Consider the following 101,719-nt stretch of genomic DNA (forward strand, 5'->3'; position numbering starts at 1 on the left):
TGTCCTGCTCTTGATGATTTTACTACATACATGCAAGCATCTGATTACCTCATTATGTGAAAGAATGAGCATTTATATTGAAATACAGAATCTTTTGTATTTTATTCCCTTATATTTTATAGTGATTTTGATATTAGGTTTGTAAACAATCAATATTCCCTGTAAAATTTTATTTCAGGATAGTATAGCGGTGTTTAAAATATTGGTTATATACCATACGACCCAGCAATCCCACTACTGGGCATATACCCTGAGAAAACCATAATTCAAAAAGAGTCATGTACCACAATGTTCACTGCAGCTCTATTTACAATCGCCAGGACATGGAAGCAACCTAAGTGTTCATCGACGGGATGAATGGTTAAAGAAGATGTGGCACATATATACAATGGAATACTACTCAGCCATAAAAAGAAACGAAATTGAGTTATTTGTAGTGATGTGGATGGACCTAGAGTCTGTCATACAGAGTGAAGTAAGTCAGAAAGAGAAAAACAAATACCGTATGTTAACACATATATATGGAATCTAAAAAAAAAAAAAAAAGGGTCATGAAGAACCTAGGGGCAGGATGGGAATAAAGATGCAGACCTACTAGAGAATGGACTTGAGGACACGGGGAGGGGGAAGGGTAAGCTGGGACGAAGTGAGAGAGTGGCATGGACATATATACACTACCAAATGTAAAATAGCTAGCTAGTGGGAAGCAGCCGCATAGCACAGCTTGGTGCTTTGTGACCACCTAGAGGGGTGGGATAGGGAGGGTTGGAGGGAGGGAGATGCAAGAGGGAAGAGATATGGGGATATATATATATGTATAGCTGATTCATTTTGTGAATAAAACAGAAATTAACACACCATTGTAAAGCAAATATACTCCAATAAAGATGTTAAAAAAAATAATATGTGTTTTCACCAAAATCTTAATATAGTTTGTCTACGGGGAATAAACAATAAAAATGTTCCTGGTTTGTAATCATAAAAAAAACCCCAAAAAACTGAGAATGAAGCCATTTATTTCCAATACATTAAAAGCTATTTGTGTATCCTTTTTTAGTCTTTTTGTAGCTTGTGTCTGTTTCTAATAACCTGTGCCTGTTAGGCTATTTTATTTAAAATTATACTATCTTTTGGAATTCCATTAAAATGAGTACATTTCTCGCTATTGGAAAAAAAAATATTGGTTATAAAAGGACTGTTGTGGAGTATAGTGTTGAGGCCACTGTCTAGTGTGGATACCTGAGCTTGAGAGAGTGTGGTGTTGTATTTGAGCACAGTTTCTTGGCCAAGTTTTGTTATTAGGATTATAGTACCTTCATAAAATGAGTTTTTAGATTTTTTATGTGAAATAGTCTCTATAGCATGGGAATTTTCTGTTCTTTAAAAGTTTGGAAAAAAATTATTTACAAAATTGTCCACCCCCCCCCCCCCCGCCAATATTCTTTTTGGTGTTATTCCTTGAGTAGTTTTTTCTTTCTTATTGGATAGTTCAGATTTTCTTCTAAAAAAAGAAATTTATAAAAATCAATGTATATTTTCAAGAAAATTAACTGTTTATCTTGAGATTTTCAAATTAATATCATTGTGCACACTATATTCTCTTATAATTCTTGTTCTCTAGATCTGTTGTGATATCCTTGTTCTATTTTCTTTATTCAGTTTTTTCCTTTTTCTTGCTTGAGGAGGTTTGGCTGTGGTGCCAGTCATTTGCCTGTTTGTCCTCAGATCCATCCCGGGCCTGTCCCCTGCTTGCTGCATTTCCCAGGCTCCCTTGCTGACAAGCTCCTGTCAGGTTTGGTTCATGGCACAGGCAGGATGTTGGAGGGTGGAAGGAAAGAAGCCTGGGGACTTCTTTCTCTGTACTTCCTGCAGTCTAGCTGTTTGCAGTCTCAGATCCTGCCACGGCCCCAGCCACAGCCAGGCAAGATCACTGTGCTCAGTTCCCACTGGGAGGCCCCATTCCTGGGCTCTGGGCAACACACCCACCACCTCCTTTAGGGCCTCACTTTCCCTTGCATCCTCTTTCAGATACCACATAATGAAATTCCCTCCACTGAATTATCTGGTGTGGATTCAGTCTTCCTGGCTGGACCATGACTGACTGATGTATCAGTATTTTTCAGAAAAGTAGCTTTTCTTCTTTTATTTTTTTTTAAGTTTTCTTTTTTTAATTTGGCTGCGTTGGGTCTTCGTTGCTGCGTGTGGGCTTTCCCTAGTTGCAGCGAGCGGGGGCTACTCTTCGTTGCTGCATGTGGGCTTCTCATGCGGTGGCTTCTCTTGTTGCAGAGCACGGGCTCTACGTGCGTGGGCTTCAGTAGTTGTGGCGCATGGGCTTAGTTGCTCCAACAGCATGTGGGATCTTCCCGGACTAGGACTTGAACCCACATCCCCTGCATTGGCAGGCGGATTCTTAACCACTGTGCCACCTGCGAAGTCCCTAGAAAAGCAGCTATTCAATTCATGTATCAATTCTACTATTTTCTAAATTATTCATCTCTTTTACTTGGTGAAATAATATAGTTTAGCCAGTGCTATGCTGGTAATCCAACTCTCCTGAAAAAAAAAAATCCCTGATTTGTCATATAGGTTTCCTCTTCTATCTGAAAGCAGAGTGTTCCTGTGAAGCTTAAGCCGAAATGGCGCACAGCAAAGAAGAAATTACCTTTTTCTGGAAATGAATCTATAGAATCAGTTCTCATAGGGCGATGGAGGGGAAGAAAAGGATTAGAAAGAAGACTCCAGACGATTGTAAGAAGGATCACATCTTGAGTCTGAAATTTTTAAATTACACCTGAAATTTTTAAATTACACCTCTCCAAAATGTAATGCTCATTCATTACATTTGTTAAATTAATTTAAAATAATCATTTCATTGGAAAATTTATTAGGTTTTTCTTACTTCAAAATAATTCCTAAATGCTATGGGCTAAATTATACCCCCCTCCCACCCCCATAACCCCCAGTGTAACTGTATTTGGAGATAGAGCTTTTAAGAGGGAATTAAGGTTAAGTGATGTCATAAGGGTGAGGCTCTAATCTGAAAGGACTGGTGTCAAAAGAAGAGGAACAGAGACCAGAGCTTTCTCTGCCTGAGCAGAGAGAAGAGGTCATGTGAGCACACAGCAAGATGGTGGCCACCTACAAGCCAAGAGAAGAGGCCTCAGGATGAAACCCACCTAGCCAGCACCTTGATATTGGACTTCCCAGCCTCCAGAACTGTGAGAAGTAAATCTCTGTTGTTTAAGACCCCAGTCTGTGGCATTTTGTTATAGGAGCCGAGCTGAAGAATACACCAAATAGGCCCAACTGAAAGCCAAAAAACCAGAGCCCACAAGAGTCAGTTTGTTTGGGGTGATGAAAAGTTTTGGAAATAAATAGTGGTGCTGGTCATGCAACATTGTGAATGTAATTAATGCCACTGAGTTGTACACTTAAAAATGGGGAAAATGGCAAATTGTTAGATATATTTTACCATAATCTTTAAAAACTAATAAAGTAATATACCAAAACCCATTAAATTGTACATTTTAAATGGGTGAATTGTATGGTATGTGAATTATATCTCAATAAAGCTATTTTAAAAAAAAATCAGAGCCCAAACTGTGACTAGTAATCAAATAATTTCAACAAGAAAATTGCTGAAAATCCTTTAACAAATGTGACAGTGAGGAATCACATGCAGGTACACTTTCATATTTGCTACGGGCCACCAAAAGAAATGTCCTTTGGGCATACTCCCCTGGGGGTCAGGGGTTGGAAAGCATCACCCTGGTGAAGGCCGTGTTCCAGTGAGAACCGCCCAAGAGGAGGGTGGCCAGTCTCTGCCTGAACGCCAGCTGCAGGTGGTACTGATGAGAATGCCTAGCTCCCCACCCTGGCTGTTACCACCTTTAAAAACAGCTGCCCCCAAACTTTTAAATATGTGAAGAGTCTCAACCTCACACATAAGAGAAATGCAGACTAAAAGTACAAATAATGATTTTTCATTTATCAGACTGGCAAAGGTCAAAAAGCCACTAAGGAGAGTGGTGGTGAGGTAAGAGAATCAGACTGATCATCATCGTTGCCGTCATAAAGTGGCACAATCTCTATGGCGGGCACTTTGACAGTATTTATAAAATTGAAAAATGCTCACATCCTCTGCCTTAGCAGTTTTAATTTTAGAAATGTATTCTACAGACATATTGTTCATGGATACAAAAGTTGTACATACTATTTGTAATTTCAAAGGATTAGAAAATTTTAATTACCACATAACAGAAGCCTGGGTATATAAATTATGGTTCAACTGAACAATGGTACATCGTACAACTGGGATAAAGAAACAAGCTGCTCCTCTGTACCTTCTGAATTGTGTACCATGTAACCTTTATCAGCTGTTCAAGGCAAAAATGTTTTAAAATTTGGCAATTTAGTAGATAAAAATGGCATAACCTTATTTTAATTGCTATTTCCTTCATTGCTACTGGGGTTGACTTTTTTCATGATTATCTGTCACTATACATTTTCACGTCTGTAAAAATTTCACAAAACCTGTTTACATCCGTTGGCTCTTCAGATTCCATGATATTGTGAATGCAGACAGGGGTAAAACGCTGCCATTTTACACTTGGGGGAAATGGGGCTCCCAGATCTAAGAGTAGCTACCAAATATTTATTGTGCCATGCATCCTACCGGTTACTATTATTATTTTTATTATTTATTTGGTTGTGCTGGGTCTTAGTTGCGGCAGACGGGCTCCTTAGTTGTGACATGCGAACTCTTAGTTGCAGCATGCATGTGGGATCTAGTTCCCTGACCAGGGATTGAACCCGGGCCCCCTGCATTGGGAGCACGGAGTCTTAACCACTGTGCCACCAGGGAAGTCCCCTTACCAGTTATTTTTAAATATGTTACTTCTAACTTTCCCAACAGTCCTGCCAGGTAGTTATTACCAGTCTCATTCTACAAATAAAGAAACTGGGACTGAGAGGCTGGTTAACTTACCCACGGCCACTCAGCTGGTAACAGGGCTCTGTGGTCACTTGTATCCTGAATCAACATCCTTGCTATACAGCAGCTTCCTAGGGCCTGGGCGGAAAGATGCTGGAGTCAGCAGGCAGCATGGAGGTCCACCCAGTCCCATACGTGCAGAGAGGCATCACTTGCTGCGGACAACAAAGTCCTTGGTTTGCAGGGGTGCCAGGTGTGGGTGGTGACCAGTGGAGCAGTGTCTATCCCATTGCCGTCTAGGAAGATGTGACCTTTGTGAGTGAAGACAGGTTCTACTTGGCGCCCCGTTCCACCCCAAGACGTGACGTCATAGACCTGGACCGTCCCATCAAAACCTGAGGAAGAACAAGAAAAGAGAGCACTGACGCTGAATCTCTGAATGCTCTACGGAACCAAAACAGGCTAGAGGATGAGGAATCAAATAGCCACAAGATACTTAAAGGCCAACTGAGGGAATTCCTCGGCGGTCCAGTGGTTTGGACTCTGCGCTTTCACTGCTGAGGGCGTGGGTTCTATCCCTGGTTGGGGAACTAAGATCCCACAAGCTGTGCGGTACAGCCAAATAAATAAATAAATAAAATTAAAGGCCAACGGAAGGGCATGTAACATCTGCCGTCAATGTCGGCGGCTGATGACTCCTCGGAGCATATAACAATAAGCATCTGTTGTCCATCTATCACGTGCCAGGCCCGAGGCTAATCTTGCATTCTCTCTTTTAACCCTCACAACTGTATGAAGTAGGTACTATCATTTTCCCAAGAAACGGAGGCTTTAGAGACTTTTCAAACCTCTTCCATTTGCCCCCAATTCTAATCCCTCCACATGTGAGTCCCTCTCAGCAGATGGCCTTGTCTCCTACTTGATGGGGGAAAGAGAAGCCTTTAGAGAGAACTACCCAAGCCTGGTTCTGCTCTTCTGCTCTTTCTGGATCCTGCCATAACCAATGACCCTCTCTTGCTCTCTCAACTGTTCTTTCAACCTCTCCCCCCATCAGAGGATCCTTCCATCGGCTTTCAGATACCTCATTACACACCCTCATTCAACTAGATACTGCTGGGCCAGACCCAGGAGCCTGCTGACCTAGCTAGCTTGCTGTAATTCTAAAAGCGAGAAGACTGAGCGGCACCGCTGAGACCCTATCACCTCTCCCTGGTGCAGCCCGTGGCTGTCCTAGTGTCTTACCATCCGCAGCCTCTCCACCAACCTCAGAACTGAATTCCTGCTGGGACAGGAAAGGCCTGCTACCAACGTGGGGAAGTCTGGTAGCCAGGATGTGGAAGGGCCGCCACTGAAGAACCTGGAGAGCTAATTTGGAGCTTTTCTGTGAGCAACTTTAACTTCTGGGGCCAGATTTACTAAGGGACTATGGGCTCCTTCCTGAGCACTCAAGAGTCCCCGGAAGAGAGAGATCAAGTGACAGACACAAAATCCTCTCAGCAGTACCTGAAATGGCCAAGCAGTTGTCCAGGCCTGGAGCCCAAGTCACTCGCAGCAGCTCTGGGTCAGGGCTAGGCGTGGACACTGGGCACTGGACCAAGCTCACCGGCTGGCAGAGATCCCGGGGGTCAAGAAGACAGAGCTGCCCGTCCGAGCCAAGGCTGGCAATGCTGGGCCCAGGGCCCCGGCCCCCAGCTTCTGCACACCACCTCCCTCCAGCGGACCCAGAGCCGGGCCTGAGGTTCTCTGACGGGGTCCACTTCTGGCGGGTGTCGACAAGCCCCAGGCGGCCTGAGGTGCAGCAGAAAGCAAAGGTGTCTGCGTCCAGGACCTGCAGGCTACTCAGCAACTCGCCGTCACTGACACCTGGATGGCGGGGCGAGAGGAGAAAAGTGGCTGCAGTCAGATGGGTCCAGCGGTTTGGCAGCGTTGGCTGGTCCAAGCCCCCTCCTCTGGGCAGCTCCCCACCGGCCCCCAGCCGAGCGAACCATTTCCTGCCGCCTTCTCATCTCACACGGTCCGCCTGGCTGATTGTGTGCTGGTCCCGGACTGCCTTCCCCAGCCCCGGAACAGGAGCCCCCGAGGCCTGGCCTTGCCTCTCACTCATCTCGTTTCCCCAGCAGCTGGCACACAGGGTTGGATTCGGCTTCCAGCGTGGCTGGGTGGGGCTTGAGGAGCTGGCAAGGGGCTGCGGTACCTGAGCTGTACGTGGTCTTCTGTGATTCCAGATCCACCACCTTCAGACTGCTGAGCCTGGCCCCGTGGAGGACTCTGGGCGCCGCCGACGAGAAGATGGCCACCCTGGGCCAGAGACGCCCCTCCTTCTCGCGCACATCAATGGTGCTGACAGCCTTGATGACATCTGGGGGAAGATGGAAGCGGCTAAAGTCCAGAATGTTAATGCAGGTTTGAAACATTCCATGGTGAAGGCCTGCCAGAAGGTCAGGGGAGACGGGCTCACAGCTGGCGAGAGAGGATGTGGAGACATAATCACTGTGCGTTGTGTTTACTTTTTGGAAACTGTCAGAACCACTGTAGTTTCTCTATAATTTGTCTTATGAACTGTTTCGCACATGGGAGATAATGAATCACAGCAGCCATCTCAAAACCTCCCAAGCAATTCTGGCTTTTTATAGTTTTGTAGAGAACAAATAAAGGAAGAGAAAAGGAAAGAACACGCCGATGATGTTGTTTACACCTTAACTGAAAATAACAGGAACGGAGTTCATGAAGTAATATTATTTCTTCAAAAACATGTCCCATGACCTCAAGCAATTGGCCGAATCCTAACAGGTCAAGGTTATAACACAGATGTCTTTGTCTTCAAACATAAACAGGGCAAGAAAGCCCACATCTTTTTTACACTGAACGTTAAAAAGACATACTTGCCCTCAGGTTAAATCAAATTTTAACTTTGTTCACCTCAGTCTGCTTCGACAGCAGACAGGTTCCCGTCTCTGCATTCTCCATTTATAACATAGTTCAGAACAAGTAGTTTGCTGTACAAACTACTTAAAGGGAGATGCATATTTTCCATTTTATATTTTCTTGCTCCAAGAGGGAGCTCACTGTTTGGTTTCACATTCTCTGAAGAAAATGGAGATCTATGTATTTTTAAATTCTAGAGGATAGGTAAGAGGATGAGGAAGGGACGGATGAGAGAAGGAACACTAACACGGCTTATCAAGCGAGCACGTGGCAGTCAGTTCCCTGGAGACAGTTCACATACAAGGAGTCACAGAAGGTGCGGCCAGGCTGGGCTAGGATGCAGAGGCCCCTTGAGTCCTGCTCCCCAAGCCACAGACTCTCAGTGCACTTCGTCTAGACTTGTTGAACATAACTGCTCTACCCTAGGAGCCGCAGAGGTCGGAGCAGACAAAACAGCTGAGCCTCAGGACCATGTGTCTCCGGCGAGTGCCAGTGAGGCTGCGATTCAAACCAGCCCAGCACAGCTTGCCTCACTCCCCCGGGCCCCACTTAAGCGGCTCCCTCTCCCCCTTCCACAGACTCTGAGGAACCCGGAACAGATTCCCCAGGACCTGCTGCTCTGAGCCAGGGGTGGTTCTCAGATATGATTTGTCCCCTGATGGCGGGGAAGGAGGAGGTCAAGGGAAAGCCTTCAAAGACCTATTTCAAAGATGCAGTGGAAGACAAAGGCTTCAGAGCTCCTGACTGGAGGGTTGTGCTCCGTAGTTACAACAGGAAAGAAATGCAGGTTCCTCCTCATCCCCTCTCTTGTCAGTGTCAAAATGCCCCCTTTAGGAAATCCACACCAACTAGCCAAATGAAAAGAAAAACTACTACAAAATCAAAGCAAAAGGTGCAGTGAGGCACCTCCAAGAACTGGGCAATAAAAGAAAGAAGGCTGTCTGAAGATTAAACCAACAGAACGGGTCAGAGCTGCAGTAGGCACACTCCTTAAGGAGTCAGAATGGCTCCAGACCTGCAGTACTGAGCTAACATATTACCACGTCAAAAGGAGAAGTGGTGGCCATGAGAGGGGGCTGTTCAGCCACAAAGGCAAAGAAAATGCTGGGGCCCGTCCACGGCAGAGAGAGCCACTCCAGACTGAAGTTAACTTCCAAGTAGAGGCTTCGGGAGACATTCAGCTGAGGCTGTTAGGTATGTCTCCATCTAAAGACATTCTCAGTGGACCCCTCAGCCCCAGAGCTGAGAGGGGAGGCCACAGGCCCTCCCTCCAGGGGCCTGGACAGCACCTAGGCCTGGGGAGCCAAGCCTTCACAAGTTCTATACTCTCTGCCTAAGATAGCTTATGAAAACACCATTTGGAAGCCTCGGAGCTGATTCCTCTTGTTATGGTTATGTTTATCATGCAGGCTTTGATTAGGTTAGGTCTTCTATAGGAAAAGAATAAGGATTGGAATATTCCACTTTTAGGGATACTTATTTTTTCATTATAAACTAATAAATCTGCGTTCTGGTTTATACAGCAGTCCTGTGAGTCTGGTGAGCGTGTCTGCCCCTAATAACAGATTAGATTTGTTCTGAGTGTGCTGACAGAATCAGGTTTCTGAGATACCAAAGCTGTAGGTCAAACCTGGACCTTGGAAAATTCACCAAGATAATGCTACATTTTTAGGCATCTAGGAAAACAGCTGGCCAGCCTTCCCCAGATTCTGGAATATTCTGCACTAATATCCAGGGGAAGGTAACTATCTGATTTCCTACTCTCATATGGGTGTCAGAGCAAGTCTCCTTGGGCCTAGCTCTCCTGGGCCTGGGGCTACAGGTTCTACATGGCACCTGGTACCCCAGGCACTGTCAGGGCAAAAGAGCTCCAAGGCGCCCCCTCATCTTTAAACCATTGCTGCCCCACGCAGCCTATTTTTAGAGAAAGATAAAAAACAACTATAGGGGCTTCCCTGGTGGCGCAGCGGTTGAGAATCTGCCTGCCAATGCAGGGGACACGGGTTCGAGCCCTGGTCTGGGAGGATCCCACATGCTGCGGAGCAACTAGGCCCGTGAGCCACAACTACTGAGCCTGCGCATCTGGAGCCTGTGCTCCACAACAAGAGAGGCCACGACAGTGAGAGGCCCACGCACCACGATGAGGAGTGGCCCCCGCTTGCTGCAACTAGAGAAAGCCCTCGCGCAGAAGCGAAGACCCAACACAGCCATAAATAAATAAATAAAATTAAAAAAAAAACAAACTGTAAGTTACTGACATAAGGATCGACATAGAGATCACTGGAACCGAATGGAGAGTCCAGAAATAAATCCTTATATTCACAATCAACCGATTTTCACCAAAGGCACCAACGCAGGTCAGTGGAGAAAGGCCAGGCTTTTTGACAAATGGACAACCAGACATTCACATGAAAAAGATGAACTTAGACCCTTCCCTCATACCTACCATACACAAAAGTTAACTCTAAAGAGATCACAGACTTAAATGTTGGAGCTAAAACAATAAAACTTTTGGAAAAAAAAAACACTGGGGAAAATCTATGGATTAAGTAAAGATTTCTTAGATATGACACTGTTTTATTATTAAAACGGACCTCATCAAAATTTAAAACTTTTATGCTTCAAAGGACACTATTAAGAAAATGAAAAGACAGGGAGAAAATACTAGCAAAACATATATCTGATAAATAACATGTATCTAGAATGTACAAAGAACTCTCACAAGTCAATAAAGACAAAACAGCCAATCAAAAAGTGGGCAAAATATTTGATAAAATATAAGCACCAAGAAAGCATGGAACATCTATGTGAGTGCTTGCTGTTATATCCCCAGAACCTTGCCCAATGCTTGGCACACTGGAAGCACACAATGAATAACGACTGAATGATGAAATGCTAGCTACTGCTACAAATAACAGTAATAATAATAATAATAATAATAATAATTATTATTATTATTATTATTATTATTATGTGCCCTTTCATAAGTAGATCTTACTTCCAGGAACCAGATCTAAGCAAAATGGTGGCACAGACTATGTTGCCAGTAAGTAAATACCCTACGACCTTTTTTTCAGAGCCCTTTACATACTATACTGAGATCAATTATTATTATCTAACTATAGTTACCACCAGGCATAGTTATAAGCAGACTCTGAAGTCAGACTAGATTTAAGTCTTGGTTCTGCAACCATCTTTGTGACTTTGAACAAGTTAGCCTCTCTGGGAAAGAGTTTGTTCTCAGACTCATGAGAATTTAATGAGATCACACATGGAAAGTGATTAGTACAGTGACTGGAATATAATATACACTCATTAATATTACTGTTACATCTTATAGATTGTTAATTAATCCAAACAAGTATCTATTAAAATGTACAGTGAAACTGGAATATCAAAGGGCCTGTGACAGCATGTTATCTCAGCCTGCTGGCGGAAAAAAAATAACAACAAAACACCCTTAGGAAGATTCAAATAGGCATTTTACCAAAGATACATGAATGGCTAATAAGCATATAAAAAGATGCTCAACATTATTAGTCATTAAGGAATTGCAAATGAAAGCCACATGATATACAATTTCACATCCATTAGGACAGCTTTAATAAAAAAAGACAGATAGGGCTTCCCTGGTGGCGCAGTGGTTGAGAATCTGCCTGCCAATGCAGGGGACACAGGTTCGAGCCCTGGTCTGGGAAGATCCCACATGCCACGGAGCAACTAGGCCCGTGAGCCACAACTACTGAGCCTGCGCGTCTGGAGCCTGTGCTCCACAACAAGAGAGACCACGATGGCGAGAGGCCCGCGCACCGCAATGAAGAGTGGCCCCCGCTTGCCACAACTAGAGAAAGCCCTCACACAGAAACGAAGATCCAACACAGCCAAAAAATAAAATTAAATAAATTAATTAAAAGTAACATTAGAAAAAAAAAAGTTACTGTTGACCCACATCCTTGCCAGTAAAAAAAAAAAAAAAAAAAGACAGATAATAAAATGTTGGTGAGGACATGGAGAAACAGGAACCCTCATACACTGCTGGTGGGAATGTAAATGATGAAGCCATTTTGGAAAAGAGTTTGGGAGTTTCTTAAAAAATCAAACATAAATTTACCACATGATCCAGCAATTTTATTCCTAATGTCTATCCAAGACATACGAAGACATATGTCCACACAGAGACTTGTACATGAATGTTCTTAGCAGCATTATTCCTAATAACCAAAAATCAGATCCATCAACTGGTGAACAGATAGACAAATGTGATACATCCATAAATGGAATACTGTTCAGCCATAAAAAGGAACAAACTGCTGATACACGTTATGACATTGTATGACATGGTGGAAACAAAAGTACTATGCTCAGTGAACGAAGCCAGATACAAGAGACCACATATTGTATGATTCCATTGATATGAAATATCCAGAAAAGGCAAATCTATCATAGAGACAGAAAGCAGATTAGTGGTCGCCTGGGGCAGGGTGTGGGCATGGGGGTTAATAGTAATTGGCATGATGGATCTTACTGGGGTCATGAAAATATCCAAAACTGATTATAGTGGTGGTTGCACAACTTGTTAATTTACTAAAAAAAAAAAAATCACTGAACTGTATACTTAAAATGGGTGACTTTCAATAAAATTATGAAAAAATAAACAATCATAACTACAAATAAGGATATACACACACCTGGAAGCTACAGCATCAGACAAGTGACAAGGAAGAAACAACAAAGGAAAGTCCACAGGGTCAGCGACCTCAAAAACCAAATGAGGACCAGAAGCGCCTTCCTGCAGCAATGAAGCTTGGGGAGAAGCCAATAGCTGCTACTGGTTTCTGGGAAGCATCCAAGTGAGGCAGAGGACCACACAAGCCAAGGGGCAGTTCCAAGAGTGGCTGTCTTTGCCTTTGAGGCCCGCTTCCACGCTGGTCAGCAATGGTCTAACCCAAGGAGGGATGGCAGGGGCTGGATCAGGGCTGCAGGCTCCGGTGCCTGCCTGACAGGGGAACCGCAAACCTCCTGCTGGAGGGGATACTATGAGGGAACTCCCCGACTCCCAGAGGAACAGGACTAACGCTTCCTGAGCCTTTCCCAACTTTCCTGTTCCCGTTGGGCAGCAGAGTGACGTCTCTGAGTGGGAGACTGGTCAGCCCAGCCTCATGCTCACTCACTGTTTTCCCTCCCTGAGAGCAGCATGGCTGCAATGAGAGGTGACCTCCCTGCTGCCCTCGCTCTGCCCCTGCCCGGGGTGGGAGAGGCCCGAAGTTCACCAGGTGCTCTGCCTCTGGCTGGGCTGGTAAACTCAATTCCTGAAGCAAGCTATAGGAAGCTCCACTTGGGGCTTGTGTGCACTGCTGTGGCTGCTAATTCACCTTTGCTGCATTGAAGCAGATATTGCATTTTAAAAAGAATTTTTTGGCCACGCCGTGTGGCATGTGGGATCTTAGCTCCCCGACCAGGGACTGAACCCGTGCCCCCTGCGGTGGAAGCGCAGAGTCTTAACCACTGGACTGCCAGGGAAGTCCCAGTAGATACTGCATTTTAATTCCCACTGGCTCTGAGTCTGTTTCTTAACTGGCTCAGATTAGGGATTGGGGGTGTGAGAGTAACAGGCTTTCCTACAAACCCAACCCCGCCAAGTCAAAGTCACTTACCGCTGTCCTCCGTAATCTGCCACATCTGCAGGTAACAACCGGGAAGGCCACTGGTCACCAGCAACCTATTCAGGATGGATAGGAAATCTCAGCCCAGACAGCGGGGAGCTCACCCACATAGCCCTCAGCCTCTCCCTCTCCAGCCCACTCAGCTTGGGATTCCTACACTCCCCGTATCAGGAGAGCTTACGCAGGGAGGGGTCCTCAAGATCAGTCACCCTCACTTAACAGAGGAGCAGGCTTGTTCGCCTTTAGGGACAGGTCCACAGCTCACAGAGAGTCGTGGGACTGAGCCCTGGCTTCCACGTGGCATGACGTGTGCTAGAGGACCCAGCAGGCAGCCTGAATACAGAACCCTCACCCAGAGGCTCCGGCCTCTGCCAACTGAGCTATTAGCCCCAACTACCCACCACCAGCTCTCTGAGAAACTAAGAGCATCCCTTCTACTTTATATCTATTCCCTAGAGCAACGCCAGCAATCTGTGGGTTACCATAATCAAGAGGTCCGTGAGGGACCGTAAAGCCACCGAGCACTGGTTTCTTTGTATTCCAGATCTGTGTGTGCACGTGCCCTCCCATGTGCCCCTGTGCTGAGGCGGGACGGGGAGGGGTGGTGATAAAGATACAGGATACCCCTAAAGTTCCAGCCACTCCATCCTGAATGGAAGGTCTGGGTCACAGAGCTGACCATACCTGGTGTCTGGCACATACTTCAGATCAAAGACAGACCTGTCTGAAAATCCTCCATGGCGTACCTTGAAATCTCTTTCAGGGAGTAAGCCCTAAAATAAAAAGAGGTGGCCAATCAGATAGGGGACCACTCTCCAAAGGAACGTTTCAGACAAGTTCTAGGTAAGGAGCCATTTCCCAGCCTAGCAGGAAGCCACGGAAGCCGCTCAGGTGGCAATGATGCTTCTCTGGGCAGGGCCTCAGGGTGCTGTTATTTGCAAATGTTGGTCTCAGCTGCCTACACAGATAGCTTCCTTTCTTTCCTACACATCCAGAACCTTTCTTCTAAACTTTCACCACAGCACAAGTGTTATATTCCAAGCCTTCTTAGAGGAGTCACAGAGGCTTAACAGAGAAAGGTGGAATGTATCAGCCAACTAACACAGCCCCATTCCTCCCCACACCTCGCACTGGAAGTTAGGTGGGTTCTTCCAGCAATAAAAATACAACTGCCAGGACTTCCCTGGTGGCTCAGTGGTTAAGAATCCACCTGCTAGTGGTTAAGAATCTGCCTGCCAATGTAGGGGACACGGGTTCGAGCCCTGGTCCGGGAAGATCCCACATGCCACGTAGCAACTAAGCCCGTGCACCACAACAACTGAGCCTGTGCTCTAGAGCCCGCGAGCCACAACTACTGAGCCTGCGTGCCACAACTACTGAAGCCTGCGTGCCACAACTATGAAGCCCGTGTGCCTAGAGCCCGTGCTCTGCAACAAGAGAAGCCACCGCAACAAGAAGCCCACGCACCACAACGAAGACCCAAAGCAACCAAAAGTAAATAAAATTTAAAAAACAGATAAAGAAAAAAAGAAAATGCATGGTATTAAAAAAAAAAAAAGGAATCCACCTGCTAATGCAAGGGACACGGGTTCGATCCCTGGTCCAGGAAGATCCCACATGCCGCAGAGCAACTGAGCCTGTGCACCACGGCTACTGAGCCTCTGCTCTAGAGCCCGCGAGCCACAACTACTGAAGCCCACGCACCTAGAGCCCATGCTCCGCAAGAAGAGAAGCTACCGCAATGAGAAGCCCGCGCACCGCAACGAAGAGTAGCCCCCGCTCACCGCAACCAGAGAAAGCCAGCGCAGCACTGAAGACCCAACGCAGCCAAATAAATAAATTAAATAAACTAATTAATTAAAAAAAATACAACTGCCAATTATCCAGTGCTCACTGTGTCAGCCACCCTGTTTAGTGCTTTACTCTATCATGTTGAATTCTTACAACCACTCTGTGACCTGGGCACTATAATTATCCCTGTTCTAAAACGACAAAGCCAAGGCATAGGGAGCTTAAGCAACTTTTCTAAGGTCACAGGGGTTATGTTATACATCTGAACCCAAGTCTGTCTAACCGAAGTCCATGCTTTTAGCCACTAGACTCTACTATCTCCACGTGAGGAACCAGAGGCAGGGGAGGAGGAGGTGGCCACAAGAGAACAGAGGGAAAGCCAGGGGTGAGGTGGGAGGTAAATCAGGTCTCTCATCAAGGCTCAATTTTGTTGAGCTCCTGACTTAGCTTCAGGGGTAGGGATGAGGAAGATCAAGAACATTAGGAAGGCAATTTACCCAAGGGCAATAAAGGCCGGACTGATCTAGCCAATGAGGCTGAAGTGATTTTATAGTAACATTAGGCAGCTATCAACTCTTCGTGACACATTCTTTTCTCTTGGCTTCTGGATCACTGGCCTTTTCTGAGACTCCTCCTTCTTCAAAGACTATTCTTTCTCAGTACTCCTTGTGGGTTCATCATCTTCCTCTACCCATTTCTTAAATGTTCTCCCTGAGGCTCTGTCTTTAGCCATCTTCTGCTCTTATTCTTTATATACTACACATTCATCCTAGGTGATCTTAACCATTCTAAGGTTTCAACCACCCTTCATACTCTAATTGCTCCCTAAATTTTTTTTTTTTCCGGCTGTGTGGCACGGCTTATGGTATCTTGGTTCCCCGACCAGGGATCGAACCCAGGCCCCCTGCAGTGGAAGCGTGGCGTCTTAACCACTGGACCACCAGGGAATTCCCCCTAAATCTATTCTTCATAAAGTATAATTGACTTCTTGCTCTAGGAGCCCTCTGTAAATCCCAGGACTTTCTGTACAACTTACCTCTGTGCACATTTGCCTCCCTTTATTAGACTATAAGGGCAGGCCCAGTGCTTACAGTTTCTCTCTTTCTAGTATCCAGGACAATATTTAGTAGACAATAGGAACTCCATAAAGATTTAATAAATGAGTAGAAGTAGACACATATACTCAGCATAAATATTTCAAGTTACCTGGTTTTCTTTTACAGAAAGTCTGAGAGGTAATATCAGATGAAGAATCTCATTTTTTTTCAGGCTTTCATAGCCAGCAACCAAGATTCCTGGAAAAAGAAGCAGAATAAGCTGTGACAAAGTGCTAGAAAGATTCTGGACCACGGATGGGTCCAGACACTCTGCCAAATCTTCCAAAGCAAAGATAAACTCTTCTGCCATTGGTATTCAGCCTTGTACTGAGGGATGGAAGAGATCTAGATTTTCATAAGAGATATATAATGCTGATGGGGCATGAAATTGCTACAAGTGACCAAGAGGCCCTCAAGCTCCCAGAAGAGTGGTTGGGTCCCTCTGGGCTGAGCTCCTGAGTTCCAGCTTGAGGAGTGGTTCTTTAGGGCCAGGCAGGGCATATCACCTTTGTCACCAATCCATTCAAGGACTCGAGTGGCTCCCGAGAGGTCGAATGCATGGAAATCCTGGTACCTGCATGATAGGGACACAACGTCACACGATGCATGGCACTTTACAGCTGTTAAAGAACCTGAGATGTTAGCATGGTTCGGCAGTTGGGGGCCCAGGCTCTGGAATCAGGCAGAACTGGGATCAAGTCTTGTTACACATTTCATCCCCTGTGTGACTGGGAGCAGGCCAGTCACAATTTCCCTGAGCCTCGTCCTCATCTGTAAAATGGAACTCCTAGAGTACTCAGACTCCCCAAGGTTGATGTGAGGAATCGAGATAATCTTTGTTTAAGGTTTAACTCAGAGCCTGGCGCAAAATAAACAGTCACTTATGTTATTATTATCCTCCACAAGCACTGCCCCTACTAGTACTTCACACAATTTGTGCACACAGGAAGGTGCCATTTCCCAGCTGCGGGAGCCGAGGCCCAGGCGGAGTCCTCCGTACAGGTCCCGCCCCACATGCCGCGAGTTCCCTGCGTGCTCCACGCCACGCCCGTCCGCCCCCAAGCCAGCTCCAGGCCCGGATCCACGTCCCAAGCCCACACGATTTACAAGCGCAAGGATTCCACCAGCCAGTCCTCCGCGGGCTCCATGGCAACTGTCGCTTCCGGTACCCCACTTCCGCCTCTGAACCTTCCTGGGCAAGCGCGGCCCTCTCGCGAGGAGTGGGGCGCGGCCTGGTCTGACCCGGGGGTGGGGCCTTAGAGGTGCCCTAGCGCCGCCGTGGACATGCAGTACCCTTAGCTAGCTAGGTCCGGGATTCTCCGGATAAACTCTCCTGGAAACAAGACGCAAATTCAGGGATTCCCAGGATGTCAGTTCCGGGCGGGGCCTGAGGGACCAAATACACGCTCGTTTTATGACCTGGTATTTGCAGATCTGGAAAAGGCCAGATAAAATACAGGACGCCCGGTTAAATTCCAATTTTAGGTAAACAACGAATAATTATTTTCGTTTAAGTATGTCCATGCAATATTTAGGATATCTTATACGAAAATATTATTCATTGTTTATCTGAAATTCGAATATAACTGGGTGTCCTGTACTTTTATTTGCTAACTGGCAATCCCACAAGGCTAGAGAAAAGAGTAAGGGGCCCTCGGGTCTGGATCCCAGCTCAGCTCTCTCCTTGGTATGTGCTGGGCACTCCCCTCAAAGCTTGGCGTGAGGATGAAATCAGGTAAGCAAAGCCCTACTGTGTAGTGTATGTAGGTGGGAGCTTTTACAGGTGGGAAACAGGAGAGACTTGCCTCTGCCGGTAGGTGGCAGAGGCGAGAGTAGAAAAGCGCCTGGCAGAGGACCTGGCATACAGCACGTGTTGAGTACCTGCTTCCTGAATGAGTAGGAGTCCAGAGTCAGTGCCAGACTGGTGCCACGGAGTGTCCTGGGCTCTTTGGGGCCAGCCCCATCTCACTGAACACTGGGTCTTTCAGTCTCCTTTCCCTCCCCTCCCCTCCAACATGGGTAGAAAGAGAGGACCAGACAGTCTATGTAAAGAGCAGGGTTTTATTCACAACTTCAACAGGGAAGCAAGAAATACAGCAGGGACATCATCTGCATCTGCATTGGCGGTATTCCTGGCAACCCAACCAGAAATCACAGTAACGGAGTAACAGAGATGTGAGCCCATGATTTACATCCAGATGGGGCTGCCTGGGTCCCATTCAGCACCTTCCCTGGGTGGGCACAATCTAAGCCATGTCATCTTGTCTTCCTGATGAATGGCATCACTTCTGCAGCATTTGCACCAGCACCCTCCTGTACTGAAGAGGAACACACAGAGGAATTCACCTGGTCAGGGGGACAGATGATAGGGGCATCCTGCCATTCCTAAGTGCTAGGCATCCACAGAGGTAGGCAGGGGCAGGCCCCCCAGTGCCTTTCTCCCTGAAGGGCCTGGGAGGGGTCAGGGTAGTGGTTTTCTCAGAATAACAGCCTCAACCTCACAGAGTGGTCATGACAGTCAAAGGAGATCATAGAAGTAAAGTCCAAGTACCATGCCTGGCCCTGGGCCGGACAGTGTTTTTACTCCCCCACCTCCAGCTCTGCCCAAGACCTCACTTCTGAAGTCCCACCCCCCAGGGCTAAGTACTGCTTCCTCTGAGATTCTCTAGTTGGTCTTCATGTTTCAGGCCTTTGAGACCAGCCAGTGGCCCCGGAGGGGACATTGTCTGCCTTCAGACTCAGCCAGCCCGAGCACCTGGCCCTTACATCTGAGGTCTCCAGAGGCTGATGGTTCTTTTTTTTTTTTTTTGGCCACACTGCGCGGCATGTGGGATCTTAGTTCCCCACGGGGCTGGGGATGAACCTTCTGTAGGGTATGCCCCTCCCTTCTTTCAAAATGTACATACTATATGCTAGGCACGGTGGGGGACACAAAGTTAAGTTAGCCACTGGTGCTGCCAGGAAGCTCACAGACTGGCAACAGCTCCTGTTTATTAAGCGCTTTCTATGCATTAGGCATCATGCTCAGCATGTGACACAAATGGTCTCATTTATGAGGAGAGGGGCACTATTGTTCCCATTTTATGGATGAGGAAGATGAGGCTTGGAGAGGTTAAATGACATTTCTAAGGTCACACAGCTACTAAGTAGCTAGCTTATGAGCCCAGCATGCTGTCACCAGAGCTCACATTCTACCACATCACACTGCCTTCTTCACATAGCAACGAAGTACCGGGGAAGGTGGTGTGGGATGGGGACAGCGCCAGGAACAGAGAATGGAGGAGCTGCCCCTCTGCCAGGCTGGAGGTGAAAGCTGGCTTGGCTCCACCTCTGGGGCCTTGAACCCCATAGGTCAGTGGTTTACAACCAAGGGTGATTTTGGCTCCCTCCCCTGTCCCCTCCCCAGAGGACCTCTGGCAATGTCTGGAGGCATTTTTGGTTGTCCTAACAGTATCTATCCATACTCTAGTGGATAGAGACGAGGGACGCAGCTAAGCTTCCTACAATGCACAGGACAGCTCCCACAACAGAAAACTGTCCAGCCCAGAATATCAAGTGCTGGCGTTGAGAAATCCTGCCACTGGTCACTGAGGCAGACGAGAGACTGGGAAGAGCACTGGTCAAGGTGAACAAGGTCTAGACTCTGTCTTGGCTGCTGACTAACTCTTTTCATCCCTTCTCTGAGCCTCAGGGTCCCAACAGGCACATACAGGGCACAGCAAAGGTGGACAGCTGGGGTGGGGCAAGTCTGTGTAGACTGAGGTGGAGGTAGCGGAAGGTCCTGCTGGAAGAAGCTGGTTAATCCCAGGCTGTGACTTTAGACTGGGCAATGGGTGAGGGGAACGTCTTCCCCTACTTTTTGTTCCATGGGGTTTGCTGGGAAGGTCAGCTTTCTTTCTTCAGAATCCTCTCCGTTTGAGCTCTAGATCACAGGGAGAGCCTAGAATCTCTGGCTTTCTTGGGTGGGCCTATCACACCCTGGCTGAGCACTCACACCGTAAGCCCAATGCTGGATCCAGGGGCAGCCCTGGCTGAGCCTCTCCCGGGCCTGAGGTGGGGGCCTGGCTCACCTGGGTGTGAGGTGCTGGGCCGCTGAGGCTCATGCCCAGAGCTTTCTTTTGCAGGAGGATCCTGAGCAGATCATGACTCAGCTGCAGTCTCTGGTCCCTCAGGGAGATGAGGGGAGCTGTCCCCAATAGGGATGGGCTGGGGGGCTCCAGACTCTTCTTGCCCATGAAGTGACCTAGAAAGGAGATGCCGAGGCATAAGGAAGTCAGGGAGCAAGGATCCTATCCCAGTGGGAAAGCTCCCCATCTCTCCCACTTTTCAGTTCTCATGGCAGGAGGGTACACAACCTTCCTCCTCCTCGTCACCAGGAGCCACAAAGACCACGGGTGGTGGCAAAGCCTGTACCTCAGCTTTTCCTGAGCAGGTAGATAGGATGGAGGGGGTGGTACAGCTGGAAGGAGGGTGGGATGCCCCAGGGCCAGGAAGAAACTCTGCCAGTTGTGCTATCTGCTTAGAAGAGGGACGGGAAACGGCAGAGAAGGAAGTGGAGAACAAGAGGTGTCTGGAAGGTGGAGGTGCAGAGAGAAGACACACCAGAGGTTAGAAGATTCAGTAGAGTCTTGTCTAAGAGAAGGGGCACGGGCTGGCAGGTAGATTTAGGATCCAGTCCCAGCTCTGCTTTAAACTGGCTGGGTGAGTGATTTAACCAAGTCATTGGGTCTGGGTCTCAAGTTCCCCATCTGTTAGGTGAGTTCCAGGGTCCCCTCTAGCCTGGACACTAGTGTCCATGGCTGAGGAGAGGGCAGAGAAGGAAAATGGGGTCAGAGCAGGGTGGGGGGCTCTTGCCCGTACCGCGAAGACTTACCGGTGGCCCAGAGATTGCCCCGCGGGTGCACTCGTATCTTGCTGGCCCGGCTGCGGGGCTCCGGGAGATCCCAGCTAAACGGGGCGGCGCCGGCAGCGAGCAGATCGAAGAGCAGAAGGCCTCCGAGCAGCCGAGCGCCCCGCGCCCGCAGGGTCATGGCTGGGTGCCGGCCGCGACTCTGTTCAGGTGCACTTAGCCGCGGCTCAGGTCCCTGACGCGCGCCTTCCCTCCTTTTAAACCCGCGCCCCTGGGGGTGGAGCCTGCCCCGAAGAGGCCGCCCCCGGCGCGCTCGCTGCCGCCCGTGCTCCGCCCTCCCTCGACCCTCTTGTCCGCGCCAGCCCTTGGGCGGGGGTCTCGGTCAGGGGCCCCCTCCACAGCCCGCACGGCCGCACTCCTAACCCCACGTGGGCACCGCTTTCTCAGGGCGTTCGGGCCCAAGCCCACCACCTTCAAGCTGGGGACCTGGGCAAAGCCGGCTCCCCTGGCCCTCCCTCACCGCTCTCAACGGCCTTCAGCCAACGAGCGGTTCCTTCACCTCTGAGCCTCTAAGGGTAGAAAAGGGGGCGAGGACGCCTCCTGTGTAACACAGGCGTTACAGTGCCCAGCATAGTCCCAGGCACCAGAGGAGCTCCATAAAATGCCAGTCGGCCCTTCCCTCCTGGGGAATCTGACCGGGTTCACCCAGCTCTCTGCCTTCTCACAGCAGGTGCTCAGGGTAGGAGTGCAGAACGATGGATGGCCGAGCCCTCCCCTCCCCCACCCTCCCCCCACAAATGGGCGCCCAGCTTGGGAGAGACTGGCTTATCAGTTGGCCAGGAGGCAGAGCTTTGGGTCAGGGGAGTGAAAAGAGCACTGGACCAAGAGTCCATATACAAGCTGTGTGACCGCACTGACCCTCACCACCTTCAATTGTAAAATGGGAAAAACCACATTGCTATTTTATATATATATATATATATATATATATATATATATATATATATATATGTATGTATGTATGTATGTATGTATGTATGTATGGCTGTGTTGGGTCTTTTCTGCGCGAGGTTTTTCTCCAGTTGCGGCAAGCGGGGGCCACGCTTCATCGCGGTGCGCGGGCCTCTCACCATCGGGGCCTCTCACCATCGCGGCCTCTCTTGTTGCGGAGCACAGGCTCCAGACGCGCAGGCTCAGCAATTGTGGCTCACGGGCCTAGTCGCTCCGCGGCATGTGGGATCTTCCCAGACCAGGGCTCGAACCCGTGTCCCCTGCATTGGCAGGCAGATTCTCAACCACTGCGCCACCAGGGAAGCCCTGCCCTATTTTTAATAGTTTTACATTTTTTAGCCCAATTATTTTGTGGCAGGAAGCAACAGTCCTATAGGACTCCCTCTCAAAGTCAGCTCTCTCCTCCTCCAAAGGAGCTGTCCAGACTTGTCTTGGAAAGAAATTTTAGGTCAGTGGAAGCACTTAATGAATAGAAGACACTGTGCTCCAGAATAATACATTTATTTTTGCTCAAATGTTTACTAAACACCAATGTTCAGAGCACTATGCCAGGCACAGGAGGGCAGGGACTCAAAAGATAGTGCCCTGCTCCCACAGGAGTTTACCATCTCATTAGAGAGAGTACAAAAGGAGTGAATGATGGAGGAGCAGGGTACTGACCAACCCCTGGGCCCTGGACTCTTCTCAGAAACACTGCACAGTGTGGCTGTGACCAAACCTACTCCCCAGTCTGGCTCAAAAACGGTATTTGCTATTATTACTCTTGCCATATCTAGCTCAGCAAGGCCTGCTGGCTCTGTGGATCACCATCTTAAAAGGGGAAGTGTGCATGAGAGGCTGGTTGTCATGCTGAGCTCCCAGAAAGCACGACACACAGGACAAGGACACACCATTTCCGGCACAGGCTTTTTTCCCAATCTCCTTGCTTCTCATCTCCCACCCTGGCATTTACACCTCTCTGTATTCTTGTCACTGCTTAGCCATGGTGTACAGATATAGCTCTTATCACCTTCCCATAATAATCATTCCCTTTTCAACCCCCTCCCTCTCCTCTGCATCAATCACAGCACCCATCCTATCTTCTCTGGTCCTCGGTCATAGAAATTAAGAGGTGGTACTGAGTGCTGCCTCACTTAAATGCTTGAAGGAATCTTATTTGGTAGGTTTATCTCTCCTCATTTTATAGCTGGAAGCTGGCTCAGAGGTTGAGTCACACTGGAATCAGGCTTCGGGTCTGTTCAGATCACTCTGTCACGCCCCCAGAGTCATCAGGGACACATGCTGCTTTTCCTAAACCACACCCACTCCCATTTTACCTTCCCATTTAAATATCAAGTTGGTTTAGGTTTCTCAAGGGGGAGATGGAGCAGGCACTGACTGAGAGTTTCACCTCTCTTCTGCAGGTGACCCTGGGACCTTGGTTCTGCTCTGACAGGTTCATTTATACTTAAGCAAGCCTCCTCTGACATAGCCTGCACTCGCAGCTCCAACCACAGCTGCGAAAATGACCCCAGATGCCCCTAGGATCATTTTATCTGTCAGCCTAGCACAGGAAAAAAGGGGCGTCCGAGGACCCTGGGGAAAGAAGCAGGGCAGCAGCTCCACAGCCAACTATCAAACACTGTCCCAGGAACGTGAAGCATCAGGCACTGCAGAGAGGCGGGCTTGCCCAAGACAGCACTTCCAAGTCAGATCCCTCATGGAGTGCTGGGCTGAGTTTAATTTATTTATTTATTTTTATTTTTGGCTGTGTTGGGTCTTCGTTTTTGTGTTAGGGCTTTCTCTAGTTGCGGTAAGCGGGGGCCACTCTTCATCGCGGTGCGCGGGCCTCTCACTATCGCGGCCTCTCTTGTTGCAGAGCACAGGCTCCAGACGCGCAGGCTCAGTAGTTGTGGCTCACGGGCCTAGTTGCTCCGCGGCATGTGGGATCTTCCCAGACCAGGGCTCGAACCCGTTTCCCCTGCATTAGCAGGCAGATTCTCAACCACTGCGCCACCAGGGAAGCCCTGGGCTGAGTTTAGAATGAGGATCTCAACTGCAGACTGCCTGTTCCCCAAGTCCTCTCTCCCACCGGGAAGAATGACAGTGAATCACATGCACGTGCATGGAGAAGCTCTTCAGAGCTCACTCTTTTTAACAAATTTATTTATTTATTTATTTATTGGCTACGTTAGGTCTTCGTTGCTGTGCGCAGGCTTTCTCTAGTTGCGGCGAGCGGGGGCTACTCTTCGTTGCGGTGCGCGGGCTTCTCATTGCCGTGGCTTCTCTTTGTTGCGGAGCACAGGCTCTAGGCACGCAGGCTCAGTAGTTGTAGCTCGCGGCCTTAGTTGCTCTGTGGCATGTGGGATCTTCCCGGACCAGGGCTCGAACTCGTGTCCCCTGCATTGGCAGGCGGATTCTTAACCACTGCGCCACCAGGGAAGTCCCCCGAGCTCACTCTTGACCTTCTGAGGTTTCTACAACATTCAAGGACATTCACAGACGATGTAGAGAAGATTCAAAGGACAACCCAAAAGATGATTAAGGGATGAAAGATACACGGCAAATCCTCTTATAACCAACACCAACAAAACATTTAAACTGCACCATGTTTTTAATTAAAAATTGCTCGAAATAAAGGACATATTATTGTTTGCTATATTTCATTAAATTGGAATCAATTACAAATAATGTCTTTTCACAGCTGAATCTGTTTTGTTATTGTTTTCCAAAAGCACTTACATGCATGCTCCTTTGATCACCAACACTATTTTGATGTAGTAAAGACTAGTATTATGCCCATTTAATGGATGAGTTAACTCAAGTAAAAGCAAGTTAGCTGCAGACAAACTAAACAAATGGAGAAAACCAGAGTGTAGACATCAAACACATGAAAGGTACAGAGGACAAAAGAGAAAACAAAAAGCAGAAATTTAAATTAGACATAAATGAGCCTAGAAAAAAAGGATGACAAACCTATTAGAGCTGCTCAGAATAGGATGGTGTAAAATCACTCTTCTGGCAAACCTCTGAGCACAGATCCCATCTGTATGGGTTGCGGAGAGAAAGAAATATCCTAGGGTATCTCAGGTCCTGCTCTTTAGTTTCAGAAAGGGGAAGGGGCTGTAGAATCAGGAGAAGAGTGTAATCTTTAAGAGAGGAAGAAAAGAATCAGGGATATTTGATGCAATTTTGCAAAGTCAGAGGGAACACATAGGAACTAGCTAGAATATCAGAACATTAACCATTGATAAGGAACTATTTCAGAAACTTAAACTGCCAAAATACAAAAAAAAACTTTTAAGGCAATATTCAAAAGAAAAGAGAAGATACATTTATTGAGAAAGTGATGACGATGCCAACAGTGGCTAAGAAAGCTAAGCAGCTGCTGCTCAGCTAAATGGCACAGACACTCAGGGAAGTTATGAAAACCTAACCAAGTGAGAAGCCCCAGGCCCAGCATTCATAAGATTATTTGGGTTTAACAGTCAGGTACTTCAGGGGGCATTTCAGTAACTGAAAGATATAATCTTTAAACTCCAAAGAGGTTTAAATGCTTGGAAATCTGCCTGAGAATCTCCCTATTTCTAGGAGATTTACTAATCTGAGCAAATCCATGAAAGAACAACCTAGGGCTTCTAAAGAAGAATACCCAAGGGCCTTGTAATTGTGGGGTATATTCCAAATAAAAGAGTCTCATTAGATTTTACAAAGGTAGAAGAACTGGGTATGACACCCAGCATTGTGAGGTGATAAAAGCAAGACTTCTGGCTCTGCCATCCATGGACCAGAAGATCCTGGGCAAATCTCTTAACTTCTAGTTTCTCTCTTTTGTAAAATGGAGTTATTCTGAAGACTAAAGGAGAAAAAGTAAAAATCTGTTATAAATTCAAAAGCATTTAGCAGAGCACTGGAAAATTCTAAGTACTCAGTACTATTAGCTGGATCCTAGGAAAAGCAAAGCCTGCTTTAAATCTGAAGCCCATTACAGGGAAAAAAGATTCCCTGGATAGCAGCTAAGACCATGGTGTTGACACAACAGTCAACAAAATGCCTTGGCAAAATGCCTATTACATTGTGACTTGTTTGATAAACTAAAATGCTGGCGTATCTACCTCAACTATTGACCAATTCCAAGAAATGTGTTCTATACAGCACTCTCTCTTTTCTTGCTTAAATAAGTTGTCAGGCTGACAACTCTGATCAAAGCTTCATGCCAGCTGATTTACTTCCTTGCCTGATCTAAGTCCTGAGTACAAATTATTTTAACTAGACTCCTTAAATTAAAGCTGGGATCCAGCTTAGCAATCTAAATAAACCGGCCAATTAAAGTAAGGGTTCTACAGAAATGATTCTTGATGGAGAGTAGGTAGCATTCCAGAAACTCCTAAGATTAGTAGAACAAGGATCTATAATTTAAAAGTCATATTGAATATAACTATATGAGAGATGAGTAACTAACGTTTTTATAATGCATACTTAAGAAAAAGCAAGATAAAATATTCTTGGCTGCTAAGGATAAGAGGTTGGATATAACAGACCTGAGAGGAGGTTTATCAGAATGGAGAAGAGGTATGAAACTTTGTTTCTTATAAAAGACCATGAGTTTTTAAAGATTAAGGAACACTGTTCTACAGGAAAACTAACTGAAGGTTCGTGGCTGATTAGATGGGTAGCTGATCTTTTGTGAGGTGGCTTTCTGCAGAAGTAGCCAAACTATACCTATACTAAAGGAACATTCTCTGAAACAGCTCTATGAAAATCATTAGGCTAATTAATATAGAGATTATTGCATAACATTACACAGTGTCCTTGCAGTGAGGTCCCAGAAGAGAAATTTCTTGATCTTCGGGTATCATTACAAGTTTTAAAAAATTTCCATTTTATACCCATTCCATGAAGCATAGAAATGATTATTTCCCTCTTCACATTAGCCCCTAAGGAGTTGAGAACCAATGCTATGGATCTCCTCCAGCAGACAATAGAATCTTTTGATGTGTCTTGTAGGTACTAACCTAACACCTTCGATTTTATCCTTTTCTCCTCCCATGCTTATTTCAACACCAGATTCTTCAGTTGTTTTATATTTTATCACATAGTACTGGATGTATATTTATGAGCCACTCCAAATCCTTTTTGGAACAAAGCAGCGTATAAATAAATCTAAAATGTATAAAAGCACTGTGATAGGGACTAAGGGGTATACAAGGATGAATTAGAGGCTGGCCCTGTCTTAATGCCTTCAAGGAGCTAGTTGCGGAGCAGGACACAAATAAGACAAACCACTCTGAGGGTGATGAACAAAGTACTGAGTAGGCAGCACTGAGAAGGAAGCACTATATACTTGAGATCTTGTTTGAGAATAAAAAAAAACCCCTCTTTGAGCTCCCTGTGAATCTCTAACGTTACACTTATGATCCTATGTGGAAAGATTTGTTTACATGTTGCCCCTATTAAGGCACTGAGTTCTTGGCAGAGGAGGGACCCTGCCTTACTCATCTTTGTATCCCCAGAACCTGGCCCAAAATCTGGCACAGAGTAGATGCTCAATAAATGTCTCCTGAATGAGAAAGCTTTTAGCAAGTAGAGAAGTGAGCAGGCACTCCAGGCAGGGAGACCTAGCATAAGCAAAGACTGGATGTCTGTATAGTGAGACCAATATCAAGGGTATGAGAACCTGGGGTCTGCTGGGAGCTGAGGTTGGAAAATTCCTGAGGGCCTAGAATGCTACATAACTTGGAAGGCAATGTCCTCACTATTTTTTGATAACCCCTGCATATTCTAGTTCCTAACACCTCTTGGTTACACAGAATTCTTTCTACATCCAGACTCATCATAATTACCTGTGAAGGGTCATATTTGTTTATTTCTGAAACTTCTCTGGTATTACTTACGGTTATAGTAAGGGAGAATAGTGACAAAGATATACCTGGCCAGAAAACAGCTTGAGTAGGCCATCCCGACTAAGGAGCATCTTGAGGAAGGAGGACAATCCAGTTAGCCAGCTAGAATTTCTGAAGCTCAACAGAGTGATAAATGTCCTAACAAAGGTACCCTCAGAACCTGGGGTAGCTCCCACACCTGAGGAGTTATTAGGACTTGGTAACACCCTTATGCAAATGACCAAGAAATGCACTCAGAGATAACAGAGCCTTTATTCCAAGCCTAGGCTCTTTGAGAAGCCTGTGTGGCTCCCTAAGAAAAGTGACAAATGCCAATATTTTTCCCATTGAGAAAGAGAACACAGGAAGAGACCAAGGACACACACACAAAAGAAGAAAACAGGGTTAACATCAAAAATTCTAGAAAGGCAACATCCTGTTTTAAATGGAACCATAGGGAGATAAAGTTTTTAGATTTAAATTTGGTAAGACCAAGATAAGATACTTACTAAATAACAGGCAAATACACATCACTTTAATGATTCATATGCTCTGCTCCAGAATAACAGCACAACAATAATGCTACCCTTAGTTACTGCCTCTGGTTCCAATGCATGATTATACTGAACATTTAGTATATGCTGCTAGATGCTACTGGGAAAACAGAGTACGGTGTCTATAAAACGGGGCTCCTGCACTGGAGGAACTTACAATCTGATGAGGAAACTTGAGTCCAGATCCACAAACTTAACACAAATAGCATAAGTCTGCAAACGCTGAGTGACAGAGAAAGAACAATTACTTTGTGAAGAAAGTGAGACTCAGACAAGCAGAAATGAGAGTGTAAGATAATATAAGGGAAAACATAGTGGTATAGCACAAGGCTGCTTCATGTTAGCTGAATTCAAAGTTTGAACTTCAAACATAGGTAATATGTAGGGTAAATACAAAATTTATGGTCCAAAAAGAGATACTTTTTAAAGGTGAAAGGGGTAGTAAAATGAACTAACAGGTGGAAATGATCTAAAATAGGTACAGACTGCCATGTTACAGGAAAACTGGGACATAAAGTCACACAAGCAACAGGGAGCCCCTGAGTATGTTTCTGGATTCGGGTGATGGCAATGAGAATGGAATGACAGGGGTAGATGCTGGCTTTTAAGTGACTAAATATGGTAGGAAAATGAAAAAAATCTAGGTGAATACTCCTTCAAAGGAAAGTGGAAATTTGGAGGGGAAGCTTGCAGGAACTGCTATGAGCTTAAGTTTAAAGACAGGACAATCAACTGGAAGTGTCCAGTGGGAACAGAGAGAATATAACTGAGGATAGGCACTTGGAGATAAGCTATAGAGACTAATAAGAGTGGATGACTAACAGCCAACAGAGAATCCCATTATTATGTTCTCATTTGAAGTTTTATCTATTCTCATCCTCTTCCATTCCCTTCACTCACAGTGGTTAAACCCTCCTAACTTCCCACTTGCCCTGTGAAATCTCAAAGAGCTTATAATTCCATTAAAACACCAAATTAAACATCTCTGGCATTTCTTACATTTCCAAAGAGCTCTGAAATACATTATATTTACTGGGACTTCCCCAGCAGTCCAGTGGTTAAGACTCCGCACTTCCACTGCAGGGGCACAGGTTCAATCCCTGGTTGGGAACTAAGATCCCACAAGCCGCATGGCATGGCCAAAAAAAAAAAAACAACCCACAAACAAATACCACATTATATTTACTAATAAAATCTCCCAGTTTTAAGTCTTATGTTTTAGCACTAAACTAGACAATATGAAAACTGGGAACACAGTACGTCTCTCCACAAATAATCTTTTTATTTTTGGCTATTAGAGTGATTGAAATATTTTTAAATGATCTGGTTACTTTTCAGAGAATTTAGCTGTTGCTTCAAACTAGAGCATCCAGCAAAGGAGGAAAAACAGTAATTTTACAAAACTGGGTGTGAAAATATGCAAGTGAGGAAAATATTAACATTTCTCTCCCAACAAGTGTAACAGGAGGAGAAATCTGGACAGCGGAGGATACAAGCACAAGGATGTTTACCCTCTGGCAAGCTAGGATCACAAAGAACTTTGGGATCCCAACCTTTGCCAACAGAACACACACTGCTTCTCCCCCAGAGAAGTCTCTGAAAGGCTGGTACAAAAACAGCCAGGGCACCATTTAGGCTGAACAATTAACCCTGTCATCTGCAGGTTACTAGGAGGGGAAAATGGAGGAAGCAGCAATTTTTGGCCACACACGGAGGTGGGAGCAGGGGGCATTTCAGCACTCTCCTTGGCTCATGAGAAAACATAAGCACGATACAGGCCTCAAAGACAGGTTCAAGAAGCACCTGCCAGCAATAATTTGCCAAGTTTCATACTCTGTTGATATCATTAAAAGCCCATATCCAAAGTTTGAAGGCTAAAGCCTGGATAATGGATTTAGGATGGCCCATCTCTACAGGGGAGGGTTTCAAAAGATTAACTGTCCCTATTCTCATTCCATTAGCATTAAAGTATGGGCTGATTTCCACCTCAGTTGAACAAATAATAGAAACCATTCATTTAGCCCAACATTTTGCTTACTTTGAGATTTCACACTAATACAAAAAGAGAACAGAAAGGATTAAGAGTATTTTGTGCTTTAAACACATTGAGTTACCCCATGCTCCCTATTTCCCTGTCTCAATATTAAAAGAAAAAAACACAGGTGGGCTTTGCCTTTACTACTTTAAACCTTCCCTTCTTTAAGTCTGCATTAGAGAAAAGCAAAGTCAGTCACCTACAAGAACAGGTTCAGGCAAATTAGAGTCTAAAGAAAACAAGTAGCACACTTGCCCTCCAGCACCTTCCTCATGCCTCCCCAGATGCTAATACTCACTACCATCTTGTAGAAAGAGCTAAGAACGTCTCAAGTGTAGAAAAGGTTATGAGTCTACAGCAAAGTGAGATTTTCTGAACCTCTCGGCAACCAGCTGGGTTTATACACATCTGAGACCCCCTAATGAATAATCAATTTTATGACTAAGAGATTTCTTACGAATATCAACAGCTACTTTTGCTTCACAAAAACAAAAACAAAACAAACAAACAAAAACCAGTTGTTAGTATTAGGACAACCTTCTTGGCTGAAGAATTGTTCACATCAAAGCCTGTATCTCCCCAAGGGCGCTAAGAACCAGCACAGGAAAGCAAATATCAAAAGCTTTCCCAACAAACACAAGTCAGGGATAAGGGGTTTCGATATGCAAAGTCTTTTATTTAAAATTTTGAAAAGTTAAGACGACGACCACCTCAGTATATGCCATTCCCATTATAAGGAGGAATGACAGTTTCAAATTCGTGCAGAGCTGCATTTTCATTTACAGAACTCTGTAGGCACTTTAGAAGTGAAGCTTGGCTTCAAAATACAAACACTGGGGGCTTTGGCTCAACCTTTTAATATAAAAAATTCACTGATGTACAAAAATGTGAAAGTGTGACAATGACAACATATGAAATTCTGTGATTGAAAGTCCCCTCGAGTGCACGCTGTGGTGCACATGCACCCGCCCACACGTACTCTGGCGTGGAAACATAAACTAATGCAAACCAGTGCTACCAAGAAGCGCCAACATGTGTTCTCCATTCCACCAACCACAGATTGATATCTACTCCAAACATTCAGGAACAAAAAGTACAGCATCTTCCAGGAACAGCAAGGCAGACTTCTTACTCACGATGGACCAGCACAAATAAACCCAGCAAAAATAGTACTGCATACTAGAAAACAAACACAGAACCACAAGTCAGAGAAGCTTTTAAAAGTTCACAAATCCTCAGAGTTAATTAACAAACTGGCCTTTGTGACCATGATAAATCACTAAACTATCCAACTGGTCTTCCATCTTTTAACTGTAATCCATTTAATGGTTTCCAAAATTAATGAAACATATAGTACAGGATCTTACCTTAAATTTAGGATAGTCATTCATGAGGATCGTCACAATCCCAATGTAAGGAACGAATCTAAACAAACAAACAAAAAACTGATCATCACAGAACTTTCTAAGTAGCTGTTATCATTTACTGAACATTCTCAATATCTTCCATAGAATACTAATTTTCAGCTCACAAAATCCATTTGTATATACTGTCCTATTAGACCCTTTCAACAGCCCATGTGATAGGGAAGTTAGGGGTATAGCCATTTTATAGATGAGGAAACAGTTGCTCATGCGCAGGGTACATGGTGGAACCAGTATCAGATCTGAGGTCTCTGACCTCTAGTTGGTGACTCTAATGCCACATGCTGATTCAGTGTTAGGGGTTGGGTTTGTTGTTATAACCTGTGGAGAGCTGTCAATCTAGTTGGGGAGACAAGGCAAACACAGCCAGAACATTACAAGGTACTTCATGTTAAGTGTCCAAAAAGTGAGTGTACAGCTCATTATAGTACTTAAGATTTCACCACCCTCTCATTTTTTAACCACCTGTAATCTGGCTTTGGTTCTCTTAATCCTGAAACTTCTTCTGGAACAGTTTAAATCACTGTATGCAGAAGACCAGTCTCAGCTCCTATCTTCCTTTTCATCTCTGCAGCACTTGACTTTGATGACCAGAAACTTGCCCTTGAAATCTTTCTCCTTGGTTTCTGTAACATACCAGTCTCTTTCTCTACCTACCTCTTGGCTGCTACACCTTTGTTTTTTCACTAGCTCTTGCTTTCCTCTTGTCCCTAAAGTTTGTCCCCTCAAACTAGGTAAAACCACTTGTTAAATAATCTCATATCACCTCATATATTTCCTTTGAAGTCTTCATCATGAGTTTAATTACAGAATTAGTTGCCTAACTAGCTGGATAGTGTCTGTCTCCCCTACTAGACTCTAAGCTCTATAAAGGCAGAAACAGTGCCAATCTCTTCCCCACTGTATCTTCAAGGCCAAACTTGACACTTGGCACATAGCAGGCATCCAGTAAATACTGCCTGATTGAATGCTGGAATATCCAGGCCTCTTCTTTTCTCTTTCCCTTGGGGATCTCACTTCCTCCCAGGACTTCAATTCTCCCCTCAAAACGAAAGACTCTTCAACATCATAAGAATTCAGAGTAGACAGAGATGTGGGAGGAAATAGCAGTTAGAAATGTACAACTTTCTTCTTTCTCTTCCTCTTCTACTGTTGGATTCCAGAGTGGACTGGGTGATAACCATCCTAGAGCCTGTCCTAGAGAAGGGAGGTTGGCCTTTGCATACTTTAAAATATCCCAGATACTTTTATTCAGGGCACCCACAACCTCTGCACACACCAAAGGTACACAAACAGAAATTACCTCCCATATAACACCTCTAACCATCAGAGGCTTAGGCAATCTTGAAAAACAGAAGTTTTGTCTTTGGTGCATTTTACTTCCTTTTAAGAGCTCCTCTTACTTCCTGTCTCCTGTCCTCACCCCATCCTGCCCCTCCCCCTCTGGCAGCACTACCCAGACTCATCTCTCTCTCTCCCCATCCCCGAACTCCCATTCGCATAAGTTGATGTTTCTTAAAACCTACACCTCCACTGTGAGAATCTCTTGGACAGCTCGTTAAAAATGCAGATTGCGGGGCTTCCCTGGTGGTGCAGTGGTTGAGAATCTGCCTGCCAATGCAGGGGGCACGGGTTCGAGCCCTGGTCTGGGAAGATCCCACATGCCGCGGAGCAACTGGGCCCGTGAGCCACAGCTACTGAGCCTGCGCGTCTGGAGCCTGTGCTCCGCAACAAGAGAGCCCGCAATGGTGAGAGGCCCGCGCAGCGCGATGAAGAGTGGCCCCCGCTCGCCGCAACTAGAGAAAGCCCTCGCACAGAAACGAAGACCCAGCACAGCCAAAAATAAATAAATAAAATTTAAAAAAAAATGCAGATTGCAGACTTGCCCGGTGGCATAGTGGTTAAGAATCTGCCTGCCAATGCAGGGCACACGGGTTTGAGCCCTGGTCCAGGAAGATTCCACATGCCACAGAGCAACTAAGCCTGTGTGCCACAACTACTGAACCTGCGCTCTAGTGCCCGTGAGACACAACTACTGAAGCCCACACTCCTAGAGCCCGTGCTCCCTAACAAGAGAAGCCACCACAGGAGAAGCCCGCGCACCGCAACGAAGAGTAGCCCCCGCTCGCCGCAACCAGAGAAAGCCCACATGCAGCAACGAAGACCTAACACAGCCAAAAGTAAATAAATAAATAAATAAATAAATAAATAAATTTTTAAAAAAGTGCAGATTGCTCTACCTTCCCAGATTTACTGAGTTAGAGCACCTCTGGAAGGTCAGGCCCAAATGACGCTTCTGCACATTAAAGTACAAGAAGCACAGTTCTAGCAAGCAAGATGTATGGAACAGGCATGTGGTGACAAATCATATCCCCTTTTAGGGCCCATGCTTTAGTTTCAACCCCTGGGACCTCTAAGAGCTGAAAAGTAACAGTACTACAGAATGGCCTAGCTAAGCTCTAGGAGGGTAGATAAAGGTTTTCTATATTTTTAATACACATATTTTTTCTTTTCAATGCAACAACTCTATTTCTTTTGTCTCACTTATAACATCTTCATAAAAGCAACAGTTTCCAGTCTTTCAGAAGGAAAATCGTCTAAATTTAAGAACATAAAAGGCAAATGCCTTACAGTAAAATGCAGATTAAAAGCTATAAAAGCATCTGTGACTTCTACTAAAACAACATCAGGGGCTTCCCTGGTGGCAGAGTGGTTAAGAATCCGCCTGCCAATGTAGGGGGACATGGGTTCGAGCCCTGGTCTGGGAAGATCCCACATGCCGCGGAGCAACTAAGCCCGTATGCCACAACTACTGAGCCTGTGCTCTAGAGCCCACAAGCCACAACTACTGAGCCTGTGTGCCACAACTACTGAAGCCCACGCACTTGGAGCCCGCGCTCCGCAACAAGAGAAGCCACCGCAGTGAGAAGCCTGCGCACCGCAACAAAGAGTAGCCCCCACTCACCGCAACTAGAGAAGGCCCACGCATAGCAATGAAGACCCAACGCAGGCAAAAATAAGTAAATAAAATAAAAATCTAAAAAAAAAAAAAAAAATTTTTTTTAATAAATAAAACAACATCAGACTGCTAATTCTGGCCTGATGATCAATCAGCAGCCATGCTCAGGGGTAGAGACTTTCACTGTTACCTCCATACAATGATATCTATGCTCAAAGAACCACAATGATCACATAGTCTGCTTATGGGTTATCCATGGAAACATTTTCCCCCCCTTAGGTGGTTGTTCCTTGCCCACCCTAAGTGTGAAATAGAAGCAACTTGGTCTTTAGGAGTAATAGAAGCAAAACATAAGGTTGCCAGAATATGACAGGCAGTCCAGAGTCAAACAAAAGATTTAATTATATATACCACTGTTTTCCTCCATAGACAGAGACAGTCAAGAGTTGCTAATCAAGGGCATAATGCTGCTATCATCAGTCACCTTAAATTCAAATCAGTTGCACTTTTTTCCTACTGAGTTCAGATAAACTCTGCTAAAGCAGAGTTGATAATAAGCAGAGGTTTAAAATAAGTAAAACAAATGCCATCCACAAAGCCAACCTCAACACCAGCCTGTGGCAAGTTAACATCTAGAAGGTACAGTAGGGGTAAATACGTGTCCCTGGGAGTTCTTGGGATCAAAGGTGCTGCTAAGAAAGGAGCCTCAGAAGGAAGAACTATCTGCTGATGCTCTGGGTGAAAATAATCTGTCAGATGTCAAAAGGGATCTACGTCTGGGAAGTTTGGACCCCAGTAGCTGCCTTAAAAAGGATCATTGTTTCTATCCCGGAACCGTCTGTTTCAAGCGAAGTAAAAAGTACATTTTAAAAGACTCCTCCAGGACTTCCCTGGTGGTCCAGTGGGTAAGACTCCATGCTCCCAATGCAGGGGGCCTGGGTTCGATCCCTGGTCAGAAAACTGGATGCCACATGCATGTCGCAACTAAGAGTTCAAATGCCACAACTAAAGATCCCACACGTGGCAACGAAGATTCCGTGGGCCGCAACTAATACCAGACACAGACAAAAAAATATATATATATATTAAAATAAATAAATAAATAAAAGCCTCCTCCATAAAACTGATTTCAGTCAACAGAGAGCTCAGTTACTCTGCTCCTTCCTTTATTTTTATTCTTCTTTTCGCTGTCAATATTTCTCTATTCCCTGATCTTCTGCCAGGCTTTCATCCTTTTCTCCTGTTGCTTTCTACTCGTCTTTGACTAACAGGTTCTCTTGTGTTTTTCAACTACCTGAATTTAGAAAGAATCACCACTATTCTTAGTTGGTTCAGTATTAGTTTCACTTTCTAAAAGTGTTTTATTACATGCTATAACATGAATGAACCTTGAAAACATTATGCTAGGTGAAAGAAGCCGGACATATTGTAAGACCACATATTGTAAGATTCTGTTTATATAAAATGTCCAGAACAGGCAATTCATAGAGACAGGAAGTAGATTAGTGGTTGCCAGGGGCTGCAGGGAGAAGGGGATGCGGAGTGACTGCAAATCAGTACCAAGTTCTCTTTATGGGGTGAGGAAATGTTCTGGAATTAAACAGTGGTGATGGTTTTACAACTTTGTGAATATAATAAAACTCGCTGTACTGTACACTTTAAAAGGGTAAATTTTATATCCTAATATATGTGAATTACATTTCAATAAAAAATTGTTTAAACTTGTTTTTATTTAGGGCTTTAGGCTTCAGTGTAAAATTTTTTAGTGTGCAGCTGTTTGAAAAAAAAAATTCCAAGGTTTGGGTACAGTCTGACTCTGAAATATAGTTTAGCATTTTATAAACACAATTTTCACAAAAGGAGGTGATGTGCCTCTTTATGTGTCAAGGTAAGTGGTGACATAATCAACGGAAAGTGAATTTGTACAGTTAAGATTCTGTGCTCCTGCTGTTCATGTCCCAGATGTTTACACTTCATGGAAAGTTATTTAATTCAGAGAGTACCAGACTGTAACATTTTTTTAATTAACAGCCAGAAAAAGGCCTATAACTTTCAATGTTGGGATTTTAGAAATAACACTGTACATAGTTTGGGACTTTTAAAAAATTCTTTAGAAAGACAAGTTACTTGAGTAAAAGAAAGCCTGGTTCCTCCACCCTTCCATAGGATGATGCATTTTTTTACCCAAACAGGGGGCCACAATGAGCAGACAGAGCTGCATTAAACACCTAAGAATCAAGATCCAGATAAAGGGACACTCTGGGAGGAGTACAAATAAAACTGTACAGCAGAATTTGTCCAAAGCCTTAAAATATGCTTATGTTTCACCAGGTCATTCCAAGTCTAAGAATTTACTGTGAAGAAATGATTGGGCAGAGGCACTGAGATACATGTAACAGGGATGCTCATCATAACACTGTTCACAATCAAAGGCATCTGACAATGGGAGATTGGCTAAATAAAAATATGGTCTTTCCACACAGTGGAGTAGCATACAGCTTTGAAAATGATGATATGGAAATAAATCTTTTGATTTATAGATACTAACAACATTGGAGGATAAAAAAGAGGTTATAAGCAGTATGACCATTCTCTCCCCACACACGAAATGTGTTTATGTATACACACTTATACATTAAGATCTGCATCTTTACACATATCGGCTAAAAGAACACAAACCAAAAAATTAAATATTTATGAAGGAACTGAAAGAAGTGACTTTGCTTTTTGATGACTGTTATTTCCTTACGTTTCTACAAGAATCTGTACATTTGCAATTAAAGGAAAAGCAAAAAGACTCTAAGAGGCTGATATTAGCAGCACTTTGGGAACTGAGGGAAATGGGGACTATCACTTCTCAGAAGCACTGATAATCTAATTTGAATTATAAAAGTATGTTTAGCTCCATCATAGGAAATCAAGTTCCCTTGAACTGGAGGTGTGCACAAAAAACCAGGTCTGCCGAAGACAAAACACACTGGTGCCTTTTCTGATCCGATCTCTCTGGCCCCAAACTGAACATCTCTTCTGTTGTAACTGAGGCAGCTTTTACTTAATAACTTGAACTTACTTCTTTATGGGAACACAGTTCCTCAGTTCCACTGTTCCACTGTTCGCTGGTGGAATCACTGAATCCACAGTGTCTGTCCTAGGTTAGAAGGAGCAGATGTTCTGACAGTGGATAACAGTGCCATGTGGCATCTGAAGAGTGAGAACAAGCAGCTACCCATCTCAGAAGTGTTATACCAGTAATTTTGCTATGATGGTTAAAAGGTGGGCTCTGGAGTCAGCCAGCCACTTACTATCATCAGTGTGACCTTAGATAAACAACCTAACGTGTCTGTGTTTCCTCATCTGTAGAATGGAAATATTAGGGTTGTTCTGAGGTTAAAATGAGGTAATACTTGTAAAGAAAGCACTTAGAATGAGTCTCTGGCACAGAGTAAGCACTAATAAATGTGAGTTATTGTTAATAGTATTAATAACATGAAGGTAGTAATAATCCCATACTTCCTCATACCAGTAACTTACAATTCCTGTCCTTCACTGATCTGTTCTCCTGATAAAATCTGAAATAAACAGGCTTAATATAACTTTTAAATTTCATTTGACCTCAATAATTTCAAAACTAGAAATAAAACAATATGGAATAAATCAACATGATGAAATTAATCTAGATGAACACTTTAAGTTGCTGACTCAGTAAACACTTAAGAAATGTAAGTTTCAAGAAGCAGGATTAATACCGCTCTGGATCCCCAGAGCCTAGCACAGTATTAGACGTCAGAGTACATGAAAGGTGCCCAATAACATTTCTGAAATGAATTAAACAGACAAATGAATTTTTTAAATTGTCACTCTAATTCATCCTCATCACTAATATTCTGTTCTTCTATAGCACCCCATATCCTCCCTTCTGGAGCAGTAAACCTGAAGTTTCAGATGCATTTTAACAAGCATACTTTTTCAAAGGACACAAGGTGATTTGGCTGAACCGGGACCAAACCATTATATTCAATTGTGTATGATCAGACAATATGATTGAGAGAGCCAATGTTTCAGTAAATCTCCCCTCTATACTTACCCCCTCGCTCTCCCCACGACATCTTTTTTCTCTAGCCAATGTTGTCCTTGTTTATAGAGGCCTCGGTCATCAACTGCATTATTATCTCCTTTGGTCAAAAACTTGATATGTCCATTTTGCCTTAAAAGAGTAAAGGAAACCCAAGTCACCAAATACCTTCATGCCATTTGAAAGTACAAAATTTGTTCATGTTAACTGAAAATTCCTGTGGAACTGTGGCATTTTATCATCATTCCCAATATCAAAATAATTATTTATTTAGCTAAAAGGATGTTCATAGCTATATTGTTTACAACAGGGAAAAACTGGAAGCAAACAAAGTCTAACAGGAGTTGAAATCTATGCAAGCATTAAGGACGATGATACAGAAGAAAATTTAATGACATCAGAAGATCATACAAATTTTATTAAGTGAAAAAATATTACAAAATAGCATGTACAGTATAATCTCATTTTTATATTAAAATAAACACAAACCACCAATATTTTGGAAATACAAAGCGCAAAGGAACACATTAAACTACTTAGTTTGGATATAATCTGCCAAACGAAGACTGTGGGAAACTACAGGATGACCCAGTTTCTTCAACCAATAAATTGCAAGGGACAAAGAAAGTTAGAGAAGGAATTTACAGATATAAATAAAAGACATTATAAAGCCATATCAGCCAACTGCAATTGAGGACCTTCTTTGAATCTGGATTCAAACAAATTGTTAAAAAAAGTTAAGACACAATTGGAAATTTGAACAAAGATTGGAAACTTAATGATACAAAGGAATGACTGTTCATTTTTTTAGGTGTAAGAATGCTAATTATAGTTATACTCTTTAAAAGCTCACTGGTTATGTTTTATAGCTATTTATTGAAATATTTACATATGATACCACATGATATCTAGGATTTGATTCAAAATAATACAGGCAGGAGAAGGGGAAGAGGTGGTAATGTAGGCAGAATTGGCTATAGATTAATAATTATTGGAACTAGGTGACTGGTACATGGAAGTTCATTATACTGTTTTGTCTACTTTGTGCATGTTAGCAATTCTTCATATGAAAAAAAAAGTAAAAAAGAAAAATATTAAACAGGGTCTAAAATGATAGACCAAGGTGTAAACAGCAGCTATCTATGGCTTTTTTTTAGCTTAACTTTAGCTTCTCATTTTTTTTTCTCCAACAAACATGCACTACTTTTACAAGCCAGGGTCTACAGAAACATCATCTTACTTGATCAGATAATTATTAATTTAATTCTACTAAAGAACCATGAGGCTTCTAGTAATCTAAAAATTTAACTGAAAGCAAAGTACATTTTACAGTTGATAAAGACTGTCTTAAAATTAACTCAAGTGAGTTTGGGTTAACAGCTACACTAGAAAGAAGAAAAATAGCTTTAACTCCTACTGACTAATATCCACTTAGATTCTAAGCCAGAAACTGGCTCTCTAGACACTAAATCATCTGCAGATAAAACTAAATTGGGAGCTGCTGCAAACACCAAAAACAGTCAAGTGCAAACAGTCTCATTAAAAATGAGATTCCAATTAGAAAAAATGCAAATATATACAGAGAAAAATAATCTGTAGCTGACAACTCAGTAAGTGAAAGAATATCTGAAAAATCCTGGAGGGTAAAAGAGGACAGGTGCCAAGGTGGGGCTAGCTGCGGAGTGAAAGTCAGGAGCAGCAGGAAGAAGAGTCCATTCAACCAGGAAATAACACCAAGAAAAGAGGCAGAAAAGTAAAGTATGAGGAAAGAAAAGCTGGGAAATGGGAAACTCCCCAGGAAAGGAAAGGGATGCTACGAGAGATCTGAGCTATTCCCAAAGACTTAATTTGTCAACAAAACAAACAAACAAACACAATTTCCCCACCTCTGGGATGTAATCAGGACCCACTACAGCTGTTTGAAAAAGCACAGGTTTCCTTCATCTACTTAATAGTGCAAGAAATATTCTCTGGTGGCAACCAGCTCCTATTAAGCCAACTATGAAGACCTACTCTAGCAATTCACAACCCACGAGCACCGAATCCTGATTGACAACACATTTATATGGGACTTTTCCCTCGCTAGCATAGGGACCAAATATTTAGTATTATCTATCTCCAAGGAGCTCAAAGCACCTAAAATTTAATTCAACCATCACAATACTGTGATGTTAGGAGGGAGGAAATAACTTAGATAAGATAAAGTAAGACCCCAAGAGCCAAACAGGTGCAAAATTATCTATCTATCTGCACAGAAAAAGCAAAGCAAAGGACTAAGCCACCCCAATGGAGAATTCTCCTTCTAAATACTTGATCACATGCCAGTATTCAATATCATCAAATTATAATACTACCTATAGGCTGAACTTACTAAATACATATTAGAGCAGGCTATAAAATAAGATAAAGTAAGAGTTTATATGTGGGAAAAATGTAAGTATTACAAATTGCTGACTAACAGGCTAATATGAGGAGCTATACACGAAAATTAAGTCAACTGATAAACATTTAATAGCTATCGCACCTTTTAAATTAAAAAACAAACTTCACTATCTCTGCTTTCCTAACTCGCCCATTTTGGAAGAAAATGGAAAGCAAGAAATAGGCGAGGGGAGAGGAGGATTCAAAGAAGTTTTTTGCTGTTTGCCACAGTACATATAACCTTACCTGCATGCATATCTCATAGCCCTCCTTTTTTTTACTTAATTAAAAATACAGTATTAATTATAATCAGTGCAGGAGGTGGTTAAGTCTTTTTTAAAAAAAAAAACAATGCCGGGGGGAGAGAGAAATTGGGAATATGGGATTAACAGATACACACTACTACGTATAAAGTAGATAAACAACAAGGACCTACAGTATAGCACAGGGAACTATATTTAATATCCTGTAACACGTTTAGTTTAAAAAAACAAAAAAAATAATTTTTGAAAAGATAAAATGATTAAGGGATAACACAATCTCCAAACAGAAACAAAAACTCCAATGCCAACCACTTTCTCACAATTTCCTATTGTCCCCAAATATTGGAAATTACTTAATGTTTCTGTTAAGGGAATTTTTCCTGAGCTCAGTAGTGCATTAGAGAGAAGCCCTTGATAACGTGCACTTTTCCACTGCCTAGTCAGATAGTTCAGGACACAAAATTAGTCTCATCTGGATAACAGGCAGGACTAGATGAACAACTACACTGGGCACAAAGAACAGATTCAAATTCATGGACCTAGTACCATCGTATTAAGTAGTACTTGGCAAGGTCATCTTTTAGTTCAGGGATTCTTTGCATATGTGGTAATACCAGGTATATTCTACCATATGCTCATGAGATAATCATGTTACAAAATAGTATTGAGGACACAGCTGACTCCAAGCTTCTGGGAAACAACTGAGGCAAACATCTCATTGTTTAGGTTATGTGCTGCTTGGAGGGCAGATATTCTACAGCTGGAGAAGATGGGAAAAAGTCAAGTATGGATTTTTCCAGATAGTTGCAGAAATAAGTTCTGATGTCATATCAGAGCTTTTCCCAGGTAGCTGAAGTCGTGCCCACAAACCTTGCCTGCCACGGTCACGGTGATGGAGAGCCAGTCAACACAATGCCGTGTGGCTCACAGGGTCTTGGTGCTCCGGCCTGGTGTCAGGCCCGAGCCTCTGAGGTGGGAGAACCGAGTTTAGGACATTGGACCACCAGAGACCTTCCAGCCCCACGTAATATCAATCAGCGAGAGCTCTCCCAGAGACCTCCATCTCAATGCTAAGACCCAGCTCCACCCGACGGCCAGCAAACTCCAGTGCTGGACGCCCCATGCCAAACAACTAGCAGGACAGGAACACAGCCCCACCCATTAGCAGAGAGGCTGCCTAAAGTCATACTAAGTTCACAGACACTCAAAAACACACCACCGGATGCGGCCCTGTCCACCAGAAAGACAAGATCCAGCCCCACCCACCAAAACACAGGCACCAGTCCCCTCCACCAGGAAGCCTACACAAGTCACTGAACCAACCTTACCCACTGGGGGCAGACACCAAAAACAACGGGAACTATGAACCTACAGCCTGCGAAAAGGAGACCCCAAACACAGTAAGTTAAATGAGAAGACAGAGAAATATGCAGCAGACGAAGGAGCAAGGTAAAAACCCACCAGACCAAACAAATGAAGAGGAAATAGGCAGTCTACCTGAAAAAGAATTCAGAGTAATGATAGTAAAGATAATCCAAAATCTTGGAAATAGAATGGAGAAAATACAAGAAACATTTAACAAGGACCTAGAAGAACTAAAGAGCAAACAAACAACGATGAACAACACAATAAATGAAATAAAAAATTCCCTAGAAGGAATCAATAGCAGAATAACTGAGGCAGAAGAACAGACAAGTGACCGGGAAGATAAAATAGTGTAACTAACTACTGCAGAGCAGAATAAAGAAAAAAGAATGAAAAGAATTGAGGACAGTCTCAGAGAACTCTGGGACAACATTAATTGCACCAACATTCAAATTATAGGGGTCCCAGAAGAAGAGAAAAAGAAAGGGTCTGAGAAAATATTTGAAGAGATTATAGTTGAAAACTTCCCTAACATGGGAGAGGAAATAGTCAATCAAGTCCAGGAAGTGCAGAGAGTCCCATAAACTCTTAGAGGAAAACATAAGGCAGAACATGCTATGACATAAATCACAGCAAGATCTTTTTTGACTCACCTCCTAGAGTAAGGGAAATAAAAACAAAAATAAACAAATGGGACCTAATGAAACTTAAAAGCTTTTGCTCAGCAAAGGAAACCATAAACAAGACAAAGAGACAACCCTCAGAATGGGAGAAAATATTTGCAAACGAAGCAACTGACAAAGAATTAATCTCCAAAATATACAAGCAGCTCATGCAGCTCAATATCAAAAAAACAAACAGCCCAATCCAAAAATGGGCAGAAGACCTAAATAGACATTTCTCCAAAGAAGATATACAGACTGCCGACAAACACATGAAAGGATGTTCAACATCACTGATCATTAGAGAAATGCAAATCAAAACTACAATGAGGTCTCACCTCACACCAGTCAGAATGGCCATTATCAAAAAATCTACAAACAATAAATGCTGGAGAGGGTGTGGAGAAAAGGGAACCCTCTTGCACTGTTGGTGGGAATGTAAATTGATGCAGCCACTATGGAGAACAGTATGGAGGTTCCTTAAAAAACTAAAACTAGAACTACCATATGACCCAGCAATCCCACTACCGGGCATATACCCTGAGAAAACCATAATTCAAAAAGAAGCATGTACCCCAATGTTCATTGCAGCATTATTTACAATAGCCAGGACATGGAAGCAACCTTAGTGTCCATCGACAGATGAATGGATAAAGAAGATGTGGCACATATATACAACAGAATATTACTCAGCCATAAAAAGAAACGAAATTGAGTTATTTGTAGTGAGGTGGATGGACCCAGAGCCTGTCGTACAGAGTGAAGTAAGTCAGAAAGAGAAAAACAAATACCGTATGCTAACACATATATATGGAACCAAAAAATAAAAAATAAAATGGTTCTGATGAACCTAGGGGCAGGACAGGAATAAAGATGCAGATATAGAGAATGGACTTGAAGACATGGGGAAGGGTAAGCTGGGATGAAGTGAGAGAGTAGCACTGACATATATACACTACCAAACGTAAAATAGATAGCTAGGGGGAAGAAGCTGCATAGCACAGGGAGATCAGCTCAGTGCTTTGTGACCACCTATAGGGGTGGGATAGGGAGGGTGGGATAGGGAGGGTGGGAGGGAGGTGCAAGAGGGAGGGGATATGGGGATATATGTATACATATAGGTGATTCACTTTGTTATACAGCAAAAACTAACACAACATTGTAAAGCAATTATACTCCAATAAAGATGTTGAAAAAAAAAAAAAGGTAGTATTAAGCAGATCCCAGTGTTGCATGGGGAGGAAAACATATGTTTATAAGACAAAAAGAGAATGACCCCCAACTTAACATTTTATCTCTGGATGCTAGGATTACAGGCAATTTTGTGTTTTCCAATTTCACACAGCATCATGTGTAAGAATAATAATGTAATAAGAATGTTCATAAGATGGAGATTCAATATATGAAAAAAAGAGTTTTATGTTATATTTACAAATTTACAAAGTTACATAAGAAGCAGATGGAACTTTTAATCTGAGGGCCCAGGGTTCAAGTCCCTGTCCAGGTGCCAAAAATAAATAAATAAATAAAATTTATTTAAAAAAAAAGTAGATGGAGAAGGAAAGGAGGAATGAGACAAGAGAGAGGTTAGCTGAACAATTCCTACCTCTATTCTTAAAGCTCAGGTTTTCACTTCTTAAAACAAGGTTCAGATGACAGAAACGTGTTAACAGTGCAAAAACCAGCTTGAAAACGTTCAGGACACATTTACTACAAAAACTTAATCCATTTTGGTTGTCATTTGGTCCCATATTTAAGAACAATGTTAATACTATTAAATCAAATGATTATTACAACCAGGTATTTTAGTCTTCCCCCCACCCCAAAAAAGGAAATTTGAAACTTCAGAAGATTAATAGGATCTGTTATTTAAACAGGCCTGCTAATTAAAGGCATCTCAAATGTTTAACGTAAATGACCAATAACGTCAGATTACAAATACCATACAGTTTAAAATATTCACAATTCTGTTAAATTTAAGGAATCTGTAATTGATATATCTGTCAGTGAACCTGTCCTGAAACAAGATAACTGTTTTAAAATAAAAGACTCGGGACTTTCCTGGTGGCACAGTGGTTAAGAATCCACCTGCCAATCCAGGGGACAGGGGTTTGAGCCCTGGTCTGGGAAGATCCCACATGCCGCGGAGCAACTAAGCCCGTGAACCACAACTGCTGAGCCTGCGCTCTAGAGCCTGTGAGCCACAACTACTGAGCCCACGTGCCAAAACTACTGAAGCCCATGAGCCTAGAGCTGGTGCTCCACAACAAGAGAAGCCACCACAATGAGAAGCCCACGCACCGCAACGAAGAGTAGCTCCCGCTCACTGCAACTAGAGAAAGCCCGCGCGCAGCAACAAAGACCCAACGCAGCCAAGAATAAATATAAATAAATAAATAAATTTATATATATATATAAAAAAGCCTATTCTAAAATAAATAAATAAATAACTCAATTTCAAAGGATCACACATAAAAATGGACAACTTCTGCTCTACCCAAAGCAGGGCGTGATTTTTTCTGATAAATTCAGGGGAAAGTTGGTGAGAACAAACAACACAAATATACTTTGAGAATATGGAAAACACTACCTGTACTGAATAAACCTTCTCAATAAATAAAAGTAAAATTAAAAAAACTAAGTTATTCCTTCCTAGTCACTAATAGAATGCAATATAAAAATTATAATCTTCCAATATACTGAAGTATGGAAAAAAAGAGCAGTAAGATCTTTATTTTATCAGTGAAGAAAGAACTCTTCTAAGCTAGAATGTTTACAGAGATTTTTCAAAAAGCAACAGTTGACAGTTCCCTCTTCTGGAAGTGGAGAATGTAAACTACTTGAGAGGGTGGTAAGCATGAGGTAGTATCTATTTAGGGCTTCTTCATACTCAAGAACCTACATCACTCCCACTGTTTTACTTCCCTCTGTGTGTCCTCCAGGACACTCCCTTTTCCTTCATTTCTTTCTTTCCTTCCTTCTAAAAGTTTTCCTTAACTAGAAATATTACAGACTTGGAATGGAGGGGGTGAGGAATATGTAGCTGCACAGGGAAGCATAGGCATAGAGCCCAGAGATCTTTTTTTTTTTTCCTGCATACTTTATTTTATTATTATTTTTTATTGAGGTATAGTTGATTTACAATATTATATTAGTTTTCAGGTGTACAACACAGGGATCCAAAACTTTTACAGATTATACTCCATTTGAAGTTATCTTAAAATATTGAACCCAGAGATCTTATAGTTCATCTTCCTGAACCTCTTTCTACTACAGACAGGGAAACTGAGACCCAGAGAGGTGACATTTTTTGCTCATTGTTATGTCCCTCCTCCACACCAGGAGATTCTCAAGGTTTTACATATATCTTTTTCAATTCTAAAATGCAAGAGTCTATATTTACAAGAATAACTTAGATTTCAGAAATTTTCTTTGGAATTTGAAAAAGTTGACAAATTTATTCTTATTTAAAATATCTGTAAGATTGCCTTAAAGGTTTGTTTTTGAAAGGTTAGGGCTACCTCGTCCATTATATCAGAAGATTCTATTTGGGATCAACCTTTGTGTCATGTTTTTTCTGGGGCTATATACAGACAGGGTTACTGATCTGGTTGGGAAGTGGAAGGGAACCAAGAAAACCCTCCAGAAAAGCCTTCAGGGAAAAATGAATTACTAAATAAGTATTTAGTCTTCCAAATGTTCACCAAACCTTCAGACATTCATAAAAATGGACTGGAAGAAGGACCTAGGAGTTCCCCACCCTTTCTTAATCTTTAGGCTATCAAAATTAAATGCTGCAGACACTAAAACATAAAAGTGTTTTAAAATAGAGAAGATATAGTTTGCACATACTTTTCATGAATCTTCAAGACTCGGTGAACTATAGGAATCTCTCTTCCTTCTATCCTAAAAACAACAATTTCTCCCACTCGTATGGGATCTTCAACTCGATTTGTTAGAAAGAGAAGATCTCCTCTATGAAATGCAGGTTCCATGCTGCCACTGGGAGGGAAAGAAGAATATAATAGCAAAAGAAAGCCTGAGATTAAATTTACTTTCAAAGTTAGATATGCAACAAACAATTAAAAGTATCACCTTTGGAATATACTTAATATCTTAACAAATATATCAACATAAAATGTGTATTGTCCTCCAAATATGGTTTCCTCAGACTAGGTATACTAAAGGTTTCCTTTAGTTAATAGCCTTCATTAACTAGTTCCATTTCAACCATTACTATTCAAAAGAACTGAAATTTTGAAAAGGGCAATGTTACTAATTCTTTAACCTTTTAAAATTTCAAATGACAAACAGAATATAAAAGAGTGAACTTTATAATCACTGTCCTTATTCTCACTTCATCTGAAAATGCTAAAAGATATTCAGATGAGAACTGGATCATCTTTTCCTGCCATTTATAAAGATACAGACCAAGATGACCTCATGGTTTCAACCCAACAAGAAGGAAAAACAGCTCATCAAGTCAAAGAACAGTCAGCGACAGAGATAATGCTTGTGCTATCAATTTATTTATTTAAAAAAGAGAAACAAGAAACAAAACCAAGGACAAGAGCAGAGATTTTTGCCTAAGAATTTCAGAAACAAGCAAAGAATTCAATTCCATGGTAATTACTGATGACAAACTTCTAGAGTGTCTTCTTACCTTTCACCTGTTCTACCTTATACCAAGTTCTTCAAAGGTCCTAAGATATTTGCACTAATTAATGAAACTTTTCTTTCTATAAAGAAGTAGCCCATCAGTATTGTTTTCAGCAACTCAAGCTCCAGTTTTCATTAACAATAAATTTAATAAGAAAAAATAGAAGACAAGGAATAAAATTCAATACAGCAAAAATGACAAAGTCCAGACACTTCTGTTTGAAGACTCTGGTCCCTCTACATACATAAGGGAATATGGTGGTGGTTCCCAAACTTTGGTGCACACAAGAATCACCTGGGAAACTTAAAAATCCCCACGCTCAGGTCATATCTCAAACCACTTAAATCAGAATGTCTGTGGATGAGAGAAGCAGGCATCAGTATTCTGTAAAGATCCCAAGTGATTCTAATACGACCAAAATTTGGGAACCACTAGAAATATGGATTTTCAGTACATGTTTATTCTTAAAAGTTTTGTTTAGGTTCCTCTTGGGGCAATGAGTTCCCTTTCTCAGAAGGTGTTCAGATAAAAGATAGAACATGTGTTTGGTGAAAATATTACAGAAGGTATTCTAGACATGAAATTTTCAAGTTTTTGTTTTGGCTGATTTTTTAAAATCAGTGACATCCTTTGTTCAAATAAAACCTTGCTTGAAAATGATATAAATGAAACAGATAAAAGCTGAGTTGTTCTGGGTGAATGACTCATCTTTATCGAGCACTTATTATATGCAGAGTGCTAATTTTAAGAGTTTTTTTTAAAAACAATCTTCAGAACAACTCTATGATGTAGGTACTATTATTATCCCAACTTTATAGATAAGGAGACTGAGGCTTAGAATGGCCTAGAGTTGTAAATTAAAAAAATGATAAAGGTGAGATTTGAACCAAGGGGGTTCACTCTCACTGTGCTAAACTGCTTCTGAGATACTCTAGAATTTTAGCAAGGAATATCATTATCATATTTGCATTTAAGAAACATCCCTTCAGAAACTACAGAGTATATAGAAGACATTCAAATATTTATTGAATTGATGAGTAAACTGGAAAAGATGAGAAGGTAAATTGGGAGACCAGATGTCCAGGCTATTACTTACAAGTGAATACTTGGTAATTATTAAAAGTGTTATTAAAAACATGGACACTGGAGAATGATAAGGGGAGAAGATTGAGAAAAGGATACACATACAGAATTACCTCAATTATGTAAGAAATAATATACATGAAAAAAGAGACTAAAATGTTAATAGTAATTATATCCCAGAACTATGGGTGACTTAGTTTCATCTAGATTTTTTTTGTGTTTACAACATTTCATATAATGAAAATATATTAACTTTTTTCTGATTATAAAAGCATTTTTTTTAAAGGTCACTACAACAGCCCAGGCAGGAAATGATGAGGGCTTGAAATAGAATAACAGCAGGGAGGACAGCTAAAAAAGGGTAGAATAGAGAGAGGGAAAATAACAAATTCAATGACCAATAGGCTATGACAGAAGGGGGGATCAAGAATGACTCCTAGGTTTTTAACATTGGCAATTGAGCAGATGGCCGTGACAGTCACAGAAATAGGAGGAAGAAGAACAGGTTTTTGAGAAAAGGAGATGAATTTTACTTTTATTAGGTGGAGTTTCAAGTGCCTGGTCAACATCCAGATAGAGATGTTAGTGTAGGATGAAAACAAGAGTGTAGATTCAGGGAATAAAGTTGGATTAGAAAAAAAAAAAAGATTTAAAAATTCAGATACAGATGGCAATTAAAAACAGATAAAAGCATGTGGTAAGAGGATCATTAAAGAAATAACCAGGGGAAACTTTTTAAAAATTAAATAAATTATTGATAAACTTCTTACTGTTATCTGATTAAACTATACTTTTAAATTTAATACATCAATCATGATCAATTTTATAAGAAATTATATATAAATAATTTATATATAAATTAAACTGGGGAATTCCCTGGTGGTCCACCAATTAGGACTCCACACTTCAACTGCAGGGGGCCCGGGTTCGATCCCTGGTGGGGGAACTAAGATCCCGCAAGCTGCGCAGCTTGGCCATAAATAAATAAAAATAAAAATAAAAATATAAATAAAAATAAATTAAACTGACTTCAGCTTCACAAAGGGGGAAAAAAATGTTTTCAATGTTCCCTGAAACTTCAGTTAATAAAATAAATAATAAGAAAGTATTTTTGTCTTTATCCCCAGTGGTTTCACGAAAGTCCTAAAAGTGGATTCTCAGTTGGCCTGAGTCCTCTGAGGCACATTTGGTTCCAGGTAAAAATTATATTCCTTGAAGTTTTATGAAATCACATAAATAACACCCAATCACATAAATTACCTTTCTCTAATGACTACTCCCTCCAGTCTTGACCAGATTCTCTTCTAATATGACCTGGTCTCTTTTCATTTTTTTTCTTTATTCCACACCGGCAATCAGAAAAGTTTAGTATACAAATAACCTAGCTACCAAATAACTTATCCAAACACTCCTTTTAAGCCCCAACTGATATTTTCAGGACCACCAAAATGTTCCACAGGTGCTTACTCTAATCCCCTATTCACTCCATCATTCCCAGTTTAAAGGTCATTAGATTGTACTTAAACATCTCCACTGAACAGAACTCAATCTGAAATAATTCCAGAAGAATCTCCAAAGAAGCCTCCCTGGGCCTTCTCTCTACAGCTTTTCCCCACAGTGCCAATTAGTGTGGCTTCTCCTTCTGTTAGTGTTTGAACACTTCACAAATTGAAGCTCTCCACTGAGTTCAAGACTGGGAACTTAGGGCCACATAATTTTAAAACTGGAAAAGTCTTCTGACATCATCTAGGTCTAGCCTTCATTTTATAGATGAGGAAACTATGGTTCAGTCTATAAATGACTTGCTCAAGGCTGTAGTTAGACAATGAAAAAGCTAGAGACCCAAGTCTCTATACCCCTAGAATAGTACATTAAATGCTTTCCCAGGTAATAAACTCCAGACATTTCATTGGATCTCTAAAATCACAGTTGCATTTGATTACTAATAAATTCAGACCGAGGGTATGGGTATGAGTAAGGGAGGAGTAAGATACTGGAGACCCAGTGCTTCCAACCACTTGTTGCTGGAAGTATATCCTAGTATGACAATGAAAGAGTCAAATTCATCTTGTTAAGAATAAGGTACTATTATCTAGACTTTAGGTAATGTTAATGATTCAATTTATTTTATATTTATACTCCATTATCTCCAGAAAAGACTTGAGATAGCTTACATAATTAAGCCCCAAATAAGACAGAACTACAATGATTCAATTAAATAACCAAGTGGTAATTCTCCAAAAATGAGTTGCTAAATTAGGTTTTTAAATCCTTAAGAGTACGAGTACAAGGATAGGGAAGGAAGACAGTGGAGAAAAAAAAGTCAGTACTATTTGTCACTTCAAGAGATGGCATTAATATACTCAGAATTCCTGAAGTCTATTTAGAAGTGATATTTAAAGGTCAGCAGGAAACATGGAAATAATTAGTGATGCTTCTGTACTGACACTGAAAACATGCTGCAGAAAAATTCTTAATTTGTAAAGATGATATATAATCTTGTAAATTAACAACTAAGTATCAGCCCTGATATACCAAAGTAAAGAATGTAAGAAGACAGAAGGATTTCAGGAAAATAAAGTATACTGAAACACTTTCTTAACAGATGTGCCAAAAATAAAGCTCACATAAACATTTCATAGAAAAGTCATGAGCCCTTTGGGATCTGAATGGAAAGTGCCTAACAAGGTTGAGAATTTCTCACAACTGAGAAAGACTAACAGATTTTCTTCCAGGCCCTGTTCTGGGAAAGAGTAGTGTCTAAAGGAATGATATATCAGTTATTCAACATTTCAATTTTTCTCCCAAGTAATGCCATGCAATTCCATGCCTTGAAAAGAAAAACTGTTACCTGAGCACCACTACAATTGGACTTTCACTTCCAGTTATGACCATTAACCCCTTCCAGATCATTAGTGCCGAGGAGACAATCATTCCAAAATTTAGGACTTGATAATAGAGCTGTAAGAACAAGAGAAGAGATCAGATCCATAATTATCCTCGCCTAGGAAAGCACTGAGTAATATCAATTTTAAAGTTTTAAGTAGTACTATTAGGGTACCTGAAGTTCTAAGAAACTGTTTAAAATACTGTAATAATTACACCATCAGCATCCCAGAACATCCCCACCCAAAGAACCCTGCCGTTTTGTTTGCTAAAACACATTACATTTATATAACATTATTTTCAGAACTTTTCACATAAATTATTTCATTTGGGCTTCACGACCATTCAGCTTAAATTCAATCACATACATGACACATACCAGCCAACAGCAACATACCTCTGCTTCTAAACTCTAATACTTACTTTTCTACAATACTTATCCCTTGATAATTATGGGCTATTCAATGACATTTAACTTGACCCCTCATTTTACAGCTGAGGAAATTTAGTCTCAGAAAGGAAATGACTTATCAAAGTCATACAGCTTGTCAGTCACATCGTTAGGACTTGAAGGCCAGCCTTATGTCCTACAAAACTTACACTGCTCAACAAATTGTAAAATTCTATGACTTAAATAAGCAAATATAATACTAGAAAGGTATTTCAAGTGAGGGAAATATATGAGCTTATTGTGTTGTACTAATGCTGGATAATGAATAAAAGTAGAGAGGATGACTGGACACCATGGCAGATAGTTCAGGGGAGGAAAAGATGGTGCTGGAGAGCAGTGACAGAAATCTGAAAAAGCATATTAAGCTCAGATTATGAAGACCCTTGAATGTATGACCGAAAATGTGAACTTAAAAAGACAGTCATAAAATAAAGTGAAAAAATAAAAGTTTCAAAAATATGTCCAATGTAAGTTCACTTTTGTCATTTTAAAAAATATATGTGCTGGGACTTCCCTGGCAGTCCAGTGATTAAGACTCCATGCTTCCACTGCAGGGGGCACAGGTCACGGGTTCGATCCCTGGTCGGGGACTAAGATCCCGCATGCCGTGTGGTGTGGCAAAAAAAAAAAAAAAAAGTTTATATATATATATATATATATATACACACACACACACACACACACATATATATGAGCATATGGGCATTCTACAAGACAACTGTTACAGTCTTCAAAAATTCAATGTCATGAAAATAAAGGTGGGGGACTGGAATAAAGAGACATAATAACCAAATGTAACGCATAAACTCTGGTTAGATCTTGGTTCAAAAGAACAAAATGCATATAAGAAAAAACCCTAACTATAAAAGACATTTTGGGGTCAATTGGGGAAACTCAAGTTATGACTTAAATTATACTAGGAAATTAGTGCTAATTTTCTTACATATGATAATGGTATTGTGGTATGTAGGACACTGTCACTCGTAAGAGATGCATGCTTAGCAGTAATTAGTAGTAGTAGTTAGGGGTGAACTGTCATATCTGCAATTTGTTTCAAAGGATTCAGAAAAAATTATATATATATATATATACACACACACACACAAACATACACATAAGTACATACAGAGCAAATATGGAAAAATGTTAAAAACTGTTAAACCTGTGATAGCTTACAGGTGTTTGCTGTACTATTCTTTCAAGCTTTCTTTTTTTTTTAGTTTTATTGAGGTATAACTGACAAATAAAATTGTTAAGATATTTAAAGAGTACAATGTGATGATTTGATATACCTTGTGAAAGAATTCCCCCAAGTTAATTAACACATTCATCACCTCACGTATTTACCTTTTTTATTTTTCTTGGGGATGGGGGTGATACCTTTCAATTTTTCTTATTTTTTAAAGTATAGACAAAACTGGAAGAAAATAAACTGGTTACACCTGGGGTAACAATACCAGGCAATTTTGTTTCATTTGTTTATCCACATTTTCTTTTCTCCTTTTTAAATTAATTTTTATCAAAAGATTACATACACATGGAGTCAACAGATATATATAATTAAAAAACAAACCCCTGCATATCCTGGCCATGGCAGGCCACCCCCAGCAATCATTTTCATCTCTTTTAGCTATTTTACCCTCATCCTTCAAAAAATTAATTGCTTCTCTTTTCATAAATTTGGAACATCATCTATAAACTATTTATTATGATGAGGATTTTAGCTCTCTTATACCATTTTCTATTTTTTCCCCTGCAATTAACCTGTTTTTCCTGCATACTCTAAAAAAAGGTTTCAGGTTGCATATTATTATAAACGTATAGTTAATCTCTGGATGCACACACAAGAAACTGGGGACAATGGCTGCCTTTGGAAAGAGGAACTGGAACTCAAGGTGGAAGGAAAATTCTTTCCAATATATATGCGTCATGTTTTTTAAGTTCTTACTAAATTCAAGTATCACCTATTCAAAAATAAGTTGTTTAGGTTTTTTTTCTTAAGTCCACATTAATGGCCAGAACATATTTCCAATGAAGTATGACATACTCTATCAACATAACATCATGCACAAAGGAAGAAAGAAAATACGGACGTTTTCTTACGGACACTTAGAAATACCTGCTGTTCTTTGAGTAATATAGTAATATGAGTATACAGATGTGATTTGAAACCTAGTTTGACACTCCCATTTATGGTGAGAAAACTGAGGCACAGAGAAGCTAAGTGATGCACTCATGGCTGCACAGCTCTTGGCAGGCAGAGGAGCAACTAAAACTTAGGTCTCCTAAATTCCATCTCAAGATGGTAGCTTTTTTGTTTTTTTTAATAGATCTTTATCGGAGTATAATTGCTTCACAATACTGTTAGTTTCCATTGCACAACAAAGCAAATCAGCCATATGCATACACATGTCTCCATATCCCCTCCCTCTTGAGCCTCCCTCTCAGCCTCCCTATCCCACCCCTCTAGGTCATCGCAAAGCACGAAGCCGATTTCCCTGTGCTATGCTGCTTCCCACCAGCCAACTATTTTACATTCCGTAGTGTATATATGTCGATGCTACTCTCACTTCACGCCAGCTTCACCCTCCCACCCCATGTCCTCCAGTCCATTTTCTATATCTACCTCTTTATTCCTGCCCTGCAACTAGGTTCATCAGTACCCTTTTTTTTTTAAGATTCCATATATATTTGTTAGCATATGGTATTTCTTTTTCTCTTTCTGACTTACTTCACTCCGTATGACAGACTCTAGGTCCATCCACCTAACTACAAATAACTCAGTAACTCTTTTTATGGCTGAGTAATATTCCATTGTATATATGTGCAACATCTTTATCCATTCATCTGTCAATGGACATTTATGTTGCTTCCATGTCCTGGCTATTGTAAATAGTGCTGCAATGAACATTGTGGTACATATCTTTTTCTGAATTATGGTTTTCTCAGGGTATATGCCCAGTAGTGGGATTGCTAGGTCATATGGTAGTTCTATTTTTAGTTTTTTAAGGAAACTCCATACTGTTTTTCATAGTGGTTGTATCAATTTACATCACCACCAACAGTGCAAGAGGGTTCCCTTTTCACCACACCCTTTCCATCATTTATTGTTTCTAGATTTTTTGATAATGGCCATTCTGACCGGCATGAGGTGATACCTCACTGTAGTTTTGATTTGCACTTCTCTAATAATTAGTGATGTTGAGCATCTTTTCATGTGCCTCTTGTTCATCTGTATGCCTTCCTTGGTGAACTGTCTACTGAGGTCTTCTGCCCATTTTTTAACTGGACAGTTTTTTTGATATTGTGTTCCGTGAGCTGTTTGTGTATTTTGGAGATTAGTCCTTAGTCTGTTGTTTCATTTGCAAATATTTTCTCCCATTCTGAGGGTTGTCTTTTTTGTCTTGTTTATGGTTTCCTTTGCTGAGAAAAAGCTTATAAGTTTAATTAAGTCCCATTTGTTTATTTTTGATTTTATTTCCATTACTCTAGGAGGTGGGTCAAAAAAGATCTTGCTGTGGTTTATGTCAAAGAGTGTTTTTCCTATGTTTTCCTCTAAGAGTTTTATAGTGCCTGGTCTTACATTTAAGTCTTTAATCCATTTGGAGTTTATTTTTGTGTAGGGTGTTAGGGAGTGTTCTAATTTCATTCTTTTACATGCAGCTGTCCAGTTTTCCCAGCACCACTTACTGAAGAGGCTATCTTTTCTCCACTGTATGTTTTTGCCTCTTTTGTCGTAAATTAGGTGCCCATATGTGCACGGGTTTATCTGGGCATTCTGTCTTGTACCACTGATCTATATTTGTTTCTGTGCCAGTACCATACTGCCTTGATTACTGTAGCTTTGTGGTATAGTTTGAAGTCGGGGAGCCTGATTCCTGCAACTGCATTTTTCTTTCTCAAGAATGCTTTGGCTATTCGGGGTCTTTTGTGTTTCCATACGAATTGTAAAATTTTTTGTTCTAATTCTGTGAAGAATGCCATTGGTAGTTTGATAGGGATTGCACTGAATCTGTAGATTGCCTTGGGTAGTATGGTCATTTTCACAATATTGATTCTTCCAATCCAAGAACATGGTCTATTTCTCCATCTGTTTATGTCATCTTTGATTTCTTTCATCAGTGTCTTATACTTTTCTAAGTACAAGTCTTTCGCCTTCTTAGGCAGGTTTATTCCCTAGGTATTTTATTCTTTTTGTTGCAACGGTAAATGGGAGTGTTTCCTTAATTTCTCTTTCTGATTTTTCGTTGTTGGTGTATAGGAATGCAAGAGATTTCTGTGCATGAATTTTGTATCCTGCAACCTTACCAAATTCACTGATTAGCTCTAGGAGTTTTCTGGTGGCATCTTTAGGATTTTCTATGTATAATGTCATGTCATCAGCAAACAGAGACAGTTTTACTTCTTCTTTTCCAGTTTGTATTCCTTTTATTTCTTTTTCTTCTCTGATTGCTGTGGCTAAGACTTACAAAACTATGTTGAATAAGAGTGGTGAGAGTGGACATCCTTGAATTGTTCTTGATCTTAGTGGAAATGCTTTCAGTTTTTCACCATTGAGTATGATGCTTGCTGTGGGTTTGTCATATATGGCCTTTATTATGTTGAGGTAGGTTCCCTCTATGCCCACTTTCTGGAGAGTTTTTATCATAAATGGGTGTTGAATTTTGTCAAAAGGTTTTTCTGCATCTATTGAGATGATCATATGGTTTTTATCCTTCAGTTCGTTAATGTGGTGTATCACACTGATTGATTTGCATATATTGAAGAATCCTTGCATCCCTGGGATAAATCCCACTTGATCATGGTGTATGACCCTTTTAATGTGCTGTTGGGTTCTGTTTGCTAGTATTTTGTTCAGGATTTTTGCATCTATGTTCATCAGTGATATTGGCCTGTAATTTTCTTTTTTTGTAGTATCTTTGTCTGGTTTTGGTATCAGGGTGATGGTGGCTTCGTAGAATGAATTTGGGAGTGTTTCTCCCTGTGCAATTTTTTGGAACAGTTTGAGACGTACCCGTGTTAGGTCTTCTCTAAATGTTTGATAGAATTCGCCTGTGAAGCCATCTGGTCCTGGACTTTTGTTTGTTGGAAGATTTTTAATTACGGTTTCTATTTCATTACTTGTGATAGGTCTGTTTATATTTTCTAATTCTTCCTGGTTCAGTCTTGGAAAGTTGTACCTTTCCAAGAATTTGTCCATTTCTTCGTGATTGTTCATTTTATTGGCATATAGTTGTTTGTAGTAGTCTCTTATAATCCTTTGTATTTCTGTAGTGTCAGTTGTTATTTCTCCTTTTTCATTTCTAATTTCACTGATTTGTGTCCTCTCCCTTTTTTTCTAGATGAGTCTAAGGGTTTATCAATTTTGTTTATCTTCTCAAAGAACCAGCTTTTAGTTTTATTGATCTTTGCTATTGTTTTCTTCGTTTCTATTTCATTTATTTCTGCTCTGATCTTTATGATTTCTTTCCTTCTATTGACTTTGGGTTTCCCATGTTCTTCTTTCCCTAGTTGTTTTAAGTGTAGGGTTTATTTGAGATATTTCTTATTTCTTGAGGTGAGGTTGTATTGCTATAAACTTCCCTTAGAACTCCTTTTGCTGTGTCCCACAGGTTTTGGGTCGTTGTATTTTCGTTGTCATTTGTTTCTATGTATTTTTTTATTTCTTCTTTGATTTCTTCAGCGATCTCTTGGCTATTTAGTAGCACACTGTTTAGCCTCCATGTATTTGTGTTTTTTACAGTTTTTTTCCTGTAATTGATTTCCAACCTCATAGTGTTGTGGTCAGAAAAGATTCTTGATATGATTTCAATCTTCTTAAATTTACTGAGGCTTGATTTGTGACCCAAGATGTGATCTATCCTGGAGAATGTTCCATGTACACTTGAAAAGAAAGTGTAATCTGCTGTTTTTGGATGGAATGTCTTATAAATATCAATTAAATCTATCTGGTCTATTGTGTCATTTAAAGCTTGTGTTTCCTTATTAATTTTTTGTTTGGATGATCTGCCCATTGGTGTAAGTGAGATGCTAAAGTCTCCCACCATTATTGTGTTGCTGTCGATTTCCTCTTTTATAGCTGTTAGCAGTTGCCTTAGGTATTGAGGTGCTCCTATGTTGGGTGCATATATATTTATAATTGTTACATCTTCTTCTTGGATTGATCCCTTGATCATTATGTAGTGTCCTTCCTTGTCTCTTGTAACATTCTCTATTTTAAAGTCTATTTTATCTGATATGAGTATTGCTACTCCAGCTTTCTTTTAATTTCCATTTGCATGGAATACCTTTTTCCATCCCCTCACTTTCAGTCTGTATGTGTCCCTAGGTCTGAAGTGGGTCTCTTGTAGACAGCACATATATGGGTCTTGTTTTTGTATCCATTCAGCAAGCCTGTGTCTTTTGGTTGGAGCATTTAATCCATTCACGTTTGAGGTAATTATCGATATGTGTGTTCCTATGACCATTTTCTTAATTGTTTTGGGTTTGTTTTTGTAGGTCCTTTTCTTCTCTTGTGTTTTCCACTTAGAGAAGTTCCTTTAGCATTTGTTGTAGAGCTGGTTTGGTGGTGTTGATTTCTCTTAGCTTTTGCTTGTCTGTAAAGCTTTTGATTTCTCCATCGAATCTGAATGAGATCCTTGCCGGATAGAGTAATCTTGGTTGTAGGTTCTTCCCTTTCATCACTTTAAGTATATCATGCCACTCCCTTCTGGCTTGTAGAGTTTCTGCTGAGAAATCAGCTGTTAACCTTATGGGAGTTCCCTTGTATGTTATTTGTCGTTTTTCCCTTGCTGCTTTCAATAATTTTTCTTTGTCTTTAATTTTTGCCACTTTGATTACTATGTGTCTCACGTGTTTCTCCTTGGGTTTATCCTGCCTGGGACTCTCTGCGCTTCCTGGACTTAGGTGGCTATTTCCTTTCCCATGTTAGGGAAGTTTTCGACTATAATCTCTTCAAATATTTTCACAGATCCTTTCTCTCTCTCTTCTCCTTCTGGGACCACTATAACGCGAATGTTGTTGCATTTAATGTTTTCCCAGAGGTCTCTTAGGCTGTCTTTATTTCTTTTCATTCTTTTTTCTTCATTCTGTTCCCCACCATTCTGTCCTCCAGGTCACTTATCCGCTCTTCTGCCTCAGTTATTCTGCTTTTGATTCCTTCTAATGTATTTTTCATTTGTTATTGTGTTGTTCATCTCTGTTTATTTGTTCTTTAATTATTCAATGCCTTTGTTAAACATTTCTTGCATCTTCTCGATCTTTGCCTCCATTCTTTTCCCAAGGTCCTGGATCATCTTCAGTATCGTTATTCTGAATTCTTTTTCTGGAAGGTTGCCTATCTCCACTTGTTAGTTGTTTTTCTGGGGTTTTATCTTGTTCCTTTATCTGATACATAGCCCTCTGCCTTTTCATCTTGTCTATCTTTTTATGAATGTGGTTTTTGTTCCACAGGCTGCAGGAATGTAGTTCTTGCTTCTGCTGTCTGCCCTCTCCTGCCACTCCCTTCTGGTCTGCAGAGTTTCTGCTGAAAAATCAGCTGTTAACCTTATGGGGTTTCCCTTGTATGTTATTTGTTGCTTTTCCCTTGCTGCTTTTAATATTTTTTCTTTGAATTTAATTTTTGTTAGTTTGATTAATATGTGTCTTGGTGTGTTTTTCCTAGGGTTTATACTCTATGGGACTCTCTGTGCTTCCTGGACTTGGGTGACTATTTCCTTTCCCATGTTAGGGAAGTTTTCAACAATAATCTCTTCAAATATTTTCTCAGACCCTTTCTTTTTCTCTTCTTCTTCTGGGACCCCTATAATTCGAATGTTGGTGCGTTTAGTGTTGTCCCAGAGGTCTCTGAGCTTGTCTTCAATTCTTTTCATTCTTTTTTTCTTTATTCTGCTCCTCTGCAGTTATTTACACCACTTTGTCTTCCAGCTCTCTTATTCGTTCTTCTGCCTCAGTTATTCTGTTATTGATTCCTTCTAGTGTATTCTTCATTTCAGTTATTGTGTTGTTCATCTCGGTTTGTTTGTCCTTTAGTTCGTCTAGATCTTTGTTAAACATTTCTTGTATTTCCTCAGTCCATGCCTCCATTCTATTTCCGAGATTCCGGATCATCTTTACTGTCATTACTCTGAATTCTTTTTCAGGTGGATTGCCTATTTCCTCTTCATTTATTTGGTCTTGTAGGTTTTTACCTTGCTCCTTCATCTGTGACATATTTTTTCCGGCTCATTTTTTTTTTTTTTTTAATTTTTTGTGAGTGGGATTGTGTTCCTGTCTTACTTGTTGTTTGGCCTGAGGCTTCCAACACTGGGGTTTGTAGGCTATTGGGTAGAGCTGGGTCTTGGTGCTGAGATGAGGAACTCCATGAGACCTCACTCTGATGAATATTCCCTGGAGTCTGAGGTTCTCTTGTTAGTCCAGTGGTTCAGACTCAGAGTCCCACTGCAGGAGCTTCAGCCGGACCCTGGGCTCATGAACCAAGATCCCGCAAGCCGCCTGAGGCGTAGAAAAAAAAAACAAAAAAGAAACAAACAAAAAACCGAAAAACAGTAACAAAGTAAAAAATAAAATTAGACTAGGAACCTAATAGATACGTTAGGAAGAATATAAAAATAAAAGTATAGATGAATCAACCACCAGAAGGTACATCAATACCACAATAGTAAAAAAGAGGAGGGGAAAAAGAAAAAGGGGGGGGAAGTCTTGGCTGTGGGGGGCAGGGCCTAAGCAGGGGTGAGGTTTGCGTGGTGGGTGGGGCCAATGCTCAGGACCCACAGGGCTGGAAAAGGCCCTGGGGGCTGTGGGGGGTGGGCCTCAGGCTCAAGGAACAGAAGGGTCCCAGGCGTGCCCCCACCTCTGGTCTCAGAGGGCAGGGGCCTCACCTGGGAGCCCAGCAGGCTCCCTGGGCTTGAGTGGGTAGGGCAATCGCCCTCTGCTCCTCTCTTGCTCCTCCCAGAGGGCCCCTCCCGCCTGCCTCTCCTGATCTCCCAGGCCTCCCTCATATGCCCTCAAGAACCCATGTGGCCTGGAGTGGGCTTTGGAGAGCAGGGGACCGGCCTGGGAGCGCAGCAGGCTCCCTGTGCCTGAGTGGGCAGGGCAATCGCCCTCCACTCCTCTCCTGCTCTCTCTGGGGGCCCCTTCTGCCTGCCTCTCTTGATCCCTCCAGCCTCAGGGGCGCTGATCCTCTCTGGCCTCCACTTCTCCTCCCCCCTCAGTCCCCCTACATCCTACTGGTTCACTTTGGGGTTCCTTCCGTCTCCTTGGGCATCAGAGTCCCCCACCAGCAGCTGGCAGGCACCCTAGTTGTAGGGAGATGCTAACTCCACGTCTTCCCACACCGCCATCTTGACTCCACCTCAAGATGATAGCTTTTTAAAAGACAAAAAGTGGTCTTTTTATTCCAAAGACAGAGTTGAGGAAGTAGAGTGGGAGAGGCTAAAAGTAGGAAAACTAGCTTCTAAGAAGTGATTATGGTCAACCTATGGATCAGCAGTCAGGAATTCAGCTAAAGGCTCTATTTTCCAAACTTCCCATGCTAAAAAAGCCACCTATAGTACTGGTTAAGACAATAGATTATGGGCCCTGATCTAGAATCACTTTAGGAAGGGCTGTGGGATTCCATAAAAACTACAAAATATAGTTTCATGATTCCTTATTTAACATCCTTGGGGGTCAGAAATGCTTCGTAATTCAGAATTGGCCAGATTTTGAAAAGGTAACATACCATATAGCACATAACACCCCAAGCAGGCAATATCCCATAATCAACCATATTAATATTTCTCCAGCAAAACATAAAAAATTCACACTGAAATAAATAAAACTAAAAATAGCTACATGTTGGCCAGTTCAAATCTGTTTCGTTGAGGAAAATCTTTCCATTTTCAGAAGGGCACAGATGTAGCATTGTCAGAACAGGTGTGCAATATCTAATAAAATAACTGTTCTTTTTTTTTTTTTTTTGGCCGTGCTATGCAGCGTGTGGGATCTTAGTTCCCCAACCAGGGATGGGACCCATGCCCCCTGCATTGGGAGTGCAGAGTCTTAACCACTGGGCTGCCAGGTAAGTCCCTAAAATAACTGTTCTTTAAAAGAAAAATGAAAGACTTAAAAATCGTGATTTTCTCTGTCCCTGCAAGGAGGTCACTACAATTACCCTTCTTTTTTTCTTCAGACATGTAATACTACTTTTTGCTATAGAATCATTGTTGTGAAATGCATCTAATCATCAAGATCATCCTCATCATTCTTATTAGAGAAAGAGGTTAAAAGTCCCTCAATACATTTAACTGGCAAATGTTCCTTAAAAGGTGCCTGTTTGCATACTGCTAAGTCAGTCTGTGAGCCAAAACCTAGACAGAAAGCACACTATTTGCTAAAACAAATATTCTCCCTGAGCAAGTTTGAAAATGTCCTATTTTTCTCTTTCTTTTCTCCCCTTTTTTGTGACAAAAATCTTTACTGAAAAGACAAACATATTGCCTCCCTAGCCCCTGCTTTCTTTGCCACTATATCTGAATGCTAATGAATATACAGAATCAATGTACAGAAAGAAGTGCTTTTTTGGGTACTGGCAGAAATAAGGTGGCAGCTACCTAACCTTCTCATACCATTTGGCTACATCAAGCTAACTATTAATAAGACATTGTGACATATGTAGAATAATAACCACAGAATTGAATAGCCCCATTATTTTTTCTAAGAAGTGACTGGAACATTATATCCCTCAGTGTTCAAGGTGTAACTAGAAAAGAATGTTATTAAAAATAGTCAGAGCTCTATGTAATATCTTTTGGTAGCTATGGTATAGGGAGATCTGTGTGTGCTATTTTTCTTTTGCACTTTTAGGAAGTAGTGTGTGGAGACTTCCCCCAAAAGTTCCATTACTAGAATAATCCACATGACAACTTAAAATACACAGTAAGTAATAAATAACAAGAATTTAAGAAAAACCTACAACAGAAAATTCAGCAAAATAAAGCTGATAGTAAGTTTAAATATTATAATTTAACAAGCCATAATCTGGAAATTATATACTGTGCATTTGTCCTTTAGTTATCAAATATACCATTATATTTCCTGTTCTTGTAAGAGATACTTGAAGTTCAACATATAGGATATTTCCATAAAAGTCAGACTTCTAGCCATCTCAAGCGAAGACAGAAGTGACCATGGAAGCAAAAATGTGTCCCAGAGCTACAAAATAGCCATTGGCCTAAGTCTTAAATTCCACTTACCTTGCGACCTCAAACTAAGAGACTCATTAATTCATAACCACAATTCCCCTGGTTTCTAACTCACAGAAGAAGCAGCAATAGAAGCTAGGGCATTAGAGGCAGATACATGGACAGCAGGTACAAGTGAAACTGATGGTGTTGGAAAAATTGAAGTGCATTCAGAATAGACACTGTTATTATGGTCCAATAAAGTCACTGATAGTCCCAGTGAGGATCTTAAAAGATTAACAACAATAACAAAAGTTCCTGAATAGTCTAAACAGGCATAATACCAATAAGATAATTTTCATTTTAAAAAATCCATTAAATCTTTTAAAAATCTGACAAATGAAAACACAACACATGTACAGCAGTTTCATTTGTAACAGCCTCAAATTGGGGAAAAAAAAGACAAAAACCCAAATGTCCATCAACAGGTGAATAAATAAATTACAACATTTCCAAGTAATGGAAAACTACTCAGGAATAGAAAACATGAACTACTGAAACACACAACATAGATAATCTCCAATATATGCTATTCAGGCCAAAGTGGAGGAACAGGGACCAAATTTACCTCCCTGCCTGAAATAACTAAAACACTGGACAAAGTATATGCAACAAAGGTTTTCAGACACTGGACATGTGACTGTGTCCAGGTAGCATAGGACTATGAAAGGAGAAACAAGGTGAGCCCTACAATTGCTCCAATTTACAGAATGGATAGTTTCCAGGCCACAGGGCAAAACAGAAATGTAGCCAGAGCCTAGAAGTCTCCTTGACTTGAGGATAAAGAACTGGGAGTTTGGGGAAGTGAAGGCAACTTAGATTGTAGGGCAGTACAGAAATGAGAACTACACAAAGATCTACAGAGGGTCTCTTCTCAAGTCTTCAGCTGAGTGATGATCAGCAATGATCAGCACATGCATTTCAGGGAAGTACCAAGGACGGAAAAAGAACCAACTAAAAGGAGCAGACAGGACAATTGTAAAAGCTCATATGGGGCAGGGATAATTTGTTTCCACCAGCCAGAGTGGAAATGTTCATAACACATGGGCTTTGGATAGCATACTCAAAAGTTATTGTTCAGTTGTGGTGCAAAATTAACCTTAGACCGAAGGCTACTCTGGACTTGCCTAACAAAGCCTTTTAAAAAAGCCTTGAAACAGGAATTCCCTGGCAGTCCAGTGGTTAGGACTCAGCGCTTTCACTGCCGTGGCCCAGGTTCAATCCCTGGTCAGGGAACTAAGATCCCACAAGTTGTGTGGTGTGGCAAAAAAAATAAAAATAAAAGGTAGGGGAAAGACTGAGCACATTAAATAGAGATTCAGGTGATAGAAAATATATCCAAGACCCAACCCAAACCTCTGGAGATGAAAAAGAAAATGCCTGAAGTGAAAACCACACAGCATACCACCCTGAAAGCACCCAATCTTGTCTGAAAACCACACAGAATGGAATAATAGCAGATTAGACATCACAGAAGAAAAGTTCAGTGAAACTGAAGTCATAGCAATAAAAAACTATTTCAGGATGCAACTAGAGATTATCATACCAAATGAAGTAAGTCAGAAAGAGAAAGACAAATACCACATGATATCACTTATATGTGGAATCTAAAATATGGCACAAATGAACCTATGTACAAAACAGAAACAGACTCATAGACATAGAGAACAGACTAGTGGTTGCCAAGTGGGAGAGGGGGAGGGAGAGGGATGGATTGGGAGTTTAGGGTTGGTAGATGCAAACTATTACATTAAGAATGGATAGGGGCTTCTCTGGTGGTGCAGTGGTTGAGAATCTGCCTGCCAATGCAGGGGACACAGGTTCGAGCCCTGGTCTGGGAAGATCCCACATGCCGCGGAGCAACTGGGCCCGTGAGCCACAACTACTGAGCCTGCGCGTCTGAAGCCTGTGCTCCGCAACAGGAGAGGCCGCGACAGTGAGAGGCCCACGCACCGCGATGAAGAGTGGCCCCCACTCGCCGCAACTAGAGAAAGCCCTCGCACAGAAACGAAGACCCAACACAGCCAAAAATAAATAAATAAATAAATAAATAAATTTATATATTAAAAAAAGAATGGATAAACAACAAGTTTATGGATAGCATAATGTATACCACAGGGAACTATATTCAATATCCTGCGATAAACTATAATGGAAAAGAATAGGAGAAATAGACAAATCTATAGTTACAGTCAGAAATGTCAACACCCCCTCTCAATAACTGATACAGCAGGAAGACAAAAAAATCAATAAGCATAGAGAAGATTTGAACAACACTACCAAGCAATTTGACCTAACTGATATTTACAGAACATTCTGCCCAACAACAACAGATACACATTCCTTTTAAGTACACACAGAACATTCACCAAGATAGCCATATTCAAGACCACAAAACAAGTTTCAATAAATAGAAAGGGATTTGAATTATGCAAAGAGTATTCTCCAATCACAATGGAATGAAAATAGAAATCAGTAACAGAAAGATACCTGAAAAATTCCCCTAAATGTTTAGAAATCAAGTAACACTTCTGAATCACCCACGGTAAAAGAAGAAATCAAAAGAGAATAAAAATACAACATTTCAAAATTTGTGGGATGCACCTAAAGTAGTATGTAAAGGGAATTTTATAGTAGTAAAGGCCTATGTTAAGAAAAACAGAAATGTCTCAAATTATATGTTGTGTTTTTGTTTATATTCAGTTCAAAATATTTTGCAATTTCCCTTGTGATTCTCCTTTGACCCATGGGTTATTTAGAAATGCACTGTTTAATTTCCAAATATTTGTGGATTTCCCAAATGAAGCTTCCACCTTAAAACACTAGGAAAACCAAATGAAATCCAAAGTAACTCACAAAAAAGAAACACTAAAAATATGAGTAGAAATAAGTGAAACTGAAGACAGGAAAACAGTAAGGAAAAGCAAACCAAAAGTTGGTTCTTTGAGGAGATCAATTAGCCAGACTAATCAGGAAAAAAAGAAAGAAGATATGAATTACTGATATCAGGAAGGAATGAGAGAGGTGACATCACTAGACTAATACTTATTAATTTGTATTAATATACAAATATCAAAAGGATAATAAGTATTGTGAATACCTTTATACCAATATATTAATTTTTGAAATACACACGCTACCAAAGCTCAGTGCAGAAGAAATAGATAGACCTGAACAGACCTATTAAAGAAACTGAATTTACGATTTAAAAACCTTCGCACAAAGAAAAACTCCAGGCTCAGAAAGTACTCACTAATGAATTCTACCGAGCATTTAAAGAAAAAAATCATAATAATACTATGTCGACTCTTCTGGAAGACTGCAGAAGAGGGAATACTTTCCAACTCACTTTATGAAGGTCAACATTACTGATACCCAAATCAGATAAAGATGTTACAAGAAAACCACAGAATGGTATCACGGATATAGACATAAAAAGTATCTAACATTTTAGTAAATGTTTAGACCAAACAATATACACCTTATGACCAAGTAGGATCTATCTCAGGATAGAAAGTTAGAGACTTCAACATCCTCTTCTTAATAGTTGATAGAATAAGACAGAAAATCAGCAAGGATATAGAAAACTTGAATACCTCAGCCAACTAAACATCTATAGAACACTCCACCCCACACAGCAGAATACACATTCTTTTCAAACAAACATGAAACATTCTCCAGAGACCAGGCTCTAGGCAAATTTTAAAAGGGGACTCAATTTTAAAAGATTGTAACCATACAAACTATTTTCTTCAACTACAATAGAATTAAATTAGAAATCAGCACTGGAGAGAAATTTCAAAAACCCGCAAATACATACTTATAAACATTTTTTCCCAAATAACCCATGGTTCAAAGAGGAACCACAGGGAAATTACAAAATATTTTGAACTGAGTGTAAACAAACACAACGTGTCAAAAATTCTGTAGTAGCTAAAGTACTGCTTGGAGAGAAATTTATAGCTTTAAATACATATATTCGAAAAGAAAGACCGTAACCCAATAACCAAAGATTCCACTTTAAGAAACTAGAAAATATAGCAAACTAAACACAAAGTAACCAAGGAAGGAAATAAAGTTTAGAGCAGAAATCAGTGAAACAGAAAACAAATAATGAGAAAAAAATCAATAAAAGCCGAATTCACAGAGACAGAAAGTACAGTGGTAGTTTCTAGGGGCTGGGGGAAGGGGAGAATGGGGAGTTTTTTAATGAGTACAGAGTTCTAATTTTGCAAGATAAAAAGAGTCCTAGAGACGGGTTGTTCAACAATGTGAATGTACTTAACACTACTGAACTCTACGCTTAAAAAATGGTTAAGATACAACAAGGAAAAAATGGTTAAGATACAACAAGGACCTACTGTATAGCACTGGGAACTATATTCAATATCTCATAATAACCTATAATGGAAAAGAATCTGAAAAAGAATAGATACATATATATATGTGTATAACTGAATCACTTTGCTATACACCTCAACAAACACAACATTCTGATCAACGACATTTCCATTAAAAAAATAAATAAATAATAAAGTTTAAAAAATGGTTAGGATAGAAAATTTTGTTATGTGTATTTTACCACAATTTAAAAAAATCATGTGAAATGAAAGCAATCAGGGACTTCCCTGGTGGCACAGTGGTTAAGAATCCGCCTGCCAATGCAGGGGAGACGGGTTCGATCCCCGGTCTGGGAAGATCCCACATGCTGCGAAGCAACGAAGCCCATGCCCCACAGCTACTGAGCCTGCATCCTACAGCCTGCAAGCCACAACTACTGAGCCCATGCACCACAACTACTGAAGCCTGTGCGCTCTAGGGCCTGCGTGCTGTAGCTACTGAGGCCATGTGCTCCAAATACTGAAGCCTGCACACCTAGAGCCTGTGCTCCACAACAACAGAAGCCACTGCAATGAGAAGCCCCGCACACCTCGACGAAGAGTAGTCCCCGCTCGCCGCAACTAGAGAAAGCCCGCGTGCAGCAATGAAGACCCAACACAGCCAAAAATAAAAAGCCAGCAAGCAAGCAACCAGCTACAAATGACTACATTTTTATAGGATTCCATTTATATAAAATGATTTAATAAAAGCTAATTGTTGATAAAAATAAAATAAAAAAATAAAATGTCTAGTAAAGGCAAATCATAGAGATACAAAGCAGATTAGTGGTTGTCTGGGGCTGTGAGTGGAAACAGGCATCGACTGTAAAAATGCACGAAGGATCTTTCAGGGATGATGGAAATGTTCTAAAACTGGATTGTGGTGATAGGTGCACAACCCTATAAATTTACTAAAAAACATGAATTACACACTTAAAATGGGTGAATTTTATACTTTATACCCCAATAAAGCTGTTTTTTTTTAAAGCATATATTCACAAAAGTAATAGAAGAAAACAAAGTAGGAAAGGCCTTGAAGTAAAGGAGGTCTTTTAAACTGACCTGAAATCCAGAAGCCATGAAGAAAAGATGGGTAAATTTGACTACCCAAAACAAAATAAAAGAGCAAATAACCAAAAAAATCCGACAACTATGCATGGCAAATTATACTATAAGCTAAATCAAAAGACAAACTGGGAGAAATATTTACAATATATATGATAAAGACTAATCTTCCTATAAAGAGCTCCTAGAAATCAATAACAACAATCCAAAAGGAAAATAGGCAAAGGATTATGAACTGCTAGTTCACGGAAAATGAAATAAAAACAACTTCAAAATCATATGAAAATATGTTCAACCAAACTGAAAATGAGGGAAATACAAAGTAAGACTGTCCTGAGATACTACTTTTCATTTATTAGAATGGCGAAAATCTAAAAGTCTGAAAACACACAATGCTGGCGAGACTACAGGAAAAAGTTACTCTCACTTTTTTGTGGGGGTTGGGGAGAACAATGTAAATATATTACCTATTTAAACTATTCATTAAAAACCAAGAAGAGGGGGACTTCCCTGGTGGTGCAGTAGTTAAGAATCTGCCTGCCAATGCAGGGGACATGGGTTCGAGCCCTGGTCCAGGAAGATCCCACATGCCATGGAGCAACTAAGCCCATGCGTCACAACTACTGAGCCCACGTGCCACAACTACCGAAGCCCGCGTGCCTAGAGCCCGTGCTCTGCAACAAGAGAAGCCACTGCAATGAGGAGCCTGTGCACCACAACGAAGAGTAGCCTTGGCTCACTGCAACTAGAGAAAGCCTGCGTGCAGCAACGAAGACCCAACACAGCCATCAATCAATCAATCAATCAATAAGTTAAAAAAAAAAACCCGGAAGAGGGAGTTCATGAACTTATTTTAACTACCTTGTCTTTCTGAGTCACTTGGCACTTGATTAACTTTCTTCTAACTCCCTCATCCCTTGGTTTCTATGTCACCGACCTCAGACCCTGACCTGACCTCTTCTCTGACATCCCATTAAATATAAGCGTTCTAGGAGTCAACCTTTGCCCTTTTCTCTTTCCATTCTGCACGCAATCTTGTCTATTCATGGTTTCAATTACAACATATATGCTGATGACACCCAAATCTCTTCTCCATACCAGACCAATTATATCCAATTGGTAAGTATATCCAATTACTTACTGAAAATCACCTAGATGTTACACAGACACCTTAAATTCAACACATCCAGAGCTGAACTCAATCCTTTTCCTCAAATCTCTTCCTCCTTCCACATTCTCTTGGTGATTAGTATCACCATCCACCCAAGTCCTCTAAATTTTATCTCCCCAACATTTCTCACATCCATCCCATTGGCTTTATTTCTATGACTATTGCCTTACTTCATGTCTCATCTCCTCTTACCCAGACTACTGAAACAATGAGAGTCCTACCTCTAGACTTGTATCCTTCTAATTCATCCACCTATATATAATTACTGTTCGCAAAGTGAAAATAAAATTATTGAGGTGTCTGCTCAAAAACTTCTCTATCTATAGGATAAATTCTGAACCTCTGAGTATACAGGGCCTTCCATGATCTGGCTCTTGCTGTCCTCTCCACTCCTATTTCTTGCTACAAGTGATATTCTAGGCTTAAACCATAATTTAGCTTGTAATGCAGAATATCAGTCCTTAACAATGCTACTACATGTAGCAATAACTGCATAACCAATCAAAACTAAAAGTTACATATTCTTAATAAGTCTAGATGATTAAAATAAAGTTAGGTTCCCTGTCTTAGTAAGACAATCATCAGCTTCTAGCAATTCCAACTTAGAAGAGGCTCATTCTGCATTTTTGACAGTTTCCTATCCCTGAGGACTCCTGTAGCAAGAGGAATAAGACCACTAGAAGCAGTATGCTTTTGGTGGCAGGGCCTACTTGAGGGCTCAATTAGCTCTAGAGCTTTCTATCATAAAGGTCCATGGGGACCTTGATTGGCCCAGCATTCACAGAGTAAACATGTTCACTATATTGATGATATCACAGTGACTAGACTGGGTGGTTGAACCTCATGACCTAGACACCTTGGTAAAACACATATGTGGCCAGAGTGTGAGAAATAAATCCCACAGAAATTCCTATCCGCATGAAAATTCTTGGAGTTCAGTAGCCCCAGTCATGTTAAGATATCCCTTCCAAGACGAAGAACAAGTTGCTGCATCTGGTTCCTGTTACTACTAAGAAACTTAAAGCCTAGTGGACCTCTTTGGATTTTGGAGGCAACATATACCTCATTTGGGTGTGCTACTCCAATCTACTAACCTAGTAAACCAATTTTGATCCAGTTTTGAGGAAGGCTGTGCAACAGGTCCAAGCTCCCATACAAGCTATTCTATCACTTGGGCCATAAGACCCAGAAGATCTCATGGTAACTGAAATATGTGACAGATGGAGAGCCTCTGGCAGTCCTCTACGGGTGAACAACAGCACAGGTCTTTGAATTTGGGGGCAAAGCTATGCTATCCTTTGGAGAACTATTCTCCTCCTCTGTAACAGCTTCCAGCTAGCCGCTGAATTCTAGTAGAGACTAAACCCTAGACCATGGATCACCAAGTTACCATATAACCTGAACTCCTCAGCATGAACTGGATGCTGCCAGATCCACCAAGTCATAAAGTTGGGCATTCACAGCAGTACTCCATCATCCATTGTAAGTAGTATATACAAGATTGGGCTCAAGCAGGTCCTGAAGACACAAGTAAGTTGTATGAGCAAGTGACTCAGATACTCATGGCTCCTACTCATGCTACATTGCTTCTTCTCTCTCAGCTTACACCTCTTGCCCCATGGGGAGTTCCCTATGACCAGCTGACTAAAGAAGACTTTAGGCCTGGTGTTTAGATGATGGTTCTACATGAACCATCTAGCACCAACTGAAAGTAGACAGCTGTGCCATGACATCCCCATTCAGGGTTCACCATAAAGGATTATGATGAAGGGAAATCCTCCCATGGGCAGAACTTCAAGTGATACAATAATTGTTTGCTTTTCCTGGATGGAGAGATGGCCACAGGTGTGGATTTACACTGATTCAAGAGTGACCAGCAATTTGGCTGGATGGCCAGGGACTTGGAAGAGACATCACTGGAAAGTTAGAGATAAGAGGTTTGGGGAAAAGGTATGTGGATGGAGCTTTCCAAGTAGGTACATAGAATGTGAAGATATTTGTGTCCCACCAAAGAATTACCTCAGCAGAAGAGTATCTTAATAATCAGGTGGATAAAATTACCTGTTTTGTGGATGTCAGCGCCCTCTTTCCCTAGCCATCCATGTCTTACCCAATGGACTCATGATCAAAGTGGCTGTAGCAGCCAAGATGAAGGTTAGCAACGTGGACTTTCACTCACCAAGACCAATTTGGTTCTAGCCAATGATGAGTGCCTAGACTGCCAAGTGCAAAGACCAACAATGCCACCATTCCTGATACTGGATCACTTCCATCATGGAAGGGGCAGCAATTTCTTCTATCTAGAATATACTCTGTATATGGATCTGTCTTCCTTGTCCTCAGTATTTCTGTCAAAACCACCATCCATGAACTTACAGAATGCCTTATTCCGCATCATGGTATTCCATACAACACTGTTTCTGACCAGGTAACTTATAGGTAATTAAAGCACAACAGTGGGCACATGGTCATGAATTTCACTGGTCTTACTGTGTCCTCCATCATCTTAAATGGCTGGCCTGAAAGAACAGTGGAACAGTATGCATTATCAATTTATTGTCTCTCAGCACCAAATCCATCCTTCTTTGTGTTACTAGGCTGAGCCTATAAACAAGGGCACCTTTTCCAGTTCGCTCAATGATGTTAGGTTTTATTAATAAAGGCAATGCAGGGCCACTGCAAGGTGATAAAGAGTGGGAGGAGCTTCTCTTCCCATGGAGTGTTTTTATTTCACCCAGTAGCTAGTGGATCTGTGTACTGGAGGTCTGCTAGTACTCACCTCAGAGACCATCACAGACTGGCTCCTGCCCACACACACTCTGGCAAATTTCTCAACCTCCCAGCAGGCCACTTCTATGGACCAGCTCCAGCCCACTGCTCTGGCAAATGTCATTGCATGTCCCTGTGACAGCCACACCCTCTCCAAACAGGTCTACATCTCAGGTTAAGAAGGGGTGAAGGGGGTTGGAGGGAGGTATTTTGCTAGTTCTTTCTTTGTTCACTCCCTTATCCTAGAAGGTAATAACTGTTTTCTGCATATGCTATTTCTGAACACCTTAAGAGTCCTCTTTTACACATCTCAGTGGTTGAGCATCTTTTACCAGTTTACAATTCTTTGTATTTAATTTTTCCCTGTTCAATTACTGGTGTTGTTTCTATCTTCTGAGTGATACAAATGGCCTTTTGAGGACAGCTAGAGTACCAGCTAGACAGCAGCAACACTTTGTTGGGCTGGGATAATGTCTAATGTCCTCCAGTATGTGGTATATGCTCTTAATCAGCAACCAATTTCTTCTGTAAGTAGGATTCACCAGTCCAGAATTAAAGGGTGGGAATGGAAGTGACTCCTCCCACTACTACCCCTAATAATCTGCTAGTGAAATTTCAGCTTCCCAGCCTCACAGTTTTGGGTTCTGCTGGTTTAGAAGTTTTCATTCCTGGGAATTCCCTGGCGGTCCAGTGGTTAGGACTTGGCGCTTTCACTGCCATGGCCCGGATTCAATCCCTGTTCGGGGAACTAAGATCCCACAAGCTGCCCAGCGCAGCCAAAAAAAAGAAGTTTTCACTCCTAAAGGAGATTTCCTTCCACCAGGAGACACAGTGGTTCCATTAAACTGGAAGTTGAGTCTGCCCCCTTGCCACTTTGGGATACTCATGCCAGGGAACCAAAATGCAGGGAATGGGGTGGTTACTTACTGGCAAAGGGGATTGACCCTGACCATCAGAAAAAAACAGAGGTTTGTTACTACATAATGAGGGAAGTGAATATACAGGAATATAAAGAATCCTCTGAGGCCTTTCTTAGTACTTCCATGTCTTACAATAAAAGTTAGTGAAAACTATAACAATCCAGTTCAGGCAGGACTCCTCATGACATTACCCTTTAATAATCAAGGTTTGGGTCACGCCGTAAGGCAAGAAACTATGACCAACTTAGGTTCTTGCTGAGAGCAAAAGGAATGTGGAATGGTTAAGAAGAAAGATGACAGCTACAACCATGTAGCCAATTACAGAAACAAAGGAAAGCTGCATATTAGACAGAAGTATAATCTTGCTTTTATCTTTATTTGAAAAGTGAAATATGATTAAAAGAGGTGTGTAAATGCTGAGCTGACAAAGGGTAGACTATAATAGTTTTGAAAACTACAGTAGTTTTGCCAAATTGGCTTAGCTAGAACTAGGCTTCTCCAAACCCCCCTCCATGTATGGTTCTGAATTAGATTTGGCAAAAGAGAAATCTGCCCAAGACCCAGAAGGTGAAAGAGAAGCAGCTGCTATTATGCTGAAGGTCATTGTGGTTAGACATGGTGAGAGACAGACTTTAAAGGCCTGGCAGAATCCAGTTTGTCCTCCCATTCCCCTGCTCCACATCCAGAAACGAGCTGTAGAGGCAACAGCCTTCCACAGACTTCATCTACTTTCCTTTGGTGTGATTCCACTCCACCAGCCAGATGTGGAATCTAGCCCCAGATTCCATGGCAAGCTTCCATCTACCCATAACAGTGCTACAGAAGAACTGGTTAGTGACATTCTGATTCTGCATCTCTGTTTTAGACTCCTGACTCATCCAGCTTCTCCTACAGTTGTATAAAATCTTATTCCTATAATAAATCCCTTAATTCTAAAATATTCATAGTGGTTCTGCTTCCCAGACTAAACCCTGACCGATAAGCCATATTTTTCAGACAAAGCATTCTATCCCCATGAACATTTTCTGTGTTTGGATACTCTACCTCACCTCCTTCCTTGAAGTCAGAAAAGACAACTCTTTTTTTTTTTTTTTTTTTTTGGCTACGCTGCGTGGCATGCAGGGTCTTAGTTCCCCGACCAGGGTTCCAACCTGTGCCCCCAGCAGTGGAAGCACAAAGTCTTAAACCACTGGACTGCCAGGGAAGTCTCAAAAGACAACTCTTTTGAAGAGTTATGGTCATAATTTCTGCTTAAGTGGAATTTGTCTTTATTGTTGGAGGCTTGTGCCATCTGGCATGAGAATAAATAATCATGCTTGTCTGTATATCCATGGAGAGAATACTATGGGGAAAAAAAAAAACCCTAAAAAATATGAAGTATCTAAGAGCCATAACAAGTAAATGCCTAATCCTTACTATGGCACTGTGTTCTAGATTTGCTCAAAGTTATACAGGATGAAGAATGATTTTTGGATGCTCAAGAAGAATATATTTGAGGACAGTAAGTGCAGTTTTTAACATAATTTTACTTGTGATTTCCTTGTGTGTATAATGGAGACTGATATTTCTACATTGAAACTTGGCAGTTTATTACTGAATTTTGATACCCTGCCAGTGATAAAGAGTTTCCTGATCCTAAACAAGACCAGATTAGTTTTCAATAATCAAAAAGAGTAATGGATCTGTCCTCTGTGCTGTATATACCTCCTATTCGCAGCGCACTTACTCATATTAGGTCCAAGTCTAGGAAAAATCTAGGCTTCTATGTGCTTCACCAGAAGGCCAATTCATCAAAAAAAAGTTACGAAAGATATCCGGAATTCAATCAGGTATCACTACAATAGCCATTAAGAGTTAAGTGAGCAGGACTTCCCTGGTGGCTCAGTGGTTAAGAATCCACCTGCCAATGCAGGGGACACGGGTTCGAGCCCTGATCTGGGAAGATCCCACATGCTGCAGAGCAACTGAGCCCATGCGCCACAACTACTGAGTCTGCGCTCTAGAGCCACTGAGCCACAACTACTGAAGCCCGCATACCTAGAGCCCATGCTCTGCAACAAGAGAAGCCACTGCAATGAGAAGCCTGCGCACCACAACAAAGAGCAGCCCCGGCTCGCCACAACTAGAGAAAGCGCGCGTGCAGCAACGAAGACCCAATGCAGCCATAAATTAATTAATTAATTAATTAATTAATTTTTAAAAAGAGTTAAGTGAGGGACTTCCCTCGTGGCCCAGTGGGTAAGACTCCGCACACCCAATGCAGGGGGCCACGGTTCAATGCCTGGCTGGGGAAGTAGATCCCACATGCATGCCACAGCTAAGAGTCCACATGCCACAACAAAGATCCTGTGTGCCAAAATGAAGACCCAGCACAGCCAAAATATAAAATAATAATAAATAAATTAAGAAACAAACAAAAAAAGAGTTAAGGGATCCTAAGAGACTGAAAAACATAAAAAGAGGGACTTCCCTGGCGGTCCAGTGGTTAAGACTCAGCACTTCTACTGCAGGGGGCAGGGGTTCGATCCCTGGTCAGGGAACTAAGATCCCACATGCTGTGAGGCACAGCCAAAATATTAAAAAATAAATAAATAAAAAGAAAGGATCATGCCAAGTCCTAAGGTCTTCAGATTTAGGTAGGAAAACATACAGATAATTAAAATCCAAAGAAATGCAAAATTCAATCAAGTAATGCAAAAGGCCTAAGGAGGAGCTTTAAGCAAATTCTGTGAAAGTCAGATTAGTCCCATCAGGGCTCAAACATGGATCTAGTCACATGCTGGCCAATATCCTCTGATCATTAAGAATTCTCAGCAAGCAGAGAATTACACATGAAAGTAATATAAAAATTACTTGGCATGACATACTTATTTAGTGAATAAGCATCTTTTCACTCCAGGAAAATTCATAATTAAGAACAGAAATGCTTAAAGGAAATTATGTATAGTATTAATACTTTTATGTTAAGGGTGCTGTGCATATTTGGTATCTTAAGTTTTTGTAAAATTTAAGAGAATTTGGAATATTAAAGTAATAGGTCAGGTTTGTAATTCCAATTTAAAATGTACAATCAATTGTAGATTTATTATTTTATTTTATTATTATTATTTTTTTAAATATAGATGCCAAATAATGGCATCCATTTTTTAAAAATTTATTTATTTATGTATTTATTTTTGGCTGTGTTGGGTCTTCATTTCTGTGCGAGGGCTTTCTCTAGTTGCGGCAAGCGGGGGCCACTCTTCATCGCGGTGCGTGGGGCTCTCACTATCACGGCCTCTCGTTGCAGAGCACAGGCTCCAGACGCACAGGCTCAGTAGCTGTGGCTCACGGGCCCAGTTGCTCCGCGGCATGTGGGATCTTCCCAGACCAGGGCTCGAACCCGTGTCCCCTGTGCCACCAGGGAAGCCCAGATTTATTATTTTAATCAGAAAGCTTACTATTTATATCTTATATTCAAATGTTGAAACATTTAGGAGAACCTAAGCTCCAGATTTATAAAAATTATATAAGTATGCAGTGATGTTTGTTGAATAATCAATGTTCTTAAAAAGGAAATTCTTTAAATTTACAAGTTAAATTTAATGTTTTAACGATGTCTGTTTATAAATTAGCCCAAATATTCAAAGGCCCTTAAAAGTGATTGTTAAAATTTGCTAGACCTGGGAATTCCCTGGCGGTCCAGTCTGGCGGTCCAGTGGTTAGGACTTGGAGCTTTCACTGCCGGGAGCCCGGGTTCAGTCCCTGGTTAGGAAACTAAGATCCCACCAGCTGCTAGACTTTAAATAGGATAAGATTTGAAAACTGATTCTGAAAGGTTTAAGAACTTGGTTTTAAAATTTTAGCTTTTACAAATTGAATATTATGTTTTTAAATATAAGAATTCTAAACAGGCTTTTCTGCACACAAAGGTTACCTCAATGGGCATCAAGAAACTAACCTACAACCAGAGGTGTGCTGGAGCCAACCTGCTAAATTTTCAGGAATCTTGCAAGCTGGTTGTTAAACACAGTGTTATTAAAAATTAGTACAATTAAATTACTTTAAAAACAAAGTCAATAAATACTCTAAATCAGTTTCTAACTATTTTACTACATTTTACTATTATCTGTGTTCTTGAGATTATTTTTAAAATTTTACCTGTAAGGTGGAAATTACAGTTGCATGCTACCACATTTCTTCCTAATTCCACATTCAGTGATGTCATGTTAGCAGCTTGAAATCAACCATGTTGGAAGTATTTACCACAGAAACAGGCAAACTACAAATCAGGGCTTCATGGATTAAGAAAAGCCTCAGGAACACTGTGCTCTGACACTACAGTAAAAGAGCCATACTGCAAAGGGGAGAAGACAAATAGAATAGTACATAACAGCTAAAAGGGCTTTAGAGATCACCTAATAGTCTAGGGAGGTCCACAAAGACTCAGAAATAATACAAGGGGAGTTCTGAAGACAGTTAAGTACACAAAGCTTGAATAGAACAATGTTCATATACACAGTGAAATGAAACAGGCAGGAAGAGTAAACTGGGACAAGACTGAAACAGTGAGAAATGGCAGACTGTAAAATGACTGGGACTTACTTCAAATGCTATTCTAAGGGGTTTGGACTTAACCTACAAAGCAGTGGGATCTACTGAAGGTTGGAGGGCAGGAGAGAAGACATTAATCTGGCAACAGTGTATTGGATGCCATGAAAGTAGTGAAACACTTTAATTTTGAAAACTGTGAAGCAGACAAAAATAAAAATTACATACCGTAAACAAAAGTCTTGAGTAAGGTGTTAAAAATCAAAACTTGCAGCTCAAAAGAATACATACTCTGTGATTCCATTTCTATCAAATGCAAACCAGGGACTTCCCTAGTGGTCCAGTGGCTAAGACTCCATGCTCCCAATGCAGAGGGCCCGGGTTCAATCCCTAGTCGAGGAACTAGATCCCACATGCCACAACTAAAGATCCCTCATGCCGCAACTAAAGATCCCACATGCCGCAATGAAGATGCCGTGTGCAGCAACTAAGACCCAGTGCAGCTAGCTAAATAAATAAATTAAAAAAATATTTTTTTAAAAAAGCAAACCCATCTATACTGACAAAAAAGCAAATCAGTGGTTGCCAAGTGCTAAAGAAATGAACTACAAAGGGATCTTGTGGGTGACAGAAATGTTCTGTATCCTGATTGTAATGGGTGTATATAACTGTAGAAACTTATCAACTGATACACTTTAAATGGATGGAGGTTTGTTTTTTTTGTTTTTTTTTTTTTGGCCACGCCACGCGGCTTGTGGGATCTCAGTTCCCCGACCAGGGATCAAACCCAGACCCCATCCAGCGGAAGTGTGGAATCCTAACCACTGGACCACCAGGGAATTCCCCTGGATGGAGTTTACTGTACTAAACTATTCCTCTATGAACCTGATAGGAAAAAAAAATTACAACTCAAATTAATCAGACATTTGATGAAACTTCTAGTTTCCCTCTTTTCATCTAATTAGCTCTCGGTACCTACAGTCAGTATCAATTTTTTCCCCCAGATATTATGTGCAGGTAAAACCTCATTTCTAACTTTCCCTCATCCCATCCCCATGCTATCCAATCCTTCACATCCTTTCCTAACAATCTCTGGGAGGTTGCTCATTTTCTTCACTTGTATAATGGGAATAACATTATCTACCTCACAGGTATATAAAGCATTTCATACATAGCAAGAGCTCAAAATAGTTATTGTTTTGTCTTAGTCATTTTCTACATATTTATGCTCCTTGAAGGCAGAATCTGTCTTATCTATCTTTGCATTTCTCTAATTGTACTTAGCACAGGGTACAATAAACAGTAGGCCCAAAAGAAGAGTTTCTTCAAAGCAATGTCTCTGCACCTAGAAATTCAGATATGGATGAAAAAACACTATACAAGTGAGAATCTGAAACGTTTTGTGCAATTTGGGAAAAAAATGATCAATTATGACTGAAGGAATTAGGAAACATGTCTAAGAAGAGGTGGCACTGAGCTAGCTAAGGTCTGAAGGGGAGTAAGGGGAAGTTGTATATCTTCTTCCCTAAATGGTAAATATAAATAGTGCATAATAGAAGTCCAAGGGAAAAACCTTTAATAGTGACATCAGGACAATTCTTAACATCAAAACACTGTAAAAAGGTCCGAGGCAAGCAAAAGTGGGCTCTACAGACACACTTGGTGTAGAAGACAAAAAGGAGCAACTTTTTCCAATGACTAAATAATTACAACAGTGTTCCCAGTACCATTTGGAATATGATCTGCAAGTTCAAGACGGAGTAAGGTTTAAGGACAAAATCAGGAGATGGAAGTTTCAGGATCCCTGTACCACTAACACTGGGAGGTATACCCGAGGATCCTGAGGTATACCTTAATGCTAAGCGGACTAAAGGGCAAGGAGAGTAACTGTTTCAACTCTGAACTCGGAGGTGGTTCAAGTAAGTCAGGACAGCCCGCTGAAACCCAGCTGTACTAGAAAGGTTGTAACGGGCTCAAAGTAGCCAAACGGCTTTTTTGGGGCCTTACAACCGCCTTCCGGAGCATCCCAGAGTAGCGGTGAACTGCTAAACCTAGCTGCCGGAATCCATCGGAAGTCGCTGCGACTGGAGAAATCACGAGTTTGCCGCCTTACTAAGCCTAAAACAATAAGCAACCCCAACTCCCACTTACAAAGAGCCCTACGGTTTCCACTGGCTTCCCTGCCTCAGAGGGGGGCAATGGAACGTGAAGACCAGGCTTCCCGCTCCGCCCTTATAAGGCCCCGTATCAGCTAGCGGCTAAAAATAGGGGGCGGATAAAGCTACCTCTGGACACAGACCCCACAAAGAGATGGAATAATCCAGGCGTCCGACCCGCTCTGGCCCTCACACTGGGGCCCAGAGGTCCGCGGGGCACCGCAGTGGCAGCGTCGAAGGGACAAGGGGAACAGTGGGCGGCCAACCTCACCTGCCGCTTGTTCATCCGCCGCACATCGTCCAAAAAATCTAGAGACAGCATGGCGGGGCCGGCGAGGGGACACGGGCAGAAAAGACGGCGAGATGTAACCGGCGGGAGGAACGGCTGGCGCACGGGCCAAACTCTCACTGGACAGAACCCCAGGGTGCCCGCACTTCCGCTTCCGGAGCGGAACCGGCGCGGCCCCGCCCCTTCGCCGGGGCGAGCAGACAAAGGGTCTCGCGACCATCCTAATCCAGCCTCCTGGCCTGACCTCGCTGTAAGAGGGCTCTCGTACCCCGAACCTCGTTTGCTGAGAACAGAATGAAGCCCACTTCCCTCTCTCAGCCCCATGGCCCCACAAGGAGGCCGCCACTCGGGGTTAGATAGGAGGCCGCCCTACAACTTCCAGAAGGCGGGCCCTGGTGCACGCCTGGCCAATAGGGAGCCGTGTTTCTGGAGTCTGAGGGCAGAAAAGGCCCCTGAGCGGCCGGCGCGTTCAAGCCCGGGTCGTGGGTCTGGGTGTGGCCCTAGATGTGTCGCCACGCCTTGCTTCCTCTGCTGCGGCCGGTCTCCTGCGCTACGGGAAACTGACGGCTGAGGTGTTTAAATAAGTGCTGTTGGGTAAGGGCGGAGGATGTGACTTTCAAAGCACTGCCTGACGCTTTCAGGAGTTCAAGAAACTCTTGGCTGGAGAGAAAACAGCCCGGTAGGATTAGAAAGCTACCAAACCATGCAACCGTGTGATGAGACCACCGGTAGTGCGGGTTGTGAGGTAGTCCCTTCCTCCCCGAAATTGACCTTGCTAACAGGATCTGATTGTCTACTAGACGAAAACCTGGTTTTGTTACCTCGGGCACCATAATGTGACCCTCTTATCGCTGACTTCTGTCTCTATACAGATCTTCCTTGACTTACCTCCCAATAAACCCATGGTAAGTTGAAAATACCGTAAGTCAAAAATGCATTCAATACGCCTAATCTACTGAACATCGTAGCTTGGCCTAGCCTACCTTAAGCAAGCAGAGCACACACTAGCCTATGGTTGGACAAAATCATCTGATGCAAACCGTTTTTTGTTTTTATTTTTTTGCCGCACTGCTGGGCATGTGGAACTTCCCGGACCAGGGACCGAACCCGTGCCCCCTGCAGTGGAAGTGTGGAGTCTTAACCACTGGACCACCGGGGAAGTCCTACACAAGTGTATTTTATAATAAAGTGTTGAATATCTCATGTAATTTATTGACTACTGTACTGAAAGTGAAAGACAATGGTTGTGTGGCTACAAAAGGTTGTAAGTATACTGGTTGTTTGCCATCTGTGCTCATGTGGCTGACTGGGAGCTGTGGCTTGCTGCTGCTGCTGCTGCTGCTCACCATCAGAAGAGAGTATCATACTGGGAAAAGAAGTACACTTTCTAGTGAATGCGTATCGCTTTCACACCATGGTTAAAGTAATACAAAAGTTGTAAGTCAAACCATTTTAAGTCAGGCACGTCTGCATATAAATAGTCTTTGCTTTGACTGGCAGAAGCTCCTAACACCTAGGACAAGAAAAACTGGAACTGGTCTCTGGCTATTATTTCTTTCTTTTTCAAAATATTGATTATCTCACACCAGGGGAAGCTGAGTGAGGAAATAGCACTGGAACTCTTTGTACTATCCTAGCAATTCTTTAAATTGAAAATTATTTCACAATAAAAAGTTAAGTATATTTGAGGATGGTTGTAATAAAAAAGACAGTTTTTATTATGAGTTTGGGGGAGGATGGAACACTGGTGGTGGGTATGTAAAATGGTGCAGCCACTTTAGAAAATAGAGCAATTCCTCAAAAGGTTAAACATATTAACTATATTACTGTAGTTACTATCTTGACCACATTAACCAGCAATTCCACTCCAAGGTATATATCTAAGAGGACTAAAAACATATGTCCACGCAAAAACTTGCACATGAATGTTCATGACAGCATAATACATAATAACCAAAAAGCGCAAATAACCCAAATACTCATCAACTGATGAAGGGATGAACAAAATGTGGTATATCCATACAATGGAATATTATTTAGCAACAAAAACAAATACTACAGCACAGATGAACCTTTAAAACATTAGGTTCTTAAAACATTTCTTCTTAATGAAAGAAGCTAGTCACAAAAGACCATGAATTATATGATGCCGTTTATGTAAGATGTCCAGAATAGGCAAATCCATAAAGACAGAAAGCAGTGATTGCCTAGGGCAGGAGCGTTGGGAGAAATGGGAAGTGATATTAATGGGTATGGGGTTTCTTTTTTGGTGGGGTGTTGAAAATGTTCTAAAATTGATTGTGGTGATAACTGTACAACCCTATGAATACACTAAAAACCACCACCACCATCGATTGTGGTGATAACTGTACAACCATGAATACAGTAAATTGGTGAGCTGTATGGGATGTGAATTATATCACAATAAAGCTGTTACAGAAAAAGAAAAAGAAAAAAGAACCATTGATTTCTTGTTTGTTGTTAAATTCCCAGTGGCAAATGTACAACCTGACAAGTATTGGGCACCCAACAAATATTTGCTGAATTTAAAATACGTGTGTTGCGGGGGTGAGGTATCCCTAACTGTTGCCCATAGGTAACCCACACTTACTGAGTTGAAATATGAATTCCTGATTTCTCCAAATTAGGAAGGCCTGTGGAGGAAAATACACATAAACTCTGTGAGGGCAGGGACCTTTTCCACCCTTCTATCCCCAGCTTTCTTAACAGTACCTGACTCTTTTCTCCATATTTTTTTTTTTTTATAAATTTATTTATTTAGTTATGGCTGTGTTGGGTCTTCGTTTCTGTGCGAGGGCTTTCTCTAGTTGTGGCGAGCAGGGGCCACTCTTCATCACGGTGCGGGGACCTCTCACTATCTCGGCCTCTCTTGTTGCGGACCACAGGCTCCAGACGCGCAGGCTCAGTAGTTGTGGCTCACAGGCCCAGTTGCTCTGTAGTATGTGGGATCTTCCCAAATCAGGGATCGAACCCGCATCCCCTGCATTGGCAGGCGGATTCTCAACCACTGCGCCACCAGGGAAGCCCTCTCCATATGTTTTAAATTATACAAATAATACATGAGTACATTCTCACCATAAAAGATTAAAACATGACAGGCAACCTAGACATTCCACTGCTGGGTATATACCCAAAAGAATTGACAGCAGGGTCTTGAAGAGGTTTTTGTACACCCATGTTCATAGTAGCATTATTCACAATACCCAAAATGTGGAAGCAACCCAAGTGTCCCTCAATGGATGAATGAATAAACAAATGTGGTATAAACAGCCTATGGAATATTATTCAGCCTTAAAAAGGAATGAAGTCCTGACATATCCTACCACATGGATGAACCTTGACGATGTTATGCTAATTGAAATAAGCCAGATACAAAGGGACAAATATTGTCTGATTCCACTTATATGAGGTACCCAGGATAGTCAGATTCATGGAGACAGAAAGAAGAACAGTGTTTAAGGGGTTAGGGAGATGAGATGGGGAGTTACTATTTAAGGGATACAGAGTTTCAATTTTTCAAGATAGAAAAGTTCTGGAGATAGGTTGCACAGCAATGTGAATGCACTTACACTGCTAAACTCTACACTTAAAAACAGGTAAGATGGTACATTTTTTGTTATGTGTATTTGACCACAATTTGAAATAAAAAAGATAAGCATAGGGACTTCCCTGGTGGTGCAGTGGTTAAGAATCCACCTGCCAGTGCAGGGGACACGGGTTCGAGCCCTGGTCTGGGAAGATCCCACAGGCCACGGAGCAACTAAGCCCGCGTGCCACAACTACTGAAGCCCACGTGCCTAGAGCCCATGCTCCGCAACGAGAAGCCACCACAATGAGAAGCCCACACACTGCAACAAAGAGTAGCCCCAACTCGCCGCAACTAAAGAAAGCCTATATAGCAAAGAGGACCCAACGCAGCCAATAAATAAATAAATGTTCCTTACAAAAAAAAAAAAAGATAAGCATATATAGAGTAGAATGTGATGGGTTCCCTTTGCTCTCCTAGTCTCTCCCCTCTCTAGACTGATCACCACTACACACTTTTTCCTTCTAGTGCTTTTTTCCTATGTACTTAAAATTTACGCTCACTTTTTAACATAAATGGGATCACACTGTACATTTCCTTTTAGTTTTTGCTCTCCTTTCTCTTTTCCCCTTCAATGAGTCCTCTAGTCATGTGACTGCAACTTTCTCCCAATCTACCAACACTTTTCCAACGTGAGGTCCCTGAACCAGTGATCTATCAAGTTATCTACAGGATATTTTAGTGGGATGAGAAGCTTTTATTCACATCTACTTCATAAATTTTAAATGTCAGATTAATCATGATTTTCTCAAATCATGTAACATCTCAATAGTCGTTTCACTCTTAAAGTTTAGGTTGCTCTATAGTTTGTCTCAGCTAATAATGTTCAGTTGATGTATTTTTTCATAATATGTGTTATTGTTTATGTGTTAAATTTTAAATTTCATTGTGTTACATTTTATTTTCAATTCACAAAAATGGACATTAATTCAAATCAGTTAGTTGAAAGTTAAATCAGGACACTGAATACTTTCAAACTCAGAAAAAAGTTGTAACTGAAACGTTGCCCAGGAATACAGTGCAAATACATATACTGGGTGAATCTGACTGTGCTGGGGCTGGGTAATCCACAAGTGTAATGAATTATGATGAACAGCTGAAAAAGAGAAGTGCTAATTATGGGGCTTCCCTGGTAGTGCAGTGGTTAAGGATCCACCTGCCAATGCAGGGTATGCGGGTTTGATCCCTGGTCCGGGAAGATCTCACATGCGCAGAGCAACTAAACCTGTGCGCCGCAACTGCTGAGCTTGCGCTCTAAAGCCCCCGAGCCACAACTACTGAGCCCTCGTGCCACAACTACTGAAGCCTGCGCACCTAGAGCTGGTGCTCCACAACAAGAGAAGCCACTGCAATGAGAAGCCCATGCACCGAAACGAAGTATAGCCCCCATTTGCTGCAACTAAAGAAAGCCTGTGTGCAGCAACGAAGACCCAACGCAGCCAAAAAAAAAAAACACTCTGTAATGACCTATATGGGAAAAGAATCTAAAAAAGAGTAGAGGGACTTCCCTGGTGGTCCAGTGGGTAACACTCCATGCTCCCAGTGGAGGGGGCCCAGGTTTGATCCCTGGTACGGGAACTAGATCCTGCATGCATGCTACAACTAAGAGTCTGCATGCTGCAACCAAGATCCTGCATGCCACAACTAAGACCCAATGCAGCCTAAATAAATAAATAAATAAATATTTTAAAATGTATACATTAAAAAAAATTTTTAAGTAAATAAATAAGAGTAGATATATGTGTATGTATAACTGATTCACCTTGCTGTACACCTGAAACTAACACAGCATTGTAAATCAACTACACGTCAATAAAAAATTTTTTTAAATAAATAAAATAAACTAGTAGTCTATTTGCCCCTGGTTCCTAGTACACTACATGTTTCATTACATAGATTATGAAACTTGGTCAAATAGTGTCATAAAGTCAATGGAGTTTTAGTGCCATTTTTAAAAAAGCACAGTGGCCAATCCGATAATCAAAAATATTTTTTTTCTAGAGGAAGAAAAACCCACAAAATAAGGCTTCCTAATGTAACTTCAATAAAATTTCTTCCTGAAGATAAGAGAAGGGATCAAAAATATAAAGCTATCCTTTAAAGTTACACTTTTTGTAGCCAAAACAGTGACAGGTTACATTCCGGCCAAAAAGCTTTTAAAGTCAGTCATAGTGTTAATGATTAATAGCTCAGTAAAAAAGCTAAATACGATTTTGGCAAAATTCCTTTATCAAAAGATATTGTTGAAAAAAAAGATACTGTTGGACATTGCATAATATCAGTGGCATATGAAGTAGACAAACACATGGTCTGGAGTTGTCTAGGGCTGCTGGAGAAGTCATCCAACCATGCTAGGTCCTGGAAACCTATCACACCACTTTCCCCTCATTTTCATTGATCTGATGATTAGTTATCTATTTCTGTATAAGAAATTACCCCAAAACATAGCGACTTAAAACAAGAAACATTATCTCACAGTTTTTTGTGGGTCAGAAATTTGGAGCTCCCTGGTGGTTAAGGTTCAAAGTCTCTCATAAAGTTATAGTCAAGCTGTCCAGAGGGGCTGCAGTCTCATCTGAAGGCTTAACTGAGGGAGGATCTGCTTCCAAGCTCACTCATGTAGTTGTTGGTAGGTCTTGGTTATTCCTGGGCTGTTGGACTGAAGCCTCAGTTCCTACTTGGCTGTTGCTCATAGGTCTCCCTCAGTTTCATGTGGACCTCTCTTTTGGCAGCTTATAACATGGCAGCTAACTTCTATCAGAGTGAATGATCCAAAAGAGAAAAGAACAGGATCAAGCCTAGGATAACCAACTCATCCTGATTTTCCCATAACTGTCCGGGTTTTTGCACTGAAATTTCTGCATCCCAGAAAATCCCTCAGTTCCAGGTAAATCAGGATTGTTGGTTACCCTATCAAGACAAAAGTTGCAGTCTTTTTTATAGCCTAATCTCTGAAATGACATATCATCATTTCTTTCATAGTTTATTCATGAGAAATGAGTCTGGTACAAACTCAAAAGGAGGAGATTAAGTTCCACCTTTTGAAGGGAGGAGTACCAAAGAATTTGTAGGCATATTTCTAAAACCACCACATGTGGAGTCCAGTTTCATGGGAAAAGAAAGTATTAAAGAGAGACTCAACTTACTACCTTACTTCCTATCCAAATTATCCACTTCCATAAACATTCCTTCTTCCTCATTTCTTCCTCTATCAGTGAAAGAGGAAGCCCTCTTTCTAAAGCTAATCCCTTGTCTAAAGCTAATCCTTCCACCTGCTCAAAGCTTCTCTCTTCCACCTCCTCAGGACCTTTTCCCCTTAATCATCCCTTCTCTCCCTTAATTTCTTTCCCTCAGTATGCTCTTCTCCCAGCATATTTGATCACGTTCAAATTTTCTTTCAAAATGTTTATGCTGAGTGCTTTATTGAGGTACAATTTACATGCAATAAAATGCATAAATAATATGCATACAGCTTGATTAATTTCAACAAATATACATATCCATTTAACCATCATTTACATCTTTCTTCAATTCCCTGAAAGCTCGTTCTTGGCCCCATCCCACAGCTAAAAGTCATAAAATAACTGATTGAAACCTCAAGGTCCATTAGGTTCCCTTTTCCAACTTGCCTCCTATCTCTCCGGCTTGTCATTCTCAGCCTCCACCATGGACTCTTTCACTCACTCCTTTTTTTTGGCTGCGCTGTGCAGCATGCGGGATCTTAGTTCCCTGACCAGGGATCAAATCCGTGCCCCCTGCGCTGGGAGCGTGGAGTCTTAACCACTGGACCACCAGGGAAGTCCCATAGCTCGCTCCTTAAATGGTGGAATCCCACACCATCTTCTCACCCTACACTGCCTCTGAGTGATCTTATCTGTTCTCATGACTTCAACTATCTTCTCTATGCATTCAACTCTCCAATGTCTACAACTCTGATCTCCTCCTGGAGGTCAGGCCATTATATCAACTGCCTCTAGACAGCTCCATTTGGACGTCCAGCAGACACCTCAAATTCACTATGTCTAAATGTCTCCATCCTCACTATTCTCCATAAAACAGCTGTTCTTCCTTTTATGTTCCAAATCTCCACAGAGGCACCACCCAATCACAGAAACAAGAAATCGGATAGTGGGACTTCCTGGTGGTCCAGTGGCCAAGACTCCACGCTCCCAATGCAGGGGGCCCGTGTTCGATCCCTGTCCCACATGCCTCAACTAAGAGTTTGCATGCCGCAACTAAAGATCCCACATGCCACAACTAAAAGATCCCGCATGCCAATGAAGATCCCTCACCTGGTAACGAAGATCCCAGATGCCACAACTAAGACGTGGTGCAGCCAAATAAATAAATAAATAAATATTTTTTAAAAAATAAAAAAGATCACAGTTTCCGTTTAAAAAAAAAAAAGAAATCGGATTGTGATTCTTGATTCTTCCCTCTCCCTCAACTCCCAAATCCAATTAGTTACCAACTCTTATTATTCTACTTTCTTAATATCTCTCTTATCCGACCACTTTCTCTATTCCCACTGTCACTAGTTTGGTTCATGTTACTGTCACTTATCCTGATTATTGCATTGAACTCCTAATCAGTCTTCCAGCTGCAGTCTTGCTCCATGTCTTGCCTCACTCCAGTCTACTCTCTATACTGCAGCCAGAGTGATTTAACCAAACCATTAACTTGATGATGTTACCTCCTTACATAAAATCTTTCAGTAGATCCTCCTGACTTGCGGGATAAGGTCAAATTCCTTAGCATGCTACAAAAGGCACTTTGTGATCTGGCCCCTGCCTACCTCTCTGACTGGTCTCATTCCTCTCGCATTTAAGAGCGTGTAGTTCCCTGAACGCTGCATACTCTCACTTTTGTGTAAGTTGCTTCCTCTGCCTGAAAAGACCTCCATCTCACCCCAGTGCTTTTTAGTCTTCCTTGCCTTTCAAATTCAGTTCATGCATCACCTTCTCTGGGAAGCCTTCACTGCACTTCTCCTACCTGCATACTTACCATCATTTGTGTATTGTGTATTGTGTAGTTGTGTATTGTGTATCTGTTGCTCTCACCAGACTCTGAGTTTCCTGGGGGCAAGAGCCTTTATTACTTATCTTTTTACTCCCAATAACTTACATGAAACAAACACATAAAAAAAGTTGTCAAATGAATGAATGAAGGTCTTAAAGCCGAGGAGGCCCAGACCTTCCAGAGACAGATGGATCAAGAATGATTCTTCTTTTTTTTTAACTGTTAATTTTATATTGGAATATAGTTGATTAACAATGTTGTGATAGTTTCAGGTGTACAGCAAAGTGATTCAGTCATACATATACATGTATCTATTCTTTTTCAAATTCTTTTCCCACTTAGGTTGTTACATAATATTGAGCAGAGTTTTCTGTGCTATATACTAGGTCCTTGTTGGTTATCCATTTTAAATATAACAGTGTGTACATGTCAATCCCAAACTTCCAGTCTATCCCTCCGCCCACCCCCCGACCCAAGAATGATTCTAAGGATAGGATTATCCTCACTCAGATCCACAGGGATAGTGGCCCACAGTGTGTGCTCTAGGCTGAAAATGGATTTATCAAAGTAAAAAGCAGAAGATATAGCCCTAGTCTTTGAAGAGCTTTCAGTATCACTTGCAGCAGAAAAAAAAAGGTATCTTTATGAAAGAAAGCTAGTTAAGGTATAACTGCTAGTTTATACATGCTATTGAAACTTAGAGAAGAAAATAATCTTTCAGGCATGCCTTAGTCAAAGGAGATTCCTGAGGGAAGCTGGGCCACAATTGGGCCAGCTTTGCACTGTAATAGAGGAAGCATAAGCACAGATTAGAAATGGGGTTAGGTATGGAGAGATGGCTAACAACCAGGCTTCGTTCCTTGGAGCTTACAGTTTTGAAGAAAAGATAGGCTGAGTAAGAAATAATTGGGCTGAAAAGAATTAGTTAGGAAGGAATAGGACCTGGAGAGATTCATACAAACTGGGTGGATCTGGAAAGGCTTAAGAAGGTTTCCCTGCAGTGCTGGGGTGGAAACAGTATCTCTTATGAAAATAATTCAGATATTTAGGACAGGTGATCCCACACTAGATAAAGATGTAAAGCCTAAGGAATTAACTTTTCCGAATGTGGGACTCTAACATGCTATTTTCTCTGTTCACTGGACTGCCAATCTTTCCAAACACATAAGTCTTTTGGACCCCATCAATCACAATGGCATGCCTAGTATTTTCCTTTATATCAATATATAGGCCTGCTTGAAGGAAGCATCTTATAGAGTGTGTCAGGTCCAGTTGACTTTGAATTACAGATCAACCACTCACTAGCTGTGTGACTTGGGCCAGTCAGTTAACTCTTTTTATCCTCAGTTTTTTGATGTGTAAAATGGGAATAAAAATCATTTTCATCATTCGAAGGTTAAACAAGATAGTACATGTTAGTAAAGCCATTAGCACAATGGATGACAAATGGTAAGTGGACAATGAATGATAATAATTATTAAAAATAGGAAGTGGGTTCAAACTGATGTCCAAATCCTCAGGCCTGTCATTATACAACTGAGCCCCGGTTAGTCACTTTTATACAAATCAAGGGTGTCTACAGCAGAAGCAAAGTTGACTCTATTTTTGAAAACCCTATTCAAAAAAAACTATGATCTCACCAGTTTCTCCTTGACCTTCCCAATGAAGGAAGTGGTGGGTGGAAGGAGAAGGACTCCTTATGACCCTGACAGGAAAGGAAGTGGCCCAGGCATATCAGGGCAGGCCAGTGCACAGACCACACTGGAAGCCTAGCTCTTCCCCGGTGCCACCTCCCAAAAGGATCTATCTGGGTTTGCTGGGAGGACCCACCCACACAGCCTCCCCAAGGTCAGGTCAGGGGCTCAAGAGATGAGACTTTCTGCCCACCAACCCAGTGGCTATGGTCATCAGAGACCATGGTTTTAAAAGATGCTGTAGTTTGGGACTTCCCTGGTGGCGCAGTGGTTAAGAATGCAGGGGACACGGGTTTGAGCCCTGTTCCGGGAAGATCTCACATGCCGTGGAGCAACTAAGCCCGTGCGCCACAGCCACTGAGCCTGCGTGCCACAACTACTGAAGCCCGTGTGCCTAGAGCCCATGCTCCACAACAAGAGAAGCCACTGCAGTGAGAAGCCTGCACACTGCAATGAAGAGTAGCCCCTGCTCACTGCAACTAGAAAAAGCCCGCGCAGCAATGAAGACCCAACGCAGCCAAAAATAAATAAATAAATAAAAGATGCAGTAGCTCTGTATAACATGGGGCGTCAGGAAGAAATATCATTCCCCCAAATCAAAGGTGCCTTCTGTGCAGAGAGATTACTAGAGTCACTCAAGTTTCCCTGGAAGATTTTTGGAGCGCTCTCTTTAAAAAGTCCTGGACAGCTGCAAGGGCAGCTGGGAGAAAGAAGCGCAGGCGTTCCGGGTTGGTATGTGTGTACAAGGGGTCGGGGGGTGGAGGGCACCAGTTTCCTGTTTGGCCATTCTACTTTGGCTAAAAGGAGAAAGGGGCCTTGCTGTTTGTTTTTTAGTTCTTAGAGAGGAGAGAGCCGTGTTGTGAATGTGGAGGTCCTGTGGGTGAAGGGCCAAGAGTCGGGGCAACCGTAACCTCTCCCCCTAACTGCGGCTTACACCTCCTCTGTCACTGATGAGTTGCCTTTTGAGCTTTTGCATCTTACAGCCAATGATAGGGGTTGGCTCTTCTTGATAGCTTAGGGATCCTGTGGGAATCTGTTGAGGCAATGAATCACCACTCGAAATGTGGTTTGCGTAAATCTGGATTTGAATATAATGTTCTCTTAATGTAACTACATTCAAAGATATGATCATTAGCAATCATTTATACTTTCACTGAAGTAATAAAAAACATTAACCTAAAGGCTACTATGAGCCTGTCTTCAAGGTGCTCGTGCTGAAACTCTGCATGGTTTGGCCACTGCCTCTCTCATCAGTCTGATCTTTGATTCTTTGTCAACGCTTCGCCACACAACCCAGGCATATGCAAACACCTGCAGCCCCAGGATGTGACAGAGGGGTTAATGAAGAGTTCTGGACCAAACTGCTTTACCCTCTACAAACTGTGTGACTCTAGACAAGTTATTTTACTTCTTTGTACCTCAGTTTCTTTATCTGTAAGCAGGGATTGTGGTATCTAAAGTTTTTATGAAGATAAAGTGAGCTAAGAATGTAAACCACTAGAATGGTACCTGATACTTAGTAAATAATGGCTATTATTATTATCAGAATGTCCTTCCACATGGAGGCCTGAGAAACTCCTACTTCTTCCAGCCCCTGTTTAAATGTCATCTGCTGTGTGAAGGCTGCTCAGACCTCCCCTGGGCAGGATTAACACTGCTTCATTAGTTCCACTCCTGAGTTTTATATGTACTTTTATTTGTCCTTTGGTACATGGAACTTCAATCATGTTCAATTGTCTGAATCAGAAATACAGTATCAAGGCCTGACATAATCTGAAAAGAGAATAATCACTGTAGGAGAAATTCTTGCTTTTATAAAGAAGAGCTAGTTAACCCACTTGAGGCTGTAACTAGTAAAGTTGAACTGAACTGGTGAAGGAATACTTTTGGGGTGGAGTACTTCCTGTGCTGGGCCTGCCTATTCCAGATTTGTCAACATCCTGCCTTCCAGCTCCCACTGTTAAATAGGCTGACCAGAGAAAAATGCATGATACCAGCCTTACCTCTCACCCTGGGGGCCCCAATCGCACCAAGCTTCTTTCAGTTCCACAAAAAGCTTCTGGGCCTTCCCAACCTCTGCTCTTTCTGCCTTGAGCATTTTCCAGCCCTCCCTTCTCCCTTTTCTTAGCCACTCTTTAGGCAATCTTCATTCCCTCCTCCTCTCCAAAGGCCTTCTCTTATCTCTCCAAGATGGGTTAAATTATTCTCCTCAGTAGCCACTCAGCCCCTCATATTTCCCCTATCACAACACTTACTACATTTTATTTTACTTATTTGCCTGGCTTTTCTGCTGAATTGTAGGTTTCACAAGCCAGGGAATATGCCTGTAAAACTAGCCCTAGGTGCAACTGACCCATGGTTGGTGTTTAGTAACTGTTGTTAAGAGGAAAAAAATAAACGAACAAGTGAACAGAAGGAATGAACATTTGGTAGCAGGCATCACATTCCCTGTGATGCATCACATTCCCTGCCTTTTTAGATTCCCAAGCGATTCTGTGAACCGTGGAGCTAAAAACAAACAAACAAACAAACAAAAAAAGCCATTTCTCAGGGATAGAAAGAAAATCGACTGGGAGAGCTGTACCTGAAACATTTAGAATTTCAAACTGGAGACTCTTAGAATATGAGAGTTTCCATCCACTTCTTCATAATTCAGTCCTACCCAATTCAACATGTTTTGAAAGAAAGAAAGAAAAAAAGAAAGAAGAGAAAAATATTTAGAAAAAATAATTCAATTTTTCTTAAGCTTGGGCTGCTTGATACATGGTCCACTGAGCACTTGAAATGGGGCCAGTCTGAACTGAGATGTGTGCTGCAAGTATAAAATACATCCTAGATCTGGAAGATGTAGGATGAAACAAGAAATGTAAACTATTGGCAATATTGGTTAGAAGTTGCAATGATAATACTTTTGATATATTGAGTTAAATAAAATACATTAAATTTAATTTCACCTATTTCTTTTCACTCTTTTTAATATGACTATTAGATAATTTAAAATTGCATTTGTGGGCATGTAGAGGTTAATTTGCAAGCTGGGTCAGGTGGCTACCTCTTTTCTGCTCAGATCTGCTTTTTCAGTCCTTTCCTGGTCTACTAAATGCCCATGAACCCTGGCATTTTCTCCACTGCCTTTGTTGTGACCTCTGGGGCTGGAACTTTGGTGTGGCAACAGGGTCTGACCCCTGTGTCCTGACCTTGGGTCCTAGTTGCCCAGTTTGCTCACCAAAGCTCTCAGTTTCTATCCCTGGCCGGAGCCTGTGACCTGACCATAACACTACACAGTTCCCTTTGGACTATGGTTTAGTTTTGGTTTACTCTGTGTTCACTGCACGTGGGAGTTTAGCAAAAAGAAATGAGATCTGTTCTTTAGGCAGATATTTTGAAGTCACCTATCAGAAAACATTCATAGATGAGAATATACCACAAAAGGTCTCAGGTTGATAATTGTAATAAACGATTTGTCAATATGTACAAACTCTTTTCCCCTCCATTCCCTTGAATTAGGAGATTGATGCTCCCATGAAGCAACCATTTGGGTAGGGGGTTGGGTGAATCAATTGACTACCCAATTGTCCTGCGTCTTCAGCTGTAACTTTTTGGACCATGCCAACAAATCCTCTTACTACAGAAAGGTCACCTCAGTTCTCTGGCTTGAATTTTCTCCTACGTAAAGCAAGGCTTTCCCAATAATGCCAACTTCAAAAGTCCATACATTTACATATGTGAGCGGGAAGGAGAGTAATTCTAAATAAACACAAATCATTAGTACACACGTCTTTCCCAACTCTTTCTTCCTTCCCTCAGTCCCTCCTCCTGAGTAGTGCCAGCTTTTCTGCTTATCTGTGGTATACGAGTAGACAAACATTGGTGCTTTAGAGCCATAAGACCTGGTTCACATCCTGACTCTGCCCCATACTAGCAGCATGATTTGGGGCAAGTGACTTCACTTTCTAAGCCTCAGTTTCTTCCTCTATAAATTGGTGATAACGTCGTCTTATGGAAAACATCTGGCTCAGAGGAGCTGTTTATTACCATGTTATGCTTGTATTATACCCCTGCTGGCTTTGGGGAGCCCTATTCCTGCCAGCATGTACAATTGCTGCCTTTGCCTTATTAAAAAATAATAATAATTAGGGAATTCCCCTGCGGTCCAGTGGCTAGGACTCCACGCTTCCACTGCAGGGGGCCTGGGTTCATTCCCTGGTTGGGGAACTAAGATTCCTGCAAGCTGGGCGGCGCGGCAAATAAATACATAAATACATACACACATAAATAAATAAATTAATTAAATAATTATGTATACAAAGCTTTCCCGACCTTTAGAAAGAAAAATACACCTCACTGACTTAGTTACTTTCTTTGGTTAATGTCTTACTTTGCCCTTTCATTTCACAGTCAGTGTTCTTGGAGTGCATGTGCTTTACTGCCCTGCCGTTCTTTCTCTCCTTTCTTCTCTGCCATGTGTCATCTGCTCTGACATTACAGTGACCCTCCAGACCCTACTTCAGTAATGACCAGTCCGCTGGCAAATCCAGCGGTCCCCTATCCGTCCCCATTCTCCCCAACTTCACCACCGTGACATTTGGCACTCACCACCCCTTCTTTGGATGTTTCCCTCCTCCTGGAGTTCCCAACCAGGCAGATCAGTACCCTTGTAAATTTACCAGCTCCTGGCAGTCTAGTCTGCTTCCTCTAGTTTCTGACCATCCCATTTTTAAATGGTATGGCACAACTTTTTCTTCTCTCTCCTCAGACCTCCCACCAGCCGCCGCTCCTCGCCCCTCCCCCCCGGTGAGATTCCTTCTCGCTTGCCTGTGTTACTTCAGAGCCAGCACCTGCAGCCACGCAACGCTCAGCGCCACTCCTCCAGCTCACAAGCGGAAGTGGCTTCCTAGCTAAAGCCGGGCCTTTCACCTTTGCCAGAGAGCCCTCCCCTCCTGCCATCTGGGTACCCTCAGCGGGAAGGAACAGATCATCAGTGATGTGTCTTTAGCCTCTCCCACTCTACTGCATCCTCCTTGTGAGCATTTAGGATATCTTTCATCTTAAAAAACAACACAAACAAACAAAAAAACCTTCCTTGCCCTCAGTTCCCCTTCTAGTCTTCTCTCTCCTCTATTTTAACAAAAGTTCTTGAAATAAAGCCCATGCCCTCTGCTTCCTCCTCTTGCTCTCCACTCTGGTTTCTGCCTTACAACTCTGCTGAGGGCTCCCTGCATGTTGTGAATTCTAAGTGATTTATACAGATGTAGGACCCCCTTAATCACAAGGGTGGTGATAGTACTGTCTCTGTAAAACACCTGTGGGGTGTAGATGACTTCAGTAAATTAGCCAAGGTCCCAAACCTCTGGCAGGCGTTTGCAATCAGACCGTTGGGCTCAGAGTCTATGCTCTTGGCCACCATGCCATACCATACTCCACGCCTCAAACTGTTCTCAGCACTCAGCCCAGTGCCTTGCACGTAGCAGGAGATGGATAAACATGTCTGAATGAATGAACACATCCTGGCCCCATGGTTCAGGTTCTTATTCTCTCACTCTTAGAATAACCAACCCAAGAACAAAGGGTTCTTAAAAAGTGCATGGGCTTGGGTTTATGCCTATTTTTCTGACAGAAACATAGTTCTCATGTTTTTCATGGGTGCCTATGTCCCCCCAGAAGTTAATAACTTCTTGATTCATTCATTTTTCTGTCTTCAGTTTCATTTTCCCCAACCTCCTCCGCTTTATATCCTGTACATTGCCATTAGATGACTGGATTGTCAATGTTTTGTCCTAATTCTGTTGCTGGTAAAAACATAAGAACAAATAACCTCCCTCCACCTGAAAAGTCTTGAATGCCTCCCTGGCTGACTGCCTCCAAAATAAAAATCAAACACTTTGGCCTAACGGCCAAGACTTTTGGTAATCAAGCCCTAACACATTTTACCAGTGCTATCTCCCACTTTTACTTGAATCCTCTGTTCCAAACTGAAGTCTTCTTGTAACTTTAAAATTTCTGTTCTAACCCAGCTTTCAGCAATTCATTCAACAATAATGTACTGTGTTCCAGGTCTAAACCAGGCACTATGCCTGGGCCTGAGGATACAAAGATGAATACAACACAGTCCTTACCCTTGGGAAATTATCAGTCTAATCTGGGAGAGAGATGTGACAACAAAATCCTCGAAATATGGGATGGCAGACAATTCATGGGAATTATTCCTGCTTGGAGGTGGGCTGGAGCTGACAGCAAGGAAGGCTTTCTAAGTTAAACATGTCTGTATTCTTTACATGTTTCTTTTACAACAGGCATGCATTAATTTTGTAACCAGGAAAAGGGTAATATTCAGTGAAGATTATGGTTAATTTGATTTTGAGCTTCTGAGTTTCAAAGGAGAATAACCATAACTGTAAAAGAATTTGTAAAATTAATGAGGAAAAGACAGTCAAGCAATGGAAAAATAGGCAAAAGCTTTGAAGAGACATTTCCCAAAAGATGAAACATTTATGGTCAATAAATATATGAATACATGTTCAACCTCATTAATCATCAAGAAGTACAAATTGAGACCACAATGAGATTCTATTCAATACCTATTTGAGAGGTGAACATTAAGAAATCTGACAAAACCAAGTGCTGAAGAGGATTTGGATCAATAAGATCTTGTATACAATGTTGTTGAAACTGTAAATTGGTAAAAACCACTTTGGTTAGCAGTTTGGAATTATCTTGTAAAGCTGAAATTTCACTTAGTCTTTGACCCAACAAGTCTACTCCTGTATAAATATGCAAGAGAAATTCTTGCACTTGTGCACCAGTGGGTTTTATACGAATATTCTTAGTAGCTCTTTTGCAATAGCAAAAACCTGCAACAATCCAAATGCTCATGATCAGGAAACTGGTTGTATTAGTTTGAAGTCCCCAAAAGCAGAGACTGGGACAAGGACTTGGGTGCAAGTTGTTCATTTGGGAAGTGATCTCAGGCAGCAGGGGTGAATAAGAGGGAGAGATTGAGGCAAAGTAGCAGGAAACGCCAACATAAGGAGTGTGATTCCATGGAGACCTCTGAGAAATATACAAAATGCCTCCCAGGGACTTCCCTGGTGGTCCAGTGGCTAAGACTCTGTGCTCCTAATGCAGCGGGCCCGGGTTCGATCCCTGGTCAGGGAACCAGATCCCACATGCTGCAACTAAGAGTTCACATGCCGCAACTAAGAATTCACATGCCACAACTAAAGATCCCATGTGCTGCAACTGAAGATGCTGCGTGCCACAACTAAAAGCCCTCATGCAACAACTAAGAGCCCGCATGTCGCAACTAAGATCCCACACACAGCAACAAAGATCCCGTGTGCTGCAACTAAGACCCAGCACAGTCAAATAAATAAATAAATAAATAAATAAATAAATATTTTTAAAAATCCCGTATAAAAAAAAATGCCTCCCAGAATTGTCCATCTGAAGAAAGGGAGCTTGGGGCATTTATCTCTTGGCTTACATCCCTCATTGGTTGAGGGTTAATGCTCTTTACTTTCAGTCTGTGTTTGGGAGAGGGCTGAGAAGGCTCTTGTGGCTTTTGAGAAGGCCTTAAAGCAGAAATTGGAGAGGCCCACAGCCTAGCACTTGAGGTGCGCATTGTCAGTAAATGGGAGGCCCCCACAAAACTGGCTACCGCATATTTGGCTAAAACCAGTTGTGGGCCAAAGGGAAGAACACAGGGTACCAAGAGCCTTTGCTGCCAGCAACAAAGTAATATTAGCATATTTACACATTGAAATAGTCGACAGCAGCAACCATAAATAAACTCAGCTCCAGGCAACAAACATGAGATGGATCTTAGCAATAAAACATGAAAAGTGAAAAAGAAGTCCCAGGACACACCACTATGTATAAAATATCAATAGATGAAGAACAAGGATTTACTGTATAGCACAGGGAACTATAGTCAATATCTTGTAATAACCTATAATGGAAAAGAATCTGAAGCTATACACCTGAAACTAACACAATATTGTAAATCAACTGTAGTTAAATTTTTAAAAAAAGGTCCCAGGTTATTATGTAGGGAATGATACTACTTTAATAAACAAAACAACTAAAATTAATAATATATGTTTTGGAAATATGTATGCATGTTCACACACACACAAATATATACTTATGTATGTATGTAAATACATAGACATATACAAAATTTTAAAAAATTTATTTATCTTTGGCTGTGTTGGATCTTCGTCGCTGCACGTGGGCTTTCTCTAGTTGCGGCGAGCAGGGGCTACTCTTTGTTGCGGTGCGCAGGCTTCTCATTGTGGTGGCTTCTCTTGTTGCAGAGCACGGGCTCTAGGTGCACGGGCTTCAGCAGTTGCGGCAAGTGGGCTCAGTAGTTGTGGCGCATGGGCTTAGTTGCTCCGCAGCATGTGGGATCTTCCCTGACCAGGGATCGATCCCGTGTCCCCTGTATTGGCAGGTGGATTCTTAACCACTGCGCCACCAGGGAAGTCCCTCCACTCTTTTTTATATTCTATTCCCATGTAGGTCATTATAGAGTATTGAGTTCCCTGTGCTATACAGTAGGGTCTTATTAGTTATATATTTTATATATAGTGTTGTATATATGTCAATCCCAATCTCCCATTTTATCCCTCCCGCCTCCCCCCCTTTACCCCTTGGTATCCATAAGTTTGTTTTCTACATCTATGACTCTATTTCTCTTTTGTAAATAGGTTCATTTGCACCATTTTTTTAGAATCCACACACAAGCGATATCATATGATATTTGTCTTTCTCTGTCTGACTTATGTCACTCAGTATGACAATCTCTAGGTCCATCCATGTCGCTGCAAATGGCATTATTTCATTCTTTTTAATGACTGAGTAATATTCCATTGTTTATATGTACCACATCTTCCTTATCCATTCCTCTGTCGATGGACATTTAGGTTGCTTCCATGTCCTGGCTATTGTAAATAGCGCTGCAATGAATATTAGGGTACATGTATCTTTTTGAATTATGGTTTTCTCCAGATATATGCCCAGGAGTGGGATTGCTGGATCATACAGTAGCTCTATTTTTAGTTTTTTAAGGAACCTACATACTGTTCTCCATAGTGGCTGTACCAATTTACATTCCCACCAACAGTGTAGGAGGGTTCCCTAAAGAAGCAAGACTTTTTAACTTTAAATTTTTATAAAGCTAGGACAATTTTTAAAAATATTTTTTTTGGAATTCCCTGGTGGTCCAGTGGTTAAAGCTCCGCAGCTATCACTGCTGAGGGCGTGGCTCTGATCCCTGGTTGGGGAACTAAGGTCCTGCAAGCCTCATGGTGCAGCCAAAAAAAAAATTATTATTTTTAATAAAATGTTTTTTGCTTTTTTTTATTTTTTTAATTTTTTTAAATTTTATTTTTTTTAATTTTTGGCTGTGTTGGGTCTTTGTTGCTGTGTGCGGGCTTTCTCTGGTTGTGGCGAGTGGGGGCTTCTCTTCGTTGTGGTGCATGGGCTTCTCATTGCGGTGGCTTCTCTTGTTGCGGAGCACGGGCTCTAGGTGCGTGGGCTTCAGTAGTTGTGGCACACGGGCTCAGTAGTTGTGGCTCACGGGCTCTAGAGCGCAGGCTCAGTAGTTGTGGCGCACGGGCTTAGTTGCTCCGTGGCATGTGGGATCTTCCCAGAACAGGGCTCGAACCCTTGTCCCCTGCATTGGCAGGTGGATTCTTAACCACTGTGCCACCAGGGAAGCCCTAAAATGTTTATTTTTTACATAAAAATATTTTTAAGAGCAAGAAAATGATAAACACAAGATTAAGCAATGGGGTGGTGATCATTCTGTAATGTATAAAAATATCAAATCACTGTGTTGAACACCAGGAACTAACATAGTGCTGTAGGTCAGTTATACTTCAAAAAACCCCCAAAGAAACAAGCAAACAAACTAAGAAAAAGAGATCAGAT

General features: G+C 41.6%; 3 protein-coding genes and 1 non-coding gene across 12 annotated transcripts; 1 reads left to right on the plus strand and 3 right to left on the minus strand.

The window, feature by feature from the left end:
* Positions 1-3,967: 3,967 nt before the first annotated feature.
* Positions 3,968-17,578, minus strand: WDR73 (WD repeat domain 73). Its single transcript, XM_068558307.1, has 8 exons — positions 17,517-17,578; positions 16,916-16,983; positions 16,519-16,607; positions 14,206-14,294; positions 13,513-13,577; positions 7,128-7,292; positions 6,437-6,796; positions 3,968-5,328 (listed from the first exon to the last, which is right to left on the minus strand). Exons 1-8 carry the CDS (start codon positions 17,555-17,557, stop codon positions 5,093-5,095), a joined length of 1,113 nt encoding a protein of 370 aa, XP_068414408.1. The 5' UTR covers positions 17,558-17,578; the 3' UTR covers positions 3,968-5,092.
* Positions 17,579-18,468: 890 nt separating this feature from the next.
* On the minus strand, positions 18,469-21,439 carry NMB (neuromedin B). Of its 2 annotated transcripts, none has more exons than XM_068537771.1 (3): positions 21,283-21,439; positions 20,480-20,652; positions 18,469-18,722 (listed from the first exon to the last, which is right to left on the minus strand). In XM_068537771.1, the coding sequence occupies exons 1-3, from the start codon at positions 21,437-21,439 to the stop codon at positions 18,666-18,668; spliced, it is 387 nt and encodes a 128-aa protein (XP_068393872.1). In that variant the 3' UTR covers positions 18,469-18,665. The 2 variants fall into 2 exon arrangements, with proteins under 2 accessions (XP_068393872.1, XP_068393880.1); XM_068537779.1 differs by having other exon boundaries at positions 18,469-18,727.
* A 9,935-nt stretch (positions 21,440-31,374) lies between these two features.
* On the minus strand, positions 31,375-81,805 carry SEC11A (SEC11 homolog A, signal peptidase complex subunit). 8 transcript variants are annotated; one of them, XM_068558340.1, is made up of 8 exons: positions 81,449-81,789; positions 52,480-52,589; positions 47,738-47,887; positions 39,187-39,306; positions 38,623-38,671; positions 38,173-38,250; positions 32,087-32,144; positions 31,375-31,898 (listed from the first exon to the last, which is right to left on the minus strand). In XM_068558340.1, exons 1-7 carry the CDS (start codon positions 81,497-81,499, stop codon positions 32,103-32,105), a joined length of 600 nt encoding a protein of 199 aa, XP_068414441.1. In that variant the 5' UTR covers positions 81,500-81,789; the 3' UTR covers positions 31,375-31,898; positions 32,087-32,102. The 8 variants fall into 8 exon arrangements, with proteins under 8 accessions (XP_068414441.1, XP_068414433.1, XP_068414456.1 ...); XM_068558332.1 differs by lacking the exon at positions 38,623-38,671 and having other exon boundaries at positions 81,449-81,783; XM_068558355.1 differs by lacking the exon at positions 38,173-38,250 and having other exon boundaries at positions 81,449-81,781.
* Positions 81,806-98,868: 17,063 nt separating this feature from the next.
* TRNAR-CCU (transfer RNA arginine (anticodon CCU)) lies at positions 98,869-98,941 on the plus strand. Its single transcript has one exon. It is a non-coding gene; the product is annotated as a tRNA-Arg (tRNA).
* Positions 98,942-101,719: the final 2,778 nt, after the last annotated feature.

Source organism: Eschrichtius robustus, chromosome 1 (assembly GCF_028021215.1).
Source record: "Eschrichtius robustus isolate mEscRob2 chromosome 1, mEscRob2.pri, whole genome shotgun sequence".
Lineage (NCBI taxonomy): Eukaryota > Metazoa > Chordata > Mammalia > Artiodactyla > Eschrichtiidae > Eschrichtius > Eschrichtius robustus.

Coding starts and splice junctions, on each gene's coding strand:
- SEC11A (XM_068558372.1), bottom strand. CDS start 81,790: ATGGGGCTGAGAGAGGGAAGTGGGCTTCATTCTGTTCTCAGCAAACGA. Junction 39,307..52,479: donor CCAATTGTAGTGGTGCTCAG/GTAACAGTTTTT, acceptor TACTCTTTTAAG/GCAAAATGGACATATCAAGT. Junction 31,899..32,086: donor ATGACTATCCTAAATTTAAG/GTAAGATCCTGT, acceptor TTTGTTTTCTAG/TATGCAGTACTATTTTTGCT.
- NMB (XM_068537771.1), bottom strand. CDS start 21,439: ATGACCCTGCGGGCGCGGGGCGCTCGGCTGCTCGGAGGCCTTCTGCTC. Junction 20,653..21,282: donor GGGCAATCTCTGGGCCACCG/GTAAGTCTTCGC, acceptor TCTCCTTTCTAG/GTCACTTCATGGGCAAGAAG. Junction 18,723..20,479: donor GCCCAGCACCTCACACCCAG/GTGAGCCAGGCC, acceptor TCTTCAGTACAG/GAGGGTGCTGGTGCAAATGC.
- WDR73 (XM_068558307.1), bottom strand. CDS start 17,557: ATGGAGCCCGCGGAGGACTGGCTGGTGGAATCCTTGCGCTT. Junction 7,293..13,512: donor GCAGATTACGGAGGACAGCG/GTAAGTGACTTT, acceptor ATCTTCCCCCAG/ATGTCATCAAGGCTGTCAGC. Junction 6,797..7,127: donor GAAGACCACGTACAGCTCAG/GTACCGCAGCCC, acceptor CCCGCCATCCAG/GTGTCAGTGACGGCGAGTTG.